The following is a 144179-nucleotide window of genomic DNA, read 5'->3' on the forward strand; positions in this document are numbered from 1 at the left end:
CATAAGGCTTTGCTCCACCTCTGAGTGCCACTGGGTTTTCCTGCCCCTTGAAAAATTCCTCTTTCTGTCATGGCACACGTTTGTTGGAAATGTAATTTCCAATTGCAGTCTGCAATTACCTGAGTGTTTTGGCAGGTGTAAGAGGGTGATTCCAGTGTGGTAGTGGAGACTGGAGTGTGGGGAAAAGAAAGATAATACAAAAAAGATGGATTCAGCAGCAAAAGGCAGGGAAAGTGAGAAAAGAAGGTTTTAGTTCTGAAATTCAGTTAACAGGATAAAGCAGGAGGGATAGACACTGCTAAATTGATTGAGGAAGGGCAGTTGGCAGCAAGGAGGAACATACATGCAGTACCCCACTGTGCACCTTCCTTCAGGCTTTGGGACCACTCTTCAGGGTCTGACAGCTTTGGGGGATGCCTGCACCTTAACCACATACTGGAGCTTCTTGTCATGGGAAGTGCACATGAGGATTTGGGACCAATTACTCCATTGAGTTGGAATGCTGTAGAGTTCTGGTTTCATGCAACAGGAATCTGCTTTGTGCACACCAACATCACTTTGAGAAACCAGTTAATATGTGGTTTTGTGGGTACAGTCTGTGTATTTGCTTCAAAACTACCCTATTGCTATGAAGTAAATTACTGAAGTTAACAGAATGACTGTACCTTAGAAGTGCATGAATATGTCTTCATGACCATGACCAAGAATTTTTTTTTCCTTAAGGATTTTATTGAAAGGCATATGATTAAAAAGAAAGAATATGATTACTGCTATTGTTTCTGGCTTTCTGCAAAATGGAGAAAACTAGAAAGAACATTTTGTTAACAGGACAGCTTTGCAAAAATACAGAGAACATTCTCTACTTTGCTTTTCTACCATGTTGTAAATATTTCAAGCCCAAATAAGTTTGTGTAGTAGCTGAAAAATGCATTTATTTTGTAAGTGTAAATCTTTGAGCAATGTCATATGCTTCTTTCTTTAAAGACCAAATGAATTGAAAGATCTGCAGCTCTGAGGAAGTAAGAAAATAGTAACCAAGTATGAAACTTGATTTCTGTATTTGCACCATAATGTTGAATTATTTGCATGTCATTTGTCTAAAGATTAACTTCTGTTGATTTCCTAAACCCTGAAGAATAGACTGAGCCCTCAACCTTGCAGTATCTGAAGCTCTGCAGAACTGCCATGGACAGGCCATACCACCTTGAAAATGAGCTCTATTTTAGCTTTCATGTGAGCAATTTCTTTCATGTGCTTGTATTGCTAAGTTTAGCTTGTGGTTTGGTATCTCAAACCATGGCCAGATGAGCAGATACAGCTGGAAACAAACTTCCTGCCCTTGCTCTGTACCTGTGTCCTGAGCACCAGCTGGGGTCTGGAAGCTGGGGAGCTGGTTGAGATGATGGTCAGGGGTTTTCAGCAGCAGTGGAGATCCACTCTTGAGCCTCTCTGGCTCCCAGAATAGCCTCAGCATCTCTTAGCACACACAGTTCATTTTGTTTCTGTTGGGACCCTGTCCAAACTACACCCTTTGTTAATGAAATTTCATCTTTGTGGAGGCTTTAGACATCTTCTAGAGTAGATCTCCTTTTTCTTTACCATGCATCTTACTACTAATGTAGTAAAACTAGCAGTGCAGGCTTGGGTTAGTTTAATATGTGATGCAGCTTTCAGGAAACCCCAGAAAGTAACAATGTCATCCTCTGTTGGTAATAATCATGAGAGCAGTCTTAAGTGTAGGGTTTGCCTTGCCTGTTGATGATTGCACCTGTTTCTTACATTTGTGAAAAGTAGGGATCTGAAAGATGAATTAACACCCTTTTCTTTTCAGTGCAGACATTCTCTGTTTTTGATTCTTCCCCAAGCATATCTTATCAAAAAGCTCATAAAAATGGCACCAGCCAAGTGAGTTCACTGTTAACGAATATTCTTTGATGCAGTATTTCACTATGTTTTTAAGGGTGAATCTATAGCTGACCACACATTTTTTCCTAGTGAAGATAGGCTATAAAATCATATCTGGCAAAAGGAATTTTCCTGTAACTTCTTCATATTGTGGAAGATGGTTCTCTGCACCTTTTTCTGAGAACCTGGAGCTGAGCAAGACTAACCAATAAATGCAAGTGTGGCAGAGATCTGGACTGCAGAGATATACCCTCACAACCAGAAACGCATAGAAGCTGTTGCAGCAAGATGAGATATGGTTTGCAGAAGCTCTGAACCTCAGTTATGTTTGTCCCACAAGCTGTGGCCATGCTGTGAAGAAGTGCAATCCCTAAGATGGACTGGTAGAGAACTTTGCTGCAATTTCACTGACCCATCAAAACTTCAAAAAAGATGTGTACAGATATTCCTGTCACTGTCACTCCACTGCTTCACTGAACTAAAGTTGTGGCCCTTCAGCTTCTCTCAGCAGTTCTCTAAGCAGAAACACAGGATCCAAGAACAATTCTACCTAAGAAAAGGCTAGATATGGAAGATTATTGAACTGCAGTGTGTGAGGTGGGGATGGCAGAAAGAAGTTCCTTTTTTGGTTCAGTTTGTCACTTCTCTTCCTCTGTGAGTTAATGCCTTTCTCCGTTCATGCTTCACTGATTCTCTCTCCCACTAGGCTCAAATTCTGCTCTCTGCAGCCAAGGAGTATGGGGAATAAATCCTGAATGCAGACAAGGGGGGCTTGAGATCAGGAATCTCAGTCTGCAGGATGAACTGAGAAGATGGATACCCTAGCTGAAGTCTGCCAAGGCTCAAGGGAGCACAGCAGCATGCCAGATCCTCCCTGGATTTGAGCATATCAGCCTGCTAAGTGTCCAGCAAGGGTAAGTGTCCAACTGCAGTGCTGCTTTTGTGGTACACTATCACTGTTACAGTGGCTTTACTATAGAACTCGTCTCAAAACCAAACCTATTTCCCAAGCTAATGCAGAACAAGGCCTTGAAGACAAATAATAATGTATTTATATTGTGCATTTCTTTTTACCAGCAAACGTGAAAAAAAGCACATTGATCCCAGATTACAATGTTAGAGATGCATGAAGAACATCTGTCATTATGACAGAATCATAAATCATCATGCTGAAGCCCTGACATGCCTTTTTTCATTGGCGAAGTAATTTTTTAAAATGGGATATAATTAAGTTGCTTAGAGCCACATATTATCTATTTTAAGCCTATTATTTTTCTCATGTGAAAAATGTCAGGTGAAACACACTGGTTTGGTTTTGATTTTAAAAGAAACTAATAAAAAACCTGACCACTGTTCATCACAGCAAATCAGGGTGCTGCTAGGAACTGTCCCATGTGAAGAAATTATAAGGAAAAGAAACCTGTAAGTGAAACCATGCTGTAGGTGCACCAGCAAACCATCCTGACATGAAAGACAGATAAGATAGGCCAGCTTATCTGCATAAGGAATCCTCCAGTGACTTGAATATCAAAAAGGAAATCCTACAAAGAGTGAAATCAAGGGCATATTGTAGAAGCAGTGGCCTGCTTGGGCAATCCTGACCTTGATTAACAGCTCTTCTCCCATGGGAAAGCACATACCAAAGGGTAAGTCCAGCCATAAATACCTGTGCTTTGATGTACAGCCCAGAAAACTGGGCTGTGAATGTGTGTGGGATCAGTGATAAGAGCTAGAAACATCAGCTCTCCTTTTCTTGTTTTTGTGTGGTTACCTTCTCTCTCCTACTGGCTGGCTGTCTAATTGATCATAAAACTTGTACACAGAAGAAACATGTAAATATTCAAGTGAGTTTTATACAATCCTGCTTTATGACAAAGTGGTTGTCTGTTATTCTTAATCTCGAAGCATATAAGTGAGATGGGTATCAAAGCACTGGCAAAAACATCTAGGGATAAATGTAGAAAGAATCAGTTGCAAAATGAGTTATAAGTTTCCTGGAGCATAAAATGGAAGAAAGAGAGATTCTATAAATACTGAGAAGTTAGAGGGAGAGAAGGGCAGAGGCACAAATAACAAACACTCAGAGTTGAGGGAAAGTTTTATTAATTTTGCTACTTTCTTCACATTCACATAAGCATTAATGATAGGTACTTAACAATGCTCTTTTTTTTAACAGAATGATATATGCCAGAATAGGTAAAAAACAAGTAAAAAATGTTTGAATGAGTGAGATGTACACAAGTCTCTAGTGCTTGCTGAAATTCACTTGATACCTCCTGGGCTCTTGACTTATCCCTGAAAGTTCCTGAAGGACTGGATAAGTCACCAGGGCCTACAGCAACTGTGTATCCTAAGAAGGAAATACAGTCAGCATCATACTTTAAATTTTTGGTAATTAGCAGAAATCTGACATTATAATATACATTTTGCACATTATTTTAAACCAAACATGCACTTGATTTAAAGTCTTGCTCTTCCTTAATTCTTCCCATCATGGCACCTAGGTTTTAAAAAAAAGAAAAGAAAAATTTAGTGAGGGTTTTTTTCTTAAATTTGGCCTTCATAGCAGGCTTAGATTTTGACACAATTTAGAAGTTGTTGGCTGTTTGCAGGGTTGTAACCATTCCTGCTTTTAAAAATGGGAAGAAAGAACCTAGGGAATTACAGAGTGCTCTGCCTAATGTCAATACTGAGAAAGATAATGAGACAAATTATTAAGAAGTAAATTCATACACACCATGAGAAGGTGATAAGAAGCATCCAACATGAATTTGTCAAACTAATCTGAATTCCTTCTTGAATAAGGCGACTGGTCCAAAAGATAAAGAAAAGCATTTCAAATTACTGTATGTAAGACCCAAGATGTATCTTGACCTGAGTAAGGCTTTTGACATCATCCTGCATGCTCATAAATGAACTGGGGAAAGCTGTTCCATTTGAAATCACTCCTAATTCAATCCTCTGTCAAAAGTAAACCTAATACATGGTGGTTGGTAGCTGCACGTGGAGATGTCTTGCACAGCTCCTAATGGATAGGCTTCTGTTAACCATTCAATGAAGATTTAGATGACAGAATTAGAAATAATTACATTCCTATGAGCTTGGTAGGTGACAATATGTAAAGATTTGCAGAATGTGCTCAAGGACAGAATTAGAATTCAAAAATATCCTGGTAAGTTGGGAAATCCAACATGGAAATTTTGAACAAAGGCGATCACAGAGGGCTACATTTGGGAGGATGAAATCAAAAGCATAACCACGAAATGCCACTGCAGATAAAGATCTAGTGATTAATGAGAGCCATGAATGAGCCAACAGTGTGATGCTGTTGAGGAAAAGAGATAAATGTAATTCTAGATTTTCTTGACTTGTCTGCTCATGGCAGTGTATGTAAGATGAGATAATTAGCGTGCTCTTCCGGGCACTGGTGAGGCCTCAGCTAAAATATTGTTTTACTCTGAGGCACCATAATTTCAGAAAGATGTAGATCAGCTGGAGGCAATCCAGAGATCAATAAGGATGAAGACTGGAAAATTGGATACATAAAGCAAGGTTGCAAGTTCTAGTTTTGTAATAATAATAATAATAATAATAAAGGTTATATGGTGTTCAACAGTCTTTGAGTACATAAAAGGCTGTTACAAAGAGGGTAGTTTTATGGTTTTTGATGCCCACTAATGACACACAGAATGTCATGGAAACCTTTTTCAGCTATACTACAATAAATAAGACAGTAACCCATTCTAACTAGAAGAAAAGATTACTGCTGGAATATATTACCCAAGAAGGTTGTATAATACTTGCCATTATTGATTTTAGATACAAATCAGAGGGACTGCCATCTGCACTTATCAGGACAGTTGTGGACTTTCTTTGAAGCTAGGAGATGGCCCAGGTGCATGTTTTGTAGCAGGTGGCTGAGATCACTGGAACTGTGAGAGAGCATACAAATTATCACAAGGAAATCCATAACATATTTTCACTAAGAAAGCATTTGAAAATTCCATGTGTGGTTCTGAGCATATTCAATTGCTGTTATGGAATATTGCAGAAGTTGTTCTTTAGTACTTTTTAAGCATTTTTCCTTTGATTTGGTGTTGTGGCATTTTTGGTTTGTTTTTATTTTACTTCAGGAAGGCTTGGTACAGCTTTGATTAAAAATGTTGAGGAATAACAAGCTACATAACCCCTTGAGATTCTATCCAAATCTGTACTTCTATGATTCATGTGCAAGCTACTGTATTTTTCTGAGCTGTTGAAGAGCTTTGCAAGCACAAGTTAATTATTAAACTAGCTCTTTTCCCAGGGCAGAAATGACCTAATCATTTATGACAGTGCTCAAATGAGGAATTAAACAAACATATCCAGAATAAACACAGATCGAATAATCTTTGCCAATGGAAAAGGACAACATCTTGTTTTCATGCCAGTGAGTCGGCAAAACAACAGCACAGATATAGACGTCAGTAAAACTAACAAGTGCAGGCTTCTCAACCTGAGAGAAATTCTGTTTTAGTATTTCTTTCTATTCAAAGTTTTAGGACATTTCTCTATTTTGGAAAATTTGAAGAATGGGAATGAGAAAAAAAAAGTGTTTTGAAAAGCTTGGAAAGTTTTAAGGACTTGAATTTTAACTGAGCATTTCAACATTCAAAACCCAAAATGTTGCAGTCATGGTGCACCACACATGTGTATGTATGTATGTGTATGTGTTTGTGAATATATATATATATATATATATATGTGGGTGTGTGTATCTTAGCTAGGGGAGCACAGAACCCTCATATACACAAGAAAATGCCAACCAAAATTACTGTACAAGTAAAATAGCATTCTGCAATATGATATTTTTTATGTTAGCTCAAAATAAATCTCTTTAAAATCATACTCACAAAGGAAAACTGAGCAAACCCATTTATTTTTCCATTTCATTTTTTTATTATTTAAAACTAAGTTTTTTTCAGAAAATATGCTCTTTGTTAGAAATTCAAACCCATATAAAACTTCTGACAAATTCTAGTCACTACTTAATATGAAAAAAATTGTCTCAAAAATGTCTTCTTGAGAAATCTGTGCTCATCAGAGTGGACTGTAGTGTTAACCAAAATATGACAGTAAACTGTGTTTTCAGTCACCATTTTTATTTTAATCTAGCAAAAGATGATCCTCAAAGATAGGATCAGGGTTATGACTTTCCAGAAATTTGTAAATATTTCATGTCAGTGTTTATAGGCTATACTTCTGTTGGAGCCCAGGGCATTCCTCTGTCTGCCCTGGAGGACTTGAGACCCTGGCAGGGGGCTCAGAGACCTTGGCACAGGATCAAAAACACCTGTGCCTTTGATTTTAGCCCATGGAAAAAGTTACCAACTTTGTGCGAAGAATTACAAGCTACAAGGGTTTGAATAGAATGATAGTGAATTTATCACAGGGTGAAAAAGTAGATATTTTGGGGTTTTTAGAATGGGGGTTCAAGAGGCAAGATGAAGGAATTTGGGCATGTCCTGTCCTTCTTCTTCTTGTCCTCCATCTTCTGCTGTGATGGTGGCACTTTTGGATTGGTTTAGAGTAGAGACAAACTGTCTAACATAGGTGATAGGTATTGGAAAATTATTGTAAATAAAGTACACATAGTTCTTAGTACAAAAAGATAACACCACCCTGAGGGCGGTCAGTGTGCCGTGAACTGACCTGTCAGACAGATCTCAGTGGGTAAGAGAAAGAATGTTATAGATAAGAGAAAATAAACAACCTTGAAAACCAGAGCCAAGGAATCCCAACTTTTTCTTCAGTTGCAGGGTTGGGAAAAAAGGCTCTTTAATACCTCGGGAGCTATTTCAGCAACAACAAACCCGAGATACTTCAGTGAATATCCACTGGTTCTTTTAAAACTATACAGGACATTTAGAGACCAGAATAAGGATTTCATACTGCACAAGAACTTTCTTTCTTATAAGAAAACCACTGGAGCTTATGAATTTTGCTGTGCAAATGGATGAATACTGACAGAATACATGTGCCTTGCATCAGGTATATCATTAGGTACCTCACCCTTGGATCCATGGCAGTAAAAAACTTGCAGAATTTCAAAGACCCTGGTACAAACATGTCAGGTGTTAAGGGCAGCCTTAATCTCAAAGTACAGGGAGGGACAATTGGACAGTGGGAGTTGGGGTAGATGACCTTTAAAGGTCTCTTCCAAACCGAGCTCTTCTGTAATTCTATGACCCAAGAGGAGAGAACTCAGCTGAGCTGAGCTTGCTCAGGGCAGCCCCAGTGAGGTGATTTCATTGCTGGGGCTGTAAATATCAAGGTGGACTCTTTGCTTTGCAGGCCAGGGTGTTGGTACAGCCCCATTGCACACGCCAACAGACTAAAGTGTCTTAAGCGGCTTAAATAGCTTTAAGCAGCTTTGAAGGCTTAGATACTGTAAGCTTATAAAGCAGTTTAAGCTGCTTAAACCACTCTAGGACTTTAACAAGGGCCCCACGATGCAGCTCCTTGCCTGGTGAGTGAAACAAAGCTGGCTGCAGCTCCCCCACCATGGGCTGGAAGGATGGAGCTGCAGGGCTGCCACGGATCCAGCCAGGAATCTGCTGATATTGACATACTTTGTCAATGATGTTGTATGAAATAATGCATCATATACTTTCTTCCCTTGGTTAACTCATTGTTACTTTCTTTCCTCTTAACTACCTCACTTCCCCAGCCACTGCTGTGCCTTTTTTTCCTATTTTCACCAATTTAGCTCAGGTTCTTTCAGTATCTCTTTTCTGTCTAATTAATTCTTCCTAAGAGATCAGTGGGCTTTTCTTACTGCAGTGATACCTTTCATGAAGAAAACACGTCTCAATTCAGCCTATTCAATTCACAGAGCCGTGCTGGGGGTAACTGTTCATTTGTATCAGGATGGTTTAACCTAAATCTAGAACTTTTTTTTTCCTCAGAAGAAGGGCATGAGTTGATAGAAGCATTGTGGAAAAACCCAACCATGTAATCCCAGGAAGTATCAGTGGCAGTCATTAAGTTATCACCTACAAAATCAGGAAATCAGATGGGAGAGCTTTGTTCAGAAGAAGGAATACAATGCACTGAATCTGTGTCACAGTTTCTGGCATTTTGGACATTTCGTAAAGGATGTAGGAGGAGGAAGTCTGGGAACAGCTGTCCAGAAAAATGGGTAAATTTATGTTCCTGCACTGAATCTCTTAGGGCTGAAAGGGCTTTGTTTTCAGTTTTTACTCCATCTGTCTGAACTTGGGGTATGCTGTGCAAACCACAAGTCATGTTGTTCCTACCAAAGGATGTAACACCCCCTCCCTCTTACACAGAAGACAGCAGCTGAGTGTAGGTTTGGTTTGGTTTAGTGACAATTCACTTTGAGCTCCCATGCTAATAACCAGGGCAGTGGTGATAATACACTGGAGCACTTGAGTCAGATGTAATATCCTTGCTGCAGAGGATCCTCTCAGGCCTGCATCACCCCATTTTTCTTGTGTTTGAATTCCCTTTCCAGTTCCTTTACAAGGAACCTTCTCCTCTTCCTTTGTATATCTTTCACCCATTTCCTGGGGCTGTATCCTAATTTCTCAGGTGTTCTCTCTCTCCTCAGCTTCATTGGGCCCATATTTTTCACAGGTTTATGGAGTCCCATCACATGAGCCTTTGTATATATCACACACTTCAATCACAATTTAGCTAAGAAATCTAGCTATAAATCTTATCATAGTCCAGCACTATGTTTGATAGACCTGAGAGTGTAAGCAGGAAGAGGGATAATGGTCAGCCCTGCTTACTGATCTATTTTTGCTGATTATCTATGTTATACATTCCTAAATGACATTACCTATCACCATAGTGTGTATTGAGCACACACCATGTCAAATGTGACATAATTATATAAACATCATTTAACACTTTCATTAGGGCTTGATTTATACCAAAGGTTATTTTTTCCAGTATCCTGAAAGCATGTTTGTCTCCATTTTTATTGAAGAAAATGATTTGTAGCATGATCTATTTTTTTCAAGTCATCAATGCATTTTAATCTCTTCTCCCATTTAGCCACCTATCAATAATTACTTCCTTCAAAATGTGTTCAAAACCCCCACATATGTTGTCAAGAGGATTCACTTGCTTGGTGAGTGATTGAATTATTTTTTCTTAAATATTGGTTTGATATGCTCCCATCAGGTGGTAGTTAACAGATATATTTGTAGTGCAATATTAAAACCTGGGAATGTGGTTTCCTTGGGTTCATGACTTGTGTCTACATCATCCTCCTCTTAGCTGTCCCAGCTCCTTCTCCAGCTCCAGCCAGTTTTGTAGGAAAAAGGACAGGTTGTCTGGACTACCTGCAGGCTTTGTGATCAGCGGATCAGTGTAAGCTGTTTGGTGTCAATACAGCTCTCAGGCTGGAGAAGTTGCCTGAAGTCCCCATTCCTTCAGCTTCAACAGAAATTTGGGTCTTGTTCTTCTCTAGGAAGCTGCTCATTTGCAGCAACAATTAATGAGGGGAATTGAGGAGGGTAAGGTTAATTGTGAGCATGGAAAAGTCATCTTTTTTAGCCCTGAAAGTTATATGAAGTCACCTATTCACAACTCATACAATTTCTTTGCCATATATGCTATTACATCTGAGGAAGAAAAGGTCCTACTCATGTTGCAAGAGAGTTTGGGTAGTTTCACAACTGAAGGATTTGTAAATCAGAAAATAGAAACCAGGCATCAGGTCATGTACACAGGCCGTGGTTTGGCAGACATTTACCCTTATGCCCAAATTTCAGTTGGAACTTGATTTCCCTTGACTTCCAGGAAAGATCAGGGTGTGTTAAAATTAACTCTGCTGCTTTGAGGTGGCAGCAGCACTGCAGGTTTGCATGGCTTGATAAACAACTGTGTGTGCACCAGAAGTATTTTGTTGACTGCATTAAGCCTGGTGAGGTCACACATCTGTGCTGATCCATTCACCAATGGAGAAGGAAAGTTTTCAGTGCTGCTGCTGGGCTCAGTCACCAAGTGCTGGCAGGCTGCCGGGGTCGTGTTGCTGGGCAGATCATCAGGTGTTGGCCAGTCACTGAGGGCTGCTCACACAGCAAAAATGTACAGGACAGCAGACTCACCCTTCCTTCCTTCCCCAAAGCCAAGACAACTGTCTCCTTGATGAGCCTGTAGAATTACAGCTGACCTTGCTACAGGACAGCAAGGAGCTTCTATAAGCTTCTATAAGTTTTTCTCATCCCTCCATCTTCTTCAGCATTTTCCCTAAACCTTGATGCTCCCACCACTTTTTAATTTTTCTTTTTAAAATCTTGTTTAGCTGAAGTAAAACAACAACTTATTTCAACTTCAAAAAATAACTTTTATTTACATGTGTTCCTAGCTATTTTTTTTTTTTTTGCTTCTTTCCCGCTTTAGTGGCTAGCTTCTTCAGCTAATGGATGACAGAGAATATTGCCTGAATCTATTATATATGTATGAACACCAAATTCCTAGATTGCAGGACCAGACCAATTCTTTGCTCTGCTGGAAATCATCTTAAGAGGTAAACAGACTTTAAGATTTTAGGAAGAAAGCCAGAGTTCCCAGTCTACCACTATTAATTTCATGCATTCCCACCTGCATTCTTCATTCTGTAATTGGGCTGTGCTTCCATCTCCACCCACATCCTGCCTTGACACATATCCACGTGTGGATGACAGGGACAGTGACAGGTGAGCCACCAGCTTGCAGGCTGAGTCACTCCAGGAAGGCAGAGTGTCATCTGGCTGCCAGGATGGAGAAGAAGGAAGTGTGCCAACCAAACAGGTGATCTGAGCAATGCATGGCACCCCATATGCCAAAACAAAGGTTGCACAATGTTGGCTATGACAGAGAAATGTGGAGAAAAACACAAGAATGGCCTTCCAAAAATGGCCTTCATAGTAGGAATTAAGAAATACCAAAACTCAGCCTATTTGTTTTCATAACAAAGATGAATACAGCAATCAAGAAATAGAGCAATGGTGTAGTATAACCCTCTCAGCATTTTTGCTCACTTTTATATGGGTGTCTTTTCTTCTGCATGGAGGCTCAAAAGCAAGATCACAAACACAATTTATGAGTATGGAGCAATTATGCTATTTGTTGGATTGTACACACAATAAATGGCTGTGAGTAATGTGCTATTAGCCTAAGCATTAATACCCTCACCACCTCTGATGCAGGTAACCACTGGATTTCTGCTGGTCAGGCAGATGGCAATCACACAGCAAAGTGCCAGACTCCATTGCTCCTTGCAATAGGATGATCCTCAGTTTTGCTGAGTTGCTATATTCTATTTTTATTTTTTTTCTCAGAGTTTTAGAGTTATTTCAGTTGTTAGTTTTTTTCCATGAGTCCGCAAGTGACTGCTGCCAGCTCAACAATTTCACTTCCATTCTTGTTTCAGCTTTTTTTTTACATATCTTGCTTGGCCTAAGTTCTTGTATTGTCACTTATAGGTTAGCAACCTTCTTTTTTTAGTCAAGCAGCCTTGGGGTCACAGAGCCTACCTAGGCCTTGTGTTAAAATAGTTTGAGTGTGAAAGATCTACCAATATGGTGGGAGACAGACTGATCTGTTCTTGTTGTTTGACGTATTTTTAAGCACCTTGCTGGCTTAAACATGTGGGTCTTGCCAGATGGCAAAAAGACTCAGAAATAGATACTGACACAAACACCCTGCAGGGTCAGATGTTCTATATAACTGATGGTATCAGTGATGGTCTTTGTAATGCCAAGCAGAAGAGTCTGGGAAGGATGGGCAGAATGAATCAGGTAAGCCCAAAAAGGGTGCATCATAAAGAAAACAAAAACTCAGAAATAAAAATTCTGTAGTGCTGTGTGATGATTGAAGGGACACAGACCATGCTGTGCAAGCAAAGCCAGTTTATTATATTAATCTCCAGTATTTATAGTCCTCTAATGTCCATGCAAAACGTTCCACTGGGACCCCTTTGCCTCTGTTCCCTTAGCAACACTATCCCTTCAGTGATCAAGTCCCTGTTACATTCTTTTGCGCCAGCAATGTCCTTGTTACACCTTCTCTTGTCAGAGGGGTCAGAGTGACCAGACATGATGTGCTCACTTTTGTTCTTGCCTTGAGTTTATCCCATGGCTTCCACTGTGCCAGGGCCACGAGGTCTGTGGTGCTACCTAGCTCAGCTCCTCTAGTTCTCTGATCTTCCACATTGCTGAGACAATGAAAAGTGTGCAACTACAGGAAGGAACATGAGAGTAAACAAATCAAATAATGTCCTTTGTAAAGATGCAAAGGAAAGATGAACAGAGATGTATCAAATACCTAAAATTGAAATTGAAACTCCTGCCCTGGTAGGAAACCACAGATCTTGTTTACCAAGTTACAAAAATCCTGTGTGGGTAGTTTAAACAGGAAGTGGACTGATCAAAAGCAAAGATAGGGAAATATGTACAATAGACATAATATGGACCAGCAAAGCATTTTAAAGAAGTCAGCAGCAGAAAGTTAGCCCTACTTTGACATGAGATTCTGTAACATGAGATGATGTGAATCTCTTTAGAAAGAGATTGCCGTTGGTGCGGTGATGACATCAAAAAAGCAAGTAGTCCAGTAGGTAGCAGCAAAAATGCATTGAAAGACATTTTGGTTGTAGTAGAAATGCTAAGAGACCATTGTGTCTTTGCAGAAGTAAAATTTTGGAAGTTGTTGAAAAAAAACCTAGGAAAAAATGCCAAATTTTTACAAGAGAAAACATGCAGTTGATAAAATATTAAAATGTGAGACTGGGAAAGTGTCTCTCTGCCCTGTGCTATAGGGGAGGTCATTTGCAGTGGAATATCATGCAAGATGACACAGAATTGGAGGAGAGCAACTTCTGGACTCAGGCCCAGAAAACTAGATATTCATGCAAAGGAACATCCTGAAAGAACACTTGCAATGACATCCTTTGCTCATCACCACCTTCATTGATTATTTTTTCAGGTTGCTTGACATGGGCCTCAGGAATGCCTGGTGGAACTTCAGCACTCAGCTCTCACTCTGTCATCACAGCCATGCAGAGAGGGGTGGATGGCTGCATCTGGGAGTCCATCTGAGTAAGAGGCTGGTTCACTTCGAACTTTTTAGTTTTGGTGTGAAGCAAGGCTACACTTGCTTTCTGAGGCTGCTTAGGATTAACTTACATAGCTGCTGCGTGGGCAACATGAGCAGCAGCATTCTGTGGTTATGTGCAGATTGCACATATCTTGGAAGCATAAATTGTGCTAGTAGCACTGTGTTACTGAGCCATAGACCTGAAAAACCCTGTGAAAATACATAACCTAGCAAAAGAAGTAAGCCAGACAGGATTCAAAATCAGTTATCAAAGAAAACATCCCTGAAAGCTTAAAACCAAGCATCAAAGTCATGCTAGAAAACACAAATTCTGGGAAAGCAGAGCTTGCAAGTCCTGTCCATATCCCACTTCTGACTAATTAGGAAAGAACTGGCAGTAAAAATAGGAGAGTCTTCCACCACTCATTTCAGCATATGGAAATTCAAGATATTCAGTTCCAGATGAAAAAAAAACCCCAACTTTTCAGAATTATTATTTACATATAATTTTAATGCTAAAATAGATCCTGGAAAACAGAGACATCAAAGATGCTAGGAAAACCAGATGCCTTGAGAAAGAGTCTATGAAAAAGTCTGAATGTTGGTCTCTGTCTCAGCCCAGAGCTGAACTGCCCACCACCATCTCTCCTTCCACCGCAGTCAGCAGGGAGCACAGGATTTAATTGTTGTGCATCCTCTGAGTGGCAGCCCCCAAGAATTCCCCCAGAGATGACCCAGTGTGTGTGAAGAAGACACACCTGACAGGAATGGTGGTGATCAATCCCAACTGTGTGTGCTAGAAACAACAAGATCATAAGAAATGGAAGATGCTACCTTCCACAGCAAGAATAATCTTGGGGCTGTAAAGAGGATCCAATATATTCTCCATAAGTGCTTTGTCTGCTCTGCAAAGCAAAACTTGCATTAACTAGCTTGCCACTGGAGGTAATAGTTGTGAACCTTACCAAAGAGGAGGAAAATAATGCTCTTGTTCCAGAGATGCAAAGGGTAGCTGCTGGCCAGGAAAAAGCACTGCACCAAGTACTGCAAGGAGCTGAAGTAAAACAATAGCTTATTTAAACTAAACTTATTTAAACAGGGAAATAAACTTATTTAAACAGGGAAACCCTCTTGCTAAGGCATCACTGTGTAATTGCTGCAGCTGTGGTGGACTGGGGACAAAGTCCACGTCAAGAAGATTTGGCAAGTGTGGGACTCAAGTAGTCATGCCAGTGGAAATCACTTGATCCCTGATTAAAGGGGATTTGCTTTTCATGTATCTTCAAAGGTATCTAGAGTCTACTGGTGTCATTAGCAATGATGGTTTATTTTCATTACCTAAACTGAATGAAAGATCTTTAATCAAACTGTGTTGTACTAGAGACAGTTCTGCTGTTTAACCATAAATATTTGGTGTGCAATCTGGTGTTGATCTGCAAGGTTAGTAGTAACTGTAAAATAAGTAGTCCTTTTTTTATTTGCATTATCTACCAAGTTGTTTTTGCATATTAAGTTTGAACTTAGGACATAGGAACTAAGTTTGAGTGTGCTTTTTGAGGTGATACCTTGTAGAAATAAGGGGGCACATAAGGGAATACATTCAGGATATATTGTTTCTGCTACAATTCCCAGTCACTTATTTAGCCAAGTTTTGGCACAAAAGCACTAAATCTTCTTTAGAAAAGTAAATCTCTACAGTCTGTTCCCAGCTTTCTTCTAGATTTCTCATAATATCAAGCCCACACATAGCCCAGATTCCTCAATGGTAGCTGGTGAAATTTTTCCACCTTCTTGAGCTATATATATTCCTGTGTCCTGAGCAGCAGCCTGTGTCTGTGTTTTGAGTGCAGACTGCTGTTATTTTAGATACCTGCCTCCATAAAGGAGCATAAGTGTTTCTTGCATGTCTTCATAATGAGAATTTTTTCATTACTTTCACAGAGGCTTAACCTCATTTCCAAAATGAGGTTGTTCTTGTTCTCCAAGTTAAATAACTAAGTACAGATATGTGTGTGAGTGTGTGTGTGTTTAAAATGTTGGGAGTTTGTCCATCAAGATCCATATGTATTTAGTGGTTGAAGCAAAGAACTTTATTCAGGAGGGAGTCTTAAATGTGTGCCCTTTTTTAAGCATCTACTTAAAAAGAGGTTTCGTGTGTGTTTACACACTTTTCTGAATAGGGGTGCATCAAAGAACAGGCTTCTTTTCTGGAATGCAAACCTTGACTGAAATCTCACTGCCTGGATCACCTGCAGCTTGCAGAGCTGGCAGCAGCAAGGGGACAAAAACCATAGCTCACACTGGTGTCACCAGTAAGTGAAGGGCACATTGCATGTGCTCATACAACATGTTGTTCCTCAGGTGACACCGTGTGCTTTAGTAACCCACCTTTGTGCAGTGGGAGCATCAAGATGAAGGTCATGGGTCCCAGAACACGGCTGTGATGAAGCAAATCTACATTGTGACATCCAAATTTGTTATATAATTAGAGCATTCAATTATAGACTGAAAGACATACTTAGACTGTGTTAGAATATTCTCTGATGTAAATGAGGTTGAGTTAATTCCCTAACAGGCCAGGCAGTGACAAGAAGTGCAGACAAGCTCCCAGCACTAACTGGGGACAAAATTAAGCAAGTGGCATTCTTGCCTGCCCTGCCCTGCCTCACCTCCTCCAGTGCCTTGGCCCTATGGCCATGACAGGCCCTGCCACGCTGAGAGCCCCTGCCACAGAGAGTAATGTCCACCTTTTGTTGTAATCTGCCAATAAATGGTTTCTCTTTGGGTTCCAGCTGCAGCTCTGCCCTTGTGCAGGGTATCGGTTGGGTAGAGCAGCCACAAGCACTGGAAACAGCTAAGAATCTTCAACCATTTCAGTAGTTTTCTTGGATTAATACTGGATTAATTTTGTCCCTGAAAACAATAAGTTTTGATAGGAGTCCTTGTTTCTCTAGGCTGATCTGGCTGGTTCAGCCACAGCTCATGTAAGATGGAACATTGAGGCTTCTTTCAAAGAGAGAGGGAATGCAAGCCAAGACACAAATATGGGCCCCTATTTTCCTTTGAAAAATATGATTAGATTTCCATTTTCCTCTTATGCAGTAATAAACTACTCCTCTGAGTGAGCAAAGGGTCTTTTATATTTTGGAGATATTTGAGGAAATTGCCATGGCATTATTGTTACATAAGTCACTTCCAAAATATTCTAGATCTCACACAGAGGTGGAAAGAGTCTGTGACCAGACTGCACAGTCTAGAAATAACTGAGATTAAATGCCAGGGAGCAGGCACAATGTCCAAAACAGATAAATCAGGGTGACTGCATAGTTGCATTCTTGTTTTTCCACTGTAGTAACAGAAAGGGCAAAATAAGCCTGTACAGCAAATACATGAAAAAGCACATACTGGAAGAAATATTTATGCTGTATTAGCATATTCTCTGCTCTAAATGAGTTTGGGCTAATTAGTTATCAGACCAAAATGGGATAAGCAGGGGAGATAAGCTCTTAATATCACATTAGGAGAAATTAATTAAGCAGAATAAACATAATTTATTTGATTCTTCTCTTTTCTATTTCAATTGCTTTACTTAGCAATCTCAGTAATGTTCTTTAACAAATTCTTTATTTGTTTTCTTAAGCAGAAAAAAAAATTAAAACAAGCTGGAAAGAGATTAATTTTATCCTGGTTCCTTGTTCTCTTCAGCAGATGAACAACTGCAGCATCAGCACAGATTTCTGCTACTTGAATTAATGGAGTGCCACTGCCAGTCACAGGTTGTCATCCTCTGAGTAAAGCCCTCTAAGAAGAAGATTGCTGATGGGCACTGGTGAGAAACATGAACTGAGGATTTGCTTGTTGGCTGGGATGGCAATTGGATGGATGTGCATTCCAGATATAAGGTAAGCTACAGTGTCTCCTCCAGCCTCTCACCATCCTTGCCCTTTTTCTTTCCCCACTTCATCCCAGACCTCATCTTCTCCTACAGGAAGCCACAGTGGATCCCAGCTCCTGATCTCCCAGTCTGATTAGCTCTTTGCTCACTCCCCAGTATGACACTCTTTGCTTCCAATCTACTTGGCTGGACTGCCCTAACTCCCCAATTCCTTCTTATGATCCCAGTTCTCATCTAGAATAGGTTTGGTATCCAGTACCTCTGTCTGAGAAACTCTTCACAGTGCATTTGAATAACTCTGTTCTCTTGATCTGTGCTGCTGGGACCCAAGGAAGGCAGATCCCTGTTTTTCTTTTGTTGACTAAACTCTTACAGCTCATGTCCCTCCATAGCAAATGGGGCCTCTTAGGAAAGTGCTCTGTTGAAATCAAAGTCATCTTTACTAAACATGCACTATGACTTCTCATATACCTGTCATTGACACAAAAGCTGTCTTCTATCATCTTTTAAGTCCTTACACCAAACTTGCAAGATGTAGGTTTTGTCACAGAAGGCACCAGAATTTTTAACCACAGCACATTTTCCCCTACAGCCTGTCAGACACGTCAGAGATGTCTGAGTTGTTTTACACTAGCTCCCCTTGAGAATGTGTGTCAAGTAAAAAGTCCTGAATGATACCATTTCATATTGTTTAGACAGGACAACAGTATTAATGCATTTCATCTTATAAAAAGCATTCTAATATTTTTAGTGACCACTATACAGACTTTTATTCCTTAGAGAAGATAAGGAATGTCCTTGCAAACAAGAAAAATTAGATAGTGTTGTGCCAAGGCCTATGCTCTAAGTAGTTCAAGGTGACCAGTGTGCAGCTCTGACTGTCACATAAAACAATTTGCAAAGATCAGTGAAAATTAAACATAAAATGACAGCTTCTTCAAGAAAACAAGATCCAGTGAAAAGCCCCAAGGACTATGCTGAAGTCATGTCCAGTAAGGATAAAAAAAGTGGGACTAGACTCAGTAGTAGTCTAGCAGAGTAGTAGAGAGAAGACTTTCAGTCAGGTGTAAGTATGGCACTGATTATGTGGGAGATTGTGATGGGATTTATTGTTAACACAGTATCTAAATGTTACCAGTGCAGTGTGTAAAAAACAGACAAAGGTGTCAAACTGGAAATCATGCAGGTTTGCAGAAAGCACCACTGCAAAGCAGCAAAGCACCCATGGAGCTACATGAGGATTTTATCCCTACTTGTTACTCCCCTGTCCAAACCTGGGTGTTCCCATCCTCGGGCTGGATGTGCCCTGCAGGGGTGGGATCCACCTGGAAGCTGCCCTGCAGCCTCAGAGGTCACTTGGCCATTTGGCCCAGGCTCCAGGAGCATTCTGTGCCCTTTGCAGGCCCAGTGTACCAAGATCAGTCACAGCCATCATCACTCCCCCACCTCGGGAATGCATTAATTATGCAAGCATCCAGACACTTCCTCCTGCAATTCCCACCTGGTGTTCTTATCTTAGGACAGATCATATTCCAAGATTGCATGGGAGAGGGGGTTGGTGTGTGTTGAGGACACACTCCAAGACCCAACTATTTTTTGTCACCATCACAGGGGCAAAATTGATACAGTAAACTTTGCTAACGACCAAAATCCCGAGTGGTGGGCTATTCTGACTCCCTGGTGACCCAAATCTTGAGCTGCAAGGATGCTTACTTTGACCCAAACTGCAGAAAGATAGGTAGGCAGCAGATACACAACAGCCTGGTTTGTATTTCTTCCCTCCCCTGTTCTTTCCTTTTTCACATGTGTTTCCCTTCGATTTCTGTTTGAGAAAAATCTGCTTGATATACTAAAGCTGTCTTTTGGAGAGCTGCTGTGATGCTGTTAACAAACATCCAAAAAGCTGTGTTAGAGACAGCAGGGCATTGCTGCAATTCCATGTTTCCGTGTGACCAACAGACAATACGCTGTCCTGAAATTCTCCAGCAATGAATTTGCTATTCAGTGCCAACACCAGAGAAAGCCTGAGTTCCCTTCCCCTGCAGCTCTTGGGCCGTCTTTGTTCCTCTCCCATACGGCCCTGCCTCTCCAGGGAAGGACTGGGCTCTGTCAACAGCTCCAGTAGAATTTCCAGCCCATCTCTGTGAACTGAATATCTCTCTTCTCTCAAATAGAAAACCCAATACTTTGTCTTTCTTGCTATATCTAAGCCTGTTAAACAATGGTGTTTTTCTCACACAGACTTTAAACCGTGAATGCAAATTGGAGTTTTAAAATTAAAGCCTGACTTTTCTGCATTCTAAATATTTGTATTCTTCTTTTTTCCCTTACATTTTTCTACGTTTAACAAAGGGTTTAAAAGACTTCCTGCGATCCATATTGCCACAGGAACAAATGAGCATTTGAAACTTCTAACCCTATCCAAAACTTGTTTAGCAATATAGTTTTGTTCCAGTGACACAGGACCTTTAATTCATTTGACCCTCTGGGTCTGTTTGCTTTACTGAAATTTGACTCAGCAAAGTTAAATCCCCTTCTATCATTCTGCAAGACAACTCATTTTATGTTTGGATACAAACCAATTCACTGCCAAAGCTGCAGAATCAACTCCCACCCTAACATTCCAGTTAGTAGGGCTGAATGGAAAAAGAAATGGTGATGATTGTGTAGAAATACATCTAATTTCTATGGGATGCTCAGTGAATATCAGAACAATAGATGGTGTGTTAACTACTATGTTTACCAACACTTTTTCCTGGGCATGGTTTACATATTTATGTAAGGGGATGGCAATCTACTGTCATTTTATTGTGCAAAGTTCTTGAGTGGATACCATGAAGTAATTTTTTTTCCCCAAATTTATTTTTACTTGGTATTTGGGAAACTGTTCTGTATTGACAAGCTCTGGAGCAAAGTCTAAAAGACAGGGCATCTTCTGTATTTGCAAAGATTTCTCCATGTGACTGCAAATAAGAAAATTATGGAAATATCTATTCTCTTTATATTCCATATTGTTCAATCAACAGGATTTTCTCTTCCCTCTTGCTATACAATCATGTGCAGATTTTATTTTGTCTCTGGTTCATTTTTAATATTTATATCTACTTATTGTCAAACAGAGCAATCACTTGTTTAAAGACATGCTGGAACAAATTATTACAGGAAATTTATATTTATTTCCATGTTCAGCCTACGGAAGGCTAGCCAGGGATATCTCTTTCCACTTCAAAATGTTAAGTCCATTGGAAAAGAATTAGGGGTTGGCCAAAAAAGGATTTTCCTCTCTTTTTTTTTTCCTCCTCCTCCCTTTTGTGTGAAACATTAGAGTCCATGAAAAGCAGCCTATTACTGTAAGCCACAAAGGAGGTTCTTTCCCTGTTTCAGAGAAATCTGCTTGAAATGTGTGCAGCCTTTTTCATCTCCAGGCTCCTAGTCTGGGCAAAGAGATGGAGCATTTCTACCTGGGCTATTATTTTCTTTTCCTCTTCTCCCCTTTGAGCTAAGCCATGCTCCCTGTGCAACCCAAGAGGAAGGACTTTTAACCCAGCACAGAGCACCGGCCCTGGCTGAGCAGATCACAGAAAGCTCTCAGTACTCCTCATCCCAGTGCACCAGCTCTTATGGACCCCAAATCATGGGTGCACATCTGCCTCATTTCCCTGCACTGCCTGATTGTATTTCCACCCTCTGCCAAGCTGGTGATGCCACAGGACCTGAAGAGGGAAAGAGTGAAATTCTGCTTTCACCAAGGTAGATATGAGAGGATTGAGGGTTGCTTCTAAGTCTGAATCACTCAATTTTCAGTGGCTTGCAATATCACTAACACAGTTTCTTTTTTCTACTACCTTGTTAAATGGAAGAAACCCTTCTCTTTTATTTGAAACATTGGTTTTCTTCAGCTCCCTGTACTTCCTCTACAAGTCCTTAGGCATTTTTCTTAATATAGCTCTGTGCCTCAGCTACTGAGGTAACTATATAAGAAGAGTGTGGTATATCTGACATGACTCCTGTGTGACTCTGATCTGACACAGCCCAAAATGCAATTGGGATGTGATTGCTACATAGCAGTCAGCACCGAGCTAGCACAAAACTGGGGGGAAATCTTAGAGGCTGCAACAAGAATGCAGCAACATTGGGAAGGAGGCAGTGAAGTGTGGCAAAGTGTGAGTAAAGGAATGGAAAGACTGAAATGGAATATTAACAGTAAATGCACTCAGGAAAAACATATCAGAGGGTGAAGGCTCCTACTCTCTGCAGACACTGGAAATAGATACTGACAATGAAAATATATAATTGGTTTTTTTCATTTGTTATACAAAAGAATGTACATAAGAAAAATGAGGTAGGAAAATGAAAGGAACAGATTAACAAATGCACCTGAAATTTGAAAGGTATTGGACTGGCATCATTCCAGTGGCAAGAGCAGGAATCATTAACTTGAGCTATTTAGCATTCATATCAGGGCACAACTGTAGAAAACTACAGAATGGAAAAAAATCTGCACTGATCTATTGGATCACTATAAATAATTTAAAGCAAATTCTATCTTATATTTTACAAATCAGTGGACAACTGATTATGCTGTTATGTAGTTTTATCACAGCTACCTCCTTTTATCAGAAAATGGTGGGGAGTGTTAAGCTAATGTATGTTGCTTTTACCACTCCTATTTTGGTTGTTCAATTTTTTCCTAGGAAAAAAAGAGTTGACATGTTCATTGTTTGATACTGCTGCTATTCAGATCTGGTTTTACATTAATTCTTCTTGGTTTGTCACTCACATGTAATTAATCAAGCAGAAACTAAGAAATAAAATTATGTATTTTGTAACGGTGAACTAAGGTTTCAGTAACTGTGAAACTGTGGGTAGGAACACTGTGACAGACTGTCAGGAACTCCAACTTGGTCTAGTTCTAGCTACACTGGTGGAGTTATGCTGAACCATATTTTCTGAGAATCTGAATTTTAAGTATCCTTGCCATGTTCTTCATAATGCAGTATAATCTCTGTAAGAATAATAACTTGGGAAAATTTTGCTTTGGTCAATATCTGAAATCAAAATTATGTCATTAGCTGTGAGCTGTCTCCCAGGGCAAAAATACATCCAGTTATTACTTGAGACCAAGAAAAAAAAATTGCAATATTCTCCTTATTTTAATCTTTTACTAGATTATGATAATGGCAAATTAGAAATCACTTCAGAGTTCCAACTTCATTTTAACATTTAGGATATCTGTCTGCTACACATTTAATACTATTTCCAATTACAACAATATGTGAGATATCTCAGTATTTGAGGTCCCTCACAACAGGCCCATGGGACAGGAAAATGCAATTTCTGTGCAAATGCAAACAGAGCTATAGACTGTTTTCCCCAGGGAAGCATGTGATTGATACATGTGTATATATATAAAATATAGATATGTCTGTTATATACATGTGTGTGTGTGCATATCTGTAAACTCAGTCCAGCTGTGTTTAAGTTCAGAATATGTCCCTGATGCATGAGCCATAATCCTTGATCTTATATCCTGAAATGTCAAATTATACCCTCAAAAAATATATTAAAATTCATTATACTTTAGACATATTACTAAAATATTCCTTTGAGGTATGACTTGTTTGAATAGAAGTACAAGAAATAAATTAGGCAGTTATTTACTTACATACTGCCCACAGTTCTATAGATTTATGAGGAAAACAAATCTGGAGTGCTGCATTGCACAACTTTGTAATGCTGCAGTTAGATTTTCCCTTGTATTTACAGACTGGCTTATTTTAAAATCTGTTCAAGCACTGGAAAATCATAAATATGCAGCTCCACAGATCTGGAGGTCAGGTTCCTGTGACTGTAATACATATCTTCTTTTGGCAAAGCTCTCCAATTTAGGGTCAAACTATGCTTGCTTTTCTCGTGTTTGATTTGGGATGGAAATACACATGAGTGAAGGAACAGGTTTTGTCAGAGTATGGTATGGCTACACAGTGCTGACTGCTCCAAACATGAGCAAAAATATGTAATAAGTTTGTAATCTAAGAGGAGCAGAATATGACAATGTTTGGTAGAAATATTTCTAAGAAGTCTATCAGCACCTTCATAATTTCATAGGAAATCTAACTAAAATATGCCTGATATATGGCTGTTTATCCTTCCTAACCAGAACTTCTAAAGGCTTATAATTCATTGAAGCCTCATTTTGATTCCTCTATTAATACTAGAATTTAAAAAAAAAATGAGTCAACAGATATAAAAGCTGGTATCAGCCCTAACACCTTCAATTTCTCATCATAAATGCAATTAAGAATCACCCCTTTATTTTAAATCAGAAGAGAGCATGACTGAGGAGCTGGGCATCCTGGTACCATCAATGCTGTATTACTCTCTTGTGATGGGGCATTTTAGAGCTGCCACTGGCACAGTCATTGATTTTTGAAGATTCTCTTTCCTGCAGCCAACCAAAGCAGGATAACCCCCTCCCCCAGCAAAAAACTGGAACACACAGCAGTGCTGTGTTCAGGGCATGACTGAACGTTTGAGCAGCTGACGTGGCACCACTTCATCCCTGGCACTGCTGCCAAAAGGGTTGTGTATCACGTCATAACCCCAGGAAGGAATTTCTGTACAGCTGGAAATTGCATGTGAAAAAGCAAAGGCAAAATGAACCTTACCTATCTCCCCCAGATATTACCCAAAACAGTAAGATTTTTAAAAAGGAAATGCTCTTAGATGTTCAGCATTTGGCTAGATCCATAAATGTCTAAATGTCTTGAGGTAACCCAGAGCAAAATCTGTGAGGTTTAGATATTATCTATCCAAAGTTCTTTTATATATATATATAATCTACTCCTTTAAATTTCATTATAATACCCTAAGAATTAATACCATGAATAGTTCCATTATTGTGTAATCCCCTAAGAATTAATACCAAAAATAGTGACGGCAGAATGAACAAATTGGAGAGAAGCTTGGGATATTTCATCTCTTATGTCTTGGGGCTGAAATGAGTCATATTGCCATGTCTCCTATGGCAAAGAAGACTTTCATGGCTGAGAGGTCAGGTTAAAGTCTTGACATTTCTGTGCAGCAGTCCTGAGGTCTGTCCAGACACAGATGGTTGAAGGGCTCAGAAGGTGTTATTCCAAGTAACTCAGTCCTGTGTCTATCCACTGTGACTTTTAACCAGGATTGTGACTTGTTCATCCTCTGTTTGTTGTCCTACGCTCTATTCAGGGCTGCTCAGAGAAGTTGTGTAATGAAACAGGAGAGTGGGTTTGGCTCCCGCTGGTCCTGTTGTCCAATGTGGGTTTGGTTTAGTTGTGGGGACAACACTTGGGACACAATGAGAGAGAAACTCAAAATACTCAGAGGCTTTTGAAGAGCTGAATATTTTATTTACTAGCTAGTTACCACTGCAAATAAAAATTCTAGTACACAAGATAAGATTAGTTTTATCTTTCTGCTGGGAAATTTGTAGCATGTTCCTTCAACTTAAATTGATAGACTCTGAATTTTCTAATAAGCTTTGCTTCTTTGAAAACCAGCTGTCTATAAACAGCAACATGTGAAAGCAAACCAACCCTTCTTATTTTCCCTGTAGGTATAGTCAGAATCCTCTCTCCAAACAACCTTAAAGAAAGTTTTCGATGCTACTTTTCTATTCTTGTTAGTTCAGCATAGCCAACAGTAAAGGCCTTGTTGACATTAGGCAAATGTGCAATGATGCAGCAAAATCAATTTAGTCACACTGATGCAAATCCCTCACACAAATGTAATGCCTGTGTGCAAAGTAGGCCATTTCTGAATATAGGCAATATTTAAAATGAAGTGAAAGAGAGAGATCCTATTTCTCCCAACTGATTCCTTTATGTGATTCATATAGGTGCCCCTGAAAGCCTAAGTTGAAAGAAAGGGACTTTCTGGTCAAAAATAAGTGTTCATTAGGAGTGCTATTGATCAGGAAGGAATATTATGACCTTTAAATTCCAAGTTGCAGTAGCTTAACAGATGGAACAATACTTTAAAAAATACCCTTTATCTTTAATCTGAGAATATCTGACCTTAAAATCACTAGGAAAAGAAATACATGATTGCATAACTCCATTATATGGTTACTTTTCAGAATAGAAGTGAAAATTAATGTGTTTTTGGTCCTGGGCTGTTTTTAGTAATTTAATGTGATCTGCTGTCAACAAGAGGGAAAACAAACCTCTGATGTTCAATAAGACTAAGAGAAGAAAATGTACCTTATTATGGGTATTCAGTAAAAGTTCTATGGGCAAAAAATGGCACAGCCTGTGAAGGCATTATTGAAAAACAGGTAGGTCAGCAAGGAATACCAGTAATGAGGTAATGACCATCTTCCTTTGCAGTCTGAAGAGGTTTGGGGATCTTTTCTCTTTTCTTTTCTTTTCTTTTCTTTTCTTTTCTTTTCTTTTCTTTTCTTTTCTTTTCTTTTCTTTTCTTTTCTTTTCTTTTCTTTTCGTTTCAGCAAAGTGTGAATTTGAAGCAAACATTTTAGTAATTTTGTGTTTTTTAGCTGTTACGGAGGAAAAAGTTCCAAATGCTTCATGTATATAATTTATTTAACATAGTAATAAATGAAATATCAAAATCCAAATAAAATATATTTATTGAAAGCATAGTTTTTAATCAAAACCGGGGTATGTCGCAATACTTTTCTTTAAAAAGTATTTTAAATTTGGGGAAACTCTTTCCCAATCTGAATGGAAGCCCATTTTGGAACCTGGGATCCTTTCTGTTAAATTAATCTTTGATTCTCCTTGCAGCTGAAGGCTCATGCTAGGGAGGTGAAAAGATATGCAGGGCTTCTTCTCCATGTACATTCACCTACAACCTGACTGTTAAAGCAACGTTTTCCTCCTCCACCCTCCCTCAGATAGGAGACCAGGAAGTCCCTTTTCAGGAATGAAGTCAAGGCACAATCTCATCCTGGTAGATTACAGTCTCCCAGTGGAGCCAGGTGACTTAAGGAAACGCTGTTCTGTTCATATATTGCCAGGAGTTGGCAGTGCTTCATTTTGTTCTAGCAACAATGCTAACAAGAACCTGAGTAGGAAACCCTCATGAGAGAAGGAATCACAGAATATGCTGAGTTGGGAGGGACTCACAAGGATCATGGAGAAGGGCAAGGGAAGTGCTCAGGCATGCAGGGAGCTAAGCAATCGATTATTACTGGATTTCAGACCCACGGGCGATACAACTATACCCCCTGCTTTATAATTACTGAGATTCATCAACAGGAGCTGTAGCCCCCGCTGGGCAAGTCCCAAGTTCCTTGAAATGAGTTTAATACCCAATGAGGTTACTTGTGCTGCTGCAGAAAGATATTTCTGGCCTTTTATGTGTCAGAAAAGAAACTGGATGTGACAGATTTGGAGCTGGCCTGTGATAATTTAGGAATATGGTCTGTTGGCCTGATTATTTGGTTGAATATCTGGGTTTAACTCATCAGAGATTAGCTTGCAGTTGCATTCTTAAATCATCAGGGCTGGTCTGTGCTCCTTACCCTGGGATGCCTCACTTGCATTGACACTGCACTGCCAGGGAGCATAGGGACTTGGAAGGGGAAGGCATTAGGTTTTGAACCACTGCATCTCTACATGGGCAGGGCTAGAATCCTGCTCATCCCTAGGAGAGACAGAGGGTTCCAAAGGTGCATTGGGAATTAGAGATGGGACCTGTAAGTGTCTGACAAAACAAGTGGATAGGGCATTGTTAGGAGACATTAACTGCAATATGTTCATGTATATCTAGGCTGTTTCCATGTGTTTGTGGAATTTTCAATGAAAGTGAAAACTAAAAAATACCTTTGGAAGAAAAAGGGTGTTGTGAGTACCACAATAATTTCCATCAGTTTCTATCTAATACTGGGTGTTCAGAACTGGCATGTTGTCTCTCACCTTAGGCAAGCTCCTTTCCCCTGAAAGGGAATCTAATGGATGAACCCAGAGTTAACTTACAAAAGCAGAGTGTATTCCCTGACCATGAAACCAATAGGAAAGTGTGCAGAGGTGATCTTATTCCATAGTTTACAGAGGAGATATGTTGTGTGGAGAACTGGAAACTTTACCTGGCAACTGCCCACTCCAGAGTGCTGGACCCAGCCTCATCTGTGGTGAGCTTCCAGCTGAAACTGGTCAAGTAAATCTCTTCTCAGTTGTTAAAGTCTCTGTTGTTATTTGCCAAGTGCTGGAGAAATATTTTACTTGGGTAAAGAGCATAAATAATAGGACACAAAAAAGGTTTCCAAGAAATCATCTTCCAATCTGGAAGAAAAGTTATATGTGTGTGTCTGTATATTTTAGGTGACTGAAATATAAAAAACAGAAAGTTGAAAATCCTGAGGAAATTACCTGAACCAGGTAGTTTTTCTCACTCTCTCCTCACTGAAAGAACAAGTAAGTATAGCTTGATGGGTTCTTGATTGTGGAGTTCCATAAGGCAGCCTACAGATCTAAGCTATATTCTAGATGAATTCCTAATTCGGCCTTCAGAACTTGGGAGGGATTATGCTCATTCATTGCTTGTGCCAGATGTTTTAGTATGTAAAGTTCTCCTACTTCACTCTTGCTGGAAAGGTTAATATATTACGTTTGCCTAACCGTGAATTCCTAATGCATTCATCTTGTTTCCAGTGAACATATTTTATATTTTACAGATTTTGAAAACCAACCACATATGAAGATGTCAATTACTCAAAAGGACACGGACCAGGAAAGGCTGTATATTCTGGGACACATCCTCCCAGTGACTGCTTTGTGTTGTAATAGAGTCTGGCCAGAAAGCTGCCAGATCTGTCTTGGATGACTACTGTGTCAAAAGCATTTTTTAATGACACAGATGGAGCACTGAGTCTCCTCCCCACTTCCTTCACTGTTGCCACATAAAGGTTAAACTGGGCTGGCACACTGCAAAGCCCCATGGTTTTCAGTCTGTAAAAAAAAACTTTGGAAAGAGACTGCTCAGTGTCACATGGCTGTTTTAAGAGGAGGAAATGCACATGCTGATGTTTAGCGGTAATCTGGGAAGATTTGCATCTGTTGCATTTGCAAGGCCAAGTGACTTCCACTAGATAATATCTGTTGAATTTGCAAGGCCAAGTGACTACTAGAAAATCTAGAAATACAAGAAAAAGACAAACTGAACCAGGGACAAAAGGAGGAAATTAGAGCCAGCAAGTAAATTCTAAGTGCAAGGAACTTCTAGTTATGAGATCTCCATTGAGAAATTCTTCAGTGCAGCTGGCAACCATTTCTTTCTGCAGCTGAAGTGTCTGAATGATAACTTTTTGTGAAGTATATCACAGGAATGTAGATTGCAAAGGGCAAAAATCTAGACTGCAGCCACAAAGTGTATATCTGAACAGAAGGCAAAATGCTTCTGGAATTTGGAAAGGGATAGAGAGAAGCAGCCTCAACTTCTGGATGTTTCCTACCTAGTCATCTTGATTTCCAGCCATCAGCTTGTCACCATTGTCATTCTTTCTTCATTGGTTTAACTCATTCCAGTGAAACACTGGAGAACCCAACAAGTCATCTTCTATCAGAAACTGGACAAAACCACCAGCTGTTTTCAGACAAAAGCGAGTAGAGCACATATTGCCCTGGTGTGGGTTTGTCTACATGACCTTTTCCAAAAGCCCCAAGCCAGCTCTGCCAGTGTTCCCTGAGGGCCAGGTGTGGTGTAGCTGTGACCAAAAGCTGTGCACTCAGGTCAGTGTAATGGGATGCCACTTTTTCACTGATTGTTGTCACACTTTCCCTGAACATTGTGGTTGTTTAAAAAGCTTTAAACAACCACAAAGGCTTTTTTCCTTGCTCCCTTGTCCACATGTACTGAACGGTTCCTTATCTCAGGGTGTTTATTTCTGTTCCTCCATGCCCTTTTTGTTTCTGTCCCAAGTACTCCTAATATGATGCCATAGCTAACAGGAAGGCTCTACTTTCAAATTCAAATTATGCAAGTTCAAACTTTCATTTTAAATCAGATGCTGTTCAGATGCCATGCAACTACAGATTTTACAGCGCAGTTTGAGCAAGCTTTGCAAACATCCCAAGCAAACAAACTTTGCAGGAAACATAATCCTATTATTTTACTAATCTTTGGGACACTGCCTCACGGGGATCATCATTTGCAACAAAGCATCTACTCAGTTCATTCACAGGGGGATCTTTGTACCATTACACAGTATTGCTATTTTCCTGTGCTGACATCTGTTAGAGAAATAGTTCATACTAGTTACGGGAACTACCTAGTTTAATGATCTTATGACTTGCTATTAGTCCTCACAAATGTATTATTTACTGAGTTTCTGATCATGTTTGCTCTCAATACTAATCAATCATTCTTCAGTTATTGACTGCTCCTCAACAGACCTTTTCTGATGTCATTTTTGCTAATTCTCACCTTGAAGAACCTGTACCATCCTTCTTAACTTTAATTCCAGAACCCATTTCATCATTCACGCCTGCAAGCTCCTGTCACAATGGATTGTTAGCACATCATCATCGGGTGTTGGATAATCAAACCCATGGTGGGGAGGAAAGAGGACCACAGGACTCTCCTACCACTTGGTGACTCTTAGTAAAGGGACAGAGGCAGCTGGACTGGGAGGCAGGAGCTGTACTCCAGGAGAGTGCTGCTGGAGGCATTTTTCCCTTATGTGTTGGCGGGTCAGGAGTTGAGAATGTATGGCTTGTCCCTTCCATTGATATTCTTAGTCAGAGAATGACATTTACCTCTTAACAATTCCTCATTGTAAAGCCAGATCCGTCCCTCCTCCCGAAAACAACCTGTGGTATTGTTCTCCTGTTACCATGATAAATTATGCATGTGAGACACGCTGAATCATGACAATGCTCCTGTACACAGTCGTTCCTTGTGCTGAGAAATTAGTATTTTGCCATGTATAGCTTTATTATGGTCCTCTTCATTATGGGACCGATGTTAGAGTCTTGGAGAAATTGCTAGGAAGTGAGAAGTATACGAGCTGCCCTGGGAATTTAAGCACAAACATCTGGAATATTCTGAGGAGCTTGGATCTGGTTTATGGTTGATCTATCAACCAACATGCTAGATCTAGCTTTGTGTCTTCATACATACATCATAGAAGCTCACAGAATCACAGAACAGTTTGGGTTGGAAGAGACCTTAACTGTTATCTGCTTCCACCCCACCCTGCCAGGGGCAGGTCACGTTCCAGTACACCAGGTTGCTCAAAGTCCTGTCCTCATAGATAACACAGAGAAGAGAAATTTTCAGTTCTCCTGAAGCTGCTGGATAGAGCTTAAAGACCAACTAACAAAAAGGATAAAAGAATGTAAAAGTGTGCACACAGGATGATAAATGTAGCTGGAACCAGTAGATAAACAGATAATGAAGATTATAGTGGCTTTTTGGGCCAAGTTATGTAAAAAGAAGCAACAGCGCATGCCCTAAGAGAAGTTCAAGGAGATGTCATCTGTAATGTGGGGGGCACTTGGTGAGTACAACCACCAAAGACCCCTTCAGACAACCCTCTAGGGACATTAAAAGACTTTGAGTAGGAGGCAGCGGCATGCAAATTAGTTCTGTGATAAGTGATGTTTATGTATCAGCCAGAACTACACTGTAATCAATATGTATGATCATGATGGAATAAATACCTTGTTCTACCTTCTGGACACGCATCAGATAAACACAGAAAGCCTTCTGATGTGTCCAGCACTGTAATAAAGAATGCCTGCTGTCTGATACTCAAAATTGTGTTAGAAAGTTTTGTTGTCTGATTTCAGTATCGGTCCAACATTGCCTTTAACACTTCCAGGGTTGGGGCATCCACAGTTTTCTGGGCAGCCTGCTCCAATGTCTCCTCAGCACAATACTTAAGGCCTTTGATTCAATAAAATGTTGTGTCTAAACAAGAATTGTACTTTTCCATTGTATCTTTTTAATTGTACCAATCACCAATTGGTTTCAGTCGGGTAACGTGGCTGCATGTGGCGGTATTGCTGTGATCCGCCAAGCCAACGAAACTCACAAACTCTCACCGCACACAGGGCAGGGTGACCTCTTTTAACACCCTGCCCAAGGGACAAAGACCTCTCACAGAATCACAGAACGGGTCAGGTTGGAAGGGACCACAGTGGGTCACCTGGCCCAAGCTCCCTTCTCCAGCATGGTCATTCCAGCGCGCATGGCACAGGACTGTGTCCAGACGGTTCTTGAGCATCTCCAGCGAGGGAGATTCCACACCCTCTCTGGGCTACCTGTGTCAGAGCATGGCCACCCACACAGTAAAGTTTTTCCTCATATTCAAGACAAACTTCCCGTCCTTCCTCTCACCCGGCCCGAGCCGGGCAGGCACCCAGCTGAGCGGGAGCGGTCACTGGTGCCGAGGAGAGGGCGGGGCTCCCGGGACAGGGCGGGGCTCCCGGGGAGGGGCGGGGCTCCCGGGACAGGGCGGGGCTCCCGGGATAGGGCGGGGCTCCCGGGACAGGGCGGGGCTCCCGGGGCAGCGCTCGCCTCACGTCGCGGGGGCGGGGGCGCGGTCCCGGCGGGGCGGGGCGGGCCGCGGGCGGGGCGGGGCGCTGGGCGGGGCGGGCCGCGGGCGGCCGTTGGCGGCGCGGCGCGGCGGGGCAGCCGCTGCCGGGGCGGGCGCACGAACACCCGCGGGGCAGGGGCCGGTAGGCGGCGGCGGCGCGGGCGGGAAGCGGCGGGGCTGCCCCGCCTCCCTTCGGCTCTCCGGCGGCGGCCGGCGTAGGACAATGGAAGAGGCGGCAGCGGCGTTAGCAGCTGCAGCAGCGGCGGCGGCGGGGGGGCCGTGCCCGGCGGACCGACCGGGGGCAGCGGCGGCGGCGGCGGCGGCGGCGGCGCTGAGCGGGGAGAACGAGGCCGAGAGCCGTCAGGGCCCGGCGGAGCGCGACGGGGACGCGGCCCCGCTCAACCTGTTGGACACTTGCGGCGTGTGCGGACAGCCTATCCAGAGCCGGCGGCCCAAGCTGCTGCCCTGCCTGCACTCGGTGTGCCAGCGCTGCCTGCCGCCGCCGGACCGGTACCTCATGCTGCCCCCCGTCCTGACCTCCGCGGCTGCCGCCGCCCTCAGGGAGCCGCCGCCGGCGGCGCCTCCCTCCTCGCCCGTCTCTTCGCAAGCCTCACCGCTGCACTGCACGCCCAGTAAGTGTCCCTGCTTGCCCGTACCCCCTTTGCCCCTGCCTGGGGGTGCTGCCCCCTCCAACCCGGAGGTCCGTGGGCCGCGTTGGGGACACGGGGAGCTGCCGGGACCGGGTGCCGTGGGCGAGTGCGGGTGCCCGGCCGTAGAGCTGCCGGGGCACGGAGCTGTCGGGACGGGAGCTGCTCGCCAGCGCCAAGGCTGGCGGCAGGGTTGTGCTTCGGCTCGGTTTGTTTTAATGGTTATTTTTTAAATTTCCCACCTCGGAGGGAAGGCAGAACTAGTGTGCTTTGCCAGGACCTCTCTCTGTGTGCGGGTGGAGAGGGGCGGTGAGAGCCGGCCTCCCGCTCCGGGCCGCGGGAGCGGGGCCGGGCAGCCGTTATCGGGGAGCCGGGAGGCTTTGGCCCCTGGCCGGCGGAACACCTGAACGCGGGCTGATAGCAAGGCACAGAAACGTAGCGAGAGCACGACTCTGTATGAGCGGTGCTTGGAGCGCGGCCGGAGGGGAGTCCTGCAGGTGTCATCCGCCGCGCCTGGGCGGGGACCGGGGCGGCCCAGCAATAATCACACTTGTCCGGGCCACGGGCAGCCTGCGTGGCTCTGCTGAGGCATTCATGCACCACTTAGTCGCTAATTACCGCGCCGAAGCAAGAATGCCGCGAGGAAGTTTTGTTCAGCTCATGCACTGACACAGTAGCCTCTGTCAGTGTGTTTGAGAAGTACATGTCGCTGTAGAAGGTGTGGAATAAACGCCTTCCGTTTGAAACTATTTTCCTAATGTTTTTGATTTTTTTCCCCCCTAGCCCTCTTAGGCTAGGTCTAATGGATCACTTAGTTTTGTTAGAGGCAGTTTCGTCTGAGAAAAAAGTGCAAACAAGCATCCTGTAGTGGAAGCTGGTTGAGGTCTTGGTAAAACTTGTATAGGAAAAAGGAAGTGTGATGGAAATTGAGCTAATCCATAGGTATTAGTGGAGGTTGTACTTGCTGGAATGTGTAGCAAGGGCTCAAGTGAAAAATAAGTAGCTCCAGGTTGACATTCTTAAGTCCTTTAAGTGGACTTAGGAAAACTTGACTGTCTTGCCAGAGTTCTGACCAAAGATTAGCGGCAATTCGTAAAGGAGACACCCCTCTTCAGAGAGGGAAATATTTGGAGCAGCTAGAGATTTGCCTCAGAATATGTGAGAAACTCCCAAGTATGTTAACAGGATATGCTGAACTCTTCATCTATGTGAATGTCTGTGTTGGTATATTCATTCAGTCTTTAATTTTAGCGTGTAAAGTCTGTCGTAGTCAGACTGCCTAATCAAAAGTTACAGAGTGGGAAAATCTGTAGGACCCAAAGCTTATATACTTAAGCTTGATTGATTCAGGACGTGTTATTGCTCATACATCTATGAGTAGAAATGGGAACTTCTGCATGGGAGAACAGAAAAACACAGATTCTGGAGTATGATGAGATATTTCAAGATGAGATACTTGGAAATAGGAAAGAGGGCATAGATACAAGCTCAGGAGTTTGCAAGGTAGTGTAAGAGGCAATACCATCATTGTCTTCTGAGATTAGAAGTCATGAACAGCATAGGTCCATTCCCAGATGTTTATATAAATTAAGCAGAAACAGGGATCTGAATGAGAAATGAGGTGCATCATAAGAATTAAAAGATCAGTGCTGTTCAAACATCTGCTTGATAATGAATCACAGCAACAGTGAGCTTGTGGCTCTGTCCCTCCTTTCGATTGTGAGTTGGTTCTGTATGAATGATTTCACAGTACATACTCCTCCTCATTCTACAGATTTGCAGACATACTGTATTTTTGGTGACAATTATTTTTACCCTGTTGACTTTTCTCCCAAGCTACTTTTATGCTTCCATACTAGAGTTCATTGTCCAGTTGGAAGAAGAAATTCAAACTCACCTTGAGGCATTTTCTATACCTTTACTTGTCATGTGTTTGTCCTGGTTAAAATGACAGGGACTGGATATTAGCTAGCTATGGCCAAACTTGGTGAAGTGCATTGTCTACTTTGTTTTCCAACTGGTACAAAAAAACCTGTGAATTTGAAGTTAGGATTAGGAAAATATCCACCTGTTATCATCCAAAACTGATAATATAGAGGAAATTTGTTACAAGTAGAGGAGTTCTTAAATTCTCACAAGGAGGAAGGACCAAAGTGGTGCAAAACTGTCTCTTCTGGTAATATGTTGTACAAAATGCTTAGGAGGAATGACATGAAGAAATGAATGGAAGAGTATAATCTTAGAAAGCTGGATAACAAATGACTCTTCTGATGTAAATTATGAAATTACTGTGGCTAAACTGAAGAAATAAGCATCAAGGAAGCTGTTTGTGCTGGAAGGAATGTCCTGAGTAAGGAACACAACAGAATTGCAAATTTTGAAAATGTCCTGAGAGATAAGCAGACAGGCTGCTTATGCACCTATGCTGAGCACTTGAGTTGCACAAAAAGAAGCCTGAAGAAAGATTGGTACAATGGAGTCTGTCTTGAGCAAAAGAGAGGATGTGATTTGAAAAGTGCTTCACCTAACCAGCCTTGTGTGTTGTATGGACGCTGAAATTAGCTGAGAAACAGGCAGCTGAAGAGGTTGAGCTTCAAGTATAATCTGTAGAGAGTTTTTGTCTCTCCATCAAACTGTTTCCAAGAAGAAGCATTTGTTCACTTTACTGGAATAAAGTGTGCCTTCAACTTCCAGCATACAGACGAGTTTATTTGTTGGCTCTCTTTCTGTGAAGATTCTAACAACTAATTAAGGAGCTGTGAAAGAAAAGACTTCAAGCTTAAAGTGAATTAAGAGTCCTGGAGTTGCTCACTTGAATACAAGATTCAGTATGGATGAGAGCAGACAAGTGGCAAGACATACAGAGGAGTTTGATGTGATAAATGTTAACTATTATTCCTCTTGCAAAGGCAAACTGGTGGAGAGGCCAGTTGGTATGGATGAATTCTATACTGCCACATGCACTCAGTTTAAAGTAGAATAACTTCTATAGAAAAGAAAACCTGGAGTTTCTGATTTCTCTACCATTCCTGAAGTTGGAGGTGTTAAAAGAATCATCAGTGTGTCAGACACCAGTGGTTTTAGCACTGGAGAGTTCACTGCTTTCTGAATGTTCAGTGGTAGTTTATTTGCTATAGGTGATAATTTTGGTGTTGCACTGCCAAAAAATGAGAGAGCACTATGGACTGCAGGGAGTGCTGCAAGAGCAGCTCTGTAAATGTGACGCTGGCTTGTCAGCAAGTATCTACAGCCACCTCTACTGTTTGGCTAAGTTCATATGGGTTTTCTTTTTGTTTCTCAAATGGCCATTCTTACTGTTCAGTTGTGTGAGTTACAACTGGAGCATACACAAGAAATGCTGCTGTTAGAAGTCTGCAATTTGCCCAGATTTTGTCTGGGCTGCACTTCAGTGAGTAACCTGGAAGGGTAGTGTTTGTAACATGCAGACCATCATAGAACTCTTCTGGAATTTTCAAATGTGATATAGGTACGTGAAGGCTGTGAAGTTGGACATTGAAATTCTGTCCCTTCTCAAAACTTTTAAAGCTGCAAGTAGCCTTGTTTGTTCTTTGTCATAAATCTGTACATGAAATAGACTTGGAACTGGTGTGGGGGAAATACTTGTGAATGGAGTGGCATAGCAAAGTTTTATGCAGCTATCATAATGAAATCTTACTAGTGCCCATGCCAAAATTGTAAAGGGAAGTATTTTTTTTCTGTAACTCGTCTATAGCAAACCTGCTAGCAAACAAATTTAAATGAAGCTGTTAAAGCATTTAATATTTGGACAATCCCACTATCTCAATTCTTGGGGAGTGTCTGGGCTAACATTTTAAGTATATTCAATACATGCTGTTAAATAGGGAATAAATACTTCAGAGTTACTAAACAAGGATTCAGAGGTGTTCATGTTTCAGGTTATTACTTCCCAGAAATATGTACTTGGCAATACAGTTTGAAGTTCTCTAATGATGCAATGAAGACCTTACCCTTGACATCCCCTCAGATATGTGTGTGGCATCTGCTTTTCTATGAAATCCCACAGGCAGTCCTTTTACAGATAGGCTCAAATTCTTTCAGCTTCTCATTTGGTCTTTACATCTGGACTTTCTGGTGTCATTGCTTCATTTGACCTTGAAAATACAGCTTTTGACATCAACTTAAATTTTGTTACTTGTTTCTTTAGTTACTTCCCTCCTTTAGTTGGATAATTATTGGGATCCTTATTAGTTAGTTTGAAAGATATAATAGGTTCATTTGAGGTTTCTTGTGGTGAAGTTCAATTTTTCTTCCACGTCTTGGTAGTCTAAGAAGACTTAAGATTCTTTTTCTAAATCTGCTGCTACAAATTATTATTTCCATTTCATCATTGATATTGCCACTTGCTTATGGTGAATTTTCTCCATTTTTGCCATTACAAAGAGCCCATATTTTGTTTGTGTGGCTATACACTCACACTTTCACAGGCATGGTTGCATCTTGTTTCTACTTTGGTGCATCAAGAAGTAAATTTTTTAATCTCCAACATAAGGAGATTTGAGAGTGCTAATATTTTGAAATGTTATATTTTATATATATGTTGGTATTTTGTATGTTATAGGAATACATACAAGAAAGACATGTCTGGTGTTCATTCTGTTTTGGATTTGTGCTTACTTTGAGTTGAAAATTCCCAGAGTCCCAGATATTGCATATGTGAAATTAATTTAGCATTGTTACAGGTGAAATACAATGTTATTGTTTTGATAGCCTGTAATGTTGTTTTTTTTAACCAAGAGTTTAAAAACTAGTAGAAGCTTAAAATATTAATATAAATATTAATGGAGAAAGTTCTTATTTTTCTAGTTGTAATACCCTTCTTTTAGAGAAAAGTATGATCTGGAGATAGATATGATGGGATATGATGCTTACTGTACAAGTGTAATTTGAAGTAGGCATATGCTTGCCAAAAGGTACTGCTTTCTCTTCTACCAGGAATTCCATAAAAATCTGGAGGCATGCCTATACAGCCTTTATTAAGGCAGGCAACTGCATGTTGAGGAAATTAGCTTGAATCATGCTTGCCCTGATATATGATTAATGGAAGTATGTAATAGATGTTTATTGCTTTATGTATGCAGAGTAGTATTTCTAGGGTAGTTTGGGTGCATTTATGTTTTTGCTTCTTTCACCCATGGAAAGTGGGAGATTGAAAAGCTGAAGCCATCAGGAACATCAGATGAGTGTTAAAACAACTGCAGATGCCAAGCTCATTCCAGTTGGAAGCCTTAGAGAAATTAGGTTGTACAACTTATCAAAACAGGTGTATCATTGTGTGAAACTTCTTTTCAGACAAAGACTTCTATCCTCAGAGGCCAACCTAGCTCTGTTTCAATACAAAATCAGGTAATTATGTCTCTGGTAAGCAACTAGTTTTAGCAGTGGAAAGGAATTGTAAATCATAAGGTGAAAGGATCATAAGGAAATCAAATATACTAATGTATTAAAAATTCTCAGATGTGTCTAACTGAAAATGAATTGGGTTGTTTTAATGCTTATAGTAGGGATATCTCTTAAGAAAATATCTTGTCTGAAGAGCAAGGGAAAATAGTGGTGCATATGTTCATGAAGAGGCAAGTGGAAGAATGTTTTTGTGGGCTGGCTTATTCCTAGGAAAAATGTTCTGAAGAACTACTCAGCTATGCAGCAGATCTGCTGAATTCCATGAGTGCTACAAAATGACCACATTCTCTCAACTTCACCCAGTTTGTTAAATCTGAGAAAGAAATTTTGTTGAATTTCTTGATTCTGAATGTAGTATTGTTAAAGAAACTTGTCTTTTGTACAGGTAAATCTTTATGCCAGTATTGTGTGTGTTTGCTGAGGTGCTGTAGGAGGAATTTCCATATTATTTAGTGGAATTTCCCAGTAACATTGAACTTGCAAGGCTGGTATTTTGCCTGTTGCACCTGATCTAAAAACAAGCCAGGGGAATACCAAAAGGAACTTTAGGTGAATTCTAAATAGGACTGTATTTCAGGATGAGTAAGAGACTAGATTAAAAAATCCATTATTTCTGAAATTGGAAATTCAGGCTTTTAAAAGGTTTTTGCAGCAAAATTATATACTTTAATACAGTAGTACAGTGGTTTCACCTTGGATGGATGCCAAATGCCCACCAATTGGCAAATTTAAAGGACACAGAAAAAATTGTTTCATAAAAAATTGATGCTTTTAAATTGATGCAATGGTGATGCTTTTAAAATTTACCTCAGTAATTAGGTAGCTATGGAGTTGTGTATGTTTAAAGTAGGTGCTTGCAGTTCAAATGTTCTTTGAAGGCTTCAGTGCCATAGTTGAACTGACCAAATCTATTTTTTCACCTGCTGGCCAGAGGGTATGTGTAAAACTCTTTCTTTGCCATCAAAGAAAGCATGAAACAGTTGTGTAAAGTAAGTAAGAAAATGACACATTTTTTACCAGGAAACAGTCTTGTAAAATCAGCTATGAAACTGAAGGTAGAACCCAGGAATGTCCCTAATTAGTTGATACTGTGTCTCCAGTGATTCAAGTAAATGCTTATCTGAAGCTTTTATGTGGGACAAAATTGCACATTACCTTACATACATTACTAACATGATAGAGGACTGATAGAGGACTGATGTGAAACAAGGTTTCTAGTTATTTTTGAAGTTTATCAGTGGGCTATGGCAAAAAGATGACAGGTAAGCAAGGCTCAGCTCTTTGAACTGCACTCATGGGTTTTGAGGGCCCTTGTTTGTAACGTGGATTTGGGTCATGGAGACATCCTCATTTCAAAAAAGAAATCTGGTGCTAAATCCTGTGTAAATGGGAGTACATGGACAGGGGAGCTGAGCCATTTGCCTTCTGAATGCAGAAAGATTTCTGCTTCTGATTAATAACTAAGTTGCCACAGGCAACTTTCTATTAAAATGGAGAGTTTCCCTTTCAACTGTAGTCCCTCAAGTGAATATAGTTTGAATTTGAATAAAACAGGACTGTAGTGCAAATACTCTTTGAACTAAAATGATTGCCTAATTTGAAAAGTGACTGTATAATTTTCCCAGTGAGCTAACACATCTGTCTGGACTGTAGCTCATAAAAAAGAAACAGGGCTATTTTAACATAGATGCTGACTTGGAAACCCCCCCTGTATTTTCTAGGATGCCTACATGAGGTCAGAAAGCATTTAATAAAAGTTACTTGATTGGCTTCATTTGTTTCTAGGCATGCTCTAGAGTTTGAGTGTGGACAAGGATGTGTGGAGCTGAAGTTTGCTGAACTGATGCTCTGATCCAGCCCTCACACAAGTTGATGTTGTGACCCTGCAGTGCCAGGGTACTTGTAACACTGATGCTCTTAGGGGAGGGAATGCTGGCAGCTGCACAGGGAATGAGTGGGTGGAAAGGAAGAGGGAGAGAGCTGCAGCACTGCTGGGACTGGAGAAAGACATTTTAAAGTGGGAGCAAGGTTCTAATTTTAAATGCAAGGTGCAGTGCCTTGACAAAACAGCCCAGCACCAACAAGTCTGTTACTAGAAATAAGCAGTATGCAAAATTGTCCTGAACAGCAGAAGTGTGAATTGAAACACTTTTTTTTTTTTTTTTCTATCATGGACTTTGCTTTAAAATGAGTAAAGTAGTTGCTGAAATAATGTAAGAGTGTCAATTACATGCCCTTCTCACCAGTTGGTTTAGGAAGGGGTAGCAGCTTTGAATCTTCTTTGCCTTTGGAAAAACTTTGGTGATTTGTAACTATTGTTTTCAACAGTTTTCAAGTAAAAGTTGGAATTCATAGCATTGCCCAGCTGACAGTAGACCAGAAAACCATTTTAGTCTGAGGACAGTGGAACAGAACAGCACAGCCTTGCAGGAATAGGTAAAGGATGTAACTTAGGCAAACAGAAGTCATGCAAAAGGCAAGTGGGATGCCAGCTCAGCTCTGCAAGGCTGACAAAGCAGAAGTTACAGAAAAAAATGATATTGTGCTTACTCAAAAGTGGAGGTCTGTGGCTGCATTTCTCTTCACAGAGAAAAGCAAGGCACAACTTCCCAAGGATATTTCTGGGATTCACCGTGCTCAGCCTTGGCTGTGAACTCCGCCCAGTCTCAGGGTCATGGTTCTTCAGCTCAGGCTGCGGCCAGTGTGGGATTCACCACTTACAGTGAAAACAGGGCAACCCTGACAAAGGGGAGAGAATGACAGGGAGGACTCCATGGATATCAGAAGGCTAATTAATTACTTTATTATACTATATTATTCTGTACTATGTTACACTACATCTAAACTGAAACTGCACAAACACTCAACTGCATGGAATCTCATGACTGTCAGCCAACAGTCCTGACACACACACACACGTGGGTTCAATTGGTCAATGAATCAAAACACACCAGAATCCCATCAAGCAAATTCCTTCAGGTAAATAATCTTCCTCAATGCATTCCACTTGTTCCAAAACACAGGCACAGTTGATGAGATAAGAGTTATATTTTCTTTCTCTGAGGTTCAGAGAATGTGAATCCCAGAAATATCCTTGGGAAGTTGTGCCTTGCTTTTCTCTGTGAAGAGAAATGTGGCCACAGGGGTCAAGGAACAGCCACCTCAAAAGGACCCTGGACATTGAGGGCCACTGAAAAAGACCCCCAAGGAATCCTGTAAGGACTCCCAATAAGGGGTGTGACTGTGTCAGATAAAGTAATACATATTCATCAAGTAAGGGGGGATAGCTAATGAACATGCCACCAGTGTGTATGATGAGAACCTGTTGGCTCAGGGAACTTGATTAGAGGAAGGATCCTCCAAGGGACCAGTGCACTGCAGTAAAGAGTGCCAGCTTTGTCATACTTAAAACTTGTTAAATAGTTTTTATCTGGCTGGTTTCAGTATCACAGCCCCAAAGTGATAAATTACGGTAGCAGGCAACTCATCAGTTGGACACAGATAAAGACAATCTGTTTAGCAGACAAGCTTTGTTGAATGAATGTAGAGCTGTATAATGATGGGTTGTGTCCCGTAGCAGGACCTCAGTAATGGCTGGGAACTTTGAAACTCTGGGGGTATTGTATGTCTGGATTATATTTATCTCTTTTGTGTGTTTACAGATTCCTACCTTTTCTTGCTTAAGCAGTTGGTTTTTCAGCACTCAATAGTTCTGTTCCTTATTTGCTTTTGTCTTGTTTAGGGGCATTTCACACATTAGCAGCTATTGTTCTCAGTTGTTTTAGCTTATGGGCTGGTTGTTGAGCTTACTAACTACAGACTGCTTGGCCTTCAATAGTTCAGTTTTATCTTCCCTTTGGGAGTAGGGACTGAGAGGGTATAACTCATTGCTTAGCATATATTGGAAATCACTAAACTTAGAGTACTTAGATTGTTTAGTTTAATCAACTGTTAAAGGAACTTTATCTCCTTTAGAAGTTCTAAAGTTTTCTTCAGTCCCTTCTCTATGCAAGAAACTCAAATGTGGTTTCAGAGCTCATGTGTTAAATGTTGTCTGAGTAAGTATTACCTCAAAACAGACACATAGAATTCTTTCCTTGGATAAGCATAGCTGGTGTTCAGATAGAGCTGCTAGCATCTCTGGACTCCCATACAGATAAACTTTCTTCAAATATTGCACTCCAAGTTGTTAAATAGAATGTTTATTTTCTGCTTCATAGCAAAGGCAGAGTCCAGTCTTGTGAAAGAGTGTTCAGAAGTTTCTGGAATGGAACATGTGGGAGGACCTGTGGTCTTCCTTCATCTAACAGTGAATTTTAAACAAAAAACCAAAAGAAAATACTCTTATGTTTGTCATAACTCCTATCTGTACCAAAACAATGACTTGCAAGTATTGCTTCTATCACTCAGTAAACAAGTATTTGATATATAGGCTGTTGGCACAGGCACCTTCAGTAACATTGTGTGCATCTTGATGGATTGTGCAGGGAGACAGCACTCTTGCCTTTTGCGTTTCAGAAATGGCCTTATAGCTGGACTAGATACAAATTAGAAGCAAAGCCATGATTTGTGGTGGCTCATGTGTATTCTAGATTATTATCACGGCCATTGACACTCAACAGGGCCAAAGAGCTCTCATCAAAATAATGATTTTAGAAACCGTTTTGGCAAAATGAAGATGACTTTGCTTATGGGTATCCCAAATGGATACTTATAAACCAGCTCTTCCACCCTTTGTGCAAGAGCTGAATGTAGTCTGGATTCTTTAAGAAGCTAAATGCTAATCTTACATCTTTTAAAAGTCCATTTAGCAACAGCATTATTGTATTGTTTTCCAATCTGATTGTTTGTATTGTGTGGGCTTTTTTCCTTTTCCCCGCTCCCAGTTCCATTGAGATGAGGTCAGATTTAAAATGGTTTCTTTGGCTGCCTTTCTGACTGATCAAAATTTTTGAGAATATAGTGTAGGTGTTGTCTGGCTTCAAACTTTTGCCAGAATCACTGTTGTTCTGGCTTAAAGTTGTGGCTGGTTGGTTTTGCTTTTCATTTCTCATTATGCCAGACAAGTAGATAAGGAACCACAATGCCATGGTGGAGCCCTTGTGATTATTCCTTAAAAATAAAGGAGGAATAGAAGTACAGTCCTAGTTCATTCCCAAGCTGCTATTGGATGCCAAGTGTAGTATTTCCACAACTTCATTATCAATCCTTTGAGGCAGTGGGGTGCAAGCAGGTGGAAAGAGATTGAGTGAGTGAAGAACAGAATATCTATAAATGGCACTTACGAAGACCAGTTTTGGTGGAAGATTAATTTTCTTAGGCTTCATTCTTTGTGCCAAGAGTGTCATGCTGGGAGAGCTCCTTTGAATGAGTTGTTCTTTAGTTCTGAGAAAGTGGAGGAAACCATAGGAATACTAGATTTCTTCAGTGGGATGTGGATATCCATTCACATCAGCCAACAGGCTCTGGCTCATGGCTCAGTTACCTACTGCAGGTTACAGCAACAGAAGGAGAAACACCATGGGAACATAAGCACTATCACTGCTGGCTCTGTAACCTGCTGTTTCCTGGAAGCTGTAGGGCAGGTGTTAGAAATCCCTGTTGTTCTTATTTGATCAATTAGTTCATCTCTTCAATCCAGAAGGAATATGTTTTATTAGTTACATTCGGTAATTTTCGTATTAATACGGTGTCAGAGGAGATGATAACACTGCTTCTTAATTAATGCTGGTTCTTGCAGGCTGCATAGCCATGTGTGACTCTCACAATGCATTTATTGCTCCAGCTTGGTACTCTTAAAGCTGTGTGGGAGCTGGGAAAAGGTGGGCACTTTGCTTTTTGAACCCTTACAATGGTGCTGTGGCATACTGGGCACATGTAAGAGAAGAATACAAAGTGAGCTGGCTTTTTATTCCTGACCATCCACACCCAAAAGTGCAATCCCTGTAAGCTGCAGTATACTTGGAGGATGTTCTTCTCTTTTAATGACTAGTTTTAGAATATCAGAGGAATTTTTGCAATTGAAATGGATGCCCAGTAGTGGATAAGAGTACTATATAATTACTGGAAAGAAGTGAATGTGTTTAAGGTGTAGTTCATCTGACCAAGTGTAAACATCTGCTTTAACAAGGAGACCACTCATGACCTATTACCTATGTCTGCAATGAGGGGAACTTCATGTAATGTTTAGATGAATCCTGTTAAAGGTACTAAAACTTGGCCACACTGCAAAGAAACTTTATCCATTTTTCAGGTGTAAAATTCTATTCTGTGGAATCAGCATAATAAATCAGTATTAGTTTTGTGCTGCCATTAAGAGTTGCTTTTTCATAGATGCAAAACTCCTGCCTGCAGACAAGCTTTATTGTTAAACAGCTTTTAAATATAACATGTAGTCAGAATAGGCTGGATTTGGGAGTCTTGGTTTATATTACTTAAATGCATTGAATGGCTTGGAGCTTTACTTTTTATTCCATTAATAATGTCTTGCAGAGCACTCAGACTTATCTGATATAAACTGCAGGAAATAGGTATCTTTATTTTTTTCTCTTACTAGAGTGGGAATTTTCATCAAGTATTTTTGGTACTTTTCATAGCCTCTGTCCCTGTCCAACAGCAAGCTTTAAAAAGATAAATCGAGAAAATTTTAAAATACTGCCAGGTCAAAGTATTTGTTATAGAACAGATTTAATTGCAACACTGATTCAAAATCTACCTTTAAAAATACTCTGAATTTATTGATAAATACATAAATTCCTCTTTTTTGCTGTTGGGTATCTAAGTGTTGGCCAGTGTACTTGGATGGTAAATGTGCTATTACTGTACTGTTGTTGAAGAATATATTGAAGAGACATTAATTAATAAAAAATCTCTTCTTAGTAACAATCAGCCCTTTTTTTCTCTCTACCCTCTCACCAAACAAAATAACCCAAATAAAGGCAGAGCCTATTATTTTAAACCAACATATAATTTCCATGTTATTTTAAACATCCATTCCCTGCACAAATACTTTACGGATAAAGTTGATGGAATGTTCCATTACATTTTGCATCGCTGTAATCTGTATTTTGAGATAGTTTGAAGGAAACATAACAGAGGTCTTGATGATTTCTGAACTCTGTCCTTGAGGAGAACCTCAAAATAAATATCCATGTAGCAGAATATGGACAGATGCCACGAACGCTGCAATTAACAGGTTGATGGATCTGAATATGGGCACTTCAAGATTTTAAAGCAAGTTTTCCTTTGGAGCTACAGACTGCAGTTTGTTAGGGTGCAAAGATCTGTGTGCCTCAGTTGTGTTCTCCAGCAGGAATTTAAGATCACAGTATCAAAAATACATGGCATAGAATAAGTTGAAGGCAGGTAAGTTGAAATTCATCTGTCTGAACTAAAATATCTTCTGCCTTGCTGAATTTTTGGGATGCCTGTAATATTTTAAAAGGGCAGGTAAATGTACTGCACAATCCACAGGAGCCCTATTTCCTTCTGGAATATAGCTGGAAGCCAGGCAGGATATTACCTTCAAATGAGGTATGTCTGTTTAGGCACCTGAATTGCTCCCCTGAGGCTGGTGGCTGGCAAAGTGAGGGCCAAGAGGGAAGCTTGCCAAGTCTCTTAGGTAGTTTCCAGTTTCTGAGTGGTGAGCATATTGAGAATGGAAGCAGGCTGGTGAGGAACAGGTTGCAAGGATGCATCTGAGCAGTTGAAAAAGAGAGGGAGTAGCATGAGCTAGTCAAAGGCCTTGAGTTGGATTGTCACTCCTGTTTGGATGACATTTATAGTGAAATACTCTGAGTAAAGCCTGTTACCCACTGTTGTTCCCACTACTGCTTCAAATTCGGTTCCCTTCATATGATCCCGATTCTTAAAAGTTATTTTTGAGGCTTTTTTTACCCTCACATCTGCTCAGTGTTGATGGGAACATTAAGGTAGCTGGGGCTAAACAGAAGAAGTGGGCAAAACACTCAAGAGTGTCACATGTTGGAGTGTAGTTTTCATCCTCTCAACAAAGAATTAAAAAGAACTAACTCTTCCAGTGCCTGAGAAGGGCTTGGTTCTTTGGGCTGGGACTGGCCCTTGCTGTCCAAATTACATTCTGCTAACCTGCTATTTTTATAGCTGGGATTTCTGGGAATAAATGCACTGTACTGCCCCTGCTGAACTAACAGCTGGTGGTAGATGAGAACTCAGAAAGATGAAGAGCAGAGTATGAAATGTAGTGCTCCAAAGAAATTATTATTAGTATTGTGCTGTAAGGCAGGGTCCATCTTCATACCAGGGATTCTGACAGCAAATTTTTTTTATCCCAGTCATCTTTTTTTTTTTTTATTATCAATTATAACATGTTAACATGCTGCTATTTACGGAGAAAGGTACTAATTTCCTTGTTCCAGAAACACATGGATACAATGGACTTGAGCACTGTTGGCAAGATCCAAGAGTATCTGCAAAATGATATTTCAGTAGAATGTATAAATCTAAACAGCATTAAGCCCACTTTTAAAATGAAATACTTGGCTAATCAGAGAAAATAATGCAAGAGTATCACAGAATCTTAAACATCCTTGCATGTTATATGTCTGAATTCATCACATATCATTTGGAAATACTTGACAATTTCAGGACTGGAAAGAATGTATTCTAATTTTGATGAAAGAAATGCTCATCACAGTCAGCAGTGACAATTGGCTTGTTGGCAGATTCTGCATCATCGTTTAAGCACGTTCATTGCAAGACAGGGAGACTTTTTGTTCATCGTCTTGTACTTAAACATTGTCCATCCCACAATAACAATGTTTCCTTTTGTTAGCACTGTGACACTTCTGTGACACTTCTTATAATTGTGTTGTTGAAGAAAATGCATTGGACAGCTCTGTATGTGAATGTAAACTCTGCCACCAGAATTTCTTAAGGTATTCAGAAGTAGCTGGAGAGTCAATCCTTGCAAAATTTACAATTTTTGAAGTCTAATACATGCTATCTAAAATGCTTGAAGATTGGGCATGTATAGCAAAAACAATGAACCATTTCACAGAGCAGCTGAAATATTTTAATTCAGCTCTGCAGTGCTTTCCAAGAAAGTCAATGTACTGCAGCATAAAAACTGGCCTGTAACACTCTTCCAGAGGGGGGATTACAGCTAATAGTCTTTGTCTGGTTTTCCTTTATTTGCATTTTAAAGGATTTAAATTAATTTAAATTAACAATTAATTAATTTTAATTTTAATAAACTTTTTGCTAGATTGGTGGTGGGTTGGAATGTTTATATCTTGGCAGTAGGTGCCAATTTTCCCTTGAGATGTGCCTGCTTATTGGTTTAACCTATCTCCCCTCTACTAGCAGCAGCAGGCTGTCACAACTAGATGGAAGCAGCTTTTTCTGGAACAAACTGGTTTGAAGAAGTTGCCAATTTTGCAGCACCAGTAGTGGCTTAATGAGAAGCAAGAGGAAAGCAGTAATTATTTTAAAAATTGATTCACACATTATTTTACAAGATACTGCCTCTCAAATTAAGTTTTCTAAGTGTTTGTTCTTAACTGGGAAACATGACCTGTGTAAATATAACCTGCTTATCCTCAAACCCATGCATTTTAATGAAAAGGCTTGCAAGTATTAATGGTATCTATAGAAAGAGCAAGAGGAGAAAAGAATGTGTAGCTCACAGTAAAAACACTCTAATTTTCTGTGTAGTTGTGTAAAAAATCTTATAGCTGGTGCTGCCTTCAATCTCTGACATACCTTTTATTAGTTTTAATTAGCATGTCCATGTTTTAAACATTTTAACTGGATGTGTAACTTGCTGATAATGTTTTTTTGTTCTGAAATCTGTATGGTTAGAATTTCAACCAAAACATCGGTAAAACTGGGAAAGATTGCTGTACAAAACCCTAATTATTTATTCTGTAATGACTATGTCGTTGCAGGTAAAATTGCCAGTTGCTTCTGAGCACTCTATTTAATAAAGAGAGCTCTCTTTCAGAAAACTAGTGGGTTTTTTGACTGATTTAATCTGAAGAAAGGGAACTATTAAATCCTTCTTTTTTTAGTAAAGCACTTTGCATCTACTAACAAAAATACCCTCTTGGATCTACAAATGATCATCCAGTGGCTTTATTAAATTGGCTCTGAAACATGTTTGCAACAGTGAAGATGCAAATGAGTCAAAATTGGGGCAAAGCAGAGCAGTCTCCTCCTATTGTCTTGGGATGCTTCAGTGGTGTTGAATGCACTCCCAGGAAATTGAGTTTGGAGTTGGAAATAATACTGTATAACCTATAAATCCATTCCACTGAATGGCATGAGATGCCCTTGTGGATGCAGCATGTAACTTGTGAAGAAGCCTAAGAATGGGCCATGATTTTTCATACCTAAAATGCACTTTAGCATTCCTTGAAAGAGGCGCACATGTTATGAGCCTGAGACAGTGAGGGGAAACACTCTCCTCTCCTGGCACAGCCCCATTGAATCAATACTGCAGTCCCTAATCCAGCTCAGTGCATGGCAGCACAAATCTTTGTTCTCACAGGATAGAAATGAAACGAGCAAGTGAGCCAGCATTGCTACTTTAGTTAGCCATTGCCATGTCCTGGCCTGGTTCAAGCAGAATCTCAGTGTGACATCCCACAACTGCTTGGTTTTTGTAAGAATGCTGCTCACAAGGGTGGAGGTCTTCTCTTTTACTCCTACTTAAGAGCCACAAGGGCTTGATCCAGCTCCTTTTACAGCTGAAAAAACAATGCTCCTGATGCTAAGATCCAGCTATTGAGATGTGCTTCTGCCCAAATTAGGGGTCAAACAAGATCATACACCGACGTCCATAATACAGATTTTATTTAACATGAAATGTCAGGGAGAAAGGTAGAAAGAACTGGAAAAGAGAGCAGAAAGAGAGATCAGATAATCACCACCTATACATCTAGTGGTGTCTTTTTGATCCTTCTTCACCCTGGGCTTCTCTTGCTAGTGGTATTCTCCAGGTCTTCTCACTATTCATACATATCAGCAAAGAAACAAATTACTGCTCATTGGCTACACAGTGCTACGATTCTATTGGTTAATTGATTCCCGTGCTTCTAATGCAAATTAGTCCTTGTACTCCTCCTCTTTGTTTGAGTTGGTGGTCGATCTCCCCCTGCTGGAATTACATTTTACCAAGCCCAGGCTGATTTCAGCACAGTTGCTGAGCTGGCTTTCCTTGTGGCCCATAAATTCTGCAGTTGTGTGACAAATTCTTCTCCCCCAGCTTTGTTAACCTCCCCCTAGATCTCAGGTAACACTCAGACAACAGCCCCCCTTTATCTTATCTCAGGTTCCTGCTGTGGTGGCTTATCTTACAGTCCAAGTTTCAGGTATTTTCAGGTGGCCTCAGTGGTTGGTAGTGGTCACAGATTTCAGCTTTTCCAGAACTTGGGGTGATCTTTCTTTTGCAAGTGATCTGCATACCAGCAGTTACTTCTTTACACATATTTCCCCAGTGGGAATTTTTGTTGGGATGCATTACCCAGAATGAGCTAGCCAGGTCTCACCTCTGCCAGGCCTGGAAATAGCACTGTCCTGTCACTCCATTCTGTGCTTATCTCATGGCAAAGTCAACCTGGGGCTGTGACAATGTTTGAGACAGGCAACTGTGTTAACTCCTTACACCTGGAACAAAGGAGCAGAAAAAAATGTGGAATCTGCTCACTCACCATCCTCACAATTATAGTGATGATGATTATGAAACTCCTCCCAACTTAAGTCATATGTTTTCACCTTCCTGAGTTTGCTCCATTAAAGAGAAATAAGAATCTTATAGAATTACTTTGACTAATAGAAACTCTGGTACTTGAGGTTTTTTGGTTAAATTCACCATCCTGAGGTTGACTAAATCTGGGTTGAAACTGATTTGTGTAGCAGTCATCAATTCAGGATGATACCAAAAGCAAGTTTACCCTCACACAGTGGCAGAAGAAACCCCTGACATAAGGCTAGACAGCATAACAAATTCTAGAAAAGAAAATTCATGAAGATTTTGAGAGTTTTAGGCAAATTTTCCTTTTTTCCCCCTCTCCCATGTCACACTAGAAATTCTAAATGATTTCTTGAATAGGTAGTAGGCAATATTCTGTTGGTGAAAAGGCATGTGAAATATTTGGTTTGCCTTGATATGCTTCCTAATTTCTTGCCTCCCCTTCCTTGTATTCCATACTTTAAACTCAAGCTGACTTACAAACCCTGGTTAATGCTGCTGATCTTGTTCAGTGGCTCCAGGTTTAATCTTCAGTGGTGGTGCTGTCCTCTTCCCATCCTTGTGCTGTTTCTCATGTTGCCTCACTGTAGTCAGTAGTACATTTGGGCAGTGAGGCAGAGCAGGGGATGAAAGTAAAGCTTGGGAGAGCAGGAGAAATAAATCCATGCCTGAATTGGTTTGCCAGTCTCATTCTGTGTCTATACCCATCTCCCAAACACATGCAAAGACCAACTCAAGACACCTGTGTTGACCTTGATAAAAGGAACAGAACATCACGATGCCTGACTTGTCCAAGTAAGGGAACAATGTGTTTTAAAGAAGTAGATTGAATAATATATAAGTAGGCACACAGGATGCTCCATGTGGCTGGAACCAGTGGATAAACAGATAATGAGGAATACAGTGGCTTTTGTGGTAGCTACATAACAAGAGGCAGCAGTGAATTGTTGAATTCTTAAATTGAATTCTCAAGAGAAATTCAAGGAAAGGTCACCTGTAACTCTGGGGGCTGTCAGGGAATACAATCACCAGAGACCCCTTCACAGGACCCTGTAGGAACACAAAAGGACTACTCTTACTAAGAGGTAGATGCATGCAAATTAGTTATAGAAAAAGTGATGTATTAGCCAGGAAGTACAGTGTAATCAATATTAATGATCATAATGGAATAAATACATTTTTTGTAAAGTTTAGTGACACATCAGAGTAGAGGAAATAAGCTCTGTGCATCCAGTGTGCTGCAATAAAGAATGCCCGCTTTTTTTAGTACTTTAAATTGTGTTAGAAAGTTTCCTCCCTAGCTTATTTTGGTATCAACCCAGAGCACTGTGCTTTGTCAGGATCGAGAATGAACAGGGAGAGGGTGGTTTGTAATTGGTGGTGTTGAAAAATGTAAAAAATAGTCTTTTTTGGAAAGTGTGTAGCTTGAGTATTAGGAGATGTGTTCACTCTTGACTGTAAATTGATTTGCTTAATTACAGGAGAAATTCAGTACTTGCAGTTCTGCTAGCTACTTGACTTAGCAAAACTGAATTTCTCAATTATCCTTGCAGATGATGATATAAAAAATGTTACAAAAGTTGTAGCCAAAAAATGGAATTTGTATATCAAAGGAAACTGCACAAATGTGTATTGAAATGCAGACTGGTAAAATGGCACTTAGAGTAAAATCAGGCTCAACATCATAGCTGTGCAGATGAAAGTGAAATGCCTTGATATCAAGTGAAAAACTGCTTGCTGATTTTCCAGAATAAGAATTGCTGTAGTAAAATGGGTGGACTTTTATTACAGCACTGCTTTATACTGAGTTGCCAGTTAAATCTTGAGCATCTGTTGGAAGAATCTTATGAAAAAGTTACCTAAATCTTGCATGAAGCAATCAGAGTAAGGAATTAAATTCTTCTGCAGAAAGTGAAATATTTAATAGTTTCTGTACTTTTATATTTTATTGTAAAAATGAAACAGAAACTGCTTTAAGCCCACGCTGGTTTAGTTAAATATGCAAGTGGTGAGTTATATACTGATATTGAATTCATTAAGTTAAACAGGTTAAACAGATCTTTTTTAAGGCCCTAAATCTATGTTTCCTCACAAATGGGAGCTGAAGGTCTAGAATCTGTGTCAGTGTACACTTGCATGACTGTTCTACTGAAGGCTTTTTGCATGTGACTTCCATGTCCTAAGTGATTATTTCAGCCTAACTTAGTTTCAATTGCTTCCTTTTTTGGTTGTAATGACTACAGTAATTTTCTTCAAGCAAGATATCAGTGCCTAGCATTTACAGATTTTTCTTGGATGTTAAAAACAAACCTCAGTGCTAATAGGACATTTTTATTTTCTGCAGCTAGAAAAGTTTCTGCTTAAAAATGTTTATCTAGATATTTTCCATTTCAACCCAGTCTACTCACAGCTCAACCCCAAGTTTTGAACTTTATCATTTCCATTCTGTTGAAAAGACTAATTGTTTAACCCTTTGTGTTACTGGTTCTCAGCTTTCTTCAACCTGGAGCCTAACTATGCTTCTGTCTTAGAATTGTACCCCATTGTGTCTTGCAGAGGGGAGGAGGGAGAGAGCCCTGCTTATTTATTCCTAAGTTTTTATTACTTTCCCTTTCTTTAAGTGAATGTAGTCATGATATTAATACAGGTCAATTCTTCCTCTCTACGAGTCACCTCATTAAATCTGAATGTGCTGCATTTGTGTTCTCATGTGACATGGATCAAGGTCAGTCACGTCACACTGCTGGCATGTTTGTGTGTGTGTGTGTAATACCACTCAGTGTCCCTTATTAATATTCCACACTAATAAGTGTTTACTTTAATCCATTCTACAACAAATTGTCAATGGGAATATGTTCCCTTTATAGTAAAATGATTATTTCTTTATTAGATTAAGGCAAATTCCTTATGGCATTGAAGGAGGAAAGTGTTTGACCTTGGGTGATAGAATATGTCAACAAGTAAACATTACTTCAGTGATAAATGAGAGTTTTCTTTTTCTTGCTCGCACCTTATTGACAGGAAAGTAGTATAACATCCTTTCAAAAATATTTATCTTTGCAAGTTGTCTTTAAAATTATTTAATATATCTTAGTTTGTGCAAGCATAATCAGATTTTCTTTTTTCCCCCCAGTCGGTGTTATCCGCTGTCCAATTTGTGGTCAGGAATGTGCAGAGAGACACATCATAGATAACTTTTTTGTGAAGGATACCACAGAGGTTCCCAGTAGCACAGTAGAGAAATCAAATCAGGTAAGTGCATTAACATGTAATCAAATTAACACCTTTGGACATGTGTGCATATCCTTGGCTTCTTGCTGTGTGGCCTTTTTGCTCTTCATATGCAGACAGAACTTCAACTACTTTGACATCACATGGGGTAGCTACTCTAGAAAATCAGTTAAAATGTATGAAAATGCATGTGAAGAAGATGGTTTTGTTACCTTATACTATTTTTAATTGTTGATATAAACTTGCATCTTAATAGCAAAAGATAAAAGTAAGGAATAGGCATTAGAATGGGAATTTCTGTACTTTGGACAGGGTACTTGAAGCACTCTTTGAAGCAAAGATTTGAATAACCCTACACCAGGAGATCTAAATGGACTTTATCACATTACTGACAAAACATGGCATTAAATAGCTGGAGTCCTGTTGCCAAGGCAGAGGCTCAAAATGCTAATTGGGGAGAATGGTATATTGTAGGGGTTTCTTGTTTGTTTTCCTTATATAGGCTGCCTCTTCTTCCTTTTACAGTCAAGTAATAGCCATCTCATAAAAGTTGCTTATCTGAAAGAACAGTAATATTGGGGGCTTTTTCAGGAGGCAAGCACTAGCTAGTGTGGAAGCAATACCAAACAAATAGTCACATCTGTGTAGGATCACAGTTGAACAATCTCTGTTAGCAAAACATTGCATGTCTTCATTTTTAGCTGGTAAGGGAGTATCTCATGCATCTCTTTACTCAAGGACTTTTTATTAAACTCCAGGAAGTTACTGTAAATAATCCAGCCTCTTTGTATGTTGCTGCATTCTTCATAAGAATAATACAGTAAGGTTGCTGTATCAGTGTGGTTTGCATTCCAACTCATGCCCTAATATTTGGATGGTGGTCTCCTTTTATTTTGAAAATGCCTCTTTTTCACTTTGCCATTTTAGGGGGGACTGTGTCATTGACTCTTGAGCTGTTTGCTTCAGAGGCAGTGTCTTAGAGGTCCTTTGCTGTGCCTTCTGCTCCGTTCAGGGCTTAGCTGGAATTTGTGTTTGTGTGGGAACAGCCACATCTCTTGGGAGCAGATGGCAGGAGCCAGTCAGGTTTGTGGTTCCAGCTCACTGGCTGTTGAAGGAATAAGTGGTATCATCACCTCTGAGGAACTGAACTTGTGTCTTGCAGGCCATTAAACTGTTCAGATTTTAAGGAATTTTGAAACTGGATTTCTGAGAAATGATAGACCTTACCAGAAACTGAGCTGTGAGTTGCTGGAAGTACAAGCTGTGTTCTTGCAATGTAGGACTGTTTGAACTTGGCTTTTTTTTGGATTTGGCAAGGGGAAATGTTTGGTTTTTGTTTGTCCCCTGGGAATTGCAGGATAATATCTGAGTTTTGCAGATGGTTGTGAGATTTACATAGTCTCTCAATACTGTACCAGTAAGATTGATAAAATGAGTAGTCCCTGTTGAAAATTTGACCATAACTTTTATAGTGACTTTGAAATTAGGAAGAGAAGCAAGATAGCAAATAATGTTATGCAGAAGCAGTCCTAAATGTTTGGGGGTTTTTTTGAGAGGTGGGAGTGTCCCATAGCCTCTGCTTAGTTATATAACAAGTCTTTGAAGATGCTGCTTTGGGGAGTGGTGATAGAAATGGATTTTTCTTTTCCCTTGGGAGTAGTAACCAATTTTTTGAAGTCTCTGATGACCCCCTCTTTCCCCTCACAATATTTTTTTTGCTTCCTGCGAAAGTTAAGTGGAGAATTCCGTTCACTGAGTGGCGTGAGCATTTGTCAGGGAGGTTCTTGAAAGCATTTGTGTTTCCTTCAGATCCTTTCTAGACTTTGCTCTTACTCTTCCATTGCATATTTGTTTCTCCCTCTCCCTGACACAAAGCAGCAGGTCTGCACTTTGAAAGCAAGTCTGTTCTCAGCTAAGGTCCTTGGCTGAACTCAGCACACTTTCTTTAGCAGTTGAAGGAAGACCAGCAGACTCTGCTGAACCAGCAGAATAGGACATTCATGTGCTTTTTTGCTGACTTGTTTTTAAAAAAATGGAGCTAGATGTTTTGTTAGATGCCTGCTAACTGAGTGTGGAACTTACCTCTTGGAAATGAATGATGTGCAGCTTTCCTCATTTGAATAGATTTATTTTGGTATGATAATGAAAGTTTTTTTACATTCCTTTGTACCTTGACATAAGAAAAAACCTACACTGTTCTGTAAATGTCTCTGTTGTGGAACAGCAAAGTTAAATCAATAATAGTTAAACTGATTAGTGTACTGTCCAGGGGGGAACATTATGAGGTTTAAGGATGATACAACCTTCTAATCAGCCTGTCTTGTTTTACCTTTGGAGGAGCAAAGAGAAGAGCAAGAAAATTTGCCATTAGCATAGGCAACAGATCAGAGAAATTAAAGTAGAAAAGATACTGACACTTGCAGGAAATACTGCATCAGAGGCGATCCAAATTCTATCCAAAACTGTGGCTATTTTATAGGATTTTTTCTACTGAGATAGTTGTTTTGTCTTAGATAGTTTTACAGCTTTATTTGAATGATTAAGAAATTAGAATGGGAAGAAAGGCAAGGGTTTTTTGCAAATATAGTTGTGGCTTAGAACCACTGGCCTGTATCTATGATTAGCCTTTTATGTTGGCAGGAAGGACTGTTTTATTTCAATCCAAAAGAGACTGCAAAAGACCTTTTGCAAATGAAGTGTTTGATTGTTTCAGATTCAAAATAGTACAAATGCTAAAGCAGTTTTTAGCATACTGAATTAAAACTGCAGGAATGAATGGCATATCATGGAGCCTGGCATTGTGGGAAGAGAGAAATAAGTGGAACCCATGAAAGTTCTGTCCATCAATCTCTAATCATGTTTATCTTACCTGAGCCTGATTTGGGCAGTTCAGTACAGAGCTGGCATAGCTGTGCTTTCTAGCAGTTTCTGCTGAAAACTTCAGGAGCACAAGAAGTGAGCATGAAGAAAAAATAGAACTCGAATTCCCTAGTACATGTTCCACAAGAGCTTTCCTGGGTAGCATTAAAGGTTTTGTGCTGGCTATTAGCATAGGAAACTTTGCAAAGTAAAAGAAACTCACAGGAAATGCAGTAATTGTGTAGGTTGTGGGCAGCTAGTAAATACTTTGAAAGAACAGATGCTTTATAATTTTTTTTCACATTGTGATTTATTGATAGACTTGGCAAAATTATCGGCTTCCAAAGAGAAGTTTGAAAAAAAAATTAATTATACTTCATTCATAAGAGTGAGCAGAAAGGGGCTTCAGACCTAAGAGATGTTGCTGAAGCAAGTGCTAGGTTTGAATAAGACTAAAGGGTAGACAAGTGAGGGAAATTTAGGGACTGCAGCAGAGGAACATGGTGTATGCAAAGCCATGAAAATAAAAATGAGAAATGTGAGATTGATGCAAGAGTGAAGACCTTTGGGATAATATGGGAGTTGGTGCAGCATACTGAACCTCTAGAGCATTTTAGTCTAGGTTCTAATTCTCATAGCTCCTGTGTCCCAAACTGAATGTGTGTAAAAATATTTTTGATGGTAATAACATTTTGTATCTTTACCAGTTACTGACCTGACAGTTTAAAATATTGTACTAGGAAAGAAGAACAGCTGGGTTTTATGGGGGATGTTGGGAATTGTGATAAATGGATATGATTTGTGCTAACTAAATTGTAACTATATCAATATTTTAGAAAATAATTGTTATAAAATAATGAAGGAAAAGTATATGTGATGAATGTTACAAAGCAGATGGGCCCTTTTGGCTGATGTGAAAAACAGGATACAGGATGTAGTATTGTGATAAGCAAGATCCCAAAACAGAAACGGCCTTGGGATGAGCAAAGCTGGGACAATTCCAGGTATGGAATCTTAAATTGTGGTTTTATCTGTCAAATAATAAGGCTTATTTGCAATATAATGGTTACTTATATAACACAAGCTTAGTGTGCATGTGCAACTTGCCAGGTTATTCAGAGGGCAGTGAGGAAGATGATGAGCCTTCCTCTGGAAAGACCACCAACAAGCCAGGAGACCCCCCAGCAACAATGGAGCATGTGCTATGCAGTAGAGTGATGTAGAGTTCAAGAACTGAAAATAGGAGGAGATTTATGGAAATTTATTGATGGATATGTATTAGCATACAGTATAGAAGTGTAGCTTGGATTCCTTTGTTTCCTACATGAGGCAGAGTGAGAAGCCCTCCCTGTACCCCAATTGGTTTTGCTTATGCTTTACATGAACCTTAATCATACCACATTTTTATATGCTTGATTATATTTTATAGATAAACTTGATTGTATTCATTTATATAAAATTGCTGTTCAATTAAAACTGTTGCTAGATTCAATTTTGTTGCTTATTTATTAGACATATAGAACTTCATTCATAACAGGAATGTAGTAACAAGGTATCAGCTTAGATCTGATACTAGATCAAGATATTAGGAAAGCAAGTCTGACTGCCAGAGGTGATTAATAGGGAGAATTTAGAACAATAAGTTTCTTTAAGTTTGTATGGTGCCAGAGGAACACTGTGTGTGTTTATTGTGCTTAAACAGTTAATAAAAGCTGGACCTGTGACCAAAACATCTCTGAAAGCCAGTGGTTTATGGAGGCGGGGGACAGGCTCAGGAAGAGTCACAATATGCTCATGTGATGTGGATATTGATGGGATGGTGGGGTAAGAAGGATTTCATGCATTTTGAGCTGTCAGTACATGGGTCATATTGGGAATTACTTATAGTCTCTTCAGTGATTTTTTTATGTGCCAGGAGATAGTTGTGTCACTATTGGCATCAGTGAGTTTTGGATCCAGTGGGGGGAAAGCATTGCATCTCATTTCCATTGGTGAAGTTTGGAGTTCACTGAATATTCATCTGGACTTTGCTCTCTTCCTTTGAAACCTTTGCTTGATTATTTAATCTCTTTAATACTCAGAGTGTGTTTAATTGGAAGAGTGGTTACTTATTACAGGAGCTGAGAAAACAGGTCTATTACTACAGCTCTTGCAAGTAAATGTGTTTTTTCTGCCATAAAAGCTTGTGTATTTTCTTAAAATAGTACTTACCTGCAACATGCTGAGTAATTTCTGCTTTCATTAAATTTGACTGAAGGCTGAATGAACACTTCCTGGGGTTATAAATACTAGAACTTGTAACTGAATTAAATGTAATTACAAGGAAAACTCAATTAAAAATAAATGTCTGTCTGACCAGAATAAAGGCTTCTAGGTTAACTAAGGAGAGTTTTCTTTGAAATCACTGAAACACTGCTTGTGTGAGTCACAAAAATGAGTTTTAGGTTTTGTAAGTGCATAACAAATATTTGCAGTAATGATACTTCCATATGCTTTAGCTGTATGGCTTAATGTAATAACTAGGAATTCTAGCAAAATCCAGCCTATATCTGAAAATGCATATTTCAAATCAGGAGTGGATAGGAGCAAATCTGATGCTACCCAGAAGACATTGCTGTTTTGACAGCCTGAGTTATGATGTCTATGGAAAGCTTTAAAAGTCTGTCTCCTGTCCACGTGGTGAATTTGAAGTGTGTAAAGGTGGAATATATATTTTTGATACTACAAAGGAAGAGTTTGGATTTTTTTGGCAGCACCTGATGATTGGTTGTTGAATCACAATTTTCATCTCATTCCACATACAGCAGGTCAAAGGAGTTAAAAAAACTCAAAGAGAAAATAGATGAAGCTCTTGGAATCTAGGGAGAATTAATAACTTCAAACATTCTTTGAACTTACCTAAATGTCCTGGCATGTTCATCTGCCTGATTTTGCTAAAGGTGATCTGGAAAAGGTGTTGTGGGGAGTTTGGTTGGTTGGTTTTGCTTCTAATTTGGTTCCTGCCTCTTTCTCTCTTTCTCTTTCTCTCTTTCTCTCTCTCTCTCTCTCTCTCTTTCTCTCTCTCTCTCTTTCTCTCTCTCTCTTTCTCTTTCTCTTTCTCTCTCTTCTCTTCTCTCTTTCTCTTCTCTTTCTCTCTTTCTCTCTCTCTCTCTCTCTTTTCTCTCTCTTTCTCTCTCTCTCTCTTTCTCTCTCTCTCTTCTCTCTCTCTCTCTCTCTCTCTCTCTCTCTCTCTTCTCTCTCTCTTCTCTCTCTCTCTTCTCTCTCTCTCTCTCTCTCTCTTCTCTCTCTCTTCTCTCTCTCTCTTTCTCTTTCTCTTTCTCTCTTTCTCTTTCTCTCTCTCTTTCTCTCTTTCTCTCTTTCTTTCTCTCTCTCTCTCTCTCTTTCTTAGAGAATGCCTGAAAGACCTTTCTGTTCTTTTTCTCTGCTTATTTTGTTTTTAGGGCTGGTTTTTTTAGACTAGAAAACCAAATATCCAGTATGTAACTCTCCACTCTGACCTTCAAAAACATGTCTGGGTATCTGGGGGCACAGCACAATCTCACCTCTCTGGCCACAAGACTGATGTGAAAACTTTCTTGTGCTGCCTGTTCAGTTCACTCTCCAGTCAGCAATGCTGATGTAACTGAGCCTTGGGCTACAGTGGTGTAATCAGTCCTGGTTTGCATCACAGTCTTGCACAGAGTTGCACTGGCACAAAAAGGAGGAGACAAATGGCTAAAGAGAAAGGAGGGAGAAGATTTTACCCCCAAGAATTAAGAACAATTTTAAATTTTTTTGTTTTGTTTTTCAAAATGTCTTTGAATTTAAGGATTAATAACAAGTGTTAAGCTTTAACCCCAGCTGGTAACCAGGCACCGTGCAGCCTTTCTTACTTCTCCCTTTCAGTTTATCTCCTTCCTCCCTCCCACCTCCAGTGGCATGGGGAGGAGAATTGGGAAAAAAAGGTAAAACTGTAGGTTGAGCTAAGAACAGCTTAATAAATGAAACAAAGTAATATTAAATAATTATAATAATAGTAGTAATGAGAGAGAGAGGGAGGGAGGAGTAAAGCCCAAGACAAACAAATGATGCCAGATAAATTTTCTCACCACCCACTGATGGGTGCCCAGCCTTTCCCTGAACAGAGATTGGTGCCTCCCACCCCACTCCCCATGGTTCATGTGCTGAGCATGATATTCTGTGCTGTGGAACATGGTATGGAATATCCTGTGGGAAGCTCAGGCCAGCTGTGCTGGCCACACTCCCTCCTTGTGCTTGTGCTGACTGGCAGAGAGCACGGGAAGCTGAAAACTCCTTGAGTTTGTGTAAGCCCTGCCTAACAAACTGATGTGCTGGTGGTTGCTATCAATGTTATTTTTGTACTAAATCTGAAACCACAGCATTGTGCCAGCTACTGAGGAAAACCCCCACTCTGTCCCCACTGAAATTAAGACAGAAAGTAGAAATTTTCAATTTCGTGATTACAGTTCACTTCCTCTAATTGTTTTATTTCAATTTTCTAGACTTTTTTAATGATGTCCTGACTTTGGTATTTTTCCTTGATCTACTGGTATGGATAGGAATAAGAATATTTTTTGTTCAGAAAAGATGGGGAAGAAAAAGAAAAACCAAGGAGAAGTTAAATTTTAGAGATTATTTTGAAAAAGGAAACTTTCAGGCCTCATTTTTGTAAAGAAACAGAAAAAGGGGCTCAGGCCAATTCCTTCTCCTTTCCAGGTCACTTTTAATGAAAAGAAACTGCTTCAAACTCCAAGTGACAACAAGAGGGGTCAACAGCCTTTGTGTTGTAACTTCATTTCTCAGAAGCTACTTGTTTTGAGAGGTAACATGATCCAGAAACATAAGCACAGCATTGCGAATCTGGATTTCATGTTCAAATTCCAGTTCTGTCAGTAACTCTCCATGTGGCCTAAGGCAAATTTTGTGCTAATTTTTCTCTTTCCTGAAGGGGAAACTGGAACACAGTTCTATGTATATATTTTTTATCTGCATGAGATATAAATATTTCCTTCCTCTTTAACTTAGTCTATATTTACCTTGTGTGGGTACAGAAGTCGTTTGGTTGAGTTTTTTTAATCAAACTGAAAGCAAAACTAAAACCTGAAATGTTCTCCTTGTTGCTGCTGCGAGCAGAAATGTGTCGCTGTGATCTGTGGGATGTAGCAATCTTCAGACCCCTGAGGCTTTGGTTTGCAGCAGTGCTAAACAGTGCCAGAAACAGGGGTAGTTACCTAAACCAGCACTGCATAAGCATGTTCACTGATTTTAATACCAAAACCCCACTGAAGGTAGAACTACAGAGGCATTGGAAAGGAGGTGTAAAAATGAAAAGATGTTATGAGTGTGTGAAATGGTGTTGTCCATCATTCAAAGTTTTCAACCTGTTGATCAGATTGTGGTACTGTAGCAGTTTTTTCTTGGGTATGTGTTTACTCTGTGTGGAGAGGTTTTGGTCTGCTGCCATGTTTGTTTTCCTTACTTATTTCTTTTTCCTGTTGGGTGGAGTCCAAAGAGCCCAGGAGTTAACAGGCCACAGTTTGAGAATTCTTGTGCATTGGTTGCAAATCTGTTCTGGGGTGCTTTTTGGACAAACTTAACTGGAATACTGTCTTTAAGAGGTGATGCTAAGATTCTTGAGAGGAACCTTGCTGCTCAGTATGGTGTGTTCTTCCTGAAACCAAACAGGTGACTGGAAGCTAAAATTAAAGCTGCTGGGTGAACTGAGGGAAGCTTCTAAAATCAGAGTAGTGCTGCTTGTGTTCTGTCATTAGCAAATATTTCACAACAGCTTCTTGTATGCAATAAACATTGTTTGGCTTTCAAGTGTGCTGGAATGGCAGAAAGTAGTGGTCGCACTTTTTTCATGTCAGGCAAAGATTTTAGGGTAACACTGACAAAATTACCTGTTTCTTTGAAAAGTCACATTCAATTACTTCTGTGCTGTTATTTATAATGTTCCTGTACCTCAGGCAGTTTCATGTTCTCATTTCACTGTTTTCAGAAGACCATTAAACTGCACTGATGATGTGTGAAAAATAACCTGTGTGTGTATTCCAAACTTATTTTAACAGCTACCTTTCTTCCTCTTGTCAGGTCTGCACAAGCTGTGAAGACAATGCAGAAGCTCATGGGTTTTGTGTGGAATGTGTGGAGTGGTTGTGCAAGACCTGCATCAGAGCTCACCAGAGGGTTAAATTCACAAAGGATCATACTGTGAGGCAGAAAGAGGAAGTATCTCCAGGTAACATATTTATAATTTCACAAAGAATTTGTGTCTGCATTGGAAAGTTATGTTGGACCAACACAGTTTTTTAAAAATAGTGGTAACTTCAGACATGGTGTTTTGCCAGTTTTTTGTCTCAGATAAGCTGAATAGTGGTACAGCTGGTACCACTAACAGTGGTAGAGGTGTTTATTTATTTCATATGTTTTAAACCAATAAATACACATAGATTTTATTTTCCACATGGATTGATTGCAAATTATTATCTAGACTTCAGAGATAAGCTGCAGAAAATACGTCTTTTGGCATTTGGCTTCTCTAGTTTTACTAGAGGTCTAATAAATGGTTAATATGAGCTTTATTGTTGTATCCAGCAGGAAAAGGAGCATTACTAGATTATATATTTTCAGCATTCAGATAAAAAGCCAGCCAAATTTCATGCTTTAGCTAAGTATCTTTTGAGCTTGAAATGTTTTGCCTTAAAAATGTAAGGGAAGTATATTATGAATTGGGGCATTTTTCCTCAGTTAGATCTACAATAATTTGGGCTAGAAGGGACCTCAGGAGATCATCTAGTCCAACCTCCTGCTTCAGGCTTTCAGTTCTGAGTTCCAGTGCTCAGGGCTTTATCCATTTGGGCCCTGGGAACCAACAGTGCTGAAGTGTGGTGTACAGTACAGCCTCTCTGAGAAATGCTGACTACTCTGTGGTAGAAGAGGTTGTGTTTTTCTGTTCATTGAGAACCTCTTTTGTTTCAGTTTTTTCCCCACTGTGTCTTGTCTTATAGTGTCATTGAAGGAGGATAATAAATGTTACAGGATGCTTACAAACATTCTACTGGTTCTAATACGTCCATTGGACTTGCATGATTTTTCTTGTAAATACATAATTTTTAGAAATTGTTATATATTGTTTTAAGGATATGTGTTAGAATAGATACTTATTTTTGTTCCACCCTATCTAGTACTATGAGGTAATTTATTGCTCAAAGGGTGTCTTCCACCATGGTACTTCGGAGATATTTGCTGTATTGTGTGTCCCACTTTCACCCGTGGTTAATCAAAAGTGAGTACAGAGTGTACTTTCAAGAGAGGACAAAAATGGATAGAAGTGGCTGATGGACTGTTAGGCAGAACAGGACTTGGTGGTAGGAATGGTGTCAGTGCACTCAGGTCTCTTTGGGAGGCAATTTGTTGGTGAGTTGGAAAGAATTTTGACTGAAGGATACAGATCTGAAAGTAACTTGTTCCATATTTTTGGAAAATAAATAAATGAATGGGTGTTGATCTGCAGTGAGGGATGGGTTGCTGTGTGAAGCCAGTTTTCATTATAGGCTTTATAATCCTTATGAACTCAGTGTCCAACCTAACTCCTAGGAAATCAGCCTTTGTCAGTTAAAGTTTAAAGAAACAGATTCCATTTCTGTGATCTGGTGGTGTTTCCTGCACCCTTTGATACTTGCTCACTAGAGACTGAATGAGACCTCTCAGCCATTTAGAATGGGGTCCTGAAGGGAAGTTCATCTCCTGGTTATTACATTCTGTATGGCTCTACACTTTGAATGTCCATGTCTTGGTATCCTCAAACCCCTTTCCACCAAGTGAGCTGAGAAAGAAGACAGAGTACAAATTAAGTCAACCATCTCCATTTAAGAAAGGAACTTACTGATTGTGCAATGTCTTTTGCAGCTGCAGCACTACTGGCTGCTCCTTTTGTAAATAGTTTTGTGAGGCCAGAAGAGATTATGTTAAAATAGGTTTAGACATTTTCCTTTAGAGATGGTGCTAGCTCCATGCTTGAGCAAGAAGAGTGACACATTGCAGTTTGAGCTTATGGCTGTTACAGTCTCAGTGAGGGACCTGATATACACTTGTACATCTAGGAAAAACGGGAGAGTGCAAATCTTGAACCAGTTCAGTAGACTGACTGTACTAACATCTTTCTTTATTCAACAGAGGCAGTTGGAGTGACCAGTCAGCGACCAGTGTTCTGCCCTTACCACAAAAAGGAGCAGCTGAAGTTGTATTGTGAAACCTGTGACAAGCTGACCTGCAGAGACTGCCAGTTACTAGAGCACAAAGAGCACAGGTATCAAAGCAAAGTGTGCATTTTATCCATCTCACTTGCTGGAGGGTAGCCTGAAGTAGATTGTAGTTCTGGCTGTATGGAGCACAGTCAGGTGGAAAAAGTGAAAACTAAAATTTTCTGCTCAGAAATGAAACTCACAAAAAACCAGAGATTGTATCCCAAAGAATGTGACTGATGAGTGTGTGTTACATTTTGTATAAAACCTAATTCTTCCAGTTGTTAATCTGGTGACTTGAGCACAAGACCTTTTTTACAGTCAAGTTGTTTGGTCAGAATTTGTTGCAATGCAGCTCTTCAGAGAGTCCTTAGAAAACACAGGGGCTGCGTTATGCAACTGTACACTTACGTGTAATTTCTCCATTTGTCCTTCAACAAGATTATATAACAACATTACCAAACCATTTCAAATGGAGAAAATGGGAATTCATTTTTCTGTGAAAAGCCCTTTCAGAGCAAGAGTTAACCTGCAGTTTGGCTAATACTGTACTTTGACAACACTATAACAGTCAAATCTTTGTGTTGCCGTTCTTTTGGTCATCTCTTACTGGTGACTGGAGCTGAAAAGCAGAATTATATACAGCTTCTGAGTACAAGGCAAAATCTTGCTGGTTAACACATACTGTTGTGTTTTGGGGCAGATGCACCCTGGTTAAATATTAATATGCTTGTTATACCTGTTGCAACCACCCAAAGAGCTTGCTTGCCTGACCAGGTGAACGTCAGTAGGTGGAGAAGTGTTGGCCATTGTTGCTCCTTGGAACAGGCTAAACATTGCTCTTGCAGAGTTGCAGTCTTCCTCTTTTATTCTCCTTTCCTTAGGATTTATATCCCTTCTATAATGTGCCACCTCTTTTTTTCCTCAGATTGCTAAACTCAGATTTCAGTTCCTTGATTTAAAATGTTGCCAATTTTTACCAACTCAGCAATCTCTTCTGCTTCTGCATCCTTGTCTTGCATGAAGTAATAGCTTACCTGCATTTTCACATTCAAAGTGATGACTACCACAAAACATTTTTTTTTTTGCTAAAATTAGGCTATGGTCACACAATATCCTTTTGTATTTATGAAAATCATAAATTCTTACCCCAGTATGACAGGAAGTAGACTGTAAAATTAAATGTATTATAAATGAAATATATAAGCATTTGCTGACATATGTTTCCATGATGACAGTTAAGTTTTGGATTTGAGTAGCCCCTTTCTTCAATTAAAGAAGTATTATTTTGTAAGTCACTCTGCTCTTTAGCAAGTCTAACACCTTTTATATGTGTAAATCCTCACTGCTTTTTATTACAGGTACCAGTTTATAGAAGAAGCTTTTCAGAACCAGAAAGTTATCATTGAGACACTAATCACCAAATTGATGGAGAAGACAAAGTACATAAAATACACAGGGAAACAGATCCATAACAGGTTTGTATTAGATTATGAGGTTAAAACTGACAGAAGGCAACTTTGCATGTACTGTAGTTTCTTGAAATGTTTAAGTTAGTGTATTTTGTACCTCCCTCCTTTTATTCTTCCAGAAAGAGGGATTCTGAAGTTCACTGTAGTGGCACTTGCCTGTTCAGCATGCTTGGCTGTGTTGGGTAATTCTTCTGCTCAGCCTGTGCACTTAATGGGCAGCAGTTCTTGGGTGCAACAAAACAACTTATGCAATAAAGACTGTAGAAGACAGTCTTAAATGCTTCCCCACCATCAGCAGATTAATTTTCTTAGTGTAGAACCATCATAGAAAGTGAAAAGTTGTGACTCATCTTTTCATAATGTTTGTGTCATGTATTTGAAGATTTATGTAGTACTTTTATGCTCGGGGCTCTGTTCACTGGGTACTACAAACCCAGGAGAAACATAAACCTGTGGGATGCAATCTGCAGCGAGCCTTTGGGGCTGCTCCCTCAGCAGAGTTCAGTGCTGCAGTGCCCAGGGAGGGTCAGCACAGCTGGGGATGCCAAGTGTGACTTGAACTCTTCCTGCATCTTTGCAGTAGAGGTTTCCCCAGGATAACATTAAACTTTGCTGTTTGAGCACTGTTGCTGAAACAGCTAAATTAGTGCCATTCTACCTTAGATGGAAATTAGATTTAAGCAGCTTTGATTGGCATGGACCAGTCCAGAAAAGTGCCAGAACTCTGAAAATCAACAATTTCAATTACAATGAGCATTTAATAGTGACAGATCTCAGATTTATGGCATTAGAGTTTGCAACCAGTTAATGAATTTTGTCATAGGTCACTGTTACTTGCTCTGTTTCTCCCAGTAATTTTCCTGGCTCTAAGTATCTGATGATACATGGATTAATTGCTGTATATGACAAGAAGTATTGTAGTCTAAGCCACAGATTTTTTTAAAAATACTGTTTAGATGGGTTTATGAGCTAAAGAACATTATTTTCTATATTGTCTACTTACAGAATTCTTGAAGTGAATCAGAATCAAAAGCAGGTGGAACAGGATATTAAAGTTGCCATATTTACACTGATGGTAGAAATAAATAAAAAGGGAAAAGCTCTGCTGCATCAATTGGAGGTAATTTCATTTCTATCATAAGAAAGAAAAACTTTCAATCTTAATATTTTTTCCTATGTATTCACATTGCAGTAAATTTCTAGCCTTAGTCCTCTGTGCATGTCCTATCATGATTCCAAAGTGGAGAGATGTCCTATACAAGTACTTGAGCAAGTGGGGTTTTTGGTGGAGGAAAATTTGGTTTTTGAGGGGTGGCCAGTTTCTTTCTCCATGCTTTTACAATTCATAATTCCACACATCATGCATGAAAAGTGTTCTATCAGATTTTTTCATAAATTCAGTAATCCAGTAGCAAATCACAGGAGAGAATTGTCTAGAATGGGTACCTGGAAAAAAATCTCCAATTGTGTTTTAAAGAGAGAGAGAGAGAGAGTGTGTGTAGAGAGGCACACACATACATATATATAAATATATATTAAAATGTGTTATTAGCACAGAAAGCCCTGGTATCTTGAGTAAATGTGTACTGACTTTTCTGTTTGATAGCTGCTGCATCAGGGGGCAGGAGTCCTTTTTAGAGGAACTGAGTGAAACCATTGATCATTGTGAATTACCAGTATGAAAGTTAATGCCTTTTACCTGTAAATTCAACCTTTTGACTGGAACTGCTTTTCTACTTGCAGACTCTGGCAAAAGAGCACAGGATGAAACTTCTGCAGCAACAACAGGAAGTGGCAGGTCTCTCTAAACAGCTGGAACACGTCATGAACTTTTCCAAATGGGCAGTTTCCAGTGGGAGCAGCACAGCTCTGTTGTACAGTAAACGTTTGGTAAGGTTAGGAAGACAGCTCTCTCATTCACCCAGAGATAGGGTTAACTCAGATATGCATGCACATGCTTGTCTGGAGTACTGGAGTATTAGAATTTTTAATGATTATCTACTAATTGGAATATTTATATATGGTTGTTATGGTTTTCTCTTAAACATAAATACAGAATATTTCTATTAATTTAGCTCTCTGGTCATCATTCTCTCCTGTTACAATAGCATAGAACTGTAGTAGATCTGCAGAAGCAAGAACAACTCCTTTTCTGTGGGTTGAAAACCATGAAGACATGAAGCACTGAGAAAAAAATATTGTGTGTCCTACATCATGATTGTGCTTCTTTACAGTACCTGCCACAGCATCTGAGTTCATGAAAAACAGTATTTGTATATGATGGTGTCTGGTATCTAGCATTTCAATGTAAATATTAGTGTATGTCTTTGTTCTGTCAGGTTCATCTCCCACTGAAAGACTTCCAGAATTGATAAAAATTAAACTCAAGTTTTTGTTTGTCCATACAAACAATTACAAAGCTAAATATTTCATTGCTATAATGACCCTTAAGATCTGAGTGCGTGTTGTCTCACTAAGCTGAATGTTCATGATGGACAGAAATCCTAAAAAATTTGAAAGAAAAAAAAAAACACCAACCCAAAAGCTTACCTTGATTTTTCCAAAGGTTACTAGACTGTACTTGCCTGACAGCAGAAATCTGGGGCAATGCTGAGTAAAGATGCTAGATGCTTTTTTTTCCCAATTCCTATTAACTGGTTCATGAAGTTTTTTTCTGTATTTTCTCATTGGTTAGTTGAGAACCTACCAGGGTATTTGGTGGGGTTTGTTTCTTTGAATTTGTTGGTTTTTGGTGGTGTTTCTTCTTCTTTTTTTTTTTTTAAATACCCATTATTGATACTGTAGGCTATAGCAGAATATTACTTGTTTTTATCAACTTCAAGTAGTTAAATTCATTTGATCTGCCTTATGTTGCCTCAGCCAGTCATTTTATTTCATTGAATAGAGAAAAAGGACATCAAACTGAGTCATATTGTTTATAATTGCTTAGTGTTGCCATCAAGACTCTGCTACTTGAGTAAGAAAACAAGTTGTGTTTCACACATCTTAATCATATAAACATTAGGCAGCTGAAAGAAAGGATCATCTAGCCCAGAAAGCTTCAGCAAATGAAAAGTATTTTTCAAAAGAACAGATTGAGCTTTAGAAAGTTGGTGCTGCTTGGGAGTTGAGTAGATAACCCATCTGTGGGCATTTGGAAAAATCTATTTCCAAGGAGTTTTGCATGTCAGACTTGTGCTCCAGCATATCCAGGAAGAGGAAGGAATGCCCATCAGACTTAAAGGCAGCATTAGAGCTTGGGGGCTGTGCTCTCAGGCTGTGCTATTCACTACTAACACTAGGTAACCAGGAGGAGTTTGTCTGCAACACAAGTGTGTGCACAATAGTAGGAAAGTAGTGGAGCAAACTGTGGCAGGAATTGTGTATGACAGAACAAAAGCCTGGAATTTCTGTAGTGTCATCTACTTCATTCTGGTAGTGTACACAAAAATCCTAAGGAAATCTCTAACCAAAATAATAATAATGCACTTAAAATTTTTTCATGGTTGTCTAAAAATCTTGAGTCAACTTAAATGTTTTTTGAGTATGGTCTTAAACTGACCTGCCTGAAATTAGAAGAAAAAAATCCTGTGTCATTTTGAACAGTTGAGATGATTTTGCCAAGTATCGCTCTTTTCCAGGAAATAATCTATCACTGAAGAAAGACAAGAGTTGAACTCCTCAAGGTTTTTTTTTCCAGGATCTGGTGTGTGTGATTCTAAAATTAGTGCCTGTTAGATTTTGGCTTATCAGTTCCTGACATTTCTAGTGAAACAACTACAAGACAACATTTTCTTTCTAGGCACTAAATAAATTGTGAGCATTTGGTAGAATATTCTCCTGTGTAATCACAGTCCAGTTCTTTGGAACCAAAGCATTGGAAAAATCTGAAAATATCTGTGAATCTGAGCTTTCAAAGACAGTTTATAAAAATCTGTTCTTTGGCTGTCTGAAGAAAACTTAAATTTAGTACAAAAGAAAATTCCCTCTGATCATACTTGTTGCCAAATGAACGGCATACTTTGAAAGAAAAATGAATGGGCTAAAATAGATTCATGGGGGAAAAAACATCAATGGTTATGTAAATATGAGTAGTTAAAGTCATTGAATATAATGGCCAAGTTTTTAGAAGGATATGTATTCTACAGGGAAGAATTTTTATTTTTGTTTCGGCTGTAGTTAATTCTTTTTAAAACTACTTTAGGAATAAGGGAAAGATGTTAAAAATACCTCTTCATTTTTAGCTTGAACAAGTTTCTCTATCTTTAACCTTCATTCTCTAGGGGCTTGTTCAGGGGAGTTTTTGTTAGTGGGTTTTTTTGATTGGTTGCTTTATTTGGTGTGTGTGAGGGGGTGTGTTTTTGGTTTTTTTGTGCTGTTCAGATACATGGCTCTGGCCCCAGAGGGAAAAAAACCAAACCCTTGTTTTTGTTCTTGTTCTAGATTACATATCGACTGCGGTATCTCCTCCGAGCTAGGTGTGATCCTTCCCCAGTGACTAACAATACCATCCAGTTCCACTGTGATCCCAGCTTCTGGGCTCAGAATATTTTCAATCTAGGTATGATACATTTTTATTAGCCCTTCAGTGTCTTGATCCTATTTTGAAAGCAGCTTTCTTTTTGTGACAACAGCCTCTGCGCTATTCATTTCTTCATTTACTCTGTTAAATGTATTTCCCTAACTGTGAGAAACATTTAAAGTTCATTGCATGGGGAAAATTATATTTATGAATACTATGATAAAGTATTAACAAACTTACCTTGTTTGAATGGCATATGTGGTGGTGAAAATAGCAGCTTTCAGTTTTGTGGTCAATACTTCTAACTTCTGGCTTCTAAAACAAGGAACACAGTTTTTAACCTTATTTCACATCCAAAGAAAGGGTTCCTGCTGTCAACCAGCACTCCCAGTCCTTTCCCATGGGACAGCTTTCAGCCACAATGATAAGCACTCTAAGAACTCAACAGCTTAGCAAGGGACTTAAAGGTTTTAGAGGCCTTTCAGGATTTTTACTGTTGTTGTGCTTCCTTTCTCTCTCCACTGTTATCTTGGTGGGCATTTTTGTTTTTCTGTCATGTGCAGAAGGATTTGTGAGATGTCTGTGGGACATTTTCTGCCTTTCATCAGAAAGTGCTCTCAGTGTACCGGGGTGCAAATGTGTGATTCTCTGTCAGTGGCAGAAAGTGGTATGGCAGTTCTTCAAGGCAAACAAGCTCCTTTTTCCAGACATGAGGACACTGGATGGTAGCAAGGAAATTCTCCAAGTTCCTTCTTTATAAATAATTTTCTTAGAGACAGGAATTGAAAGTGAAACATGTTTTCAGAAACCAGCTGTCAGATTGTGTGGTGATAACTCTGAACTACTGCTCAGTTGAGATATTTGTCATGAGCTGACTTTTTCCTGTGTTTGGTGGACTCTTTTTCTTGTGTATATTTATTTCATGAACCTCTGAAATACGGTCTCTTATTTTCTGAAAAGTGCTACAATAGAAATAGCACCTGTATAGACCAGCTCTGGGGTTCTTGTAAGACTTTAAGTGACAGATAAAACCAAATCATGTTTATCTATCTAGTTTCAGAAATCACAGCCTTCAGGCCATTTTGTTTATGATCAGATGTGTTCAATTTTAAAGATAAGCTAGATATAAGAATCAGTCAAGAAAAATAAAATAAAGTCTGAGTGAAGAAACAAATTACTTCAGCAATGGTTTTTGAGTTCTAGTCAGGCTGCATGTTGCTGCCAGTGTGCTGCCATTTCTGCTAACTGCCATACCTCAGTATTGCTTTTATTTCTTTTGGTTAAAATAGGTTCTTTAGTAATTGAAGATAAGGAAACTCCACCTCACATGCCCAAGAGCCCTGTGATGGAAGCAAACTTGCAGCCCCCAGGCAGCTTACCTCCCAACCAGCTCTCCAAGTTCCCGACGCAGATCAGCCTGGCGCAGCTGCGCCTGCAGCACATGCAGCAGCAGGTCATGGCTCAGAGGCAGCAAGCGCAGCGCAGGGCAGGACCCGCAGCTCTGCCCAACCCCAGAGTGCCAGGAGCCATGCAGCAGCCTCCTGCTTCTCATCAGGTGAGCCAGGACTGTTCTCAGATCTCTTTTTTCCATGGCACTGAAGGAGAAAATAAAGTAAGCTAGGAAAAAAAGGGAAAGCAATTAAACCTAGATACATAAGTTCAGCTGTCTTCATCTCTAGCACGTAGCTGTGTAGATGGTTTAGAGGACATTTTCTTTACTGAGAAATGAGTGGGCATTTTAAACTTGCCTTGCAAAATGCATGGTAGCACCCAGCCTGTATTTAATATTAAAAAAAAATAAAATCTTGTTGTATCCAGCCATATACAGTGCTTAGCAACATTTTTGTGGTTTTGTCAAGTGATCAAAAAGTTGATGACATTAATTTTTTTTGCTACATCTACTTTGCATAACACCCAATGATTGTCTCATGTATCTTTCGAAGTTGGAAACTCTCTCTCTGGCTCTTGTTATGTCTCTTCATATAATAAAATAATTCAAAACTGTCTACTAGGTTTTAACATTGAAATTCAGTGCTTTTGATAATTTATATAAATGGTGTGGTTCTATTTATTTGCATATAATTTATGAGGAGTTTCAGCAGTTTAAAAGAACTGTTTAGTAAAAAATATGTGGAATATAGAACAGATCTCAGCTAACTTGCAGCACTGTTTTTATTGTTTTTATGCAGGCACCTCCACGCTTGATTCATTTTCAGAATCATAGTCCCAAGCCCAATGGTTCAGCTCTTCCTGCACAACAGATGAGATTTCCCCAAAATCAGAACCTACCAAGGCCAGCAGTGAAGCCCAACCCATTGCAAATGGCATTCTTGGCACAGCAAGCTATAAAGCAGGTAGAGTGTCTTTCCCTTTTCACTCTCCATTTAGAAATTGAACATCAAATGTGCCTTATATCATCTTTTATACTACACTTCTAGAGTACTTTTCAATTAAAACAGAGTTTACATTATTTTTCTATGACAAGATATCTATAGTTTTCTTCATGAGGTAACTTTAGTCAAGTTGTTTTCATTTTGTCAGTTCTAAGCAGCTGAAGCATTAGGGAGGTGAGCCACTGTGTCTGCTGGGCAGGTGTTTCTTCCTCTTACTTGATATTGCTGTGGTTTCTGACCATTTATACAAAACAGCATGGCCATGGTCTGCACACTGCAGTCAGTGAGTAGGCAAATCAGAAAATCCCAGTTTATCTTGATGATATTGGCTTCACCAGGAGCCAGGTAAATCCTTGACTGAAAAGCTAGAGCTGCCATGGTCCCCCAGGGTATGGCAAATGTGAACCCTTGCAGGTGAAGGGAGAAAAGAGAGTCCACAATTGTGGGACCTCTGCTGAGTGAGACTGATCAATACTCAGCTGATCAGCAGCTGAACTGGGGCAGAAGCAAACACATTGGTGTTTAGGAAGCCTCATCTTCATAAAAAAACATATTATTACTGAGTGTAGGTAATCAGGAAAGAGTCAAACAAATCTGTCACCTGAAAAGTGGGTAATACCAGTTATGTTTGCAGTGTTTGTGATTATGAGAACTAATTCAACTAAATGGAAGAAAGCTGAACAATATCTAAGAGAACTTGTGGGAATAAAAAAGTAAGTCACTTCTATTCTGTGCTTCTGAAAAGAAGGCTGGCCTGTCTACAAGCCTTTCTTTCAAGATACCTCATAATTCAGTAATGTCTTTCTGAAACTAGAGGCCAGCAAATAGAATGACTGACTAAAAGGAAATTGAGCAGAGTCAGATTTTGCTTGCAGTTGCCAGGAAATTCCATTAAAGTCATTGAAAACTGCATACATCTAGATGAGAAAGAAATCTGGTCTGACTTGACTGTGCACTTCATATCATAGTGTTAAATATATATATGGATGGAGATCCAGTCAGCATTTCAAATTCTTAATGACTTTATGTTGTTCGGGGAACATCAAAGACTTCAAGGCATGCAGGTTTATTTGGTAAAGCACTGGAGCAGTTGTGCCTTCAGCCTATTACCTGTAATGCCTTTATTTAACAAAAACTGTTACTTTTCTTACTCAAAACTGTCAATGCAGCATGAAATATTAATAGATACTTAGCACTGAGGCATAGCTTTGAATTTAAGAATTTGCATTAATTTCTTCTATTCATAGTTTTCAACTACTTATCATCTTGTGAGATTGGTTTATGAAATAACTTCAGAGTAAATCAGGATTTTATGTTTGAAGTCAGCTTCCTGAAACAAGCTGCTGGTTATATCAGTATATTCAGTTAGATGTGACCTGTTGCAAAGAAAAAAAATGCTGAATTGTGGATTTTTGTCTCTTCTCTTTAGTGGCAGATCAGCAGTGGACAAGCTCCATCCACCCCTTCTACTGCAAGCAGCTCCACATCGACTCCATCCAGCCCCACAGTGACCAGCGCTGCTGGGTGTGAGGGGAAGAATTATGGCCCCCCTGTGATAGATTTGAGTTCCCCAGTGGGCAGCTCCTATAATCTGCCATCCCTCCCTGATGTGAGTGTGACATAGAGGCAGTGTTTTACAGATTCTATTTTGAAGTCTTAATGTTTGTGAGAAATAGAAACCTTTTAGACTGAAATTCTATTTGTCAAAATGAAACAGTTCTGGGAAATAAACATTGCAGAGTTGCCTGCACGTTGCTGGAAATACTCAGAACCATTCTGGGAGACAGCTGTTAGGACAACTAAGAAAAGTAGGATTAGAAGTTGTAATTGTAATTGGACATGTTTATTTGTATGCTGCATATTTTTCTGCAGCCCTCATAATGATCCTTACAAAATTGTTATAAATATGTGTTAGCTTAGCTTTTGTTGACCAGTGTCCATAGATAGCAGTGGTATGCTGATGGCATTTCTGGTATATTTTTAACATTTCTAAAATCTATTTTTAACTTATTAAAGGAGCTATCTTAGGTAGGTGTTATTGGTCAGCATACTGGACATATTCCTTATGTCTTTTCCTTTTGGCACTTCTTTTCTTCATATATTCTCCAATGTGCCTCTGAGCTGGTGACAGAGCATAGTAAGGTCATAATTTCTTAACCTTCTAAGCTTCTCTTTTATAGTATGTATAAAAGAGAAGCTTAGAATCTTTTATCTTCTGAATGGTACATGTTTGCCAGAGGTCCATGTTGGAGTTATTGAGTCTTAGGTGATTTTATTTTTCCACATAACTACCTAACCTGTTTTTTGTGGTCTAAGGTTTGTAGATATCTGAAGTGTCATGTTTTTCTAGTCACAGCTTGCTGTTACTTCCTTTATCTCCTATCCATGCTTTGTTTTTACCTACATACTGTGTGTTCTCTTTATTAAAATGGAGAACATAGGCTACAGAGTCACAGTATTTGTCAGACTTCAAGGGGGAACTACACAACGTGGTCATTAAACCACTGAGTCTGTGAGACATTTTAGCATATTTGTTTCTGTGACAGTGTTATGAACTCTTCTGCTTGTATGTGATGGAGTTCCTGCTTTCAAGATACACGGCCCAAATCACTGTAAATGTGCTGACGTTGTCAAGGCTGCTGCATCCACTTTGGACACATCTTATCAAATGTTATCTTACCTATTGGGAGAAACCAAACATTTCAAAAAATCATTCCCCCTCATCAAACCAGAACATGTAGTTTTAATGCAAAGTTAGAATGCTGCATTGGGAGCCCCAGCTGAATAAAATTCAGTTGTCTGGCCTGAGCCATGGTGGAAAGAGGAAGTGTTGGCTTGCTGTTTCCATTTTGAGTCAATATGCATGGCTCCTGTCCAGAGGGTGTGTGGGACAGATGGGACTGAGTGTCCTTTGAGCTTCTTCCAGTCCTGTTCAATACCCATGGATTAAGGGGTAGTTTGTGTATAGCATATTATCTTTTTGAGAGTATTTAATGTGAGCAAGTCCAAGGAAGGTATGGAGATAAACTTACTTCAGTGTGTGAAAGCTCCATGTTTGATTCAAGCCTTCTCTGTAGCCTGTGGAGAAGAATTGGCACCTACAGAATTATCTGCTCTTAAAATGAAGCACTGTCTGGATTTGGCTATTTAATTTTATTTTAGGGAAAGCAAGATTATATGTTGTAAAGTAACCATCTCACTTTTGGATGGGTAAATTTTGTGAAATGCATTTTGGTCTTTGCTTTCAAAATAACAGCATGGCAGAGGCTTTTTGGGTTTGTTTTGTATTAGTTGTTTTGGAGGGGTTTTTTTCCCTTCCCAATACTAACTGCTTCCCTTTGCTTCCCCACCTTTTAGATTGATTGTTCAGGAAACATCACACTGGATAATACTGTAAGGAAGGATGGCACTGTAGAGCAGAATCAGCCAAAACCCCCTTCAAACAGGACTGTGCAGTCACCAAATTCCTCAGTACCATCACCAGGCCTCTCAGGTAATTGAATGTGGTGCAATTTTCTATTTAAGTGGTGCAATTGAAAAATCAAATGTGGCAATGTTGGCACTGACATCAGAATTAATTCTGTTTTATATTAAACATGAGAAATAAGAAAATGAACACGAAGTTGTAGAAACCCTGGTAGGAGGTAGAGTTGAGATAATATTTTAGCAGCACTAACAGCCCACTCAGCCTGCTCAGGGCTGCTGCTCAGCAATGTGCCTCACAAGGCTGTTGGCTCTCTGGGCCCCAGACCTTTGGTCTCTCTCAGATCTGTCCCCCAGACTTCTTCCTGCTCACAGCTTCGAGTTTCCTGGCAGTTCTCCTGAGAGATCTGCTTGGATTTAGTAAGACAAAAGAGCCTGCAGTGATCAGGTAGAGAGGTCAGCCAGGCAAGGTCCTCCCTCACCCACCAGCCTGCTTGCATGTATGGGCCCTGTCTTAGTCCTCTTTCCCTCTGTTGGCTCATGCCTCTCATCCTTTCATGAAAATGTTTAAAATGAGGTATTTCTCACTGCAGGAGAAATTTTCCCCAAAACATGTGTACTTCTCTGAGTTGTATCTCAGACCTGTGTTCTGTTCTGATCCTTCTGTCCTAGGAGGAATCAGTGTGACAAACGTACACCCTCCAATTCGTTCACCCAGTGCCTCCAGTGTTGGGAGCAGAGAGAGGTAAGGAAAGTGTGAGAGATGGAAACGTAACTTCCACCTCCACAGAGCACGCCTGAATCTCTTCTCTCTTTAATGCATAAAGGTGTGGATTTGTCTCACCTTCTCTGTTAACAGGTCAGGCCTGATGGTTGTTATAGCTCTCTTTGCATTCTAAAAGCAGTAATTTCATTTGTAATGCATTAATAGAACATCTAAAGACGTATTGGCTCTGTAAATGATGGTTAGGTTGGAGTCATTGAAAGAATACTACTTACAAATTAGGTTTTTAGTTCAGAAAAATCAGCTAAAGGAAAAAGCTGCATATTGAAGGCCCTTGTGGAACTATAAATTACTCCAGAATTAAGGAACTGATGCTACAAAGAGGGTTATTAAGCATTTTCTGCTGCAATACAGTTAAGTGAGCACTAGATATCTACTGAGAGTCTACACAAATGTTTTTATCCCTAACTGATGGAATATTAATGAACAAATATATTTACACAGTGTTGTTTAAAGAGTGCAGATCTGTTAATGTGTTGCAATAAATTAGAGCATGCATCTGACATGAGATTAATTTTTCATGCAGAGAAAAATCAGATGACATTCATTCTACTTGAGTTGGAAATGCAGGTGCTTTTAAATCTGAAATACCTTTTGCTCTGTTCCATTTACATGGTGAATTCTGTGAAGGACTCTTATGAACAGTTTAAATTAACAGTTTAAATAGTTGTTTGAAGAGTCTTTACTTGCATTTAAAAATGTGATTTGATATGCTGCTGCTTGAATTAATTTTGTTAGATTTAAATTCTTCACTTTTATTTTAAAAGATAAGAAGGTATTTTAAAGTTTGATCGTCCATTCTCATCTTGTTGGGACTAAATACATGGAAAAAGACAGATCTAGTTCCAAAAGTAGGGTCCAAGTTTTGGTGGAGCTGCAAGACTCTAAGTTTCCCAAGATAATATAAATATGTATTTTATCTGCTTTTTTTGGTTGTGTAGTTTACAATGTCCAGTGAAGGTGCTTTTTTGTGCATGATTTGAAAGAAAGTGAACTTTGCAAATTTTGCACTAATGGGTCAAACCATGAGTAATTCTCAAATTTTAGTGGTGGAGCCATTAAAATTTTCCCATTTGGTAATGCTTTTTCAGTATACATCAATGGAAATAAACTTGGATGTTGCATTCCATAAAGAGAATACTATTCAGGATTCAAAGAAACAAAGTAGATTCACATCCTGAGGTCTTGGAAAGCATCAGTGTACAAAAGGTGTCCAGTTCTGACTGCCAATTTCCTTTTTTTCCTGCCTTTTCCCGTCATTTGCAGTTCTGGCTCCTCCAGCAGGCCACCAGGAGCTGATTCCACACACAAAGTCCCTGTTGTTATGTTGGAGCCCATCAGAATTAAGCAGGAGCCAAGTCCCTCCAACGAGACCTTTGATTTCCCCATCGTGGTGGTGAAGGAAGAGATGGAGGAGGAACCCCGGCCTCGGAATGTAATGTTTGCAGCTGGAAAGAGCTCCTTTCTCTTGGGAGGGTATTTTGTATTTATGAGGACCAAAATAATTTACTGGTATTCTCTTGGGAACTGTTTCAGGGGAAAACTAAAAAACAAAGTAAAAGGAAGAGGTGAAATTCAAAATCAAACTAGCCTACTGCCAATTAAATTAAATGGTGTGATCAGACTGCTTTTATCCATTGGAAACCTGGGAAATCCAGGAATAACTTTCAGAAATGAAATTTTCAGGTGCTGCTAGGAAGTGTTTCTAGTCATAGTGCAGGAATATCCATAAACAAGGTACTATTTTTTTGGGCCATCAGAGATTAGTATTTTATTGGTGGAGCAGTAAATAGCCTTTCACAGCTAATTTCTGGTGTTCATTTGCCTGTGTTATAGATGTTAGTAATTTCTGCTTGCATGTAGCAAGCTGTATGGCTGCTGGTATATAAATCTGTTATTCAGGTCAGTTAGCAGGTTTTTAGGGTCATGTAAATTCACATAACTAACTGTAATCTGACTTCCTTTGTTTCTTCCTGCAGTCCATACTTACTTCCTTGCTGCTGGATAACAGTCACAATTCCACTTCTGAGGAAGCCATGCTAAGAACAGATGCCCCAGACAGCACAGATGACCAGCCAGGGGCACTGCAGGAGAACACATTCCCTGGGAAAACAGGATGGATGGGATCCTCCCACGCTGGCGAGGGCAGGAAAGAGGATGATCCCAATGAAGACTGGTGTGCTGTATGCCAAAATGGAGGGAAGCTCCTCTGCTGTGAGAAGTGTCCCAAAGTATTCCATCTTTCCTGTCATGTCCCTACACTGATGAGCTTTCCAAGGTAATTGACTTTTTAAATTCCATCTAAACTTGCATTAGAAGACATTAGACTTGTATTGTGAAACCCAGGGTTAGAAGTTTCAGTCTCAGAGGAAGAGCAGTGCCTTCTTTAAAGTCTTTTATCCAGGCATTTTATTACTTGGAGAAAATCTGAATTTTCATGAAACTTCAGCTTAATTGTAATTTTTCTACAAAGTCCAGTAAAACTCTTCACTTATTTGACAATTAAGTAAGATCACATCTAGGGCATCTATTATTAAAACTGGGACACAGAATTAGCAATTTGTCATAAAATGTTTTAAGGGTGAATGAAAATAGTTAAATTCCTTAATAATAATGATTTTTTATAAAAAAAAGAATAAAGAAGATATGTCTACAGGAAAAATCTGAATTAAATATATTACTTCAGTGCTTAACATGGTTAAACTCCAAGCATGGGATGTGTAGTGACTGACATATTTAATAACAGCCAGTGTTGAAACAAGCATTAGGCTTTCTTGGTTGGCTGTTAGAAAACCATTCTCAGTTTCTTGACTTTCAAAATCAAGTAGATTATTGTTATAAGCATTACTGGCATTTGCTTCTGGAAATAGTGTCTTTAAATGGGCATTTGTCAATGCCCCAGCTTGGAAATGTCATGCAATAAGCTTGTTTGCATTAAAGGATAAAAACATTGGTCATAACATGCTCATTGGTTAATGCTTTTATAAATATTAGGTTTTCTGATTAAATATCAGCATAGTTTACTGGTGTAAAACATTTGGATAGCAACTTAGATTAGCAGGTTGATCATCTCTGTGCTACTCTGAACAGGCATACTTCTGGAGGTATGTCTTTCTTTTAAATGTCAGTTGAAATGGCACATAAAAATGTTTCTCTTACTTTTTGAAACTTCAATTTCCAGCTGTAATGCGACATTACAGCTTTATGCCATAAGGAAAACCCAGTAAGGTTACAGTAAGTACTTAAATTATTAAATATCCATTCTGGCAAGGAAACAAAAAGTAATCTTGAAGCAGGTAGATAACTATGCATTACAAGACTTTGTTTCTATTAAAACTAAATATTCAATAGCAAGTCTTTAAAATGCTTTATTTTTTCTGGATCATTCAGTGGAAACTGAGGTAATGATGTCTGAGGGCAAGAGAGCCAAAACCCACTTTGGTGGCAGGAGTTCAGATCTGTAAAGGTGCAATATTGCTCCAGGTGCATTGTGCTCCTGGGCTCCAGAGCAGTTGGGTGAAGTTTCCTCCTCACTTCTGATGTATCAGGTTTTTGTTCTCATCTTTCTGGGGTTGTTTGCTTTTTTCCCTCCCAACTCAAAGTCTGCCAAACAAACTTTAATCTCTTAGCATTAGTTCCTTCAAACACACAAAATAATTCTGTTATTATTGTGTCAGTGGTGTCAATCTGCTGCTTTCATGGTTGGTTTTTTCCTGTTTCAGGTGGATAGAGCAATTTCATAGGTTCATAGAGTGTTTTGTTCACAGGGTGTTTTGGGTTGGAGGGACCTTTAAAGACCCTCTAATTTTAACCTCCCTGCAACACTCAGGGACTTCTTCAACTAGACAAGGTTGCTCAGAGCCCCATCCAACCTAGCCTTGAATGTTTGCAGGAATAAGGCACCCACCACCTCTCTGGGCAACCTGTGCCAGTGTTTCACAGTCCTCACTGTAAAAAACTTTTTTCCTTGTATCCAGTCTGAATCTACCCTCTTTCAGTTTAAAACCATGTTCTCATGTATATTAATAAGGCCACAGCATCTTTTTTCCTTCACTCCAACCTACCACATTTCTCCTGAGTCTTGGATATTTTAACACCTCATTCCTCTAATCTGTTTCTTGTTTTCTTGTATCTCAAGATCTCTAGGTCATGGCCTGTATTAATTTTTGTATATCTGCCACATCATTTCTGTGAGGCTAATCCAGGCACAGAGGTGACACTGTCATAAATCGCTCTGTGAAGTTAAGACAGTAGAAAGTAAAACTTCTTGAAGCAAAATGCCCATCATTCACCACTGCATGCTAAAACTGGCAGATGGTGAAAATCTTTGCATCACTGAATAGAAAACAGTAAGATGAATTCTTCTGCCTTACTATTGAAATGAAACAAAGGGTGCTGCAGAAACTATTTCCCATTTATGAAGACTCTGTTTAACATACCTCTGGGTAAATGCATGCATTTGGTCTCACAACTGGTCATTGCTGGATTCTGTCTATTGTGTGACAGTTCAGCCCTCTGGTGGTTATCTGCAAGCATGCAGTTTCTTTTTGTAGACAACTATAGTAAAAAAATAGACTCTTCATAGTTTTTTTTCAAAACTTTCAAGTTCAAAAATTGTGTTCAACAATCAGTAGACATAGCTTGCAGAACTAATTATCTTATAATCTCATAGTGACCTTTAAATCTCCAGTACTGTCTTATGCAAACTGGTAAAATCATGAATACCTCAAAGTTTTAGGGAGTGAAATATTTTCAGTTTTACAAAGAATCCTGTCTATGGTAATCTCTGTAGATTAATAATGTGCTGTAGGATCAAGCTTGTAGAGAGTATGTAATTCTCACCATATAACACTAACACTTTTCCTTCTCTTCAGCCCATATGACTCCTTCAGTCTCTCTGTAGTCATGGTTGTACAGGGCTTTCATAGTGCTGTCCTTAAATCCTGTGAGCTCAAGTGAAAAAACTCAGGATTGACAAAGGTAGAGACCATCTGTCTGTCTTTCTGCTAGGACACCATTAATGGCACCAGTGACACCAGAAGGAAACAAAGCTGTAGTAAAGCATTTTTGCCAGCAGCGTTTTGTACCACCATCAAGAAAACAACAGAGATGCAGAGAAAACTCACCCCACAGATGAGGGATTTACCCAGAAATATGTGGAAAGCCTTCCACAAAGGAGTGCTCCCTCAATGAGCTCAATGTGTCTGTTTGTCTTTTTTAGTGGAGAGTGGATCTGTACATTCTGTCGGGATTTGTCCAAGCCAGAAGTTGAATATGACTGTGATAAACCTGCTCACAGCTCTGAAAAAAGAAAATTGGAAGACACCATGGGTTTGGCACCCATAGACCGCAGGGTAAGGATAAAATTTTTATTTAAAACTTTGAAGCTGAAGCAATTTTGACCTGTGTTAGAAACTTTTGTCAGTGTTTATCTGTTTTCAGTTGGCAACTTGTGTAAATATGCTGAAATGAGTACTTCATTTGGGGTCTTAGTCTACATGTAGAATGATGGAGACTGCCAGGCTCACAATGACTGATTATGTGGGAGATTGTGATGGGATTTATTGCTAACACAGTATCTAAATGTTACCAATGCAGTGTGTAATATAAGCTGTAACATTGGGTCAGCTGGAATCATGCAGGTTTGCAGAAAGCACCACTGCAAAGCAGCAAAGCACCCATGGAGCTACATGAGGATTTTATCCCTACTTGTTACTCCCCTGTCCAAACCTGGGTGTTCCCATCCTCGGGCTGGATGTGCCCTGCAGGGGTGGGATCCACCTGGAAGCTGCCCTGCAGCCTCGGAGGTCACTTGGCCATTTGGCCCAGGCTCCAGGAGCATTCTGTGCCCTTTGCAGGCCCACGTGTGCCATCATCACTCCCCCACCTCGGGAATGCATTAATTATGCAAGCATCCAGACACTTCCTCCTGCAATTCCCACCTGGTGTTCTTATCTTAGGACAGATCACTGTTGCCCATCACACAGAAGTCTTTTTCAGAATCTCTTTCGAGGCTCAAGATCCAGTTTATTATATTTGTGTACACAAAGAAAAAGGGGGAATACGGAGCTCTGTGTTTTCTGTAGATATCTGAATTAATAGGGTATCTTGGAATGTTTTTCTTGGCACAGAAGTGTGAAAGACTGCTGCTATACCTCTACTGTCATGAAATGAGTCCTGCCTTTCAAGATCCAGTTCCTCCCACAGTATGTACCTCACTTCTTTCTATTTTATGTCAGCAGCATATCTGCCATGTTTCTAGTGGCATTCTAAAGTTCATTATCAGAAGTCAAATTCCACAGACATTCAATGTATTAAACATGCTTAGTTTTATTCAAACTGTCTGAAGGGGAAATTAAAAGTTGAAGCACTGGGTTGGCAGGGGATTTACAAGTAAAATTCCACAATAACTGATTTTACTTAATACTTCAAAAATAGTTTAAAAAGTAATTTCTAACACTGCTGACTTCATAACCCTGAGTTACATCACTGAGAAGGTAAATTGGGATATATTTGGGGGTTTTAAACATTACCTGATTTTGAGAATTGGGGTACTCCATAGTACTAATATGAAATTGAATTTCTTATTGACTGGAAATTTGTTAGTTTAAAATGGTAAACAGCATTGAGTCCAAAGCTACAAAGAGCTACCACTGTGATCAGATGAAAAGATGTTCTTCATGACAAGTCAGTGGGGAAGGACAAGTCAGTGGGGAAAGAGTTCATCAAAAAGCAGTATGTTCCTAGGCAGCCTTTATTCCATTTGAATAAGAATTTTGAAGAACATTCCACAGAGTTTAATAATAAGAAATGGCACAAGAGATTAATTGATTATTCATATTATGGTCATGTGTTATTAAATTCAGGTATTAAAAACATGAATCCAATTAGGAGAATGTAGGAAAAAATACAAATATATTACTACTGGTTTCCATTCTTATTTACTTTCTTATTCTTTCTAAAGAAAAAACCTCTTGATCCTACAGCCACAGTTTAGGTATGAAAACCACTGATATCTCTGAAATTTGCCATCATTTCAAAGGACTTATTTCATATGGTGGTCTTGAGACTGAAACTTAATAGAGAGCTTATTTGACCACATCTGAAAATGACATCCAGACCAACTCATTGGCTCTATTATATGTACTTAGTGGAGGTTTTATGTGTTTCTCTTTGATTTTAAAATAGGCATTGGAAAGACTATACTTTAGCCAACAAATTGTCACACATCACTGTTAATCCAGAAACTGTCTGCATGTATGTTAAAAGTGCAATTCTTGTATCTTTGAGTTGTACTTTGAAGATGAGACTAAATCTTACCTACTCCCTCAAATCTAAGTGTTTAAAAAACAATAAATTAGAACATGATTGCATTTTGGACTTTTTTTCCCCACTTAGGTCCCTGATTACTACAGAATAATCAAGAAGCCTATGGACTTGTCAACCATCAAGAGAAGACTTGAAGGGACCAATTCATTCTACACAAAGCCAGAAGATTTTGTGGCTGATTTCAGACTGATTTTCCAAAACTGTGCTGAATTTAACGAGGTTAGAAAAGTAGATACTTTATCAGCTTTGTTGGCTTAGTTGTTTTCAGTATAACTGTAATAGGGGTACGACTTACAACACAAGAATTTTTTGTAGTAAACTTACTTTTATGATGAGAAAAACAGTGAAAACATAAATCAGATTTGACACTGCTGTGGGCTGAGGTAACTCTGCAGTGGAGGTCTTTCCACAGAAGGGAGGAGGGTGGTAACAAACACAGCTCAATGGCCTGACAGCAGCTAAAGAAAAGGACAGTGTTTATCATACAGGTTAATGGTGGGCATTACAATCTAAAAATTGGTTTCATCCTGCTTGTGTCAGATCTTAAATTCAGTGGGGTTTTCATTCTGGGATCCCTTATGATTTCAAGTTGCATGTAATAGTTATTATCCCCTACTGCACATAAGGCAGAATGTGGTGAAATAGGGATGCAGGTTCTGAGTGGGCCACAAAATGAGAGAGAATTACAGTGGGAATAAAGGCTTTTCCAAGTGGCTTCTGTGGGGTTCTCATCCAGTCACCCTGAGAGCTAGGAGTTACTCCTACACTGGTGATATCTGCTTCAGGAAACTGGTGGCTGTGGATGACTTTAGGACTGCTCAGTCTTCCATGTTACACTCATCATCTACCAAGTAATATTTTATGTTACTAAAAGATCTGTAAGCTAGAAAAGTTTCTAACACCCTAAGGGCGTATCTGTGTTTCACAACACAACACAACTCTGTCCCCCTGCTCCCACCCAGTCAGGATTTAAGACTTTTTAGAATCTTTACACAACTTTGAGTACCCAGACAATGTGGCTTTTATGAGTGGCTTCTATGGTCACCTGTTAGAGAAAAAAAATCATTGGTGGTTGTTGGCTGGAAGATCTGCCCTCACTTTGCATTTTTGTGCTCTTTGGGGCCCTGTGCTCCATAGCCATTTCGTGCTGATGAATAAGTTTTTATTTATAGTTTGTACCTAAAAGAGCTAATGTGATCCAAGTCCAGAGCTATTTCACAGTGCACTGATGTTGTTCATTCACCCACAGCCCGATTCGGAGGTGGCTGATGCTGGCATGAAACTCGAGGCCTACTTTGAAGATCTCCTAAGGAACCTTTATCCTGAGAGAAAGTTCCCTGTCCAGCCAAGCAGCCAGAGTGAAAAAGATAACCCAGAACTTAGCGATGACTCGGATGATGACTTTGTACAGCCGCGGAAAAAACGCCTCAAAGGAGAAGAGCGGCAGTTCTTTAAATGAGCCACATGTGTTACTACAGAAAGTTTTTTAAAGACTGAAAATATTTATCACTGGTATCACTGTTTTGACTTGTAGGTTTGTGAATATTTACTAGACTTTCTACCCCCTGACTGAAACACAAATCTAATGGAGATCAAGGCATGTGAAGAGCTTCTCTGAAGTTCAAACCTTTCATCTCTTTTCTGGAGCAGCTCAGAAATTGCCATTTGCGTGGGGTGACAGCTGTTTAACTTTGCTTTGAAGAAGTTTGTACAGAATTGAACTTCAAAACACGACATGAGTTCAACATGTGGCTTTCTGAGTTTAAAATCTGATCTCACCAGACTTTTAATTTTACCAAAGGCATGTGGCTGGCCATAATTTGATCTCTCTGTACTGTATTTAACACAAGCCATGAAAAAAGATGGTGTAACGTTGTTGTCCTGCAGTACTGGTTGGTATAATGAGAGTGTAGTTGCCCCCAAAGAAGTTACTGGAAATTTTTAAATGTAAGGGAGAGGGTATTAAAAATAACTTAAAAAAAACCCCCACAAAAACAAAGAGGAATTTGTGTGAGAGTTTATAATGGAGGAAGTAAAGAACTGAATATTTTGGTTTGTGTCATGTTTCTCACCACCAGCAGGAGCCAGTGGTATTTCTGTACTATTTTAACAGGTGTCTCAAGTGTGATGTACCTCTGTTTAATGAAATTGGTGGGAAAGTCTTAAGTGGAAAAATGTTTGTTTGCAAAAGCAGTCATTTTTGTGAATTTTTAAAGAGGGGAGAAAAAGCATCCTTTCTGTGCACAATCTCTTGTTCTTTTCCCACATTTCTAAATATGTCAGAATTCAAGCAGTATTCACTCGGGAGTACACAACTTTGAAGAGAAAGGTATTGCTGCTCTTCAGCCCTCCATCTGTCCCTGATCACCAGAAAACGAAGATGAATTACCTTATTTTGTTCCATCTACTTTCCAGAAGTTCTGACAACAAGCTTGGGATTGCTTCTGTCCTCAGAGCACACCTCCAGTGGGACCCACCTGTGAAAGCTTCCCATCAGTTCTGTGGTTCCAGCTGGCTCCCTGAAAAACTCCAAACTTCACCCAAACAGAACTTCATCCAACTCTGACCTTTTATTTTAAGGCATCTCCAAGGGCATTGCTTGGGGTTTCATTTCTGGGAGGGAAGATTCCCTTGACTTTAACACTGCTGATGGATGATGTCCCCAGGCTGGAAGGGAAGGGGTTTGGGGGCTGGGACATACCTGGGGTGTGCGGGAGCTCCGGGAGGTTGGCACTGGGAATTGCTGTGTGAGCCCCGTGCCGGCATTCCCAGGGAATGGCAGCTGCTCCTCGGGGTAATTCTGGGGTGTCAGGGGCTCTGTCTGGGCTGAGGCATCTCCAGGTGCCTGTCAGAGCAGCCCCTGGCTGAGGAGCTGTGGGCAGCCCTTTATCCACATCCCAGTGCCCATCCCAGGGTGTGTGCGTGGCACGGGCAGGACACTGAGGCACAGCTCCTCCCCTGCACGTACCGAGGACAAGAGGGGCCGGTTCCCCTCCTGGAGCCCCGGCCTCCTCCTGCCCCGCATTCCAGCCAGCTGGGACACACTGAGCAAACACCAGGGAACGTTCCTGGCAGGGCGTGGGGGTCACCAAGGCCTCCATGCAGCTCTGGGCCAGGAAAGCGGCCCCAGCCTGAGCACCTGCAGTGATTTTGGGCTGAGAACACTCACCTGCAGGAAAGGCCCCTCTGCAGCTGGGACCAGCCCTGACACTCTCCAGAAGAACTTTGGCCATGGACTTGTCCTGCTCATTTCTCCCTGGAAAGGGACATGGAATGAGCACCTTTACAGCTGTTGGGTAAATGCTGGAAAGGGCAGGAAGCCAGGGTTACTGGAAGAGTTTTGTGCTGTCATGTCAGGTACCAGCCAGTTCTGCTCTAGAGCCAGTCTAGGGGCTGGTGTGTAAAGCAGCATTAGCAGGAAAGAAGGAGCTACATTTGCATAAGGAGTTCCCTTGCCGCCAGCAGCCATCCCCATCCCAGGCAGGACATTCCTCATGAGCCTGAGACTGGCTCAGGTGCCTGGAGCAGGGTGCTGACGAGGCCAAGATTCTGAATTCAATCCCCACATGGATCAATCACTTATCACCGTTTGACTTGATGATCCTCGTGGCTCTTTCCAATCCAGAAGCTCCAGTGCTCCGGAAATAAAGAGCAAACCGTTTCAATTGGCTTTTTAAACCCACGGGTTTTTCCATCGAGGAGTGCGAGCCACGGAGAAAGTGGAGGAGGGAGAGCATCGAGTCTCACCCGGCAGGTGTCGGATGAGCGGCTGGAGCCGGACCGAGCCCTGGCGGGGCCCCGGTCCCACACCGGCCGCAGTCCAGGCTCGGTCCCAGCGCCCGCCCGGAGCGGCTCCTCCCGCCCGCGGCGATCCAGCGCCGCTCGTTCCGCGGGAGCCCCGGGGGTTCGGGGGCGGAGGGCGCTGCTCTGCCCGGGGGTGCGGTGCCCTCGGGGTTCCAGCCGGGGCGGCTCCGCATCCCCGGGGCGCTGCGGGGCCGGAGCCGCAGCGGAGCCGCTGCTGCCGCTCCGCGTCCGCCAGGGGGCGCCCCAGGGGCCGGGGCCGCGCTGACGGAGCGGCGGCGGCGGCGGCGGGAGGGCCCCGGGTTCCGCCCGCTCCCAGCCGGGATCCAGCAGCGCCCGCTCCGGGAACCGCCGCCCTCCGCCCGGGCCCGGCACCGGCACGGCCCCAGCTCCCGGCAGCCGCACCGGGACCGTGCCCAGAGCCGCGGCGGGACCCCAGCCCCGCGCCGGCCGAGCGGGAGCAAAGCGGCAGCGCCGGGCTCGGCCCCAGCATCCGGCCCGGAGCGGCTCCTCCCGCCCGCGGCGAGCCCGGTGCTCAGTCCAGCCCAAATCCCAAATCCCGCACCCCGCCCGCCGAGGAGAAGCGGCTCCGCCCGGGACCCCCAGGACCCGGACCCAGATCCCGGTGCCGGCCCCATCTCAGCGCTCCGAGCGCCGGTCCCGCCGCAGCCCGGGACGAGCATCCCCGCCGCGAGCGGAGCGGGCGCGGATCCGCCGGCATTCATGGGCGGGGCGGGGCCGGCTCAGGTGCGGTGGGAACGGGCTGCGGGTACCGGCCCTCGGGCGGCGCGGAGAGCGCTTCTAACGCCGCTGCTCTGCCTTCCTTTTCGCTCTTTTCCTTTTGTTCTCTCCCTCTTTTTCTTTCCGTTTTCTCCTGTATGGAAAATCACTCTATTCAAAGCCAGTGTCCATAAAGGAAAGAGAAAAGCCCAGCCACTTTATTTACCAAGCCAGGCTGTTTCTCCATGGCTTTCTGTTCTAATCTAAAAGATTTACAAGCTTTACTAGAAAAGAGTTCAAAACCACACCAAAATACCACGAATCCAATAGTATCAGCAAAATAACTTAATTTTCTCATGCACTCCATCACAGGTCCTTGTGGGACCATCAAGAGGTACAGATGTAGTGTGGAGCAGGGAAAAAATTAGGATCATTTCTCTTCTTCAATTCCTGTGTTCTCAGTGATGTCGGGAAAAATAAGGAGAACTTAGTTTACACAAGAAGATTGGAGTCTGTTTTTAGTGACTGGCAGACAACACTCATAGGGAAACATTTCCACCTCTCTCAGCACAGGCAATCCATAAGCAACAGGATGGAATCTTGGAACAGAAACGATCAGGTGCTTTTTCCCAAGGTAGCATCTCTCCAGACAGCAGCCAGTGTAAGCACAGCTCAAGGAGAGGAGAGGGAGAGGGAGAGGGAGAGGGAGAGGAGGATCTCTCTTGTGAAAAACGCCAATAATTGGTTTTTAGAATTTTAAAAGTTTAATAGTAATAAAATGGTTATAAAAATAGTAATATAATGAGAGTAATAAAAATTTGGACAATTAGGATTTAGGACAATACGAGACAATAAGAACAAAGAGTTATGGAGGGTCTGGGTACCTCCTTCTGTGCAAAATAAGCCTGAAAAAGGACACACGTTAACAGAGGATTAACCCTTAAAAACAACAGCCTGTTGCATATTCATACATCTCATACATGATGCATAAATTCCATTCAAACACAGGATTCTGTCTGGTCACTGTCAGCTTCTTCCTCATAATCCTAATGGCACCTTCAGGACTGAGCAAGGCAGGAAGAAGTTCATTTCTTCTGATAAAAGGGCAATAAATTCTTTTTCTCTGAAAGATTCAGGTGTCCTGTGGCTGCTATCTCGGTGTGAGTCCCTTCTTTAAAAAAAGTATCCCACATAGCATCATTTCTATTTTAACATCTTGTTATAACCTAAAACTATATTTAACAGAAGAGAATTAATACAGCACTACTTTCTAACATAACACATACAATATTCATTTTAATATTTGCAAAAAGCCAATCATAAAATATGCATTTTTCACGTCTCTTCTCCTGGGATAGATGTCCCTGTTTCCCTGCCTTTCACATTGTCCACGGCAAATTTTCCTTACGGGTAATATGTAAGAAAAGAAAAATTCCAAGTGAAATTTGTCAGGATGACAGCCCTAGGACAGACATTTTCCCTTCTGTGCTCCCTGTGCTCCTGCTCTTTTCAGAGTATCCAGGAGCTCCCAAATTAGCACAAAGAGCCACCCTTAGTAGCACAGTTACTGACACCTCAGCTCTTGGCTGCAGGGAAGTGCCCTGGAAGCCCAGCAGGAGCACAACCCTCAGCACAGAGTCCAGGTGCGCACAAAGCACACACTCAAACTCCTCTCTCCAAACTCGGGTGCCTTCTGGATGCCACAGAAGAAGGAATTCCAACCCCACTGGGATTTCCTCCCCTTCCCTGCCGGGTTCAGTCTGACTGCTCCAAGCTCTCCCCCACTGAGGGATTACAGCTGAAATATTACACATACAGCAAACCCTTCCTGAATTAAAAAGACAACACTTCACTTGGCTGGAGAGAAAAGTGAGATCTGCTGTATTTCCCTAAGCCAGGCAACACAATTCAAGACAAACAAAAAAGCCTTTTCAGTTTGGGTCAAAAAGAACCTTTCAATGCTCTTTTTCACCATTTTCAACAATCTACCATATTAATTTTGTCTCTCTTCAAACAAAAATCTAATTCAGCTTTGAGAACCATACATTCTGGTGTCCCAAGCTACCACATAAATGCATTTCTCTTCCCCTGTGCCCCAAATATATCTTGGAACAGAACCATCCAAACTCCCTTTTCCTGGGAACCTGCAGAATTCTGTGTCAGCAGCTCAGCATTGCCTGATGAAAATCCCACAGACTTCCAGTGGGTTCTGCCTGCCTGGATTTTCAATTCCCTGCCCTGGCATCTGGGGCAGTTGTTTCCACTGCCCCAGGACAGGACAGGGAAGGTTCACATCTCGTCTCTCCCTGAGCTGCCATCAGAGCCTTTGGGAGCTGCTGTGTCAGCCCCAGGCCCTAAAGCATTTCCTTCCTTCCACCCTTCCAGAGCTGCCCCACAGCGCCCAGGAACGCCCCTGACCAAACCCCACAGCTCTGGTTTGCTGGCTTGCTCCCAGCCCTAAGGGATTTCAATGAAACAAGGGCTGAAAGCCTTCCTCAGGAGGAAGAACATGTAACTGTGTCTGAGCAATCCCTCAGCTCCATCCCTTTCTCTCCCTTCCTTTTGTTCATCTCCTGCCTCACACGCAGTGCCCACCTGGCTGGTTCCTTCATGTGGTGCCACAGAATTCCCAGCAAACAGGAGATCCACATCTCCCTCACCCTGCCCGTGCTCTGGGCGTCACAGAGCAGGAGAGACCACACACATAGCCCCCGTCCCCACAGAGCCCGTGTCCCCGCACCGGGAAACGCCGCGGAAAGCAGCGCAAAGCGCTGGGTCGGCGTCAGAATCGCGTTCAGGCACCCGAATAGATGGAGGAGATTTTTTCCGGGCCGCCACTTTTTATCTTGCCAAGGCGCATGCGCACGATGCTGCCATATTTGGAAGTGCACTCAGCAGCGTGACGAACCGCCATCTTTGGTGTGGCATCGCGTGACTTCCGCCCATCGCCGCCACCTTGGGTGCTGGCGGAAGCCATCTCCGGCTAAACCGCCATGTTGGCTGTGGTACGATTAAGGCCCGTTGCTCCTCACAAGGGCGTCTGTTTTATCGGCTGCCTGAAATCCCCACACCCGACTCCTACCCCGACACAACGCCCTCAGAGCGATTTTTCGCGCTGTTTCCCGGTGTAGGGACACGGGTGGTGGTGTCAACGGCGCCAGCGGCTGGCGGGAGCTGCGCGAACGGCGGCAGGCAGAGACGGGAACTCTATCCTGGTCCGGCCACATCCGCCATTTTGAGTGTGGCTCAACTCCGACCGGCCATCTATTGTGTCCTGTCATGTGCTTTATTGCCGCTTCCGCCATCTTGGGAGTGGCGAACTGCCACTTCCTTTCCGCGCCGCCAGGTTGAGAGTGGCACACGGGCAGCTCTATCCGTACCGTGCCCGCCCGGTGTCCCCAGCCCGTGTCGCACTGCGGCCGCGCCTTTGCCGCCCGGCACAACCGGCGCCACGGCTGTCATTCTTCTCAGCCACCGCTCTGCACTCCTTCTATCGCCTGGCCCCGCTCGTGGCCCTGACTGTTTGCACTCCTAACTCTCCTTCACCCCTCCACTCTATTTCCAGACATCGCCTTGCTCGGCAGCCACGCTGGTGTCCCGTGTCACCCAGCCGGGGACAGCAGGGACGGTCAGGGCGCTGTGCCGGGGGCGGCAGTGCCGCTCTCTGCCGCCAGGCGGCAGCACCACCGCACAGCTCAGCGCGGGATGGCGAGAAAGCGGAGAGAAAAGTTGGGATCGAGCCCTTTTTATTTCCTTCACCCTGAGCATCTTTTCTTATGTTTTCAGGCACTTGATTGTTTCATTCATATATAAAAACATTATGTCATTAGTTTCAAACTCTACACATCTCTACTTAGTGTTTCTAACATTCCTGTCTATAATAGAGTAGGTAGGGTTTATTTTGTAATGAATTTATATATAGATAAGTATTACTTGACAATATATGAAAAGCTAAAAACTTGACAGGTTTTAGTATTCTACACACACGCCCTTCCTGTGAATTTTCTGGCAGTTTTGGGTCCCTCTGGGGGAGGGCACCCAGCATGACTCCCCTCATTCTCCACTCACCTGCTCCTCCCCAGCATCCTGGCTCTTCCGGGGACATTGGGGTGCCCCAAATGACATCGGAGCCCCCGAGCCCCCCCTTCTCCCCCACCCCCTAAGAAGGGTGAGTCAAAACCAGTCAAACTGCCCTGGAGAGCAGCACGTTGCTCTAACAATTTACATATGTACATGGCCCCAAAAGGGCTCTCTCTGCTGGAATAATTAAGGGGGTCAGCCCTCAGAAGGGTTGAAGTTCCTCCCCAGCTCCGGTGTCACAGGCTGGTGGCTGCCCCACCTGAGTGGGCAGGGAAAGCCTGGACTGCCTTGGTTCAAATAAAACCAAATTCAGTCCCTGTGCTCCGAAGGGGTAGAGAAGTTTCCCCACTATGGACAACAGGTTGATCTCCACTCAAGAATTAATGCATCACCTGCTCCTGGCTGTGTTCCTTGCCTGTCATAGAGGCATTTTCATTGGTCATGAACAAATGCATTTCAAGAGTTTTAACTATTACTGACCAAGTTTTTGCTTTTTGTATTTTTAAAAAAACAACCAAGAAAATACCATGGACAGGAGACAATTCCATTTGAACAGTCTCTGAATTCCCAGTATTTGATAGGAAAACTAATAGGATAAGTGCAGGAGTATATAGCTATTACCAATAGGGTAAGTGCATGAGTATATAGCCATTACCAATAGAATCAGTAAGTTTCCCAATATTGCTTTTGGTATTTCATGGAAAAAACCCATTCAGCCCAAGATTTCTCATCCTTACCTTCTTTCCCTAACAAACACAATTTCACAACAAAATCACTCGATCTGGGTCACTTTCCCTTAATTTCCACCCGTGTCCACAATCCTGGCAGGAGCTGGGGGAGCAGCAGAGTCCCTGTGTGACTTTGCTGTGTTCAGCTGTTTGAATCAGGGCAGTCCCCCTGCCAGCTCACAGGGGCAGCTCTGGCCTCCCCTGCCCCATGAGTGACTCCTCCCCTGGGCTGTGAAGCCGCACCTCCAGCAGAGACAGAAGGATCCACCCAGTGCCCTTCTGGGAAGGCGAGACTGTGGGGAAGCATGACAGTGTCAGTCCTTGAGGTTAAAAATAAGAAAAACAACGTGAGGAAATGACAAAAAAGTCCAATTTGACTTAGGCTCCTTCAGGTGGCATTTCATGGGTCTGCAGTGTGTACTTCCTCGGAGTTAAAAAATAATCCCCTCACAGGACTGTTAACTTCTCCATTAAGCCTCTTTTGTTATTAAGATTTAGGGATTTATTACATCCAGCTTTAGTTCCTGTAACCTTCCCAGTTACTCCTCTGTTTAAAAAAAAGGGGGGGTAATAGATAGAGACCAATTCAACTATAACCATTTCCTTGCTTTTCAGTATTTCCTAACATCAAGCACCTTGCACTGGAAAAGAAAGAATAGGTTGTTTCTACACATCCAAATTCCTTTGAGTTTTAATATCATCTCTTTCCTTGTAATTATGAGAAGTGTTTTGTACAGCACAATGAATAAAATGGTCACATTTTCAGAAGACACAATTGCACAAGGACAGACAACAAAACTGCCTCCAAAGTCAATTTGGGCACACATTTCCCTTTTTGCACTCTGAGCTTTCTTTTGTGTCACACCTGAAATTCTGAGGTTTTTAGTACTCTGCCTCAGTCCTTCCCTCTCCTGTCAGTGCTGCTGTCACATGAAAAGACAGGAATTTTCTTTAGCACTGGATGTCAGCCTTAACACCCCAAGAAGTGGTTCAGCAGGCAAGAAACCTGCCTGCTGCTTCCATGACTGCTGAGGCCAAGGATGCCATCTCAGTGAGAGAGCTGCCACGTCCTTGCTTTGCTCAGAGCTTGCAGTGGGACAAGCAGCACAAAACCCTGCAGATCAGAGGCACCTATACACAAAACTTTCCAGTGTGAACCATTCACCACAGCACACAACATCCCAAATTATAATTCAGAATTGTTCTGTGCAACACTCAGCCTTTACAAAACGAGACACAGCCCCGTGCCAGGGGCTCAGGTACGTGGCAAGCTGACACCATGGGCCCATCTCCGTAAGGACACCGCACCTTTACAGGCACCTGCCTTGTGTGACACCACTCTCAGGAGACCCCCCTGTCCCCTCAGCCCTCCCTGCCCTGGCTGGGGTGCAGAGTGTCCCCCACAACCTCGTCTGGCTGGGACAAACCCACGGAACACCTGTGTTCAACACTGACTGATCTCATTCATCACTTCCTGCCAGGAGACTGACCAGCACACTGATGGGTTTCAATCCTAATTGAGGTTCTCTACATCCTTTCTCTGCCCCTTCTCTACAACCTTTTCCTTCAATTTTCTTTTCTCCTAGTTGTGTGTAAAACAATGCATCTAAACAATAATACAGGTAATATATCAAGTTCAAATAAAGTCACTGAAATCAGCAGTTCTGATGTTACAACCTTCTTATAGATAACTGAAGTTTCCTAAGAACTCTCTGGGAGCAGGGAAAGAGGAGAAACCACATAGACTTTCAATGCAATACTCTTAAAACAAGAGATTTAGTCTTGTATATTAAAATGTTTAAAAATCACATGCATAATTATAGAATACTTTATTGTTAAAACAATACTTCAAAACCCAACCCTGACAGTTTATCTTCAACTGCTATAAAATATCTACTTTATATCTATCTATCTATCTATCTATGATCTATCTATCTATCTATCTACATGATGATTTTCTGTAATCTTCTTACAGCCATTTTAAGTCTGCTTTGCTTCACAGGTGCTTTTCTGCCAAAGGCATTCCCATCTCTTTTGATACTAAATAAAGTTTTGGAAAGCTGAGTTTCATAAGAACTGATTCATATTTTGATTATTCTTAACTTGGAGTTTCCCTTGAAACAAAATCAGTGGGTAAACCCAACATGGCCTTGAAGGGCCATAAGAGCCCAGATATCCAATCTCCAGTTCCCTCAGGATTTGTTCATTGAAGCTTTTTGGGGTTAATTTAGCAAACTTAAGGTTTGGTGATGTCATGATCAAAACAACAAGAAATCTGTGGAAAAGAAACTTAACTAAAGCTGGCTAAAAGTGGTCCCTGCTGGTGACTAATTAAAACAACTCATTTAAAAGGAGTGGGATTGGTTCAATACTCACTGACCCCTGTTGCCAAGATCAGAGTTCTCTGCCCACCAAGGACCCAGCAACCAGCAGGGCCATTTCTCCCACTCTCCAGCAGGGACCTCCTCCCTCCACATCCAGGGAGCTGCAGCCACACAGGGAGCACCAGCTGAGTCCTGGGCTGGGAACAGGAGAGGGACAAGGAATATTTTAATGTCATTCCAACCTCAGCGGTGTCCAGACCTGGGAGAAAGCACTTCCCACACCACTCTTGGGATTTTCTTCCCTGTCCCTTGCAGCTTTGGAAGGTTTCTGTGGGAGCCTGACTCTACTTGTGCAGTTCAGAAACTGCACATTCCTAAAGCATTCCCTTGGGAACATGAAGCTTTCCTCATGCATTTCATTTCTTTATCTCAAATATTCTCCCCAATTATCCACAATCTAGAAAGAAAAGAAGGAGGACCAACTAATTCTGACATAAGGAGTGTTGATTATCCCAACACACTTCCAGGCAAAAAAAACATATCTGGCACTCTAAATGATCCACTTTATATTGTCTCAGTTAAATATTAATCATTTAAACATAGTATTAAGAATCTTAGGGACACAACACTTGGAACTCTCAAAAATTACTCAGCTTTGCTACTTGAAGAACTTTCACACCCAGGGAACTGAGTGGTCCCAGATATAAACACCACACTTGATACAAATCTGATATAAATGTGATATTGTTTGGCTACTAAGCTTTTCCAAAAGCTGGAAAATCCTTGCTGAGGATTTTCCATGTCACATCTAGACTAACCCTGGGGAAAACCCTGCTCCAAGGACTTGGCTTTAAAGAGGTTGCACTTGATGTAACAGACACAGAATTTCTTTGCAATTTGATTTTTTCTGTACCTCCAAACATATTAAAAAAAAAGGAAGTGCAGAGTCCTGAGGCTCAATTATTCCCATTCTCCTCATATCCCTCTTCAATAATCCTCAATTATTCCCATATCCTCATATCCCTCTTCTCAGCTCCATGTGGATTTGGGCCTCCTCTGAAGGCCTGGAAAAGAATTTGGGAATCCGCTTCAGTTGGTTTGGTTTCCAGCTTTTCCTCTGAGGTGGCCCAAAAGGCAAAAAAAGAAGAAAAAGCCCAGAACAGCACAAAATCCCAGCCCCTCCCAAGATGCACCTCCTCACACCAAACCTTGGGGGAACCTATGGTGGTTCTAACACTGCTCCAATTCCACCTTGAGCTGAGCTTCCAAGGTGCTCTGCCTAATCCACATCCAAGACTGGATAGCCCAAAGCCTGCAGGAAAAGAGGAGGAAAAGTGAAGAGAAGAGGAGTAAGTATTAAATTCTGTAAGGGTTGGATGGAGAGGCTTTGTGGAAAAGAAATAGCAAAGGCTGCTGAGGTTCAATACAAGAGGACAAATCCACTGGGATCAAACAAGAGGGGCTGACACGATGGGTTATGACAGGGACCTGCAAACCTGGAGCCTTCTTTCTTCTCCAGGGCTCTCCCAGAAATTCTCCATGTCTGGACGTACTCCTGGTCTCTCCACTGGGGAGAATAGACTTGGATACCCCAGGTTAGGCTAAACCATTAAAGTTATGCAAAGTGATTTTCCCGAGGAAATTACATATTCTCTGAAACTGGGATAACCTATCCCATGGCTTTCCCCAGGAAGGGTCACAGCTGGATATGGTTTCCCATAAAGGATTCCATATGGGCTCACCTTTCTCTTGGAGCTTGCCTGAATTCCTCAGCAATGCCAGGGAATGTGGCCATTTGAGGGTTTTGGCAGATTTGGCTCATTTGCCTTTTTAGGCTTTGTTTCCTTCTCTCAGCTTTCCGACTGAATTGTGATCTCCAAGGAATATGTCAATCCAATTTGATTCCTGTTCTTTTGGATAATTTTTGCACAATTCCTATACAAAACAAGTCCTCCTAATAGGATGACTTTCCCTACCATTCCCTAGCAGTTTTATCTGCCAGTCAATTCCCTGCATTACTTGGGGTCTTCCCAGATTTCCCCCCAAGACAGGAGATTGACTTGCCTTGGGAACTAAACATTCCTGAATAATTGTCTGATAACATCTCCACTATTGACAGCTGATCTTTGTGCTGTGCTCCAGACAATTCCAAGGCTCACTGCTCCCATCTGGGAACAGTCCCCAGATCTGGATCTTCTCATGGAGTTTCCCTGCTGGGATCTTGCTCAGGAATCCATGTGGTACAAATTCAGCAATTAATTCTTCTCACGCCTTCTAATTCCAAAGGATTTGGTGTCTGCCTTACCCAGCTGGAGTCTGGTTCCAGCTCTGTTCTTCCTGCTTCTGCTGCTTTCCACTGCCCAGGAATTCCACCAACAGAGTGACAATGTTTTCCACCTCCTCCAGGATTCCCTCTATTGGGTTTGGTTGCTGGAAGAATATCAAAACCCCAGGGCTTTACTATCCCTGGATTTGTTCAGTTCCAAATATTATCTCTTCCCAACAAGGCACTAGGCATCTAAGGAATATAGAAAGGGATGTGCTAACCACTGGTTACCCCTCTGGAATGTCAGAGCTTGGGAAGCAGGGCAGTTTGAGCTTTTCCTGGTGGCAGCCATGAAGTGTGTTTTACCTAAGAGCTCCCTCCCATGTCTTCCCCTGAATCCACCAAAAATCCACCTGTTCATTCCCCAGCTGCTTCCTCCCTCTTTTCCTTTATCCAGCAGAATTTTAACAGGTGAATATTCCTCTCTGGAATAGCACCTTTCAAACATAATAAGAAATTAATTCCTTTGACCTTCATTATTAGGATTTCACCAAGAGCTGGTGGATGGAAAATGATCCTCTCCTGCTCCCTGCTGGATTCTTGGATTACTGCTCCTTGATAGAGCCTATCAAGTAGCAGTAACCATCACTTATGAAGTAACATCTGTCCTAGACAGGAAAAAAGAGCTGAGCTTTAGTGGCATGATGATGAACACCCCTAATCTTCATTCATTTTTGTATTCAAGTAATTTCTGCCACTGGTGGGGCTAATTGCTATCATTGACTGCATATCTCACTGATCCAAGACCAATCAGAATTTCACCTGGTACTCACACAGAGGTTCTTAACATGCAAAGAGCCTTTGTGCCAAGAGACAGAAATGTGGATAAGGAATAATTATGCATCTCCATTTTTTTTTTTTCTGAGACTGATTCAGGAATCTCATCCACTCCAATTCTCGAGCTGCTTTCAAAAACACCCTGGAAGGCATTCATTCAGCATATGGGTGATGGAAATTCAGGACAACCATCTGCTGAAGGCCAGAGTTTCCAGCAATGCAGCAGATCACCAGGAGGATTCAGTGTCTGTGGTAAACACATTAAGTGTGAATGGCACCAGATTTTCACTGGAACACAGAAACCACTGCAAATCCAAAGGAGCCAAAGGACACAGAGGATGAGGCCACTTCTTGAAGGCAAGTGAGAGTTAGAAGAGGTTTCCTCTTATCCCAACAGACTCTGTAACCTTGTCATTGCAATGGCACATACAGAGACTAATGAAAAGTCAGATGGCCCTCACCCATGTTTTGCTGTTCTTGGAAAGCCTGGTCATAAATCTCTTGGAATGGGTACAAATAAAGATAAAAATAGTACATCAGCAAATGTTACTTGTGTTAATATGAAAAAGACTAAGTACTAAAATATGGAAGAGACTCCACCTTCCAAAAGGACGTTTTTATAATGCAATAAACCAAAAGAAGTCTGTCAAAAGAAAGGAGCTTTTCTACAAGAGAAGGGTAGGACAACAAGAGAAGGAAAAGTGCTATCACAAATATGTTTTAGCCAAGACTAATTTTGCAAATAATTTAAGCAAAGATATACTAATTTATGCACTCATAGTGGTCTCATGGAAGACCATGAGGTCAGGAAAGACTCAAAGTTCGTATTGTGCTGAAAACTTATTACTAGAGCTGTAGTTTCAGACCCCTGTACGAATAACTTATGTGATATAGCAGAAAAGCTCTTGAGTAATTCAGATTTTGTTTCTTTAGCAAAGCAAACTCCGCTCCCCCCAGGCAGTTCTAAGGCTGCAGAAACTACAAGCAATGATGCATCATTTCCATTCTACCTTGATAGAGAAATACCTGAATGAGAGAACACCTAACATGTCTCTGTGAAAACAGGTTCAAGAACTGATGCAAAGGCTGAGAACTGAGGTCTGCAGCAATAAGGACTGAAATGTTGCCAAAAGAAAAAATGAGCTGTGCAGATGCAGTGGTAACTACATTATTAATCAAGGATTTGAACACCAACAGCAATGCATACAGTGTTCAAAATCACAAGCAAGAAGGGAACTAAAAAAAGATCACCCAAGAACGGAGTTCAGAAATTTGGGATGTAGCCATATTGTTACCAGGCTTAATTGTGACTGCATCATTGCTCATAGATTGTCAACTAATGTAGCAGAAGAGCACCAGCAAAGAAGTATCAGAAAGTGGCAATGCTGGCAAAACAGGTCCCACTGCCTTTAGGTTGTTTCTTCAGGGGTCCCATGATAGCACTTTCCAAATGTTTTCCAAAAGATGTCAATATCCACCAAAAAAAAAAAGCTGAAGAACCAGATTCATGCAAATCAGAGCTTGAAAGGCTGAAGTCCAAAAATGACATATCCACTGCCGCATTTATGCTAATGTGGAAATTAATAAAAATAGAAGAATATTTTTTCTTTGCAAAGCAGAAGGTCTGGAAATCCAATTGCTGATGAAACAACCCAAAATATTGGCAAAAACTCACTAGGGAACACACTGGGTTATCTGAGTAATCCTGTGAAGAATCACAGAATATTCTCAGTTGGAAGGGACCCGTCAGGACTATCAAGTCCAACTCCTGGCCTTGCACAGACACTCCAACAACCCCACCCTGTGCCTGAGAGCATTGTCCAACCATTCCTTGAGCTCTCGTGGAGAGAGCTTGTCATAGCCTTGTGGCAGTGACCATTTCACTGGGAAGCCTATTCCAATGCCCTTTTCCTAATATCCACCCTAACTAACAGGAATAAAGAAAAATCCATCACTTTAGCTCAGCACAAAGGTAGTGGAAAATTATTTTATATGGTGTATCCCCAAAATTTCACTGGGTCTAATTTTAAAGGTAACAAATACATTTGCTACTAACATTCATTGCATTAATTGAGATGTTGACCTTCAGAAATGTTTCTGAAACATTCTAAGAGCAGTGCCATGTAACAAAGAAATATTTGCACTATAAATATTATGAGTTGTTCATAAACGTTTTTACCCATGTTGCTGATTTGCTATGTGTTCCAAGTACACAACTCATAGACTCACAGAATCACAAAGATTGCTCCTTGAACAGTAAATCTAGAGCAAGAAACTACTTTACTGAAACAATTAATTTAGAAGACATGATAGAGGTCTACAGGATGTGATTTTTTTGAATGAAGAAGCATAACTACAGACTACAAGATTTCATATGAATAGACATAAAAAATGCTGTCTGCTTGTGCAAGAGATCTTTAACTATTAAAGCAAGAAGGGCATTTATTTAGAAATGTACTATAAAGCATAAGTAAAAGAACAGAGGTAAATACCAGTAAGTAATTGTTCCCCTTCATCAAGAGTTATATCTGTGTACATTGCAGCTGATCCTAGCCAGGCCTCTGTGTTGTTTTACAAACATTTGCACAGCCAGGAGACAACATTAAGGTTACAAAGAAGGCCAGTGAATTGAGAACTCACCTTTCTGTTCCTTACAGTCTGTTGAATGTGTATTTGCCCCAGTTTGAGCAGGTTTCCATTAGCACTCAATCTGGAATGACTCTCCACCCTCATAGGGAAGAATCTTTTCCTTGAATCCCATCTAAACCTGCTCTCTGTCAGTGTGAAGCCATTGCCCCTTGTCCTGTCACTCCAGGCCCTTGTCGAGATTCTCTCTCCATCTTTCCTGTGGGCTCCCTTCAGGCACTGCAAAGCCACAGTGAGGTCACCCCAAAGCCTTCTCCTCTCCAGGTGAACAATCCCAATTATCCCAGCCTTTCCTTGTAGCAGAGGTGCTCCATTCTTCTGATCATATTGGTGAGACCCTGGCACAGGTTTCCCAGAGCAGCTGTGGCTGCCCCATCCCTGGAAGTGTCAAGCCAGGCTGGATGGGGCTCTGAGCAAGGTGGATACAAGTAGTGTCCCTGCCCCTGGCACAAGATGATTTTTTAGGTCTCTTCCAACCCAGGCCATTCTGTGATCCTCTGACTCTGTTGAGTTCAGTAGACAAACTGACCCTCTGCACCCTAAAGTGTTCTGTGACAGACCTGGGACCATAGAGGGGGGACAGGAGACTTGAGAAGCTTGGGCTGTATCCTCCTAGATGACTCAGCTCCCTGCATGGGCAGATTTTGCCAATCCTGTATTTCTCAGCAGGAGCAGGAAGCTGGCATGGCTTGTGCCAGCAGTTGTGCTGCATTTTCCACCATCGATGGTCCTCAGAGAGGATCATGCACAATGAATTCAGTGATTTTGTCCAACACAGCTTCTCTGTGCTTCATCTAGTGAAGCCCAACATCAAACCCTTTCAATAAGGGTTTCTGAGATACAGGAGTAGCAATAAAAAAATATCAGACAATGAAATTCCTCTCAGGAATAAGAAAAGTTTCATGGAGAAAAACACACTGCATTGGAGGATCTCACAGATCACCCTCATTTGCCAGAGTATAGCAAGTGACTTCATTTCAGTTCATGATGTCCTTAAAACAGGGAGATCTAATTAAAGCTCTGTTTGGATGGAGAAACAGTATCAAGAGCAAGGAGAAGGGGAAGGATTGCTTTACTCCATGGCTATCACCTCAACAGACCCAGGAGACAGATTTCCCAGATTGTAAATCAGTTCCTTTGGAAACATCACCTTCTATTTCCTGCAGGAAACGTGGACAGGTAAGAGCACAGAAGAGTCCACAGGAACATCCAGCTGGAGTGGTAAGGAAAGAACACAACAACCACAAAGTAAGTACTGGAGGCAGAGGGAACCAAGCTTATTTCAATATATGGTAATGGACATTGAACTCCTGCACATTCGCTGTGTGAGTCCAGAGATCTCCCACGCAGCAAACACAGACTCCCTTCGCTGCCATCAGCTGCTTGGACTTGTGCTTATGGCAGGAGCTGCTGAGTGTGCCACTGACAGAATGGAAAACTGTGTTAAAGAAAACATTGACACCAAAGTTATTGCTCCTGGACTCTGTGGAAATAAGTCTCTGAAATTAGACTGTTGTTTTTCTCTGTAACTGGGTAAAAAAGCGCTGCCACCCATATAGCAGGTGGGGTGTAGGATTTCTGTCATCTCTGTCTAGCCAGATTTTAAGCTCCCTTCCAAGGACCTTGGAATTGATTGCTCTTATCAGGTGGTGAAGTAATTTTCCTCAATGGATTTGGATTTCTTTATGAACAGAAAGGTAGGGAACAGAATTAGTAGTCAAGGCAGGTAAAAGAGACTGTGTCTAATAATTTGCAAGAGTTATTGTCAATATGTGTGTATGTGGTGGGTTTTTTTGGCCAGTTCTTCATGCTGCTTTCTGTGATTTATCTCATTGCTTGAATTCTTTTCTACTTACTTGCCTAGTGTTTTCTTCCAACTACTCTCAAAAGTTTTGAATATCCAGTATTGGTATAATTCTGTGTCCCTAGAAGCCAGCAAGAGGAACTTTAATCATTACTAATATCAGGGAATCAAGACCTTCCTCAAACTGCCTTACTGCATGTAAACTGGGGAGGGGTGGAAGGGTGCCTGCATCCTTGCTCTGCTGGAAACAGTCTCCAGCCTGATTGTCATCAGGCCCTATCTCCAGGCACAGCTGACGCTCTCCAGCTGAAGCTTCAGAGACTCACATTTTCAATCAAAGTATAAATCACCTGGTGGACTCTTACTGTGAGTGCTGGGGGATTTATTTGTGTGCCTCAGGCTGCAGCAGCAGCAGCAAACCTGAATTTGGAAGTCCCAACTGAGCTCCAGCTGTTATGGTGGTGCTTAAAACTCATCTATCTGATTCACTGTCCTCAATCAGCCCGAAGATTCCTTTGTAAAATAAACGATTTCCAGGTTTTGCTTTCCCACTGAGGATATTATTTAGGATTATATTTCCCCAAGTATGTTAGCATGCATTTTCCAGGCTGAATCCTGTTTTATTTTCGGCCCACATTTCAAATGCCTGTGTGTTATTTCTCTGTCATCTTTCATTTGCAGTTCTTCATCTCATATGTATATTTTCTTAAACTTTAGTTTGTATATAAATGGATTTAAAACATTACTGCACACCTTCCCAAGTTTAGCATGTTCTTGGCAAACAGTCCTGTTTGTAGGCACAGAATCCAAGAAGATAAATTTACAGGAGACCTGAAGAGGTCTCCTGGTCTATTCCCCTGCTCCACCATAGCATCAACACCACCTAAATTGTTCCTAGCAAGCATCAGCCTGTTTTTTTCTTAGAATTCTCCAAAATTAAAAATTCCATTATTTCTTTAGACAATTTATTCTGAAAATCTGTTGTAGTGTTTAGTTTAGCTTTCTCCTGAAAGATTTAAAATCGCTGAAGAATCACTTTGATCCTTTATCTTAAGCAGATTTTTTTACAGAGTCTTCCTTCAGGCTGAATCTAAGGTCTGTGCTTCTGACTAATTATCAAGTGAGGGTGGAAACCAGGAATACTTTCCATTCCTTTACAGCCTCATTATTGCTTTTTGTTGTTGTTGTTCTGTTTTCCCAGTTTAACTTAAGAGCTGTCCATAACAGAATAGTTCTCAAGGAAACACTGGGACTTGCCATTTAAAATCTTTCACAGCACATCAACTGCAATAACTAATAGCCACACAAAGACATCTTGGGAAACATTTTACACGAAACTCACAGTGAGAGCAGATTCTAAGAAATCTCAGTTATGTTTGGCAGTGTAGTAGTTATAGGTCAACCCTTGGATTTTTATTTTAAAGCAGCATTTCAGTGCTGTTAAAGGGAGTCAGCCTGATCAGCACAGTGACTCCAGCCTGCAGCTCCCTGGATCTTTTGGGAAACAGAATAGGATTTATACCTGACTGTTCCTCCAGACCCCTCAGTGGGAGCAGGTGTGGACTGACAAATTCATTATTATTGCCTTCATGCCTTTTCCTCCCTGGTCTTCTGACCCCAGACAACTGTGAAGAATGAAAAATATTTTGTGTCTGCAGCCATTGGTCATTAAATATGTTACTATAACCATCTTTTTGTTTAATGTGACCTTCTGAGCAGTCATTGGTTGGTGGCAACTTCTGGTAACCATGGGCCTCAGCTGGATCTCATCCAGTCCCTCACAGACCAATTCAACACTCAGAGAGAGAAATCTTTCCATTGACTTGAAAACGCATTAGCTTGGGCCTCTCCATGGACTTCACCTTCTATCACAGTATTCTGAGCCTCTCAGCTGCTACTTGCAACCTTCTAGAGTCTATCAGCCACAAGTAGAGCTAAAGTCTTCCTCTGAAAATACTGAAAATTGCATTTTAATTTTGTTTTAATCCATAATTAATTCACACCAGTGTGTTGCTGAAGACAGCCGGGTCCCAGACAGCTAGAAGGTTTTGCAGGATTACATTAGCACAGGTTGAAGATGACCCCTGCAGGACTAATAAATGCTGGCAGAGTGGTGTGCTGGGGATATGGTGCTGCTGGGTCCTTAAGGAGAGATTCCACTGCCTTAAACCAATTGTTTTACAGATTCAGATTACTGAAGGTTTTTTAGGAGTTCATGAATGGGAAACTGAGGTTAGCACAGGGCTGGTGAAGGGCAGGATGGTTTCCCTGCTCACTCCTTTCTGTGTTTAAACCATTTCAAAATTCCCTCTAGACAGTGGGGAACAGCAGGCAGCAGCTGATTTTGGAATGACCATGTTCTGTCTGTGCTCTTCTGCTATTTGTTAACTCCCTTTTCTCACTTTTTTTTTTTTCATTTCAGACAATTCTTTCCCCCTGTCTTTTCTGCTCCTTCACATTCTTTCACCCATATCTCTTTTCATGCACTCTTCCTCCAGCTTATTGGTTGATTTCTGTAAGTTATTTATGTGTTATTATTTCAACTGCAGTAGCAGCCACAGGCCTGAACTGAGCTCCAATTTTGCAGTTCAAATGTACAGCCAGGGACATGCATCACACTTTTTATGGCGTTGTTTTCCCAGAGTTTTGTCCCAAATGTTGAGACACCCTCCAGGATTTGCATACAAAAATGTTATGCTGTGCATGCTCCAAAGTCCTACAAGCATTCAGCAGTCTATGGAGAGTTGGAATAGTTTCTGCTCCTTAAGGTGTGTCAGAGCTCCTCTGTGCAAGGCATGGGACACAGGGATAAGGAGGAATAACACAACTCAATTTACATACATTGGGTTCAAACTTCAGAGTAGACAGTCTAAGCTCTTGTTACAGTTAGTCTTTTGGATAGAAAGCCACTGAGCCTGGCCTGCTTAATTCTGCTTCTCACCTCACAATACAGGTTTAACAGCAGCTTTTCCTCCACTTGGGAATTAACACATTTCTAGAAGGAATTGTTTCAGAGCTGTTTCCCTTTGAGAATGAGGGATGAAATTATCTTGTTAACCGTTTTCTCCTTTGCCACCTTAGCTTTTGGTGGAAACTCTGCAAATGTACTTCCAAGAGCTCATAGGTGTCATAAGTAGGGAGGTCCATGCAAAAAAAGTACCCCCAGAAGATTAATCCTGAGAGATTTACCCATTTCCCCCTTCCTTTTTCCTAGATATTCTCCCCACTGTATCCAAACATTGATCCAATCACTCCAACAGTCACCAGGGACAAAAAAAATCTGTATTTTCAGTCACTTGAACAAATGTTTGTATTTTTTTTTTTCCAGCCTTGTGGTAAGAAATCTGAGTTTCTAATCACTAACTTTGTCAAAGTCAGTTTGGGACATAGTAGGAGAGAAAGAAAGCAAAACAAAGACAAACCCCAAACCCAGGACACAAGCTTACCCAGAAGCAAACAGAAGGCATAAAATTAAGAAAGAATCTGTGTGGACAGCCTCCTGTCCACAGAAAATCCTGAGCTTGGAGACATTTTGACAAGCCAAGTGCTGGAGCTGCATGATTTATAGGTGCTGCTGTCAGTAGATTTATTTTGTGGGTCTCTTCCGAGATTATCTCCAGTTCCGTGGTTTTGTATCCCAATGCAGGGCGCGTTTTGCACTTTGATTGTCTATGTGCTGGAGATGTTCATTAGGCTTTCAGGGGGATATTCCATAGCTGTAAGCCTTTTAAATCACATACAATGTGTTTCTTATTTCCCTATGGCATTCTGCTTGCATCTGCTTGGTATGTGGGACGTCCAGGCCAGCCGCATTTCAGTGGCCCGTTTGTCTCCCAGGGATGGAGCACGTGGCCAATAATACAGGGACATGCAAGCATTCATGGTGCTTTTCTTTCGAAAGCACGTGCCAGTGTCTAATACAGTCAATACTTTTAGGGACAAAAACAAGACAGGATTGTCCCCTGTGCTCAAGAAGGCAGAAAAAACCCGAGCGTTTGCCCTTGTGGAAACTTTGCATTTAAGATTCATAGAAAACAGGCTAGAAATTCATCCTCTAAGGAAAGGATGAGGATTTATAAAGAATGTTGATTATGTTTATGAGTTTATTTGCTAGCAAAACCCCTGAATATGTCTCAGAGGCTTTGGAATCCCTGCATTGCTGCTTTACAATAAAATCCCTTAGTGAGGGCTGCAGCAGACATGCAGGGTGAAGCCTGAGGAATGCTGAAAGAATATCTGAGGGAGAAATCCTCCTGCTCCTCCTTTTTTTTTTTCTTTTCTGCACTCATTGCAAATGAGCAAGGAGAAAAGCCTAGGACATGGGCTGGGATTCCTTAAATTCCACAAACACCATGCAGCTGCCTAAGTGCCCTTGCCTCTCCCAAGTGTTTTCCCACAGGTCACTAAGCATCTGAACATCTGCTGCTGGATAGATGTACTTCCTCCTCTCCCTGGCCAGGGTGAGTGCATTGAACCCTGGTTAAGCTCTGTTAGTCTCTGCAGGAGCTCTCCGTGTAGTTCAGCTGCAGAGTTGAGTCTAATCCATGTTTTCAGAGCACACTTCCTACTAGGTGAGACTCCCCACAGAGGAGGAGTTTCTTTCCTTGCCTCCTGCTGGGCACTTGGATAAAGTAGTTAACATCCAGAGTAGTTAAAATCTCTCTTCAGCCCAAGCACGTGTGTTCCAAAGCAGGTGGTGAATACTCAGGACAACAACTTCAGAAAAAAAGACTTTCTGGGTGCCTTCCTCAGTCAAGGACTCTGATTTCCATTGAATGCATTGGGAATATTAAAAAGCTGAGAAGCCTGTCAATGATCTAGAATGGAAAGCAAACCTACTGGAGTGGTAGTCCTGCTGGAAGAACTCCAGAGAGTTATTGGGACAGCTGTTCTCCCTGCCTTCCCTTTTCAGCAGTTCCCAGTTTTATGTAAAAGGGATGTTGGGTGTATATTCTGCTGTTTCCAAAATGAAGATATTTAGGGAGACAGAGACTCAGCTCCATTAGGCCACAGTACTTAATAAAAATTGTGTCAGTTCATATTCACTAAGGAACTGCCATGGGTTTTAGCCTTTTACTGCTTATTAGTGTTATTCAAAGATCAAAAAATCTCCATATCATGCTTTTTAACAGAGAAAACTGCAGTGTTTTAGTAACTCAGAACCTTAACAAGACATAACTGTGCCCATTTTGTTTCCCCACTTAAAATTTTGCACGGCCTGACGGAGCAGGAGGCGCCATCAAATGGGCTCAGTATCCCCTTTCACAAATAAAGCGTGTACAAAGTGTGTCAGCATTTCAACTGGGGCCCTTCTCCTGAAGGCCTTTAATTAGTGCAGAACGCAGACTTCAGTTCTTTTGCCAGGGTAGATGAAAATGATTTTGGAAGACAGCCCAGACAGAGGAATTTGTCATAGGTTAGAACTGTTCCAACTCTAAGAACCAAGTGTACAGCTTATGCAAATCACTTTGCTAAACACAGATTCTGTGTTAATTTTTTTAAGGCTTTTTCTTTGACTAGCAACAAGAGCTCACTTGCCAGATCTTGTCTGAAATCAAAAAGAAGTGATTCCTTCTCTACACCCAGAAAAAAAAATGTTTCTAGTCTAAAACATGCCGAGAAAGAGCTGGCATGTAAGAATAAGGCAAATGTTCATAGGAAGTAGAAATGGAAAAGTCGGATGACATCACCGCTCCATCTGCCCAGAGCCCTCAGATTCCTCAGGACAATGTGCTCCACAGTCCATTGGGGATGAGGCTGGATGAAGCACTGAGCAGTGTCTCAGACTGAACTGAAGAAATGGCCTAAAAATGGAATGTCAGACTGTTTTCCCAAGAACTGGCAGGTGCTGCCACCGTTGCCCCCAACAGCCCTATTCAGAGTGCATTGTGCAGGTAGGTCTGGCACCTGCTTCAAATTATTAATGCCAAATTACATCAACTGTTATCCAGGTTTTTTTTGTGCTTTAAAATCTGCCAAACCAACATTTGAAAAACTAAGAAAATCAACAAGATAGCAAAGCTTGACTGGAAATTGCCCAGTTTCAAATTTTCCAAATGTGGGTGCATGCTTATACCATAGATGAAATTCAGCTTCAAAACAAGACCTCATATACCATGTTCAACCACACCACCCTTATATTATTATATCTCCCTTTAGGAGTTCCTGAAAATGCCCCAAAATGGCAATTCTCTGCAGGGATTTGCTATCACCAGTGTTCAGCTCAGTACAGGTTATCAGAGAAACTTGCAACATTGTAACTTCCAGTAGAAAGTTTCAGCTCATCTGGTTTAGAGGATGTGTGCAATCAGAGCTGAGTGACTTTGTCACCCTAGAGTGATGCTCATTCGATTCATTTTGGTCTGATGTGTCCACTGTTCCACCTTAAAAACTGCTTTTGAACCCTGAAGTTGGGTAATTTCATTTTGGATGCATAGGAAAAAAGAAATCACCCTCTCCTTGGTGAAGCTGGAGATTCGAATGGGAAGCTGTCCTCAAAATATAACAGGTTTATATATATTTAAGGTTTACTGTGTGAATCACCTATCATAAGGATTTAAATATCTCTTAATTTATGACAAGACATAAAATACTAAGTAAAGATAGCTAGTTAAATTATAAAATTACTAAGAAAAGTCTATGTTATGATGTTTGGGAGTTAAAGCTTTGACAATTACATGTGATTATTTTATACATATATAGTAGTATATAAAAATATACAACAGATATGTAATGCACAAATGTATTATCCATACAATATATTTTAAAAAATATATTCTTGTATGCATTTTTTATAACTATTTTAAAATTATGAAGGATATGACACAAACACACATGGTACTTTAGACATTCTCCTAGCTTTACATTCCAACAATCTTGTGAATCTAATTTCTGTAGTAATTCAAGATTTATTGACTATGATAATTTCCAGCTACAAGGTTATATTTAAGACTGAAAATGCTATAAAAACGTCTTTGCCAATTTGAGTCCCTGTTCCTGTGGTTCTCAGCTTGTTGAAATCTTGCTCTGAGATCTACAGAAAAAGAGTTTGGTTATATTGTCGCAGACCGATCCGTGTTTCCTGAATCCTACACAAATTAAGAAAGTGCTTCAGTCTTTCTTTGAGGCTTCTTCAGTCTTCTCCATTTAAAGTCAGTGGCCTCCTTCACAAGTAAAATCCATTTCTACAGGACCTGGACAATAGGACTCAAGTCAAAAGAATCATAGAACCATGGGATTGTTTGGGTTGAAAGGGTCCTCCAGAGGTCATCTACTCCAATCCCCCTGCAGTGAACAGGGACGTCTTCAACAGACCAGGCTGCTCAGAGCCTCCTCCAACCTGGCCTTAAATATTTCCAGGGATGGGCATCCGTCACCTCTCTGAACAACCTGTTCTAGTGTTTCCCCAGCCTCACCATAAAAAATTGTCTTCCTTATATCTAGTCTGAATTTACCTTCTTTCAGTTTAAAACCTTGTCCTATCACCTTCACTAATCTGCTTAGTCTCAGCACCAAACTGCACAGAAGACTCAAGTTGCCTCCCCAAGCCCAGGCAGGACCCAGGACTGCAGGGAATTGCTGAGGTGTAGTGAATGCAATCTAAATCTAGGAATGGTGTGGAAAAAATAAAAATAATAACAAAAAAAAGTACCCATATGAGTCAAACTGGGAATATTTGGTATGTTTATAGATGCAAGGACTGAGACCCTAACACAGGAGGAAAGGCTGAAGGAATTGGGATTGTTCAGCCTGGAGAGGAGAAGATTCCAGGGTGACCTCACTGTGGCCTTGCAGTGCCTGAAGGGAACCTACAGAGAAGATGGAGAGAGACTCTGGACAAGGGCCTGGAGTGACAGGACAAGCGGGAATGGCTTCACACTGACAGAGAGCAGGTTTAGATGGACATGAAGAAGAAATTGCTCTCTGTGAGGGTGCTGAGGCCCTGGCACAGGGTGCCCAGAGAAGCTGTGCCTGCTCCAACCCTAGCAGTGTCCAAGGCCAGGCTGGATGGGGCTCTGAGCAACCTGGGATAGTGGGAGGTGTCCCTGCCCATGGCAGGGGAGTTGGAATGAGATGATCTTTAAGGTCCCTTCCAACCCAGCCCATTCTGTGATTCTCTGATTCTGTCTTTAGTGGTTGCAGTGACACAAGTCCCAGCAGATGGTGCCAGCGCTTCCCTGAATGAAAGAAATTAAACAAAATTCCAAAACAAGGCACTGAGTGTTCATCAAAGAGAAAGTGGATAAAGGCTTTAGGCTTTGTGGTCTGTCTGGTTCAGCAGAAGCCATGCAATGATGACATTGATGGGTATAATGGCAGGGTAAAACAAGAAAGATATATTCTTTTAAAAAATTTGAATAATTTCAGGAAGATGTTTGGGTTTGGGCTGTCTTTAAAACAGTTTCCTATTTTATTTTTTTTAATCCACAGAATTTTGCTCAGGAAACTGCTGAGTTCAGTGAAAGGAGATGACAGACCTGGCTTTGCAGCAGAGATATTGCTACTGAAAGTATGATTGTCACCACAAGCAGTGTGCCATAAACACATCAAGGTTTAGGCAGAAGAAAAAATATCATTGGTTGAGGTTAGACTTAACCATGGCAAAAAAAAAAAAAAAAGAAGTGGGTTTAAAGTTGATACTTTCACACTAGAAGCTGGTAAGTATTTAAAGCTCTATTAAGTAACAGTGTTTAACTATTGCAGGGGTTTATTTGTTTGTTTTTTGTCAAGTCCAACTCCAGCAAAACTTCAGAGGTACCACTTTTATACTCTTGTAAAGGCAGTGGGAGGATAAGAACTTTAATCACATTTAACCACAACTCTGCAATGGGGCTTTAGAGGAATGTTACATTATTTTCTTTGCTTCCCAATGGTGTTTTCTAACAGAAGGGTTAAGTATGTAATTTTTTTCTGCTCCATCCTTCTCAGATCAGCAGAAATCTGAAACAGAACCTCCAGTTGCATCAGTGAGACTACAGTTTGTCTCAAGGTCCTCTTAGAGTGCCATGTGAACTTGCTCCATCCCTTACTTCACATAAGCCATTTCAGTTGATTGAACTTACAGGCATGTCAGTGGAAGAAAACATAGGTACTGACTGCTGCTGGAGACTAAAAAAAATCCCAAAGTACACCAGTTGTGCTTTTTGCAAAGGAAACGTGTTGGCCAGAGAATAAGCTGCATTCCCAGTAGGATCTTTGAAACTGACACAAAGCATTTCTAGAAATTATGCATGTTTCTTTCGATGGCAATTCAATGCATTTCTCTCTCTCTCTCCCCCACCTGCCCGAATCTTTAGCTTCAGTTTGCCAGAGTGGCTGAGAACAGCGGCTGACACCCTTCCCCAGACATAGAAATGTAAGGAAAACCCCAAGGCCTGATTGTATCTGTCATTTGTACCACCAGTCGTGGGCTGCAAAGGCTGAAAACAATCGTCCCCCCTCCTGTGCCAGGCCGGCGCAGTTATTGTTGTTGCCACCGTTTTGTCCTGCGGCGGTGACCCCGGGATCCCCGGCACGGAGCGTGGAGACACAGGGAGCAAAGCCCAGGGCAAAGCCTGAGCCGCTTCCAAAGGGCTTCAGTACATAAACAGGAGGGGGATGATTTTGTTGTTTCCACTTTCCAGTCAGAGAAGCAAGACCTGGGTCAGTGACACCAAAGGAGGCAAGAAAACCTCTGGCTTGTAGGTCCGAGCTCTTGTGGTCAAAGGTATTGCTGGTTTCTCCCAAAACTTCTCCTGCCTCTCCAATGGATGGCTTCTGCTCCCAGTTAGCACTTCCCAAGGCCTCAGTTCTGGTGGGTAAAGAATGCAAAGTCACAAAGTCATGGAATCATAGAATAGCAGAATCACAGAATGGTTTGTGTTGAAAGGGACCTTAAAGATCATCTCATTCCTACTCCCCTGCCATGGGCAGGGACACCTGCCACTATCCCAGCTTGCTCAGAGCCCCATCCAGCCTGGCCTTGGACATTCCCAGGGATGGGGCAGCCACAGCTTCTCTGGGCACCCTGTGCCAGGGCCTCAGCACCCTCACAGGGAAGAATTTCCTCTTTATATCCAATCTAAACCTTCTCTCTGTCAGTGTGAAGCCATTCCCGCTTGTCCTGTCACTCCAGGCCCTTGTCAAGAGTCTCTCTCCATCTTTCCTGTGGGCTCCCTTAATGTCCTGGAAGTCCACAGTGAGGTCACCCTGGAACCTTCTCTTCTCCAGGCTGAACAACTCCAATTCTCTCAGCTTCCTTACAGCAGAGCTGCTCCATCCCTCTGACCAGCTTGGTCTCCCTCCCTAGGACTTGCTCCAGAATCCATACCTTGTATTTCCTTGCCTTGTTCATGACTGCACTCTCCATGGGTGGGGTGGGAGCATTTCTGCCCTGCCCCATGACCACTCACATCTGTGCCTCCATATCTACTCTGGTTTCATTTTTCCACATATAAACTGTACCTTTCCCCTTAATCTCATTTTCTTTGCTCTTTTCAACTTTCTGCCTTGTGTATATCTGATACTTTTATTAGTCTCTTGTATTTTCTATTTCTGATCTATATACAGTTTAATTCCTATTATGACTATTTGGTTCCTATAAAAAGTAAAGTTTATTGTTGGGACTGATACAAATCTGGAAGGAAAATGTCATCGCTTTTTTCCTCCCCACCAAAATTTGAGGTTTCACATTCAGCTCTCTGAGTGGGTGAGGGTTTTGCTATTTTCAGAAACATTTCAGTCAAAATCTCCTGTTGTCAAACAAAATCTGAAATTGTGCTGAAAGTTTTCATTGAAGCTCTGAGTTCCAATCAACTATGTTCTATTGCTGCAGCTCTACAATAATGTCACTTTGTGGCTGTGTCCTAAATAAACACCTTCCAGTATGGGAGGAAAACAGCCTATTCTCATTAAAAGGATTGCTTACCCTGAGGAGTACATCTCACACAATAATAAGACACCTAAAAGAAATCAGGAAGATGCCCCAGCTTCAGGAGACCCAAATTTTGAAGGGCATTTCAAGTTTGTCAACAGAGAGAAAAGGCTCTTTGCAAGCTCTGCAAGTTTCTTTGCAAGGCTCTTTCCTGTCACGTCTGGCTTTGCACATTTAGCACAGGAAAACACTGATATGTCAACTTGAAAGATGAAGCAGAACTTCTAAAAGGTACCAAGAGCAAAAGCAACATGAATTCAGAGTGGTTTCATACCTCATACCATGGGTTAAACCTGTATTTTCTGCTGTATTCCTATCCTTGCTTCATGAGAGGGTGGTTGATGTGCTCAGAAAATGGTTGGGAAGACATGTCCCAGGACATGGCAAGATCACTTGGGGATGTACCACAGTTGGTTCAGGAGGCTTTTGTTTCTTCCTGGCTGCACCTCCTTGAACTGTGTTGCAGCTCTCACTTCCATGGCTCAGAAATGCACATCCCATGTGGCAGCATACTGATGCTGTTCCTGGTAGATACCAGGATGCAGTTCCTGATACAGATGCTGTTCCTGGTAGATACCCATACATAGGCATTGCACAGTGGATCATTTGAGGACCCTGTTTCCAAGCAGTCCAAAAGAAGTGAGGACCTTGCTTATATCTGGTGTAATACCACGTTAACACCAGCTATTAAAGTAAGGAGTAACAGGCATGTGAAGTATGATGGTCTCACTGCTTTTCCTTGTGTAAAAAAATTTGTTTGTGATAGTGATTACTCCATAATGCTGATGAGATCTGACCATAGCAGCAATGAAAGACCCAGCTCAGCACTTAAGCACACACTGAATTCCATAGAGGTCCTTAATTGTTTTCTGCTGGCTGAATTATTTTTTCAGACCTCTGGATCGCTCTGCCAAATGGAGGGACTCAAACCACACCACTGAGGTGTCCAGAACAGAGACAACAAGAGCACAGTCCCATTATTCCTGTGTATAGAGAAATGGCTGGAAGGGACACAAACCCAGTGGCTGTCATTGTCATGCAGGCTCTCTCTGGGCGCAGCAACATCCCAGCTCTGCATTCTGCACGCAGCTCTCAGGGCAGCTGCTCACAACAATGGGGCCTCTATTCCTTCTGGCCCAGGCAGGGAAACAGAAGCATGGTGAAAACATAAGCTGCTCAGACAAGATTAAATGCAGCCCATGTAGTGATGAATCCCATGAGAAGCATTTAGGTTTCCATCCTCGGGTCTGTGCCCTACTGCCTCAAGTAGATGCCTCTCTGGGACTCTGGAGCTCACCTCCACTTCTATCTCCATTTGTGTTTTCATTGTCCCCAGGACAGATCTGGAAATGCTGGAGTCCTATTTGAGCTCAGCTAGCAGAAATTCCTTAGTAAATCTGTGATCAGATTTGCATCTGAATGCAAAGACAACATTTCCATCATTACTATTGTGAAAGAAGTCTCCAGGACAAACCCCAGTACAGATCCCAGAGCTCTGCCAGTTCATACCATCTAACTATGCTTCCTTCTACGTAAGGAGACAAAGATAATGTCACAAATAATCAGAGGGGCGGGAGGGGAATTTTCCACCATGGTAGAAATTTTCAGAGTATTTAATATTCCAGCTTTGGTGCAGAAACAATAAACAAGCAAATACATGTTGTATGTCTGATCCTGGAAAATTCTGTCCCAAATCAGCATAGCACTGTGATTAACTGAATGGGTTGCACTGCATAGTCTGTCTTGTAACAGTTGGAAGAACAGTCTTTTCCCTTGATAATGCCTGAGTGTCAGGTTCAGGGAGCTGGTGTAGATTTGGTGGCCGTGCCTTCTCCCCTGTCTGAGATTAGCCACCATCTGGTAGTGCTTCAGAGAAGAACCTTTCCCCATTGTCACTTCCTTTGTCTGATGGTCTGTAACATCTGACCTCTGCTTCACAGGTCGTGGCCTTCACCTCCTTTCCTTCCAACAGGAGTCCCGACAGCAGGGTTAAGTTTATATGATACCTCTGGTAAGTGCTACTTCTGAGCACTGGGCTTTCGCAGCGCTCCTCCTTTCTTTGATGCTAAAGTTTCTGTTTTGACCTCCGTGCAACATTAAATCAGTCTGCCCTATCTGCCAGCAATCTGGCTCCTTGGTTGCAGGGCTCTGCACTCCTGTTTCTCTCTTCTGGCTTATGGTCTGTGCAGAGCTTGTGAGGTGTGTGTCAGTTGTCTTTGCAAAGGTAAACTTTTTTTCGTCTTTTCCCATAATCAGAGCCTTAAATTCTCTCTCTCACTCAATTATATAGTTCTTATTTTTGTTCCATGATGGAGTAAAGGTCCATCAATAATCAAAACAAGAGACAATCTTGCCCCAAAGTGCTTTCTCTCTGATGTCAAACAGAAGACATTTTACATTTTTCTTTATTAAAGGACTGAATTCCATGGCAGGACTCCCATGAGCTGCTGTGAGAACAAGATTCCATGTTAAGTGATTTCCTTAAATTCACAGCAGAATGTTCTGGCAAGACAAGTATGGAGCCCTAAATTCCTGAATGTTGAATCCTGTGCCACACCACTAACAAGAAGAGCACTGAGGCTTCAGTGATAAAAGGAAACCATGGTCTTCCTTTGTCACTCTTCCTACCACTGTGGAGTGTTTTCCCATTCTCATTTCCTAGACTGAGAGACTCAGGCTGACAAGGAAGTGAATTTAGATTCCATGTAAATGACAAACTTGACAACCTTGGAAGTAAACATTTAGCCACACACAAGAGGCTTAGACATGGAAGCAGAAATACAAATGTTCCTTGCATGAACTTGCCAATTCCTGGGTTTGAGAAAGAAGCTCTCTCTGTACAATAGCAGTTTTACTTTTCCTGAACATTCAGACACATCTTTTTGAAGAATTTGGACAAACACTGGTGCTCTGCTCTCCTGGAAATCAGTTCAGGTCAGACACTTGATTACTTTTAGATCCCCTAAAGGCCATGAGAGTGTCAAGAAGAGCTGCTGAATGAATGGGCAGGTTGGTGATGTATCTGGTAGTGTCCTGTGTGAGTCCCACAGCCAGTCCCTGCCCCTGCCTGGGACCACAAACCAAAAGCAGCCTTTGGTTCACAAGCTCTGCAAGCATGTGGCTTCACAGCATGACCAACACCAAAGATGTGATTGCACAGGGGCAGCTGAACAATCTGAAGCCCTTGCTCCAGGAAGAGGCAAGGAAGGATAGGTGAGAGCAACCATCCCCAGGTCATCCCGGGAACAAGTCACAGGCCCAGCCAGACTTGCCTCAGTCCATGATGGAACAGCGACCCTCAGTCATCCCTTCGGTACCTCTGTGTCTGATTGTGCCCCAGGGCACCTCTCCCCTGGCTCTCCAAGGTGTGGTTTGCTGTGGTTTCTGGCACACTGTGTGCAGTTCCTGTCTGGGAAAGGTTGGAAACTCCTGAAGTACAATTCACCTCAACAATGCATTTCAGACATAGGGCCAGACAGTGCCATCACTGAAATCATGGGCTGCTTTGGGTGCAATTTCATTTGTAGGTGTTTTTCAGCCTGGTTCCTCTGACACAGCCATGGAAGTGCCATACAGGCAATTTAGAAAAGGGTTGTCACCACTACTGTTTATCCAGAAAGGCCTAGAGTAACAGGACAAGAGGAAATGTCTTCAAATTGACAGAGAGTAGGTTTAGGTTGGGTATTAGGAAGAAATTCTTCCTGTGAGGGTGGTGAACTCCTGGAGCAGGTTGCCCAGAGAAGCTGTGGCTGCCCCATCCCTGGAAGTGTCCAAGGCCAGGCTGGACGGGACTCTGAGATAGTGGAAAGTGTCCCTGCCCATGGCAGGGGGTTGGAATAAGGGGATCTTTAAGGTCCCTTCCAGATCAAACCATTCTATAATTCTCTTGGAGGATCTTTTGCATCTCATTCTGCCCCCTCTGGGGGAGCTGGGCTGAAATGCTGCTGCTCGCCCTTTGGCAAGGAGGGGTGAATCTCTTTCAGGCATCCTTTTATATTTTGGAAAATGTCAGCCAAATAATTACTGAAGCTGCTTTAAAATTTTTAAAGTCTTAATATAAAATTCTTTCCAGTATTTCAATGGCCATGCAATTCAGTTTTGGGGAAAAAGAGAAAATAACAGCTATGATTCTGTCCTGGATATTTTGAAAGAAGACCACTAGGTCTCAGCCTTGGCAGTGTTGAAGACCAGGCTGGATGGGGCTCTGAGCAACCATTTCTAGTGGAGGGTGTCCCTGCCCACTGCAGTGGGGTTGAAACTGGGTGTCTGAGGTCTCTTCCCGCCCAGGCCATGCCTTGATTCCACGATGTTCCAAACTTCCAGCAGGCGCAGCTGCTGGCGGTGCCGGCAGGGGCCGCGCGCGGGCCGCGGTGCCGGAGCGGATCCCGTTCCCGCATCCCAGAGCGCTGCAGTCGGCGCTGGCACCTGGCTGCTGCTCTAGCGACAGAAAATAGCAACAGCCCTTGGCTGAGGCTTCTAAAAAGGCAAGTTTTCTATGTTCTCTTTTCCATTGGGTTTGGCTCCTTTTCTTCCTTCACTTGCCTGTTGAAGCTCGAGCTTCTGGGATGGATTCTCCTTTGCAACTACCCTCCCTTCGGCAGAAGATGCCGGCATAAAATACCTTGCCTTTCCTGGAGGGCTCTCTTTGGACTAGGAGAACCTCAACTGAGTGTGAAGCCCGTGTTTTACGGCTTCTTTAGCCTGATGTCTCAGAATAATGACCAACACAGACATGCAGAACATTCGGAGTTGTGTACAGGTAACTCAAGGCAGGCAAATATTTGCTTGTCGTCATTCCTAGGGGAAGCCCACTTAAGAATAACTATGTACATTGTATTCAAGATGCCTTTTTTCCCCCCAGACTGGAAAATGAAACATTTTCTCTGCACACCCAGGGACGGCACATGATGTGATTCTTGGACCCGATGGTCCTGATGAGTCCCTTTTGATTCAGCATATTCTGTGATACTAAGAACCTGGAAAACCCAGGGAAAGATATTCCAGGGCATCTCACTTTGGATTTGTCATCGACTGTGGCACTCAGAAGTTAACCACACAGCTAATAAAAGAATGTGCAGTAATTAATTTTTAATGATCGTTTCCTGGGTGTGGCAAGTGGTTTTGTCGCTTTAAATTCTTATGCAAATAAAATCAGGCTAATCTTCTTAAATAGGTAGCTGTAGCTGTGTCAGCCTATTCCGAGCTGGCAGGAGTGCTGCATAATACTTGGAATTCTCTAAATTGTTCATGTCAGTGGGATATCAACTATCAGCACAATAATAATGATAATAGGCATGTGTTTGCTTGCATAGAAGTTATTGCATAATTAAGGGCCTCATTAAGGGTTTTCAGTACCACAGAAGAATGCCCCTAACTTTCTGGTTGTTTTCATCCTATTAATACCAACATCACACAAGCCACTCCCCAGGCGACTTGTTTTAATCACTGGTTACTTGGGAAATTCAGATGCAGCAACATATCTAAAATGAATTAACAGTGAAATTATTGCCAAAGTGTTTTCATTAAAAGGGAGGAGTGCCTTTGGAGAGACTGCCATCTCTCCAAAGTGATGCTCTCTCATTCTGGCTTTCTTGGATGGTGCAACCACGCCCCTAATCTGATTCCAGTCATCCCACATAAGTGGTATGGGAGCAGTAACTGTTAAGTGTAAACCTTCTAGTATTTTCAATTCCACTTAAAAAAGTAAGCAATGCCAACACTGCCTCACCCCAGCAATACAGGAAACCAAATACTGTTATCAGTGCTGTGCCACCCAGGAAAGGTCACCCACATCCACAGCTCCAGGGCATCACAATCATAAGCATCCTCCAGGTTGACAAGTTCCAGGGAGCATCCATATCCCAGTACACATCACAAGGTGCTCCATCACCCAGAACAATCTGAAAGCCTGCTGCACCACAGGGAAACAACCTGAGAGAGCTCTAGCATGCCCAGATTTCCAAATTGCACACTTACAGGGATTCTGTTAGGTGGAGATGCCCACACCATAGGGCAATCTGAGGGATGCTGAGAGCCCTGAGAATGCCTTGTGCTGGAGTCCCTGCACAGGGGCCCAAAGTGACTGCAGTCCCTCTCTGAGGCAGGCCTGAGACCTGCAGGGTTGGATCTACTATTCCACCTGTGGACCTAAAGCCTGGGTCATTAGCATTTCTTAAGATGGCAGTAGATAATCCAGGAAGTCAACCACAGCCCACACTGTGAAGCAAGGGAAACAAAAACAACACAATCGTCCCTGCCAATGTGACCTAGGGCAAAATTCCTTCCTGACCCTAGATCTGGCGATTGGTTTAACCCAGGTATGTGAGCCACACCTGCCCACAGGTACTTGAGAAATTTTCCAATACCACTACAAGCATAAGCATGCTTGTCCAGCCTTTTTTTTTCAGTCAGGGCAGTGCCGGCACTTCAAAAGTGAAATTAAACTTTACCATGTGGATGATAAATCATAGGAGCTGTGAACACTGTTTCTTCCTAGTCCTCAGGCAGCCAGCAGAGCATGAAGTCTGTGACTGACACTAGATACAGTACAGAAAAGGGCATCTTGGTCACCTTTAAACTCCTTTCGCTCATCCTCATTACATGCTTGAGAATAACAACACATCAAGCCCAGCATCAGCTTTGTAGGTGAAAACAACTCCAATGGCACAAAATCCTCAAAAGAGTAATTAGCACAAATATTTCTGGTAAAAAAATCTTCAACCACACAAATATTTCTGGTAAAAAATGTCAGCCTACCTGTGCTTTTACCCCTCCTGCTGTGGAATGCTAGGCAGCTCTCTTGTTTCCTCTGAAATTAGAATGGTCTATGGATTTTAGCATAAACCAGTACAAAGCAGACAAGGCAATCACAGCACTTTGTGAAAATTTGAAGGTCTGTGTTCTGCATTTTAACCCTGTCAAGCTGTATCAAAAAGAAAAGCAAACTGGCTACACCTTTGTTTTTAAACTCCTACTCTGACAGCCTAAGATAAGGTCAGGGCTGGAAGTAAGAGCAAGGCTGGGGAAAGAATTATGGTTAAGGATAAACACACCCAGGACTTCAGAAGTGAGGCCAAATGAACATGTGCAGTTCTTCTTAGGTTATCATGAATCCTGCTAATCCTGAATACACAAAAGAGTGGCCAGCAAATAGAAATTGTATCATATTATTTATGAAGCCATAATTTTAACATCTTGCAAACCTGGTTGTGTGTTAAAGCAATAGGCAGGAAAATCATAACCTGATGAGTGCAAGGTGGGCTGGGGAGCAGCTTCACCCTGATTGTTACAAGCAAGGTGTGAGGTGTTTGGACTCACTTCCACCCTGGGTATGGACTTGCTGCAGGAACTCCATCAAATCCCTTGTCCAGGCTTCTGCTTCCCCCTCACCTTTGGTCTGCTGTTATTTAGTCTGAAAGCCTGGGAACAGGCACTTTTTTCAACACAGTGTTTTCTTCAGTGCTGGGCATGACAGAGGCTGATTTCACAAGACTTTCCATCCTACAGAAAAGAGACAAAAGCTGCACTAAAAGAATGTTGTTTACACTGTGATTATCTGTAACACTGTGGTCCAACAGTAAAACAAAAAAGTGGTCAAAGTCATGTGCCAGGCTGAATCATCTGGGAAATGTTAAATCCCCTGCCCTCTCTTTATCCCCATTTCCATGGCTTGGACAATCAGGAAGTGTCATTTCCTCACTTTTAGACACATGGCTGTGCCAGTTCAGTAGCCTGGTTTTGCACCTGTTTCCCTCGGATTTATTTAGAGGTAAAATCCTACAAGAACTGTTATGTCAGAATCCTCCTACTCATTAACCTTGCCAGGGAAGAGTTTTTCACCTAGAATACCTAGGACTGCAATATGCATCCCTAAGGTTTTGTCTTCAGGCCTGTCCTCAGTCTCAGCAGAAATCCTGGGAGCTCAGGACTGGTTTCCTCATAAACTGTCAGTGGGCCTGGGATGAAAAATAAAGGCCAGGTGCCTCTGTAAAAAGCACCTGATATAGCATCAGATATTCCCAAAGGAACACTGGTCTGAAGTGACATTTCATGGGGGGGTCTCAAGTGCCCATGTCCACTGGTATTGTGGAGATTTTCCTGACAATGACAGGGAAAGAGCAAAAGGATTTTTAAAGCAACTTCAGCAGCTAAATCTATCTGTAGTTTCTTAGGAGACAACAGGTTTTCCCATGTCAAAACTTGCCATAGGTACATTTCAAAGGTCCACCATAAAAAGGAAAGCACAGATAGGGGTCATCATTGCTCCATCCTGTAACTTCAGCAACAACACCACCAGAAGACAGACCCAACAAGGTCAACAGACAAAACTTGGAGCTGACAGGGCTACTCTGTTGAAAGCAGTGGAGTTATTTCCATGTAAGTGAGAGCAGAAACCAGGCAGTGTTTTGTCTTGTGGAGCTGAGGCACCACCACCACAACTGTTGTCTCCTGCTTTTTCTGCAGGACCACAGGTGACATTGCAGTGGCAACAACTGAAACTGAACCCAAATACTTAGATTTGACAGCAGAATGAAACATGTCTGAAAGAAGACTCAGTCATTCAGGCACTCTAGGACTAGCAAGCCATCAAGGCAGTGCCTTAACACACTGAGATGTTTCTGAGATAATGCCTTCTGAGAAAGAGATCAAATGAGAATCTGTTTTGCACGGCTGTGTTTTGCCCCACTGCCTCCAGAATTGTGCAGCTCTTTCTTCTTTGTTTTTGCTCCAGATTGTACCAAGAGTGTCTCGCATCAGGTGCTTCTTAGAAGCCCTTTCAATAGGAGCAGGATAATTGAGGCATCAAATTGCATCCTGTGGGAGTTCCAGGATTAGGCCATAGAGCAGGTCATGTTATATGTTCGAAAGGACAAAGAGCATTTTATGTTTTATCTGTTCACTTAGCTATGAAATGATGAATTTTGAAATACCTATAATTTGCCTTAATCTTGTTCTCCTAGACTGCCACATCCAAAGTGGTTTTTTGCTAGGATGGTATATTATACTCATCATCTCCTGATGCAACAAATTGAATCACAGAGCGGTTTGGGTACGAGGGGACCTCAAAAATCATCTCTTTCCAACCTCCTGCCATGGGCCAGGACACCTTCCACTAGACCAGGTTGCTCAGAGCCCCATCCAACCACTGCCTTGGACACTTGTGTGGGAGCAAGGACCTGTCATGAGGGACTAAACATCAAGGATTCAGTATCTGGCCTTTTCAAATTCTAGGCCCGAATACTCAGTGGGCTGGCCCTGGACTTCACTCTTTCCTTTGCACACAATTCAAAGCAGGAAAACCATGATCCCTTTGGACCACTAAAGGACTGCCCTGGGGAATTTCTTTTTTCCTCCTGTGCAGCAAGTTAGACTTCTGCCTTTTATCCTGCCAGACCAGAGACTGGTGGATAGTTATGGTAATTTTTGTGGCTGTTGAAATATCCTGTGGAAGAATTCTTGTACCGTTGCTATTATTTATTATTTGCTGAGTGTTGGCAACATGCTTCCATGCCAAAAAGGAGACTTGAGGCAGGGAAACTTTTTTATCTGCATGTGCACGTGTACATGAATATGCCCTTGATCCTTCTGGACTTGGGAGCCACAGCCTGAAAGTTTTGGGGCAGCTCCCTTTAAACTCATACTGGAATCCAAAATGAGAATGAAAAATACAAGCTGCACACTAGCCTCTATTGTTTATTTTGATACTGAGGAACATTTATCTTAGCCTTTCCCTAAACATCCTCAGCAGTCTTCCGCTGAAGTGGGAAGAGCAGCACAAGGAATACCGCAAATACCAAGGTAATGTTATCTGTTTTTTCTACAGCAAACTTGGCGGATTTTAAAAGGATACCCACTGTGACAAATTCAAGGCTTCAATAAAACCTTTTGATAATGAAAATAAGGAATGTCAGATATCAATAAAAAGGCCAGATTCTGTGGGTTTTGGTGGCCTTTTCAGACTGAGGCAGAAAAAGGATCCATTCAGCTTTGCAGCAGTGTGGAGAGAAGCTCAGGGATGTGCCCTCCCCTAAAGCATCTGGAACAAGGGACTCACCAGGGAGATACAGAGATGTGCTGGGAACACATAGCTCCAGCTGGTAAAACAGCACAGAAAGCTGGGTCAAACTGGCTAGGGAGGCATCAATAAGCGGTCAAGGACAGGTTGGATGGGACTCTGAGCAACCTGGAATAATGGAAGGTGTTCCTCTTGGCAGGGAGTTGGAATGAGATGATCTTTAAGGATCCTTCCAACCCAAACCATTCTATAATTTATGAGTAATATTTTCCTTTTGCATCTCTTTGCACCTCAACCAACCTAATGATTTCCAATTGAACTATACCTAGACAATGGGCTGTATGGAAAATCTGGCCATTGAACTGGTGATTAAACATTTCAGAGAACTTTTAACTTTGATAATTCTGCCATTTACTGTCATGATAGGGCTGCTTGTGAACACTTGGTCCCTCCTCTTTGGGCAAACTGATGCATATGCAGCACGTTATGAAAACACAGAAAATTTAGGCCAGAAGACTGAGGAAAAGATGATGATGATGATGATGAGACATATTTGCCTGCTGAGTAGCATCAGTGTTTAAAGATGCTGTATTTTGAAGCACTGAGGAATTTAACATTTAAAACTGTAGATCCCTCACGTGGATGGTCATGCCATATGCTCTAGCAAATTTTTCTCTCCCTGAATGTGCAATGTAGACAGCTCTGAGGAAGAAACCTCTATCTCTGTTCTCTTTTGTAGGACTTTGTATCCACGCTGGAAATAGGATCTGTTTGTATTGGCCGGAGATAAAGCATTCCTTCTGCATCCATCGGTGTGTTTGTTTTCACCTCTGCCTATGCACGGGTACCACAGCGAATGTTTCCAAACAGCAGATTAATCAGAAAGCACGAGGTGCAGCTGCAGCCAGACTGTGGTTTCTTCTCTCTCTCTTTGAGGCAGAGAGCATTTGTAACCACTTTCCTGTCTTCACAGAGCTGCTGATGATCGCATCTTCTTGGAATTTGCTGCTTGTGCTGGCGCACAGCGACAGCAGAACCACGGCGGCCGCCGGGGGCTCGCTGATTGTCTCTCTCCTCCTGGGGCTTGCCGCGGTCACTCCCGCTCCTGCTCCCAGGGAAGGGGAGGAGTGTGTGATCTGGCTCCAACTAAACTCACGGAGGAGAGCAAAGTCGGGGTGGAAGGAAATGGAAGTGGAGAGGGATTAACTCCACCGGAGGAGGTGAAGTCCCACAAGGTGGGGTGCGCCTGTTCCCAGGCTTTCAGACTAACACACACCAGACCACAAGGTGCTGAAACCCGCAGCGGCAGCTGATGGGCGACAGGGAGGGTGTGGGACATTTGGTCGTTACCTCTCCACATCAAAGCTCCCGAGAAAAAAAACAACAGCATTCTGGAAAAAGGGAGGGCAATTCACCAGTGTGACACTGCCTCTCCTAGGGAGAGCCGTCACTTCTAACAAAAGGCAGCTGATCAGGGCAGGGGGGACTGAATGCAGCTTAGGGAAGATGTCCCGGCGTTGAACTTCTGATGAAATCTTTGTGTGGCCTCAGAGGTCCGAGGCCCCCTGACCTCTCCCTGCACAGGGGTTGACCGTGGGCTCAGACAGAAGCAGCAGCAGCAAAACACTCATGTAAAGTTTGCCTCTTGCCATCAGCACACCGGGTCGGGTCTCAGCTGGGATGAGTCCTCCCCTCCTGGTGGGAGACCTTTCCCATTACTCCAGGTGAAGCTTTAGCTCACCTCCTGTGGCATCCATTCAGTAAAGCCACCTAGCCAGTATTTGGAAAAGAATACTCCGAGGAGTTTCCCCTTTTTTGATGAAATCTCTCTGTCTGTAATCTGTCTGTCTTGGTATCTTGCCTGCCAGGATGTATCTCTCTATCACTCAGTTTAAAGCTGGAAGCTGGTAATATTTTTTTTTCTTTATTTTTTTTTTAGATTCCTTTTTTGCTTTTTTTTTTTTTTTCCCTGTCCAATTTAGTCATATCCAGTCAGGAACATGTGTGCTTGCCCTAGTGCTGCTCTCTGTTGGGAAGCTGCTGGTGGGTGCACACTGCTGATACTCAGAGCAGAAGTGAGGAGGTTGGACCCTGCAGACCACCTTTTGCAGCTCCTCCTGCCCAGGCTGCCTGTGTGACCTCCTTGTGGGCTCTGCCATGACTTGTGCAACCCACAGTCTCTGAAGAGCAGCAGCTTGAGGGAGGGAAGTGACTGCTCAGTTTTGCCCAGGCCTGCTCAGACTTTAAAGTATGTTTTGCTTGTTTGCAGCCTATTTAAGCACACACAATAGGGTGGGTGCCAGCCTCCTGTGCTGATCCATCAGCTGTTTTGGCCTGATGCTTCCAGGGAGGGAGTGCTGGAAATGATGTGGACCTCCCCATCTTTCTGGCTGATGACATCCCCTCCCCTGTGCCAGCATCCTTGCTTGAAAAGCTGTGTGGGTGTCACATCTGGGACCCAATCCATTGACAGATAAACCCAGGACAGTAAATTATTTGTTTTCAGCTAAGTTAGCTCCCCCATTCCCTTGACCCTGTCACAGCCTGAGATTCAACAAAACTACAGCACAGTGGGCACAAGCAGCCAGAGCAAAGGAAAGAAGGAGTGCCATCACTTTTAATGGCTTTCTTGCTAAAAGTCATTTTATCTCAGCTGAAAAAACCACATCCTTGCTATTGACTTCATTCTGAATGTCCCGAGTCCTGAATCCTGCTCCCACTTTCCATGCAGTCCCATCTGTCTTCTCCTATCCAGCTGTGCTAGACACATCACTCTCCCCCAGGTCTGGATTTTCTGCCTCCCCCACCTCAGACCTTCTGATGTGCAGTTCTCAGCCTTTCCCCAGCGAGTTGCTCCCTGATGGTTGATTATCACCATGGCTGACACAATTAATTGAAGCTGCACTGGCCAAATCTTCTACCAAAATCATCCTCATGCTTTCAGAACAAGAGAATACTCGGTCCTACTGCACCAAGCAGGAGGACAGTATGAGCAATTAATGCCAAGAAACAAAATAGGAGGGTAAGATTGAAAAAACAGACCCAAACCCCAGGATATTGGACTGAACGCAGATCTGTTGCAAAAACAGTGTCTGTGTTTCCATCAAAATCCAGGGATGACATATATTGCTGACAAGGACAATGTAGAAATCAAGATGTAGCCCTAAACAACACTTGGGAACTCCCTCCTGGAGGAAAAGGGGAGGCAGAACTACGGGAAAAATGATTCTCATGCTTCAAGAATTTTTTTCTGGATTCTTTGGGGTGTGTCAGGCTCACAGCATGCCAGCAGCTGGAAAGTGCACACTCTGAGTGCTCTCCTTTGCCATAACCTCCCATTGCTAATTGGACAAATACAGGACCTTCACTTCATCTGACTTACTCTGTAGTGCTATTGGAATATCCCTCTTGAACTGTAAAGTCACTGCCCAAAGGGCTCTCAGCCTGGGGAAAAAGGGTGTTGTCCCTAGATCAAAACACTGGGATTTCTTATAGAGGAGTACCTTTAGGGCTTGAGAACAGGAATGACTGAAGGAGGAATTCACTGCTCTTCCTCTTTTTATTCCATTTCAGCCTTAATTCAGAATGATGGCAATGTGTCTGCCTGACGTAGGTGCAGAGCCCAAGGCTGGATACCCACAGAAAATCCTCAAATTGGCTGCCTGCTGCCACTGGAAAACTTGAGATTTTTGTTAGTACACATGATCTCTAGCACAAAGGCAGCAAAAGCAAATTGAAAAAAAACCCCACAACGAAAACCACATTCAGTTCAAGAGCTAAACAAACAAATAAAGAGCAGATTAAAAGTAAAAAATGTGCCAGGTCGAAATATCAGACAGATCTATGTCCTTTGCACATCAAAGACTGCAATACCCTGAAAGGCAACAGACACTCCAATTCTATTTAACCTCAGTAGTGAGGAGAGGAATTCAGGTGTGACTCATGCAGGTGAGTTAAACCACAACCCAAGAGCTGTTCCACATTTGGAATAAAGTGATTAGTAAAGACCCAAGCGCTGGAGGAGGGGCACAGACTCCACAGGGGTTTCAGAGGTGGGTGCTGGTTCTTTCTGAAGTCCATGAGCACTTGGAGCAGTGACAAGAAGCTGGGAGCACTGAACAGCTTCCTGATTACATTCTTGAATTCTCCTAAAAAGACTTGCCTCCTCAGGATTGCTCTAATCTATAGCCAGAGCACAGGAGGTAGAGCTAAAGGATGCTAAAGGATGCTCAGGGCAGATAAAGGGAGGAATTTCAGTTCAGGAATTTATAAACAGAGAGCTGAGAAACAGTTAATCATCAAGCAGACTGAGCTCCTCCACAACTGCCTGCGTGTGAGCAGGAGGTTCTCAGGGTCACCACTCTCATTAGGGGGTGCTGGCACCCTCTGTGTTTGTTCCTGTGTCCATCCTTCCATGCACACCTTCCAGTTTAAGGAAGAGAGAGACCTCATGCTGGCTCAATCCCACCGGACCACAGCACTCCTGCCAACCCCAGCACCAACACTGTGAGAGGGACCAGGGAAATGACCAGGCAGCAGAATCTGGGCTGTGGTGTGCCAAAGTGACACTGCTGGGTGTGTCATGGGCTGCACATGTGTTGTCTGCTTTGTGCGTTTGTGTGAGTGGGCATGAGACATGCCTCAGCCCTCATGGTCTTGAATGACTTTTTTCTGCTTTGGCCAGCATGGGAAGGCTGCCTCCCGCTGCTCACCACAGCCTCTCCCTCCTCCCGGGCTGCTGCAAACCTTTCAGCTGCATCCATCGAACCCATGCGAATATTAAAGCTGTTAAATTGATGGGCTGAGTAAATAGGATTAGCTCTGTGTGCCCAAGGGGGGAGGCTGCTGCTTGCACAGGCTGATAGGGAGACAGGGGGAAGGCTGAGGAGGAGAGGGTTGCTTTCAAGCCGACAAGAATATGCTATCTGGGAGGTACACGGATAGCTTCCAATCTGCCCCTGATTGGATTAGACATGCTCCTAAATGTGAAGTGCCTATACAAGTCTGGGGCTTAGCTGGTGCCGGGCTGCTGAGAACCTGCCGAGGTGCTCCCCAAGGATTGCTGCCACCCCGGCGGGCCCTGGAGACGTCTGAGTGTCAGGGGGCAGAAAGCCCCTGCTGCTGGGCCCTGTCTCGCCCTCCGTCCCAGGCGTCGGATCTTTAACCCGCTCCCGTGAAAGCTGAGATCCTTTGCCTCCATCTGTTCACATGCGATGGCTTTACAATTCCCCTCTAACCTACCAAAGGGAAGCGTGAAGTGATCTCTCGCTGCCTGGTGGAAGGAAATCTCTCCCTCCCGCCATCTCCCCCTCCTCTTTTTTCTCTTCCAGATGAAGAATTTGAATGTCTTCATGGTCTGTTTAAAATATAAAGTGAGTTCTTGACACATTTTTTGAAGCTGTGCTTGTCTGGGCATTGATTATTGTCACTAACAGCAATGTGAGCCAAATGCTTTCCTTTTTCCCCAAGCTTTGATAATATTTCCAAGAACTTTGGCTCCTTTTTTGCAAAGTTAGTTCCAGAACCAAAATACTAATAAAGAAGTTTACACCTAGCCTGTTATGGAGGATAGCAGGGAATGGCAGTGGCTTAGTTAGATCTTTCTTAGGTTTGTAGAAAAACAGGTATAAATATTTTTAATTGGAACACAAAAAAATCTGAGCAAAAATATTGTAGATGCTGAACAGAGGAAAACTGTACCCCTGTGATAACTGTGGTTTATTCCATGGATATTATCCTTTACTTATTTTCTAGTCACAGGGAAAATACTGGGGAGGGAAATCTTTGTTTAACATCTATTTTGATAGTAGTTATGCAGCACTCTGATGTCCATATGCTCACTCTAAATTAAACACTGTCCTTGTTTTGGAAACAGATGCTTGCCCTGATATTCTATAGAGGTAAAAGTTATATATCCTTATTTTCTTTTTTTCCTATTTTTGTTTATTCTGTCTGGAGATAACAGTAACTCACCTGAGAGGTCTAAGCTGCAACAATAATTTAGATTAACAGAAATAGCTGAGAAAAATACAGGAAGGACCATGAACTCTGTAGCCTGATTCAAACATTATCCCTGTTTTGGCCAGGGAGATAAAAAGGGAAAAGGAAGTGATTTCACTTCAAGAAGTGAGTTGTGGAGCCAGAATTCAGGTCCTGGTGCTGATACTGACTTCTAACCTGCTGCTCTTGTTACTTATCCTGGTAAAGGCCAGTAAAAGTGTGAGGCAGGAATAGAGCAATGGGAACATCCAGAATGGAACTGCAGCACTTATCTCTACAGGAAAGGTCTAGGCTTCCTTATCATCACCCAAAAGCTGACTGAGAAATACATCTAGGCTTCAGGGAGACGTTTGTGTCAGAATAATACCTGGCTATGAATACAGCTGTGATGCACCACATAGATACTCTTAGTAAATGATGTCATAAATAGAATACAAGAACATCCATTGGTGTTAGACACTCTGTTTTCCCCCAGCTCAGCCCACATGAACACCTGAGAACATGAATTATCTCCCCATTAATTTAGGAGCTGTGGTGACAATGTTTGGTTGTGCTGTTTTCCCATTAGGCTTGGGGGTATCTTGAGTGGGCCTGATTGCATTACCTTGTGTTGGAAATTGAATTGCAGTGTCCAGTGCCCTTGAACTACTGTGTAAACCAAAATTTCTGTCTAGCAGGCAATGGCATCCTTCACCTTCCTCTGGAATAACTGGATATTAACATACACTCTTCACAGAAGATGAAATTCCCCTTCTTTCCCATCTTTGTATCAGGTTTAATTTTAAATGGTAAGTTAATACAAGTGAATGCACCAAACTGATGCTTTCTGTGTAAATGTGTGTTCCTCAGCAGCCCCCCCTCCCAATCCCAGCCAGCCTCAGTCTTGGCCAGACCTCTGTGTGGATATGGCTGTTCCTCCCTGGCCATCCATCCTTCCTTATCTGTGTCACTCCCCTCAGTCCCTCCCCCTGCAACAGACACATCACTGACAGCAGGCAGAGGTGCATGTTTGCTCCATGGGATGTTTGCTTACCTCCGTGTGTTCCTGACACCATCTAACTTTAAGGCTGTGTGCTGAATGCTCTGCTAGTTCCAAATCAGCCTTCTGACTCCACCCAGCTTCTTCTGTTTTAGCAGTATTCCCATTTCTTTGCTTGAATAGCACCAAAAGGACCTTGAAGTTCCCCTGAGTTGACTCCATTTTTCTTCCTTTTCTGGCCTCATTAAAGCTGTTCTTGATTTTATCACTTCTTCCTGCACTCCTGCACTTGAATGTTGTGTAATTATATCAGATAACCTATTCAAACAAAGGAAGGGGAAATTAGAGATGGAAAGGCTTCTTTAGATTGAGGAGACAAGCCCCACTCTCTTGGGAAGAGGGCAGGAAAGGACCATGCACTCCTCACTCACCCAAGTGACATGGGGTTCATTCTCCCTTGAGATCCAGCTACACTTTCAGACCTCACTGCTAGTAAGAATTTCCTGATCCTTTCCTTGACAGTTCCACTGCTTAATTCCTTGGCCCACACCTAGTTTTGCCCTTCAGCACTCAAAATAGTTTCTGAAAGGTTCATTTTTCACATTTTGTAGTTAAGAAAAGAGACACTGAGTGGGGTTAAATGATGGCTGTAGACCCACAATACTTAAGACATATAGGGATCTCTTGGACACTCAAATTTGCTCATTGAAATCCCACAAAACATGTCCTAAAATTTGTTCCCAAAACTCACCAAGCACCACTTTAATTAAACATCTTAATTATCCTTTCTGTCCCCATGCAGAAAGTGTGGCTGAGCCCCAAACTGTAGTTCATATGCAGCTTGCCCTATGCACAAAAGTCACTGGTTTGCTGAGCTGGATTTCAGGTTTCCTGCCATGAATTTGGGGGGGTTTAGGATTTAAGAAGCCATGTCTGCTCTTTACTCAGCCACACTGAGGTGACATTAGGACATGGCACTGCTCTCCACCAGTTGGCTGCAAGGTCCAGCACAGCCTGGCTGAGTCCCCACTGATTGTTGAGTCACCCTTGGCTTGCTGTGTGGATCCCTGCCAGGGCCACCTGAACTGTTCCTGCTCTCCTGGCCAGGCACTGCTGCCTCCTGCTCCTCAGCCTTCACATTCCACACTGCTGCAAGCACGTGAACAATGCATGGCATGTCTGTGTTGTTCCCACCCAGCCTCCCTGCTTTTACTGGAAATGAAAGTCTTTCCAGGAGGAAGGAATCCCTTGAGATCCAAGCAGAGGTTCCCTCAGCTGGCTGCTAAGAATAAAAGATCTGAGAGCTATTTCCATTCCTGGTTGCGCAATACAAAGCAAGTCACTTAACCTTTCCATGCCTTATTTTCTCTCTGGACTGGGGAGAGGCCCTAAGAGTGTGGGGGAATGTGGGATGAGCTTCAGCTGCAGATCCCACTTGATCTGTCACCAGAGGATCCACACTGGGGGAAGGCCATACAAGTGTGGGGAATGTGGGATGAGCTTCAGCCAGAGGTCCAATCTGAGCATCAGGGGAGAGGCCCTATGAGTATCCCACATGTGGGAAGAGGTTTCGGAGCAGCTCCAGTCTCCTCAATTGGAAACTGAGGAGATTGGAGCTGGAGAATCTCCAGTGGATTCACAGAGAGGAGAGGTCCTTCTGCTGCCTCAACTGCAGGAAGGGCTTCAACCACAACTCCATCCTTGTCATGCATCCACACCGGGGAGAGGCCCTACGAGTGTCCCACGTGTGAGAAGAGCTTCACCCAGAGCTCTCACTGGACCCAACACCATAGCATCCCACATTTTTGGGGGAAATGCTGTGGTGTAATATCAGGGCAGGCCTCTGAAGGCTGCAACTGATCCATACATAAGCAGGCTGCCATCCTCTGGGCTATGAAAGACCCACATGAGGGATGGAGCAGCTCTGCTGCGGGGAAAGGCTGAGAGGATTGGGATTGTTCAGCCTGGAAGACAGAAGGCTTTGGGATGACTTTATTGTGACCAGAAGGGAGCCTACAGGAAAGATGGACAGAGACTATTGACAAGGGTCTGGAGTGACAGGACAAGGAGCAATGGCTTAATTCAAAGTAGGTTTACTTTAGATATAAAGAAGAAATTGTTCCCTGTGAGAGTGGTGAGGCCCTGGCACAGGTTGCCCAGAGAAGTTGTGGCTACACCATCCCTGGAAATGTCCAAGGCCAGGTTGGATGGGGCTCTGAGAAACTTGGGATAGTGGCAGGTGTCCCTGCCCATGGCAGGGGGATGGAACTGGGCAATCTTTAAGGTTACTTCCAATTCTAACCATTCTATGACTCTGTGTGTATTTTGCCCTTATTACCCTAGAGTCTCTCAGCATTGAATGCTTTCCAAATTCCACCCTCCTGCTGAGTAGTTCAATTTCTGAGTATTTTCTCCCAGATGTTTGAGAATCTTTTTTTTGCTGAACAGTATTTCCAGTTCCCTCTGTACTGTCTGTCCATCCCCACTGTGCTGTTGTATAATATGCCAACATTTTGATCTTCTTACTATGTAAGCTAGCAATTCCTTGCAGGAGTTTCAGCAGCTCAATCTCTCCCTCTATTTCCATTCTGTTCCATAAGAACATTGCAGTACTCTTTAATCCCCCCCTACACCTCTTTACAGATATAGATAAAACCAATTTTAACAGCAGTCCAACTCTGACATTTATCAGACTTCTGTACACTCTCAGAACTAGCCCTTGCACAGCAGCTTTCAGTTTCTGCTACATATCTGACTCCCCAACTAGGCTGAATTTAGTTTTCACATTTCATTTCAAGGTTCTGCATCTCCTGCATCTTTGTTCATTAATCAGGTGAACAGACTTGGACAGGTTTATCTATAAGGCTGAGGCTTTGAAAATTGTCCTTCGATTATGAGTTTTACATGATTTTAAAGCTCACGGGTGAGGCTTTCTTTGGGATTTGTCAAAGGAGAGAGGCCCACACAGAGTTTCCTACAGCTAGCCAAAATGCAGAGGGGCTGGTTTTATGGGTACACATTCTCACTGCAAGAGGCAGCGAGACAGAGAGAGTGTTCACAGAATCACAGAATCATTTAGGCTGGAAAAGATCTCCAAGATCATTGAGTACAACATGTGACCAATCACCACTGTGCCAACCAGATCAGAGCTCTGAGTCTTAAACACCTCCAGGCATGGTGACTCCACCACCTCCCTGGGCAGCCTGTTCCAATGCTTGACAACCCTTTCAGTGAAGAAATTTTTCCTAATACCAAGCTTGAATCTCCCTTGACACAGCTTGAAACCATTTCCTCTTTTCCTGCCTCTTGTTCCCTGAGCACAGAGCCCAATCCCCCCCAGCTGCCCCCTCCTGTCAGGGAGTTGTGGAGAGCCAGGAAGTCCCCCCTGAGCCTCCTTTTGTCCAGGCTGAGGTCCCCCAGCTCCCTCAGCCTTTCCTCATATGACTGACTCTCCAGACCTTTCCCCAGCTCCATTCCCTTCTCTGACACCCTCCAGCCAGCCCCTCAATATCCTTGTCATGAGGGGCCCAGAATAGAAGACAGGATTTGAAATGTGGCCTCCCCAGTGCCCACAACAAGGGGACAGTCACTGCCCTGGCTCTGCTGGCCACACCATTGCTGATCCAGGCCAGGTGCCATTGGCCTCTTGGCCACCTGTGCACAGCTAGCTCACGTTCAGCTGCTGTTGTTGAGAACCCCCAGGTTCATTCACCTGAGACAGAGTTCTAGGATGGATAGCCATGGGATGGACAAGCTTGCAGTGCAACTGCACCTCCCCAGCAAACACACACATCCACGCCTTCTTCACTCCATGAGGAAGAAGCAAAAGTGTGTTGCCATCCCAGAGGGTGGTCTGGGATAACAGCAGGACACAGCTGATTGCAGCTGGGTGTGATGGAAGATCACGCTCAACCCTCTCCCAGCCCTGCAGGAGGTGTCCCTCCGCTGCTCTGTGTCTGGACCGGAGGCACACAAAGCAGTGTCCGGCTGGCAGAGGCAGTGGCAGAGCCCAGGGAGCAGGGACGGTGCCGGCTCCTGCCGCGGGAGGCAGCGCCCGCGGGACGGTACCCAGCAGAGGGCAGCGGTGCCCGCGCTACCGCAGCCGCCCGACCGCGGCTTTCCCGATCCCCTCCAAAAATCACCCTGCATTGCCTCTAGGCTGGCAAACAGCCCACACGTGTAAACCTGCTCTCCTTCCCTTTGCAGCTGTAGTCTCGACCACCCAAGCATCGACATCTGCCAGCGCTTGCTGACCAACCAGCTGGGGTCATGGATCCTGGTTGTTCAATCATATCTTGGAATGGCCTGGTTTGGAAGGAACCTTAAAGATCATTTCATTCCAACCCCCTGCCATGGGCACGGACACCTTCCACTACACTAACTTGCTCAGAGCACCATCTAACCTAGCTTTAGTCCTCCTGTCACTTGAACAGCCATGTGTAAGAAGAAAGTTTTGGCATGAAGGAAGATGCAGTGGGAGTACTTCTAAATGCCATCCCCCCCTTCTGGGAAAACTGGTTTTCTCAGGGAAAAAAATAAAACTGTGACCTAGTGGTTAATTTACATGCAGAGGAGTCAGGAGTCAATTTTAATGTGGTTTGAACTGGTTCATTCATATCTAATTAAAACAGTAAGGGGAGGAAGGCTCATTTTATGCTCAGTTAATCAAAAGACTGCAGCAGCTACTTCTTTTCCTCTGGGGATATTGATAACTGCTGAATTCAACCCTCTGGAATTTGGCTGGTTAAACTATTCCTCTCCAAAATCTGTGAAGCTTGAATCCACTTGAAGTCTTATTCCAGGCCTGAAATACATCTGATCCCAGCCCTCAAACCCATCTCAGTTTTGATTCATTATAGATGGCTGGTCCTGTGCCTGCAGGCTATTGCAGAATCGCAGAATAGCCTGGGTTGGAAGGGACCTTAAAGCTCATCCAGTTCCCACCCCACTGCCATGGGCAGGGACACCTTCCACTATCCTAGATTGCTCAGAGCCCTGTCCAGCCTGGCCTTGGACACTGCCAGGGATGGGGCAGCCACAGGTTCTCTGCGCAACCTGTTCCAGGCCCTCACCACCCTTGCAGGTAAGAATTTCTTTGTAATATCCAATTTAAATCTACTCTCTATCAATTTGAAATAGACATATTAATACATATCAATAGTGAGATATTCAGAACTTAGCTAGAGAAGATCCTGGAATTCTTTTTTTAAGACAGAAATTAGCTTGTCTCTAAGTGGAGCTTAGGACTTCACAAATGTCTGTGGATCTCAATTATTCTGTCACCTTCTGAATTTATGGCTCAGATGCTGCTATTCCTGTATATGCTGAATATTCCATATGGGAAGGAGGTGGTGAGAAGGACCTTCAGCCCTTCCCACCCTTTCTACCCAGTCTCCTTGGACTCACAGTGTAGCCTAGTGAGCACTGAAATCTACTTCCCTGTTGAACAGCTCTGCATTTTGTGATCCTGTTGCAGGACAGGGAGCTCAAGGTGGTCCTTCATAAAACACTGGCATGTTGTTATTCTTATTCTCCTGGAGTTGGACTTGATGATCCTTGTGAGTCCCTTCCAACTCAGGATATTCTATATTTCTATGATTCTAGTTGGATGGGAACCATATGTCATGTTGTAAATGAGGATCTTGCAATGTTTCTACAAACCTTCAAGGACCTGCCAGACAGGTCAGTATTAATTTCCTATTGACAGAAGCAAAAGAAATCAAGATCTTAGGGTCTGACAACAACAACAACCTGTAATTTCTTAAAAACTATAACATAGAACAAAAAGTGCTTAATTACTGTTAAAATTTGTCTTCAGAAAGATGAAAAACTTTAGAGAAACTTGTCTGTTTCTTCTAGTGATACCATCTGGATTTATAAAGGGTGTTTTCTCTCCCTATAAAACTGACCTCACTTATAAGGACAATCACATGCAAAGAAGCAGAAGTGATCAGTAGACCAAAGTAAACTGATTAACTGAACTGATGAAAAATGGGCTCTAAATTCCACTATATTTTCTTAAAACCCGCTTCTCTCAGGCATATGCAAACAGCTTAGTAGAAATAGTTATAGAATCACAGGACCTCGTTCTGCTTTCCCATCAGAACAATTCTGAAGTAATTCCACTAAAGTGAGCAGAGTTACACTGATGTGAGATCACAGTCAGTCAGAAATGGAAAATTCCTAATAGCTTATCCAGTTCATAACCCTAGGGCTAGCATAGTTATTCCTTGCACTAAAACCACATTTAATTCTTTCAAATATGAATAGTGGAAAATGGTGCTTGGGAGGTGTTTTGGTCACTTAGTGGAGTTTCTTTAATTCTTCATCCAATTTCTCTTTTTGGGAAAATCCTTGTTTTTGACTGAAAGCCAAAACCTCAGCTACATTGCCCAATAAATGAAATATGGAACAAAATGGATATGCCACATTATAAGAGTGTAATTCTGGGTGCCTCATGTGCCTGTCCTCCACCCGGTGCTGGTCGTGGATTCTCATTAGGCTGGTGACACATGGAGGCTTAAGAGAACTTATTGTAAAGACAAAGCAACAGGGCAATGCCAGACACATTGGGATGTCACCTCCAGGGCTGTCCAGCAGAATTCCTTATGTGTAGCATTGGGTTAACACGTGGCATAGCACCTATCCTTTTGTCAGAGGCATTTTTGCTTTGCAGTGAAATGCAGGAAAATCTTCCTCAGTGAATCCACTCTTCTGTGAGATCTGCTCTGTCTGAAACAGCTTTTTCTGCTGAAGAACAATTTCAATAGAAACATTTTAATCAGACCTTATGGTAAAGAGATTTCAAACAAAAAATAAACCCTCTTTTTATTTTTTTTTTAATTCTGGTAATACCTAATTTGGTTGCTTTCAGGCACAAGGTCATTGCTAATGTGTCTGACACAGGAGCACTGAAGTTGGGCAATGTCCTTTTACTCTCTCCGTGCTTCCTTAGCATCAGAGGTGTTTTCCAAGACCCATTTCTATAGAGGCACCTGGAGCATCACATGGTTGGTGTGCGCTGCTTCCTGAATGTAAAGGAGCCCATACCAGCAGCTCTGGAAAAAGCTTAGATGCTAAACAAGATTCCAAAAATAAGTTTCTATGAACTAACCATTTGTCTTCCACCTTTAAAAGCAAAGGTCTAAAATCTGCTTGTGCAAGTCCTTGCTGAAGCATGTGAGATAAATGTGACAGTAAATCACACAAGCCACTAAGCAGAGTCTGATACCACTTCCCTGTGAATGAAAAGCAGTAAGAAATCTCACAGCTGCTGTTCCTGCCCTTCAGCAACTTTTAATTTTTATTGATTGACATGACACCTACGCGCCACATCATCCACAAGAGGCATCAGATCTGTTTCAGGAAAAGCAAATTATTTGGTATTGTCAACAGCTGGCAGAGGCCACCAGGAACTGCTTCTCCATTCATTTGTTTTTCTCAGACACCTATAAAGAGCTGTCATCACATATCAAACGAAGCAAGTATCGGACAGCATGTGTGTCTCAATGCTGGCACACATCCTCCATCGCTGGGAGGCATGAACTGAGGCATGCCAGCCATGGCAAGTGAGCAAAGTGGGGACAAAGTGAGTCCTGGGGCAGTTTGGGGCACCTCAATATAACAAAAATATAAAGTTGTTAGGGAGTGTCCAAGAGAGGGTTATGAAGATGCTGAGGGCACTTGGTCTGTTCAGCTGGAGAAGAGCAGACTGAGGTCAGAGCTCACAGCAGTTCTGCAGCTTCCTCACAAGAGGAAGAGGAGGGCCAGGCCCTGATCTCTGCTCTGTGTGACCCGGGACAGGACCTGGGGAATGGCTGGAGCTGGGTCAGGGGAGGGTCAGGGTGGATATCAGGGAAAGGTTCTTCCCCCAGAGGGTGCTGGGGCACTGAACAGGCTCCCCAGGAATGGTCATGGCCCCAAGGCTGCCAGAGCTCCAGGAGGGTTTGGATACCACTCACAGGGATGCACAGGGTGGGATTGTTGGGGTGTCTGTGCAGGGCCAGGGGTTGGAATGAATGATCCTCGGGAGTGTCTTCCAGTTATGGGTGTTCTTTGGTTCCAAAGTGAGCTCAAGCACAAACTTTGCAGAGATGGTTGCCTTCAAAAGCCACTGTTGCTGTGGATGGAATAGCAAGAGGACATGGTGAAGAGTGTGGACCTTCTGAGACCAAGAGAAGGCAGCTGTGCTGAAGGCAGCTGCCTCAGTGACACTAATACTTGCATTTCACTGTCAACTGATGGTGTAAAAGGACTTTGCATTATTAAATCAATAGCTACCCCCTTGTATTATTTGCCCTGAGATAAACTGGCCTGTGAGATGTGATGCTCTCTTTACCTGTGCATATCCCTAATTAACAGCTTTGGAAGTACTGTGCATTTGTGAGCAGGATGACCAGGATATCCCCTGATATGCAAAAAGAGACATATGGAAAAAGTTTTTCAATGTGTGTGCGAGCTATTTTGTTAAAACCAAAAGGCCACAAATCCTTTCCAATGCATTGTGCTGCAGCAGTGAAGAAAGAAGTGTTTCACTGGGGTAACAGAGGGAGCTGGGGATGAATGAAATACATTTTCCAGACTGGAATGTGGTCAAGATAGTGAGTAAATGCCACTGCTACTGAGGAAGGACCACAGATGCTCCTGAAGAGATCGGTGGTTGGGAGTTTGGTTTCTCAGTTGTGTCCCAAACCCAGCAGCTGGAGGAGCACAGTCCCCCTTAGCACCCCTTGACTCAGCCCTGACTCAGAGGGAAGAATTGTGCCCACTGAGTCACAAGCCCAGCCTCCTCCAGCTCTGCCTCCTTCTCCTGGTGATCCACTCAAGCCCAAACCTGCACAGCAGATGGGAGCTGACAAGGCTGAGCCCGAGCAGGATGGGTGGCACAGAAAAAAGCCTTGGCAGTGCCAACATGTCCAGATGACCCACAGGACAACTGTGTTTAGGGGGTGTGCTGTGGGATTTATGGGATGGGCACCATGTTCACGTCAAGGAGAGCTCACTCTGGGTGTTCAGTCTGCTCTCTGGGGCTCCACAAACATGGCCTGGGTGCTTTGCACAGATTGCTGATCCCAAGCTCGTGCCCTGCAAGGGCAGGACAGAGCCAGAGGAATGTCACTGTCTCCCAGCCGCCTCCTCTGGAAATGTCTGAGCTTCCCAGAGAAGATGAGAAAAAGCACAAAACCCACACTATGCTTGATCTGGACTGTGCTTAGCCTATCTCTTTTCCTTGAAACTATACTGAACTCATTTTGGGGTGGTGAGAAGAGAGCTTGCACTAGAAATAGAAGATCTATAATTAACACATGGTCCGAACACAAAATAGAACCGCAGAGGCCTCTCAAAGTTAGTAAACTTTGCTTGGAAGTGCATTCCAAGTTTTATCAGATTTCTCTCTTCTGCAGAAACAGAACTTCCTAGATCTGTTATACTTGCAAGCCCAGCAGACTGGACCCAAATACATACTTTAGTTTTATGGTTAAAAAAATCCTCCACTGACACACATTGTGCACATGTAAGTAATTTCAAGTCTTCAAGTACTAACCCTTCCCACCCTGAAGCAGGGGCAAATTCCTCCTCTCCTCTCACAGGCCTGCTACCATTACACCAGCTTTCATTCTGAAACCCAAACTCATGTGAAAAACACCCAGGTTAGTGAATCTGAAACTCAACCTCCAACCATTCAGTAACCCAAATGAAAATGTTGTGTGTCTGTTAACCCATTCTTGTTTTCTCCTCTCAGGGGCAGGCTGTTTATTCTCCCAACGGCCCAGCTCATCCTGCCATTTAGGAAGTTGAACCTGTATCTTTCTATGTCTTCCAGGAGGCATGTATCCAAAGTCCAACAAGAGCAACTGCAGGATTCTGCACCTGAGGAGAAACAGCTCCATGCACCAGCACAGGCTGGGGGTGACCTCCTGGCCAGCAGCTCTGCTGAGAAGGACCTGGGGGTCCTGGTGGACAACAGGCTGTCCATGAGCCAGGGGGACAAGAAGGCCAATGGAATCCTGGGGTGCACTGGGAAGAGCAGTGCCAGCAGGTCAGAAGTGATCCTGCCCCTCTGCCCAGCCCTGGGAGGCACATCTGCAGTGCTGTGCCCAGTCCTGGGCTCCTCAGGACAGCAGGGACAGGGAGCTCCTGGACTGGGGCCAGTGGAGGCTGCAGAGATGATTCAGGGCCTGGAGCATCTGTGGCAGGGAAAGGCTGAGGGAGCTGGGGCTGTCCAGCCCGGAGAGGAGCCCCAGCTGAGAGGGGCCCTCAGCCCTGGGTGTCCCTGTGTGCAGGGAGGGCTCCGAGCAGGGCCCAGGCTCTGCTCCAGGGCCCAGCAATGGCACCAGAGGAACGGGCAGGGACTGAGGCCAGGAGGTTCCACCTGGGCAGGAGGCAGAACTTCTGTCCTGGGCAGTGACTGAGCACTGAACAGATTGTCCAAAGAGGGTGCGGAGTCTCCTTACTGGGAGGGATATTCCAGAACCATCTTCTGTTCTGGAAGCACAGAAGCAATCCTGTGCTTTGTGCTCTGGGATGGCCCTGCTGGAGCAGGGAGGCGAGACCAGATGACTCTCTGTTGTCCCTTCCAACTTGACCCATCCTGTAAATCTGTGGTTCTGTGGAATGAAGTTTCCTTAATTTTCACAACTATTTTTTCTGTATTTCTCACTGTATGGCTAAGAACAGGGACCTCAGATGCTGCAAGTGGTGCTTTCTTACCCAACTCCCCTCAGGCCCAATACTTCTGCTGCTGCTGCCTGGTGATCTCCACAAGGAAAAGTTTGTGGAACAAGTTTCAAGTGATGGAAGAGGAAGAAAAAAGTAGGGTTGAAGCCTCCAGAAGTCCTGACCACAGGATAGGATGAAAGAAACTTCAGATCTATTGAAGAATTAAACAATATTTCTGCCTTTAGTTTTTCCCACATATAAAATCAATAGAATAATGTTTACTTTTTGAGCTCTTGTAGTATTGTGATTAAAAATTACTTATTCTTTTTAAAACCCTATGGAGTATGTGCTATTCAGAGATACAGGTGGGAAAGATTGCCAATATACATTAATATCCAGAGAGAAGACAAAGAAATGAAAGCGCAGGTGTTAAAGATGCCAGAAAGAATTAAAGATGGAAGCAGGAAGGAACAAAGATTATTAGAGATATCTAACTGCTGGACAAAAAAGGGAGGGGATGAATATGATATGGAAAAGATAAAGGAAAGATAATTTCTCATAAAGATAAATGGACAGAAAAAAAACCCCAGTAACAAACAAGGACAAAGAAAAAACCCCAAGTTAGGGAAGAACTGATGGAGACGAAAGCACTGGTTTCCCTAAGCAGGACTGGTTACCATGTAAGTACCACCCAGTGGGCTGCACATGACAAGGAGAGAGCAGAAAACAGAAAAATGAAAGAAGCAGGAAAGCAGATTAACAGAGAAAAAATGCTTAACATCTTAATGATTTTTAACATTATTTTGTCAGTAGCTGTGGTTTTCTTTGGGGAACCAATGTATTTTGTTAAAAAGAAATCCCAAAAAAATCTTCAGTATTGGTCAAAAAGAAGTAGATAAAACCTAAGCTTGGTAACCCAAAACCTTTCTGCATTATACTTAAAACTTCCATGTTTTTAGAGTTTTTTATGAAAACCTGATGTTTCTGTGGGAAAATCATCACTTCCCAGACACATCTATTTTTAGGCCTGTGTTCTCAATTAGCCTGGTACTGATTTGCAGCACCACAGCAACAGGGTGTGTCAAAGGGTACAAAGGAGCCTGCCTGGCATTAAAAACCCACCCCAGTGACTTGATGGTAGCTGCCAGCCAGCCTTTCTTCTTGTCTCTGCATCTCAGAAGAGAAGTATGAGGTGTCAGATATTCTGGTGAGAACTTCTCATGGCACAGGATCATGATGTGAAAGAAAGTGAACTCTAAAAGCACAATGTAAAAGAATTATAGCATCATGGAGTGGGGTGAATTGGAAGGGACCTTAAAAGATCAATCAGTTCCAGTCCCTTAACATGGGCAGGGACACCTTCCACTATCCCAGGCTTCTCCAAGCCCCATCCAACCCAGCCTTGAACACTTCCAGGAATGGGGCAGCCACAGCTTTTCTGGGCAATCTGTGCCAGGGCCTCCCCACCTTGAGAGGGAACAATTTCTTCCTCATATCCAATCTATACCTCCTGTTTGTCAATATGAAGCCATTTCCACCTGTCCCGTCACTCCAGGCCCTTCTAAAGAGTCTCTCTCCATCTTTCCAGTAGGTTCACTTCAGGTACTAGAAAGCCACAGCTGGGTCACCCTGAGGCTGAACAATCCCAACTCCCTCAGCCTTTCCTCACAGCAGAGCTGCTCCATCCCTCTGATCCCCTTTGTGTCCCTGCTCTGGATTCATTCCTTAACAAAGCTGAATTCTGAACTGCACTTTGGATATGTGATTGATCCCAGCATCATCTGTAAGTAATCCTTTTGCTTCTGCCTTTACATGTCTGAATCGTCAGCTAAACTTGCTCTGGGAGAGAACCTGTAGTGGCTCTGTCAGAACAGACAACTGCAGTGCTAAATGT

The 144179-nt window shown here is 42.1% G+C and overlaps 1 protein-coding gene across 1 annotated transcript; it reads left to right on the forward strand.

Moving 5' to 3' along the window:
- The first annotated feature begins 32646 nt into the window (after positions 1-32646).
- Positions 32647-86739, forward strand: TRIM24 (tripartite motif containing 24). The gene is made up of 19 exons (XM_064700941.1): positions 32647-33067; positions 53389-53507; positions 62439-62586; positions 64524-64656; positions 65953-66069; positions 67069-67183; positions 67807-67953; positions 70507-70624; positions 71875-72140; positions 72775-72939; positions 74408-74587; positions 76336-76471; positions 77074-77146; positions 78452-78620; positions 79165-79463; positions 82407-82539; positions 83317-83391; positions 84584-84733; positions 85764-86739. Exons 1-19 carry the CDS (start codon positions 32659-32661, stop codon positions 85971-85973), a joined length of 3162 nt encoding a protein of 1053 aa, XP_064557011.1. The 5' UTR covers positions 32647-32658; the 3' UTR covers positions 85974-86739.
- The last annotated feature ends 57440 nt before the right edge of the window (positions 86740-144179 follow it).

The sequence above is a fragment of the Zonotrichia leucophrys genome, chromosome 1A, assembly GCF_028769735.1.
Source record: "Zonotrichia leucophrys gambelii isolate GWCS_2022_RI chromosome 1A, RI_Zleu_2.0, whole genome shotgun sequence".
Classification (NCBI taxonomy): Eukaryota; Metazoa; Chordata; class Aves; order Passeriformes; family Passerellidae; genus Zonotrichia; species Zonotrichia leucophrys.

Bases quoted from the DNA above. Each gene is read 5' to 3' on its own strand.
- TRIM24 (XM_064700941.1), top strand. From the start codon at position 32,659: ATGGAAGAGGCGGCAGCGGCGTTAGCAGCTGCAGCAGCGGCGGCGGCG. The intron at 76,472-77,073 runs GTAATTGAATGT...CTTCTGTCCTAG, and splicing joins ACCATCACCAGGCCTCTCAG to GAGGAATCAGTGTGACAAAC. The intron at 78,621-79,164 runs GTAATGTTTGCA...TTCTTCCTGCAG, and splicing joins AGGAACCCCGGCCTCGGAAT to TCCATACTTACTTCCTTGCT.